The sequence below is a fragment of the Palaemon carinicauda genome, chromosome 5 (assembly GCF_036898095.1).
Source record: "Palaemon carinicauda isolate YSFRI2023 chromosome 5, ASM3689809v2, whole genome shotgun sequence".
In the NCBI taxonomy this organism is placed as follows: Eukaryota; Metazoa; Arthropoda; class Malacostraca; order Decapoda; family Palaemonidae; genus Palaemon; species Palaemon carinicauda.
The window spans coordinates 76,524,286-76,646,288 of NC_090729.1; the positions used below are offsets into that span (position 1 = coordinate 76,524,286).

Below are 122,003 nucleotides of genomic sequence, written 5' to 3' on the forward strand. Positions count from 1 at the left end.
AAAAGCAAACCCTGATGCACCATTAATTTTGAAAAACAGACTAAGTTTCTCCAACAAACAAGAATCTTTCTGATTTGAGTAAACTGTTGGAAATGAAACCAGTTTTTTCTAGACTTGTCACAATTAGATAAACTTATGCATAAAATGCCAACAACCAAAAGAAAAACCAACAGACTAGTCGATGTGAAATAATATTGCCAGAATAATCAAGAACAGATTTCTTTTTAACCTGTGCAACAAAAAGAGGCATTCTGAGCAATTTCCTCTCAAGCAAACTAAAGAAAATATAGCTACTCTCCTTTCCCCATTGGAGGCCATGTCATTCATACAAAGCAGATTACAAAGATGCTTAGGTAATAATACAAATATCTTTCTTAAATTGAGCATAAATGTACTAGGCTAATCAGAGCTCATTCTGTGTGAATAAAACCTAAGAAACGGTATTCAAAATGAAATTACTGAAACCGTATCATATTGATGTGATACCTCACAGAACATGTAAAACCTCAAGTACTTGGGAATTACTGTCAGAGCAAAAACTTATATCAAATGCACTTCATTGCTCAATGAGAAAGACAATACTTGAGTAGCCATAAAGGAGCTTTCTTAGAAGCAAAATAAATAGAGAAAAGCTAAGTGGGGAACCTCATGAGAATCACTAGAGAACGACACAAGTTTATCACTTGCCAATAAGCGTGAGACCCGTGAAATTCAACTGGAAGACTGAGAAGTTTACGAAACTCATCCAGGCAATTTTCTATCTAAGAATCATTGCACTGAAATGTACTAGCTATGCTACTGGAAACTCATGAACTAAACAAAATTCTATGACCACTAGATCAGCTCCACATACAACTGGACTATAGTACTTTACTCTAAGGAAACAATGTTTCTTTCTCAAAGAAATAAAGAGAACAGAGGGCATTATCAATAAATTAGGGATCAACTTCTGCTAAAGATTCCTGCACCACCCTCCTGCCTGTCGTTTATTTTTCCTTTTTCCATAGAGGCAAAAGTCCAACAACTTCTTGAATGGGAGATGAGCCAAAAGCAATTGCTTGGATCATTTTGAATCCTTTTCCTATAATCACAATAATTAAACAATCTACATGAGGCAAATAGAGCTATTCACAATGTCTCCAAAACCCAACTAAACAAAACATAAAATGACTTGTACTTTGTATTTAGACAATCAACTCCAAGAAAATGAAAACTCAATGGAATTCCAACACTTAGGAAATCTTGACCTAAAGTGAGCAGGGACTAACATCATAGTCAACCCTAGTTGGAGATTACAAATCCAGATTAAAATCTAAGACTTGTAATAAGAAAAAAGCAAAATTGCAGTCACATAGAGAAGGGAAAATCCTTAGACCACATCCCATAAGAAGGGACATTCCAAGTGAGTTATTAGCTTGCTTGCAAAAAAGCTTGTTGAACTTGGAAACAGTATGTATGTCATAGAGTGCAGAACACTACCTCCGCCAATACTTCAAAGTTCCATCTTATCACAGCTATGATCCAAAACAAAGCGCACAGTGAAAAGGACAATGTTCTACACCATCTCACACTCCTAACAAGGATTGTGAGATAAATTTTTATTATATGCCTTTGGTGTTTAGTGAGACAAAATTATTTTTTTTTTCTTTCTAGAATACGAAACCTGAACTGGAACATAATATTATAAATTCTGCACCACTGAGCATTGGTATGTACGATAAAGTTGGTGATTTCAATGTATTTCCCTCTAAAATAACATAAGTATGAAAGTACTAACTGCTTGAGGAGAAATTTCCTAAACTTCACAATATGGCAGCTGTCAAAAGTCATCAAAGTCCACCTCAATTACTAGCAAACTACACTTATTTACAAAGCAAAAAAGATTTCAAAATCCAAAGCAATCGCAAATGACAGCCGTTCACCAAGTTCAGCAGAAATGCTGATGTAAATTCCTTAAACAAATACTGTTCTAGTAAAAATAAGAGTGAACAGGATTCTGAAAATAGCTAGTGGCACCAACAATGAAAAAAGTGAACAGTGCTACATTAATTCAGATCAACAAAAGGGCAGATCTAATGATATCCATAGACAGCAATATGAAGTGCAGAGGATAAAAGACAATGAACCAAACAAATAATTAACAGCCTCCTTGTGCACATAAGTCAGCTACGACCAGAGCTATGGAACTCAAAAGAGAACTATGGATCAACACTAACTGTATCGATAGCTGTTCACAAAAGCATTGATACAGGTATAATAATTCTATAAAAGCACTATGGAACTGAATTCCTTCCTTAAAATGATTGCACATGGAAAATGTTGCAAACCAGACAATGGAAATGACTACCGCCTCTTACTGATACCTGAGGATGAAAGTCCACATATTTCAGGACAAGTTAATAAAATAAATGTTGAAAGTACAGTATTCTTTTTATCAAGATACTGAACAAAACAGAACAAATCATTTCTTTCCTTTCTTAGATGGAGAAACTTCCTCCCAAGGAAATATGAAAATAATTACAAAAAAGAGTAATAATAAAGAACTGTTTTTCACCAAGTCTTTAAAACAGTAAAATATCAGGAAAAACTGTAAGGTCTCCTTACTATAACAAAAGTGGCACAATATTTAGGCATACAGCTATAGAGAGTAGTACTCAAAACAAATATTGACAGAAAGAGCAACGTATATAGAGAAATATACATCACAATCAGCTATCAAATGCATCATCCAAACAAAGATCAATGAGAAACAATTGACTCAAAACATTTGAAATGAGCAATTAAAGAAGAGCTTCCAAATACCATGATACCTAGACCAAGCATCATCCTCACAGAAGCTGTTTTTATTAGAGAGCAAACAGGATGCATTTAGCTTATTCTTTCATGTAGACTTCTGTCATTCTTGGGAAAACTGAATCTTTTAGATCCTCAGGAAAAGATACTCGAATCAGACTTAAAATTGCAACGAGCATACATATTCCTTAGGGTAGATAGAATGAAATCTATAATAGATTTATCAAAAGCAAGCGTCAAACCAACCTTTGGAACAGGAAAAAAGTTAATCTACAAGTTTTTGTGCAAAGGAAGCTAAATTTTGGCCGTATTTAAATCAATCAGAAAAATCAACATATCACACAAGACCTGAGTGAAATAGATTTTGGACAAGCACTAATTAAATCCTTCGAGCCAGGAAGAAAGTAATCTTGAAACATCCTCAGACTTGGAAAAAAATGTTATTTTCATTAGTAAAATAAATTTTTGAATATACTTACCCGATAATCATGTAGCTGTCAACTCTGTTGCCCGACAGAATTCTATGGAGGGATACGCCAGCTATCACAATACTAGAAGGGGGTGTTCTAACCAGCGCCACCTGTGGCCAGGTACTCAAGTACTTCTTGTTGACACCTCCTCAATTATTCCTCGGTCCCACTGGTTCTCTATGGGGAGGAAGGGAGGGTCAATTAAATCATGATTATCGGGTAAGTATATTCAAAAATTTATTTTACTAATGAAAATAACATTTTTCAATATTAAACTTACCCGATAATCATGTAGCTGATTCACACCCAGGGGGGTGGGTGAAAACCAGTGTACAAGATTAAAGGATAGCTAAGTATCCCATATTTCATATAACAGTTATCTCAAATAACAATGAAATAATAAGTACCTGGTAAGGAAGTCGAATTGAACCGTTACTCTGTCTCTTTTTTAAGTTCGTCTTCCTTACTGAGCGCAGCGTTCCTCTTGGAGGCTGAATCAACCCAAAGGTGCTAAAGTATACAGGGCTGCAACCCATACTAAAGGACCTCATCACAACCTTTAACCTCGGCGCTTCTCAAGAAAGAATTGACCACCCGCCAAATCAACAAGGATGTGGAAGGCTTCTTAGCCGACCGAACAACCCATAAAAAGTATTCAAGAGAAAGGTTAAAAAGTTATGGAATTATGGGAATGTAGTGGCTGAGCCCTCGCCTACTACTGCATTCGTTGCTACGAATGGACCCAGGGTGTAGCAGTACTCGTAAAGAGACTGGACATCTTTGAGATAGAATGATGCGAACACTGACTTGCTTCTCCAATAGGTTGCATCCATAACACTCTGCAGAGAACGGTTCTGTTTGAAGGCCACTGAAGTAGCCACAGCTCTCACTTCATGTGTCCTTACCTTCAGCAAAGCAAGGTCTTCTTCCTTCAGATGAGAATTTGCTTCTCTAATCAGAAGCCTGATGTAGTAAGAAACTGAGTTCTTAGACATTGGTAGAGAAGGCTTCTTGATAGCACACCATAAGGCTTCTGATTGTCCTCGTAATGGTTTTGACCTTCTTAAATAGTACTTAAGAGCTCTAACAGGGCAAAGTACTCTCTCTAGTTCGTTCCCCACCATGTTGGACAGGCTTGGGATCTCGAACGACTTAGGGCAAGGACAGGAAGGAAGCTCGTTTTAGCCAAAAAAACCGAGCCGCAAGGAACATGTAGCCGTTTCAGATGTGAAACCTATGTTCCTGCTGAAGGCGTGGATCTCACTTACTCTTTTACCTGTTGCTAAACACACGAGGAAAAGAGTTTCTAATGTGAGGTCCTTAAAAGAGGCTGATTGGAACGGTTCAAATCCTGATGACATTAGGAACCTTAGGACCACGTCTAGATTCCAGCCTGGAGTGGACAACCGACGTTCCTTTGAGGTCTCAAAAGACCTAAGGAGGTCCTGTAGATCTTTGTTGGAGGAAAGATCCAAGCCTCTGTGGCGGAAAACCGCTGCCAACATACTTCTGTAACCCTTGATCGTAGGAGCTGATAGGGATTTTACGTTCCTTAGATGTAACAGGAAGTCAGCAATCTGGGTTACAGTGGTACTGGTTGAGGAAAACTGCATTGGCCTTGCACCAGCTTCGGAAGACTTCCCATTAAGACTGATAGACTCTGAGAGTGGATGTCGTCCTTGCTCTGGCAAACGTTCTGGCTGCCTCCTTCGAAAAGCCTCTAGTTCTTGAGAGACTTTCGATAGTCTGAAGGCAGTCAGACGAAGAGCGTGGAGGTTTGGGTGTACCTTCTTTACGTGAGGTTGACGCAGAAGGTCCACTCTAGGAGGAAGAGTCCTGGGAAACGTCGACCAGCCATTGCAGTACCTCGGTGAACCCTTCTCTCGCGGGTCAGAGGGGAGCAACCAACGTCAACCGTGTCCCTTTGTGAGAGGCGAACTTCTGAAGTACCCTGTTGACAATCTTGAACGGCGGGAATGCATACAGGTTGAGATGGGACCAATCCAGCAGAAAGGCATCCACGCGAACTGCTGCTGGGTCTGGAATCGGAGAACAATACAAGAGGAGCTTCTTGGTCATCGAGGTAGCGAATAGAACTATGGTTGGCAGACCCCACAGGGCCCAAAGTCTGCTGCAAACATTCTTGTGAAGGGTCCACTCTGTGGGGAAGACCTGACCCTTACGGCTGAGGCGATCTGCCATGACATTCATATCGCCCTGAATGAGCCTCGTTACCAGCGTGAGCTTTCGATCTTTGACCAAATGAGGAGGTCCCTTGCGATCTTGAACAACTTCCTCGAATGAGTCCCTCTCTGCTTGGAGATGTAAGCCAAGGCTGTGGTGTAGTCGGAGTTCACCTCCACCACCTTGTTAAGCTGGAGGGACTTGAAGTTTATCAAGGCCAGATGAACTGCCAACAACTCCTTGCAATAGATGTGAAGTGTCCTTTGCTCCTGATTCCATGTTCCCGAGCATTCCTGTCCGTCCAGTGTCGCACCCCAGCCCGTGTCCGATGCGTCCGAGAAGAGACGGTGGTCGGGGGTCTGAACAGCCAAAGGTAGACCTTCCTTGAGAAGAATGCTGTTCTTCCACCACGTTAGAGTAGACCTCATCTCTTCGGAAACAGGAACTGAGCCCGTCTCTAGCGTCATGTCCTTTATCCAGTGAGCAGCTAGATGATACTGAAGGGGGCGGAGGTGGAGTCTCCCTAACTCGATGAACAGGGCCAGCGATGAAAGTGTCCCTGTTAGACTCATCCCCTGCCTGACTAAGCATCGGTTCCTTCTCAGCATGCTCTGGATGCATTCTAGGGCTTGGAAGATCCTTGGGGCCGACGGACAAGTCCGAAAAGCTCGACTCTGAAGATCCATACCCAAGGAAACAATGGTCTGGGATGGAACGAGCTGAGACTCCTCAAAATTGACCAGGAGGCCCAGTTCCTTGGTCAGATCCATAGTCCATTTGAAAATCTCCAGACAGCGACGACTTGTGGGAGCTCTTAAAAGCCAGTCGTCTGACGGAGCCGGACACAAGATCATGATACTGCTGCACAGTCTGTAAACTGACAATCATGGGCAAGCGAGGAAGTACAGTGACAACCCGAATCTGTCTAGACTATCTGGGTCGTACAGACAACTCCTTAACGGGTTGCTGAGGTTGCCGCACTGCGTCACAACAAATCCCTTCTGTTGGTTGTTGAACGTCTTCCCCGTGACACATTGACTCCGTAAACAAAAATCCTCTAACAAGGACTAAGCTTGGACTGCATGTCATGCAACACAGCTCAAGGTCTATGGGAGCAGGTGTGGTAACAGACGGGATTAGCGGCTGAAGTGGAACCATTACCTTCCCTGTAAGCATGTTATGCTTAAATAAAAGTCCATAAGAGGTTATGCAGCTAAAGGCTCCCTCCAAATGACAGAGTCCTCAAGGGAATATCAGAAGGAGGGAGAAAAGAACTTTCTCATCTACAGGGACCTTATCCTAGAAAAGCTAAGTTCTCTGAGTGAGGGTTCACTGGTGCAAAAGCAGCAGACTAGAAGGCAACGTTATGAAACTGCTTGACAGTCTAGTGAGTTGGCAACAACCCAAGATATGTTGAGAAGCATGCGGTAAGGTATGCAGAGCATGATGAATGCAGAGTATGCTGTATGCAGAGCATGCTGTATGTAGAGCATGTTGTATGCAGAGCATGCTGAATGCAGAGCATGCTGTATGCAGAGCATGTTGTATGCAGAGCATGCTGAATGCAGAGCATGCTGAATGCTGAGCATGTAGTAAGCAGAGCCTGCTGTAAGCAGAGCCTGCTGTAAGGAAAGCAGAGCGTGTGCATGGCGTTTAACATTTCTCAGAAATTCCATGACCAGTGCTAGAGTGCTTTATGCATGCTTGCATGGGGTTTAAAAATCAACATAATGTTTACCTTACATTCATAACTCATGATTCATATTTTTGCCATGGTTAGAAAATGGAGGTAAGGTATGCTGAACAGCAGAGTCAGAACGAGCTGGAACAACAACAGTGGAAGGTGCAGAAAGTTCCTGTTCCTGTGGTATGAGTGGAGCGTGAAGAGACCGAGGTTGCGCAGAACAAGGTAAAGTTCCCGCAAGCAGAGGTGTCTGAGGCGCAGGATCAGGGTGCACGGGTTGAGCTCGGTGCAGCAGCTGAGGAGACTGACTCACAGGTGGAAGAGGTTGTACCTCCACCGAGAGTTGCACCACCGGTGGAGCAGCCAGGGGAGGAGGAGGAAGAGTGGGGTAATCCTCCTGATCCCAAACCGAAGGTTGCCTTAAAGAAGGCTGAGGCTGAACAACACTGGGAACAGCGAACACAGAAAGAGGTTCAACATCGTACGCCTGGCAGATGGTGCTGCGACTGGGTGCAGCGAGTGCAGGCGGGTTGAGCACAGGCTGAACGGGTGCAGGGGAGGTGCAACACTCTCAGCCCGACACTCATACAACAGGTCCGAAAGCTGTGCTTGCATGGACTGTAGTAGAGTCCACAACATCGTACGCCTGGCAGATGGTGCTGCGACTGGGTGCAGCGAGTGCAGGCGGGTTGAGCACAGGCTGAAAGGGTGCAGGTGGAGGTGCAACACTCTCAGCCCGACACTCACGCAACAGGTCCGAAAGCTGTGCTTGCATGGACTGTAGTAGAGTCCACAACATCGTACGCCTGGCAGATGGTGTTGCGACTGGGTGCAGCGAGTGCAGGCGGGTGCAGCACAGGCTGAACGGGTGCAGCCGGTTGGTGCACCACCGGTGCAGGCGGGTGCAGCACAGGCTGAACGGGTGCAGGCGGTTGGTGCACCACCGGTGCAGGAGGAGGAGGAGGTGCAACACTCTCAGCACGACACTCACGCATCAGGTCCGAAAGCTGTGCTTGCATGGACTGTAGTAGAGTCCACAACATCGTACGCCTGGCAGGTGGTACTGCGATCAGGCGGAGCGAGCATAGGGGGGGGGAGTGTAGGCGCACTCTCAGCCCGACAAACTGATGACTGAGGAGAGTCAGAGCTAACCCAATGACTGCATCCGGGTTGTTGAACTTTACTTCGTACGTCTGGCATAGGTCTGGACTTTACGTTTAAGAGGTCTTGAGACCTGAGACCAGCGTAACTCTGCCTTTATTTTCTCCTCTAAATCTCTTCTGCAGACGAGCAAAATAAGGGCTCAATCGTCTGCGGGTGGGAGTGACGGTCTCGGTAAGACACGCCCACAACCACCGAGGATACTTCTGTGCGCCGATCAAGGCCTGCCGAACCCTTATGCCCTTCGACATTGCTTCTCCCCTGGGCTTGGGAGCTTGCAAGAGGTCCCGGACTGGGAGGACGACTGGCGCGCACAAAAGTACCCTCACGCATAACACTGACATACTTTGCACTAATCACTTATCACTTTGATTTCTGTTTGCACTTATTTCACTGAACTCGAAACTTTAAGTGGTTTGTACCTGAAACACGCAATTCTATCCTTCTCAAAAGTTAGTAATTGCGAAAACAGAATTACAATGTAACAGAAAAATCTAATGAAAGAAAATTCAGTGGCTGGAAAGAGACTAAACACTAGATCACTCTAGAAACGTTTAGTTTCTTCCCCTAAAGAGACTAGGGATAAGAGCAAAACGATAACGACGTTACTCGTACGCCTGGCAGGCTTGAGGGAAACGTTTATCCTCTTTCTCCCTCCGTCTCTATCTCTCTCTCTCTCTCTCTCTTGACTTAGAACCTGAGAGAAGAGCCCAATCATATATATCGTTAAAACATATTATTGTTAAAGGAAAAAAACTGAAATATTTCCCAAAATGAAAAGTTCCTTTATTAGGATTAAAACCATTAAGTTAAGAAAGAATGAACAAAACGCTAGACACGGTTACTCTTACTGCAATGTGAAACCGTGAACATTCTTTCTCTATCGTAACGATAGAGTGCAAGTTGAAACGTTCTGAACGTCAACAACTGCCGAGACAAACAAAACGTTAGTTCAACTTTGAAAAAGTACGAGACTATCAAAGAAATTCTTTCAAAGACCTTAAAATAGCATAATATGTTAACAGGTAAAACCGAAATGACGGGCTCACGATAATTAACTTCGGTACCAAGAAAAGACCGCCTACTATTAGGAAGGTCGAATATAAACAAATATAAAAATTAATTTTAATAAGTTTATAATAAAAGGAAGTTAATCGAAGAGGCCTATAAGAGGCGGAGAGATATAAAATAAATCTATAACTTTTGTTAAGCAAAATTAAGAAAGAGAGTCTATACTCTCTTAGACACCAACACTTCCGTCTAAGGGAAGGGTCGGCCATTGAAAGGTGAACGAGAGTTCATACTCTCTTCGTCACCAAAATAATCAAATTAATTCCAAAAGCTAACTAAGCTAAAATAGAAGTTTCCAGTAAAGCGACAGCCGAAATCAAAGAGAAATACTTCACCAAAGTCGTGAAAATACTCCAAGAACATAAGCGTATCCCAGAACGTCTTGTCAGAAGCACGACAGAGGAATAATTGAGGAGGTGTCAACAAGAAGTACTTGAGTACCTGGCCACAGGTGGCGCTGGTTAGAACACCCCCTTCTAGTATTGTGATAGCTGGCGTATCCCTCCATAGAATTCTGTCGGGCAACAGAGTTGACAGCTACATGATTATCGGGTAAGTTTAATATTGAAAAATCTAGAATGAATTCAATTGCTTAAGTATAACATTGGAAAACGATTGACGATGTCAAGTATTTTTTAAATCTTTCATCCAAAATGAAAAATACATTATATTTCTGGATCACCAAAGACAATATGGCTTCAAATGAGCTTCTGAACAGTTAAATTGATTAATAAGAATTTCCATGGCAGAACTCAGATTCAATGTGAAAATCTAAACTATAAAGTATTTCCCAAAGCAGTTATCTAAAAGATCTCAATGGAGAAATAAACTTAGCAGTCTACAACTAAAGACTTTCAGCCAATAATATAACTCTAAAATGTGTACAGTAACTTCTCCAATGTCATTCAGTACTGAGCTTTCAATGTATCTCAGCTTAACTGAAACCTAGGATGTACTGACATCCTTTACCATTAAGCTATAGCCAATATGAAAAAGCTTCATCCGCAAAAGTCTTGTAGACTAAAATCAAAACTCAACAGAATTCCTTACATTTCAAAAAGAAAATTGTCTCAAGATCTGATATGTACTATACATTAGTTGAAGTACTATATAACATCTAAAATCTCTCAAATAAAGTAGGAATCTTAAACTTCTCAATCAAAGACTTTTGAACAGCTTATGATGGAGATGGAATCTGTAGTCAAAACAAGATATCACTGTAGTTTTTGTAACAAAGATGACATGACTTCTGCAAGTTTAAAGATTGCTCATAAATGGCAGAGGCAAGGGACAGTAACAATGGCATTGAAACTAACAATGTATGCGTATGGTCATCAGCTAAGGCCCCTCTCCATCCAAGCTAGGATCAGTGAGGGAAACCTAATTGCTGCTGCTGACCCAGTAGGTAGACCTATAGGCTTCCCCCAAGCTTCAGCGGGTCTCAAACCTTAGTCCGAACATTTACGATTCCCGGATATTGATACAGTATTTCTATTTCATAAAAATATTCCAGTGACTTTTTTTGCAATATGTTAATCAAAACTGGATTTCATTTTAAAATGCAACAGTTTTCAAACATGAAAATTACTGTAAGTGTGTATCCCAGGATAACAAGAGAGTAATGAATATCCATTATCAAGTTTCATGCAATATTCCTAAATAAAAACTTCAGCATCAAGCTTTCAGTTTTGACAAACTCTCTGTACAGTACATTCTTTTTTTCATAAAACAATAAGTTTTTATGATTTTTATGTACATAATTTTTTATATAAAATATGAGAAAGTAAGATTATGAAACTAATCTTTGTTTGACACATTTAGCAATCATGAAAGTCTGTTAACCATCAACTTTTTAAGCTTAGAAACCAGCTGAAATGTGTTAAGCGATTACAAAGATTTACACTAAAATAGTGTAAGAAACAATGAGATTATCTAACAAGCTTCATGATAACAGCTTGAACAGTTTTCGTTCAAAAATCTTGACCTTTCAGGACTCTAAAGTCTAACTATCTACCATGTCACTTCAATCTATATAAGAAGGTAGCCGACATAAAATAGAAACAAAAGAGGATCTTTTCTCATCATTCCTCTTTGCCCGACGAGGCACTCGGCTGAGTTTGGTTGGTACTGCTAGGGTGCCAGAGCAAACCCTTCCTTGTTTTCCAACACAAATGAAGCTTCATTTGCTGATTCACCAACTGTCACTACCTCAGTGGTCACCAAGAGGACCCAAGGTAGCACAACAAAGGAACAGTAGATTCTCCAAAAACACCAGTGCTTCATCAAGAAAAGCAATTGTCAATCTTAATAGATTTGGTGTAACAAAATCTACATAAAATGACAGCTTTACAGATCTAAGCTTCAAATATAAGTGTGCGCTTTGACCAATACTGAAGTAGAGCCAAACAGGACTACGTAAAGCCAAAGAATATTGAAGACCAAAATAAAAAAGAAGCTATGCCTTCTGCCTGTGATTCAAGCCTAAAATTACGAATGAGACACACATCCAAATCAAGTCCTGTTAACAAAATAGCTCAATACAGTATGTATTAATGACCACAGCATATCAAGTATGCATGACATAGTTGGCAATATATTAGGGCAATGTTCAACTCTCTAGAACACAACTAAACTTGTTCTACTAAATACCATCACTTTGGCACAAGAATCTGACAAGGCCATTAGCTCCACCTTTTGGTACAGGGAATAACAAAATATGTAAAAATTATTTAAATAATGATAGGTTACCGCACCAAATTTGGGCCAAAAATGACGCAGCAATGTGCACGTTGCACTTCCCCTCGGTCAATTGGGCATTCGAGAAACATAACACACATCTAATCTTGGAACATGTAAAAGGTGATGCCGGTCCCATCTCTAAAAAGCTATTGGCATCGCAAATATAAAGAAAAATACTGAAACTCTTCCAAGTCCATCATGGGACAAGTTACAATTGTAAACTAAAAATGCCCAACAATGAATGACTGCACATTCACATTCTGTGACATTTAATGATTATTAAGATGAAAAGATTTAATTAAAATTTACTTTACCACTAATCACACACAAAAAAAATTTAACACTCCCAGCTTCTAAAGATTAATTAAGTTTACACTAAATTGTTCTTCAAAATCAAATTAATAAAGATATACATTACAAGATATAGAGATATATTCCCACATAATCTAAGATGTAATCATAAATATAGGGGCAGACAATTACCAGAAAATGTCATTTAAGATTAATGAGATTTTGGCAAATTATGCGCCCAACACAGCAAAAAGTATTCTGTTTAACAAATTTTGAACTTTCAAAGCCTGTGGAAGATCTACCACTCTTTCTTAAGCTTTCTCAGGATTCTATTTTCATAAAATTGACTTATCAAGTAATACAGTTACTATAAAAATTATGTTACACAAAACTGAATGGCCTGCAAAAAATATCTGATGAAGACAAAACTTTTCACATCCAGGGTAAAATCATCTAACCACTGCACTCATGTTTGGAACAATACTCCAGGTACAGTAATCTTTTCCATCAGCTATAATGGAATTAGGAATAATTTTAAATGGCAAATCTATGTTCAACTGTAGTGTCCAAAGACATCTTAGGTCACTTTAAGAACTCAAAAACTTTAAATTCATTTGTTCTTTAGTCATGATTCTAAAAGAAAACTGATTGGAACTTTATAACTCTGATTATTCATTAAGCTACAATGAATCAGGATTTTTCTTAAGAACTCTAGTGACAGGCTATTTTTAGTTCTGCGGCATACAGTAACTCCCTCAATAAGATGAAAAAATTATGACAGCAGTTTCATATTTCTAGACTAAAATATCAAATGTTCAAGATACCTATTTAGTAAACATTGACCGACTGGAAGATAATAACCCAGTGACACACTGCTTCCAGTAAACAAGAAGTTGTCACATAATTTCAAGTCTCACCATTGAGAATCCTACGTCACCAAACTCATCACAGGAGACAGGGACTGTTGTAACTTCCATATACGGCTTCTGGTAGCAAGGAGGCAGGGCCACTGCACTTCTGAAATCAGCCCCTGTTGATGGGCCTAAAGGCCTTTATTACAGAATCTTTCGGAATATTATACAATCTACAGTACACCTGGAAGAGATTAAAGAATACAGTATTGTCACAAGGTTACAGAATACAATTAATGTTTCAACGTTACAAGACGGACTTCGCTTTGACATAAGTCTGGATATATGAGGAATCCTACTTATGATAATTAACTCAACACAAAAATAAGGAAAAAATACAATAATTTAACTATTAATACATTGTTCCCTTGCCTAAATTTCAGGACAGTTATCAAGTTAAAAACATTTTAAAACTATTAAATATTGTTACTCTGTAATGCCTTCTTAATTACATAACCTGCTTTATTATCTCCTCAACTAGATACTGTCAATCTATCTAAGGTTTGACTCACGATACAGTATCTACTTAGAAAACAAAGTTCAATTTCTTTTGATCTCATTACCTGCATCTCGCTAAAAGAAATGGGCTTAGAATCCCTTATAAACTCTCAAAAATAGATTTACCTATAATCACTTCTAACTTACAAATTATTTTGTTTATTTCTAACCTCCATAATATCAATGGCTGTAAATATTTGCTCGGGAATTTCAAACTTATATGCAACCAAGCTACCTGAATAAATCCTGAAATTATTAACCTGATGCATCACAAATGCACTTAAACTTTTATAAATAAGAATATAAATACTTTTTTGGGCTCAAGCCATGTCGTCCTGATGGAAGTTCCTTAAAGGCAGCTTCCTAGGGTATATTACAACTACAGCGATATTCCCAGAGAATTTACCTTCAGGTACCCAGAATTCTAACTCCTGGAGCGAGTATCCCTAAAAAAGACCTTAGGGATATCGTAAAAATCAGTGGACGTATTCTTGACACGCCTCATAGCAATCTATACCCCGAATAGAGTTAACACTTCGTAGGGGTAAAATGGCAAGAAAACGAAAACGATAAGAAAGGGGGGGGAGCCGTTCATAAGGCATCCCTCCTCCCCGTTTCGAAAGCGTGCCCTGCGCCGCTCACGGCGCCATCTGTATTCCTTTTTGCGTAGCTCTACGACTCGGTGTATTTTCCCTGTTTACTACCCAATCTTGGAATTTTCTCGTTAATAATGCTTTCTCCAACTTCTTCTGCCTCGGATAAGTTGAGTATTATTTCTTTTATGTATAAATGTAGGCTCTTGGTTAAAATTAAAGTTATTAAAAGAGTTATCTTTGATACAAGAGCTGTTGCCTGCTGGAGGCATCATGGATGCTGTCGCTCGCTAGAATAGGATTTATTTGTTAGCAAGAGCGACGTTCCCAGCCCCTTTTGCGCTTAAATATTAGCTACTTAGCTTATTTAGGAATTCTGTTATGATGCGATAGTAATGTGCCTGGCGAAATTACCAAGGCTACCAACACTAGTCTTCGTAGGCTAGTTGTTGGCCTATGTACTTCCTGCATGATAATTAGTCTTCCAAATGTGAAATTATTGCTTTAAGCGTTAGGCAACGTTATACATATTAGTCCTTTTTGAGTACCTTCCAAGATAGTATTGATGTGAGTTTCGGTGAATTAGGTAATCGATTCTCTTAGTGCCTAGGCTAGGTTGTCTTAGGTCATTATAATATTATCTGTTCCCCGTTTGCTCCCTTCTCTTAGGGGAAGGGGCAAACCCTTTCCCTCTGTTTAAGCCTTAGGCTTAACTCTAGTGGTTTATTTGAATTAATCTTCAAATATATCTATGCTGGAGTAGTACTGTACCTTCCCGTTCCAACAGTATTGGTTCAGAGGGTGACAGTACAACAGTGTTTAGTCTGAGCCCGGTTTGTCTGGCATGGGGCAGAGTTTCCCTTGCCGATTGACTCGGGCACTAAGGGTTCCCCCCTTAGTCCACCTTGTTGGGTTCCAGTAGTGATCCCTTTACTCGGTGACTCATCAGACTGTCCTTGCCGTTCCGGTCTCGGGATATGTTCCCTTTTCTGGAAAGGCAATTCCTTCCTTGCCGTGGTTCGTGGGAGGCAGCCAGTAGTGCCGGCCTCCCTCTCGGGTCTTTCCCTAACTGAGATGAACTGTCTTAGTTTGGAATGACCCTTAACCAAGGTAAGGTTGGATAGGACCCTCTGTCCTTCCCTTCTCTTTTTCCGTTCATTGTGTCAGTCGTCTGCATCCTTGCCTAGCCTAGGTTGGGATGAGGAACTGACGTGGTCTCCTGTCGGCCGGCAAAGTGTGCCGACCGGCAGAGACCATTACTGTGAGTGCTGCCCGGTCCTTTCTTGGTCCCTCTATCGCTGCCGTCTGAAAATTCAGTAGGCAGCGGTTAGGAAGCTTGACTTAGTGTCTTTCCCTTCCTTTCGGCACTCTTTCGGGTGCCGGGCTCAGAGACTTATAGTCTCTTAACCCGGCACTCATTCTTTTGTCTTAGTATGTGTTGTCCTTGCCGTCTGCCGGCCTACAGGCCGGCCGTCGGTGGGGAGGGGTGTTCTCCAGTTCTCTTGCTGTCGGTCGGCGTTGGGTGTATACCTTTGCCGGCCGGTCTATTGCTCATCTGCCGGCCACTACAAGTGGGGCCGGCAGCCGAATGCTGCCTAGTGTGTGGGGGCTAGCCGGCAGGGTTTGTTTACTGCTGCCGGCCGGCCCGCGACACTGCCCAGTCAGCCGGCCACTAAATATGATGGCCGGCAACTCAGTGCAAACCGGGTGGCTACGGTCTGGCAACCACTGCCGGCCGGTTCAGGCATGGGTTCTGGAGTTCTCCCCAATAAAGGTGATCTGATGTTGTGTACTTGAGATCTACCTTTCGAAAACAAGGGGGGGGGGTGCTGAGCGGCAATAGCCGGCTGGCACACCACCCTCAGGTACTGTATCAGTCCTCTCTTGGTGGTATATTCAACCAAGGGAGTTCATGATGTAGTAGGTTACAACACTGTCTTTTCTATCTTACTTGTGTTACTGGTATAATCACCTGGTGTCGCCTTACAAGGATAAAAGATAATTCTTTTATTCCTGGCCAGAATGGTATTATTTTACCTTAGGTGTGAGCTACACCTAATTTCCTTTGGAAATACGTTCTCTGGTTATTCTAGTAAAGACTAACTAGGTGACTTGGCCGGTGGGCTTCCACAGGTGTTTGTGTGGGTTTCACAAGTAGGTGTCTTTCCCTTATTCTTTGTTGAATACTCATTTGTTACATGTGAATTAAAATTCACTTGATATTCATGGAAATTTTTCTTCTTTTACAGGAGGAGCATCCGAAGTGTGATAGTGTCTTCTGCAATGTCCGCAGTAAGAACTTTTGCGGACATACCTCGTGTAGGAGGCACGCAGCTTGTGCAGCCTCCAATGATGAACATCGTTACTGGGATCCGCAGGTATGTGCTGTATGTACTAACCTGCTATCAGAGGCTTTTGAATCCCCTAGGTCGGCGGAGTCAAGAGATGCAGCGAGGGAGAGGCTTCGTGTATGGGTAAGGGGTTTTCAGAAAAACACCACTGGACCTTATCTTCCTAACGAGAAGATGAGGGCATACCTTTTCCCCAAGGCTTCCCCTGATGCTGTTGTTCCCCAGCCTCGGCCGGAGATCCCTCTGATCCAGATCCCAGTGGAGGAGGATGTCGCTGACGCCTTGCAGGACATCCAGTTGGACGACAAGATGTCCGACTTGTCTGATCGTGCGGAGCAGGATCTCCTCGCAGAGGGCGAGGAGCAAGATCGAGATCCTATTGCTGTGGAGGAAGAGGTTCCCGTTTCATCAGACGTGCCGGTTCAGGTCCCTGAACCTATCCCCTCTACCTCGTCCGCTCTTCCAGCAGAGCTTGGACAGGCTCTCTCTTCCATCGTTGGTATGATCCAACAGATGCAGAGGGAGAATAATCAGAAGGCCGCTACTTTGGAGCTCCAGATGCAGAAGATCACAGCATCACGTGGACCTCCAAAGAAGCTCAACGTTAAGGACCTTCCTCTGTGCTCGGATGCCAACCCGTGGAGATATGCCGAGCACATGCCGATGACGATTGGGAAGATCGTCATGTCGGAGAAACTGGGTTCAGTTCCCCTTGAGGAGGTGGAATTCTGGCCCAGTAGAGGGGCATACCCGGACTGCTATGTCCGTTTGAAGAAGGAGCCGGCTTCGAAGGAGGAGACGGAACCAAAGGAAGTGATTATCCTAGATCACTCCAAGGCTCAAGCCACCTTGACAGCTGCTTTAAAGGAGAGGGGGTTCTCAAACTCAAAGGTTGCCGCCTTGAGCAAGAAACACCCCTCCTTTGTATCCTCCCCAGCTAGGGCCTTCCCCTTTATGCAAAAGGGGTTTGCGGCCGTCATCAAGGCAGTTGAAGCTGGCAAGCCGTGCCCGTCTTTGGAGGAATGTAAACCTCTATCGCTGGCATTGCCAATGGATAGCAAGGACTGGAAGGAGGTGCACCTTACTTTCTCGGTTGGGAAGTTAGACGCCGACATTGCAGGACAGCAGTTCGGCGAAAACCTTCCCAAGTTGTCGGAATTCCTTCTTCGGAGGGAATTGGACACAAAGGAGCGCCTGGCAGCCTCGATGTCTCTCCAGACCAACATGGAGACGATGGCTAGCGACCCCAAGATGCCAGAGATGTTCATGGTTATGGCCAAAATCCATCTGGCCACAGTAACCAAGGACCTCTATTGCTTTGTGAAAGCAAGGAGAGCCTGTAGGGAGTTTGTGTTTGCCTCGGCCACAGTGAGGCACGAACCCAAGAGGCTAATTTCATCTAACATCTGGGGTAAGGATCTCTTTCCCAAGGACGTGGTCAAAGAGATCGTGGACAAGGCTGCCACTGAGAACCGCAATCTTCTCCTGAAGTGGGGCCTGTCCCTTAAGAGGAAGTCTTCTCCGGATGAGGGCCCTCAGCCGAAAGGAAAGGCGAAGAAGTCAAGGTTTTCCTCCCGTCCAGCCAAGTCCTTCAAACAGCAAAGACCACAGCAGCAACAGCCAGCTTTGCCTCCGGTTCCACAACTGGTAGCCCAGACCCCGACCACCTTCCAATGGGTTCCCCAAGCAATGTCATCAGCTTCCCCTGCATTCAATCCCGTGTTCGAGGGACAGTCGACCACGTTTCGTGCAAGACCCAGAGGAGCAGCTAGAGGGTCATCAAGACGCCCCTCTAGGGGACGAGGATTCAGAGGTGGTCGCGGCCAGGGAGGCAAGACTGCAGGACAGTCAAAGTGAAGTGTCGCCGGTAGGTGGGAGACTTCAGTATTTCCGGGATCGCTGGACCTTCGATCCCTGGGCCCACAGCCTTCTCAAAAATGGACTGGGTTGGAGTTGGTACAGTACTCCGCCCCTGTGCCCTCAATTTTTCCAACACTCCACCCCCGGTTTGGAGGAGTACATCCAAGATCTGTTGGAGAAAAAGGTGATCAGGAGGGTAAAGTCCATCAAGTTCCAAGGGAGGCTGTTTTGTGTTCCCAAGAAAGACTCGGGGAAACTCAGAGTCATTCTGGACTTGTCACCACTCAACAAGTTCATAGTGAACCACAAGTTCAAAATGCTAACGTTACAACACATAAGGGCCTTACTGCCCAAGAGGGCATATACCGTCTCCATCGACTTGTCAGACGCATATTGGCACGTTCCAATAAGTCGTCGTCTCTCCCCCTACCTAGGATTCAAGCTACAACAAAAACTTTACGCTTTCAGGGCGATGCCCTTCGGACTAAACATAGCCCCAAGGATCTTTACGAAGCTTGCGAGCGCAGCTCTCAAACAGTTACGCCTAAAAGGGTTCCAGGTAGTAGCCTACCTGGACGATTGGTTGGTGTGGGCAGCATCCAGAGCAGAATGCTTGCAAGCTTCCCTACAAGTGATTCAGTTCCTGGAATATCTAGGCTTCATGATCAACAGAAAGAAGTCTCGTCTTTCTCCAGCTCAGAGGTTCCAGTGGTTGGGAATTCACTGGGATTTAGTGTCACACCGTCTTTCCATCCCGATGTCAAAGAGGAAGGAAATAGCAGGGTCTGTCAGGAGACTTCTAGGTTCCGAGAGGATATCAAGACGCGAACAAGAGAGGGTTTTGGGCTCTCTTCAGTTTGCATCAGTAACAGACCCTGTGCTAAGAGCACAGCTAAAAGATGCAGCGGGAGTATGGAGAACCTTTGCATCGAAAGAGCGAAGGGACGTAAGGAGACCGGTCCCACTTCGGCTACGTTCTCTTCTCAGACCGTGGTCTCAAGCCAGTCGTCTAAAGAGGTCTCTACCTCTTCAGCCACCCCCCCCGTCAGTGACAATCCACACAGACGCCTCAAAGGTAGGGTGGGGGGGTCACTCCCATCGGAAAAAAGTGCAAGGAATCTGGTCCAAGCTATTTGGGACCTTTCACATAAACTTTCTAGAAGCTATGGCAGTACTTCTGACCCTGAAGAAAGTATCCCCACGTCACTCAATCCACGTAAGGTTGGTACTGGACAGCGAGGTGGTTGTGAAATGTCTGAATCGGCGGGGATCGAGATCGCCACCTCTCAACCAGGTGATGTTAGCCATATTCCGACTGGCGGAGAAGAAGAAGTGGCACCTGTCAGCAGTTCACCTTCAAGGAGTCCGGAATGTGACCGCGGACGCTCTATCCAGGGTAACACCGATAGAGACAGAATGGTCCCTAGACGCAGGATCATTCTCTTTCATCTTGAGTCAAGTCCCAGAACTGCAGATAGACCTCTTCGCGACGAAGGACAACAAGAAGCTGCCGAAATATGTGTCCCCATATGTGGACCCCGCGGCAGAAGCAATAGATGCGATGTCCCTCGATTGGAACAGATGGTCCAGGATCTACCTGTTTCCCCCTCACAATCTGATGTTGAGGGTCCTCAACAAACTGAGATCCTTCAAGGGAGTAGCAGCAATAGTGGCCCACAAGTGGCCGAACAGTGTATGGTTCCCTCTGGCTCTGGAACTACGACTGAAGTTCCTACCGCTCCCGGACCCAGTTCTGTCCCAGCAAGTCCAGAAGTCGACTGTCTTCGCTTCATTACAGAAGACCCGAACCCTGCAGCTCATGATTTTCTCTCCCTAGCGGTGAAGAAACGGTTCGGAATCTCGAAAGATAGTATCGACTTCCTGGAAGAATACAAGTGTAAGTCTACTAGGAGGCAGTACGAATCTGCATGGAAGAAATGGGTAGCCTTTGTCAAAGATAAGAACCCGCACGAGATCTCTACGGAGTTCTGCCTATCCTTCTTCATTCACCTCCACGGACAGGGGCTGGCGGCGAACACAATTTCTACATGTAAGTCAGCTCTAACAAGACCCATTCTATATGCCTTCCAGGTAGACCTCGCTAACGAAATGTTTAATAAGATCCCAAAGGCCTGTGCTAGGCTTAGACCATCAGCTCCTCCAAAGCCTATTTCATGGTCATTAGACAAAGTCCTTCATTTTGCCTCATTACTAGATAATGAGGAATGTGCGTTGAAGGACCTGACTCAAAAAGTGATCTTCCTTTTTGCCCTTGCTTCTGGGGCCAGAGTTAGTGAGATTGTGGCCCTCTCGAGAGAGGAGGGCCGAGTTCAGTTCCTGGATGGGGGAGAACTGAACCTGTTTCCGGACCCTACGTTTCTCGCTAAGAACGAGTTGCCCACCAACAGGTGGGGTCCCTGGAGAATCTGCCCTCTGAAAGAAGATGCATCTCTATGTCCCGTAGAATGCCTTAAGGTCTATCTTCGTAGAACTTCAGACTTCCATGGGGGCCAACTATTCAGAGGAGAAACATCGGGCTCGAATTTATCTTTAAATCAACTTAGGGCGAAAATTACATATTTTATTCGCAGAGCGGATCCTGACAGTTCACCCGCAGGTCATGATCCGAGGAAAGTTGCTTCATCTTTAAACTTCTTTAATTTTATGGATTTTGAACACCTTCGTTCATACACTGGCTGGAAGTCTTCCAGGGTATTCTTTCGCCACTATGCTAAGCAAGTGGAGCAGCTAAAGAGGTCTGTGGTAGCAGTTGGTTGCGTCGTTAACCCTGCTGTTTAACTCTGCGAGGAACAGCGGAATCATTTGGGACTTGGATTCTTGGGTGAATAGTTAGTTATATATGTTGATATAACTGGTAGTGCAGGCTCTCAGAGCCCACAGTGACTGTTCCAACGTGATGGTGAGGGTAACATAAGTACAGACAGGGTGCCAAGCGTTTGACAACGCTATTGTCAGCAAAGTAGTAACATGGACGTTAAGTTTGATACCGGGGTATGTGTAAGTGACACATATGTTTTCTTTCAGATAATCATTCATCCATGCACTACAGTACTTGTGAAAATTGTTGGTCATCCACCTAGCATATGTACATATTTATGGTGACCATATCTATTTATTGTTTCTCAATAAACTTGTTCTCGGGAACCTTGCGTCTCCTTCACCTATATTTTTTGATTTCATATTGTTTTTTGAGCATTTAGCCTATGTATATTAATCGGGGATATCTATAATAGCCTATTCCTTAATGCAAAGCCTGGATTATACTGGTTTATACTTGCCTTAGCAATAAGGACTCCACCCCTTTCTGAGGACGGTGGTAGTAGCAAGTTTAATCCTACGCAGATATAACCTTTTGTCTATTTTTACTTCGACCAGGGTGCTGGTCGGGACTTTTTCTTTTGGATACGGTAGTTCCGTAAGACTTCGCTTCATATAGAGTGAGACCACTATATGGTACTGGCTAGCGAGTGATTCATACATAGGTATATGTACTCTTCGTTCGTTTCTAGAGTCTAGTAGGACTCCTCCCTGTAGGGGGCAGGAAGCACTCTCATGGCTTATGATTAGTGAAAAGATGTATAACGGTAACATCTTAGGTCTGTCAGTCGAGTTGACTAAGAAACATTCTTGAGGAGTACGGCACGTATTGAGAATCCACAGATACAGTAATGCTCTGGTATACTTCCATCAGGACGACATGGCTTGAGCCCAAAAAACGGATTTTGAGCGAAGCGAAAAATCTATTTTTGGGTAAGATAGCCATGTCGTCATGATGGACCCGCCCTGCTCCTTTTCAAAATAAATATGAGTGAAAAGGATAGTAGGACCCCTCCCTACATACAGTATCTGTAGCACCTCGTGTATCGCTACAAGGAATACAGATGGCGCCGTGAGCGGCGCAGGGCACGCTTTCGAAACGGGGAGGAGGGATGCCTTATGAACGGCTCCCCCCCCTTTCTTATCGTTTTCGTTTTCTTGCCATTTTACCCCTACGAAGTGTTAACTCTATTCGGGGTATAGATTGCTATGAGGCGTGTCAAGAATACGTCCACTGATTTTTACGATATCCCTAAGGTCTTTTTTAGGGATACTCGCTCCAGGAGTTAGAATTCTGGGTACCTGAAGGTAAATTCTCTGGGAATATCGCTGTAGTTGTAATATACCCTAGGAAGCTGCCTTTAAGGAACTTCCATCAGGACGACATGGCTATCTTACCCAAAAATAGATTTTTCGCTTCGCTCAAAATCCGTTATTCTGCAAGTTACTAACAACTCAACCCTGCCCTTGATCTCAACTAACAGCAATAGTACTTCCTCGACTGTATTCAGAAGGTTTGAAGCTGGAATATCATATCCAGACTTAGGCTATGTCAAAAGAAGTTTTACAAAACTTTTCAAAAACATAGAAGTAACAGTACTTCAATCACAGTTAGTACAAGATTTAACCTCTAACGCAAACTAAGTTGTATCATACTGCAGTAGTGGCCATGGTTATCTAATTAAAAAATATGAATTACAATTATGCAGAAAATATATTCACGCTTTACAAAATAAGTGTTATCTATTAAACATTCTTGTGAAGTCCTAAGATTATTATAAGAACATCTTTAGTATTTAATCTAGTGTATATGCAAAAGAATGTTAAGGTCATTAAAATCTAAACTTCACATTTGGAACAAGACTGAAAAATTTCCTTAAACTTTCAAGATACAAATCTATCAAATAAAATCAGAGATTAAACTCCTTTCTGTCCAAAGATAATATAAAAGAGAATTACTCTATATAATCAAGCCTAAAAATACAAAATATCTATTTTATAAACTAACTGGTGTTTCATAAATACAAACCAACTTTAAATTGATACTTTATCACTGGGTTAGACAGAAACCAAGTTGCTATTGTGTGGTACAGCAATTGGCCGACACCAAATCTCCCTGAAGAAAGGAAAGCGTACTTTCGAAGATAATTCATTAAAAGGAACTAATAGAAAGTCCCACAAAACAAAGAGATCCTGAGGAAGCGACACCAAAAGACCGCATACACACCCGCAAGGGAGCGTCAACAAAGTGGCTGAGACAAAACCCAACAAGGTTACTGAACGAACGTGCGTCGCCACCTAGAAATCCCAAACAGACAAACACAATACTCAATTTGGGAGCATGGATCTCCAAAACGCCCGACATCTTCACAAACAAAACAACACAGAGCCACGAAAAACACGTCCGAAAGCTCACAGGTGCTAACAAGGAATGATGGGAGAAGGATAGGTAGTGGTGGTAGTAGGGGGGGGGGGCAGTAGCTGTAGTGAACGACACCTTGTAGTAACAGGGGATTTTGAGGAGGGAGAAGTCTAATTGGAGAGGGATCTCTGGTAGTGGTATCACTCACCCCAGTTTTAATACCGACACCCTTTAGGGGTGAGCGAGCTGGATATATTCCTGGCATTCCAAGCAACTTTTTTCTCTGGTATATTTATCAGTATTTATACCTTTGAAATGGTGCTATAAGGAGCATTTCACTGGGTGACACAGGTTCCTCGCCCAGAAATAGATTTTTCCTTCATCAAAATACCTTTTATGGAGCAAAACGTAAGTCCTTTCAGTGATGACATTTTTAAAAGTTAAGTAGCCCTTCTAGGCAAATTATCCAAAGGGAATAACATCCCACTTTAGAAGTAGAATCTTAAAGGGAGCACACTTAAGTTGAAACCAAAATCATAATACTTTATCAGGCCAACTGGCAAACTGATTAGAGAATATAAGTTTGTTCAAAACAGCAGTACAGAAACAATCCCATTGTTCAACACACTACTGCATACAAGGGAACATCATATTTTGAAATTACAAATCCAATAATGAAGAATTTTGTACAGCACCTACAGATTTATAAATCTGTTCCCTAAGATAACCCTTTACATCCTACTTAGGGCAGTAAGCAATAATACATCATCATTCTGGGAAGACATACTTGGAACCACCTACACAGAAATCGCTTTTGAATTTTAAAGGATTTCTGAAACTGTCCTACATAGGCTCTCCATCCATGTTTCCATTGAGCCACTGTTCATGATCTATCTAATATTATTGCAGCCTTTCCACTATGAACTAATTGTCAAAGACCTAAATAGACCTCCGAATTCTGATTATCCTTTGCATTCAGATCTTTCAGGACAGTACCATCCGGCTCATAATACTAGGTATGCAGCTAATTCTAAAAGTCAGGCCTTCTCTCATGAGGCTCAATACTTCACAATATTATGAGTTTTATTCCAGCTGTGACCAAGTTGTGGAATGATCTTCCTAATTGGGTATTTGAATTGGTAGAACTTGTAGCCAATGTTTTTATGCTAGACAAGCTGACATCTCTCTCTTTATAGTTTATTCACGAAGGATCTACTTTCATGCTGTTACTGTTCTTAAAATATGCTATTCTAATTGTTCATTACTTCACTTGTAGTTTGTTTATTTTCTTTCCTTACTGGGCTATTTGTCCCTGATAGAGCCCTTGGGCTTCTTGCATCCTGCTTTTCCAACTACGTTTGTAGCTTAGTTAGCAAAAATAATCATAATAATATCAACTCTACAACAGCATGAGTAAAAAGTGTCAAAGTCTATACAACAGTGAAGATCTTGTCGCCTCCAGAAAGAGACTTGGTGCTGAATGTAGGAGACTGCGGCAGCGTAACTCCTAAGCCCAAACTTCCTTGAATACTGCTAACAGGTCCAGATAGTTTATGTGAATGACACTCCTTATCTGACCATATCCTGAACTTGTATGACATTGGCAATTTGTGAGGTCAGATTAAAAACCAGAGAAAAAACATTGTAACTTCAATGTAAAAAAAAAAACTCTGGAAAACTGTACTCACAAATTGCCAATGTCACACAATTCCTGAGATGCATTTAAAGGTACAGAATGTAAATACCTTTATGTGTAACATATATAAATGTTACAATAATCTATTCAAAGTTCTATAGAATTTGTCTTCTTTGATGATAACTTATTCTCTGGTTACACATTTTTCCTTAGCCTATATGTACACCAAATAGTCTGGCCTATTCTTTACACATTTTCCTTTCCTCATACAACTGCCAACAATAAGATAACCTAAAAATTCTTCACTCAATGGATTACATACTGCACTGTAATTGTTCAGTGGCTACTTTCCTCTTGGTAAGGGTAGAAGAGCTATGGTAAGAGGCTCTTCTAGGAGGAAATTAAACCCTTGTTCTCTGGTCATGGGTGATGTCATAGTCATGGGTTAGAGTTCTTTTGCTTGAAGGTACACTCAGGCACAATATTCTATCGGATTTCTTATTTCCTTTTCTCATGACCATTTTCCCTGTTGGAGCCTTTGGACTTATAGCAGGCTGCTTTTGCAACTAGGGTTGTAACTTAGCTAATAATAATAAATGGATAGAAAGTTTCATGTTGGAGACTCTTCATGTATTTTTTAATAAACTTCTGAAAATAAGAATAATGTCTTATAAACTGATATTGAAGGTCTTCTTAAATTCTATACCTCCCTGCATTCATACAGATATAGGAACCAGTTCCCAAGGAGGAATCCTGTTCAAACTTACGGAAGTCAGTAAGAATGTACCATACGTACTTTTGGATATTTTGGTCAGTTTATAATCTATCTATTTTGCCTTCTCTTTGAAAGTGCAAAAATAAAATAAAATAAAAATTTAGATACACACTAAGCAAACCTAATTCTGCGACAAGCTGGTTATATTTTTGCCACTAAAGCTGAAATTGGCAAAATATTAACAAGCCAGATTACAATGCCAGAAATTTGGACAAAAAGGGAGAAATTTTTCTGATGACAAAATATCCCAAAGTACAGTACAGTATTGTCATTCCAAGATGACATATGTAACTGAAAAAACCTTTAGAACTGTGAAGGATTTCTTTTATCTATCATAATTAGACTGTCCAATGACAGTTGATAATTTATCCAACATATAAAACCTTTTTCCTACGAACTAATTTTGAAAGATCTTCAGAGAAATCGACTACAAGCCAATACAAGCTGTAAAAGGTATGTACGCAGTGTACTGTACGTGTATACGTATGCACAGTACAGAAGACAGTGTACTTAACCCCTTGTTGGTGATCTGTAACAGTTCCTCCCATCCAAGTTCTGTAACTAGGTTCTGAAACCATGCACCCCTTAAGAGAAAAGTGAGCACTTTTAATTCCAGTTGAGATCACGTTAAAGAACGGAACTGGAAAACTAAACACCGACTTATTCCATTATTAGTGATTTCCAAAGCCAGATTAAAAAACCCCAAAACCACTGCCAACACAATGTTAAAGAAATGGGGAATACTGTAAAGACCTTAAGTAATGGAAAAACTCCTCTTGATTTAATAAGTACAGTAGTATGTTGGCACCATCCTCCCGTTGAGACACTACCTCTAGAGAGTTATTGGGTCATTTGACTGGCCAGATAGTACTACATTGGATCCCTCTCTCTTGTTATGGCTCATTTTTTCTTTGCCTACACATAAACTGAATACTCTGGCCTATTCTATACACATTCTCCTCTGTCATACACCTGACAACACAGAGATTACCAAACAATTCTTCTCTCTCACAGGGTTAACTGCTGCCCTGTAATTGTTCAGTGGCTACTTTCTTCTTGGTAAGGGTAGAAGAGACTCTTTAGCTATGGTAAGCAGCTCTTCTAGGAGATGGAAACTACACAATCAAACCATTGTTCTATAGAACAATGGTTTGGGTAGTGCCATAACCTCTGTACCATGGTCTACCACTGACTTAGGATACAGTTTTCTTGCTTAATGGTACAGTTGGGCACAATGATCTATCTTATTTCTCTTCCTCTTTTATAGTTTTTATAGTTTATATATGAAAGATTTATTTTGATGTTATTATTCTTGAACATCTCTCGTAGTTCATTTCTTAATTTCCTTTCCTCACCGGTCAATTTTTCCTGTTGAAGCCCTTGGACTTATAGCATCCTACTTTTCCAACTATGGTTGTAGCTTAACAAGTAATAATAATAATAATAATAATAATAATATTATATATATACTCCTTACAGGAGTATGAAAACTACAAGGACTCTTACGAATGAATGAGATCTTGGCCACTGCTGCAGCAGTACAATATCAAACCTACAGTAATTGTTAACAGGCAGAACACATTTACAGGATCTTAGCATACTAGGACAAGTCCTTTTCCTATCACATATGAAAGATAGAATAAGCGACGCTCAAAATAATTGGAGAATTATTAGAAAAATAGTGACCTATTCAGCTACAATTATTCTCAAGCGAAATACAAACCAGATCATTTGTCTTTGGATTAAATTTATCATGATATGAAACTGCTTTGACTTTATCAAATTATTCTTTCTCAGTTAAAAATCTTTTGCTGTGACTAAAATGCAATAATGAAAACAGAAACTTTCTACAATATATCAACTGAAATTTGTTTTTAAACAATAAGGTTTCACAAAAATGTAAATGTGTCCTGCTTATTAACAATATTATCAAAACACAGATGGTCCTCGGCTTACAAACACTTGGAAATACGAACACAAAACCAATTGAAATCATAAATCCGAGATATTGTATAAAAAGTTCATAATGAAATTCTGTAATATAACATTATACAATTTGATAGAGTGCGCAAAACGACATTTGCAACATGAAACGGGTCTATTTGTTGACTTTTGCAGCTTTAAATTGTAGGCGTGTGAGTTGGGTGAAATTATAAAAAAAAAAAATCAACTTACAAACAGCTTCTTAGCACCTTTTAAGTTTATAAGCTGAGGACTTATAAAATAGTATAATACCGCATGAGGAACATGATGCCAAATAATTTCTAATGAAAAGAGCAAAAAATAAGGTAAATCACATTGAACTTTAGATGCTATTTGTTAAATAAAGTAAAAAAAAAAAGTTGGGGGTTTTAGGTCCCCCCTGAGGCTATCTACATCATTCTCCTCTGGTGACCATAAGCCAGCAGGGACTATCACTAGCCCCCTCTAACCTCTCCCCCAGGCGGCACCCTGGGGAGTACCCCCCCGGTAGAAGGTTTCACACTATCCACATCCTAGCATGGACGCGAACTCGGAACCTCTGAAACTGAAGCCCATGACGCTACCAACCTAACTATCCGGAACAGTTTTTAAACTATAAGATCTATTAGACTTTACGACCTTACACAGTAATACTTTTTACCTGCTTTCACAAAATCTAATGTTACATGTACTGCAATATTTTTTTCATAAGTACAAACTACACTACTTTAGTTCTCTTAAGACCATTAAACGCTATGTTAAATGAAAAAGCATTAATCTTGAAAAGCACAAATTGGCCCACTGGTTCAACTGGGCCACTCAGATGTGTTGCCTGAGTAAATCTACCGTAACTTCGTTGGAGTCTTCAGCGACAAGAGGGAGACAGTCTGTAAGTGGGATTCGACATCCTGAACGAAGGACTTCTGTAAAGGAAAATAAGATTCTTTAGAAATGTTATCAGCTGTTAGCAAGTTCAGTACAGTCAACAACAAAACACACTCAAATAGCTAATCACTTTATCATAATAAAAACTATACTTTAATTAAATGAAACAATGATTTGAAGAAAAAAAACCCACTGATGATCCTGACTAATTCAAATGTTTCATATAACCTGTTTAACTGTTACTTGGAGCATGTATTATTATAAACTTACAGGTGAAAAATATTATTTCATAATTTATAATACTACATTTTTTCATCATAAACAAATTTCTTCAGGTTAGCTTATTTTGAGGAAGCAAAAACCTCTAATCACTGTATCATAGTATCACAGTAGTACAAACTTAAACTACAATCTATAAACTACTGTATTAGCCTAATAGGGTATAAATCATATAATAAATAAATTGAATGATTTAAATAGAAGTAGTTATCAGTTAAGTATATTCCACTCTCTCTCTCTCTCTCTCTCTCTCTCTCTCTCTCTCTCTCTCTCTCTCTCTCTCTCTCTCTCTCTCTCTCTCTCTCTCTCTCTCTCTCTCGAGAAGTCCCCTGGAAAACAAATCAAGAAACCAAAATAAGATGAAATTGGTACTAAAGCTGATTAGATGAAATTTCAATTTTTTCAAATTTTGTGCTGCAAGAAATCTAAGAATCAGACTACAATTACAGTATTAGAATAATCACATTCACAGTTATTATTGGATTTCATTTCAATAATTAATTTGGGCTAATTACACAGGAAATTTAGCATTAAGGGGAAACAGGCGCAAAATTTAATTTGCGACGATGTATTTGCGGCAACATCATTGCGACACTTTTCTAACTTCAGCGTCATTGCGCTAAGCGTCGATGAAATGGTCATTCCGTCGTCAATGCAATGACAACTTATTTTGAGGACATCTTGCTTGAATTGTGTATTTAGTATTGTGCAGGGGAAAATTCATAATTTTTATTGTACAGTATATCAGTATCAATTAGGGAAGATAAACTACAAATCTCAAAAATATAATTTGTATTTTTCCTAGCTATAAAACACGAGTCATTTTAATAGGGAGTCTTCCTTAGGTGGGAGGGAGTCCCAATGGCAGGAAAAGGCCGTCTGTTTGACCCTCGGCCCAGAGTCTGGCCCTGATACGAGGTAGGGGCAAACCTAAATACTCAATTGTGTTATCCCTGTTCAACAAAAAAAGTAAAATGCTTTGAAACTGACTATCATATGTATTACAAAATCATAGTAATATTCTATAAGGTTTGATTCAAAATGTCCTCACCTGCTGATACTCCCAAGGCCACGAGAATTAGGATGGGGCGAAATGTTACTTACACTTGGCATTAAGTACTAATAAGTAACAGATGAGTTGACACTAGGATAATTGTTCCGCAGAAGCATAGTTTCTACATTGACTATTGGACAGCCACTACGGGGCCTAGAGTGCAGGTGTCTTGCGTCTTGTAAGCGCTGGGTGGTTCTTGTGGAAAACAATGTTTGTGACACGACCACGGATGTCACGAGCCCTGGAAGAGGCCATGGAAGACGCTTCTCCCAAAGGCTTTATAAACCTCACAATAGTCTCTAGCAGTCAAAGAGAAATGGTACTTTCTGTTACTCTTTTCTCCTTTCGTCCAATCTTGACAAATAGATTAGAGACACCGGAAACACAAAGTATAGACTTTATCAAATAGAGACTCACTGCCCCAACAGGACATAGTAGTAAATCCACTAAATCAACAGTCTCCTCCTCGAGTGATGAAAGAAAGAGTCAAATCACTTGTTACAAAAAGGTGGATTTTAGGGATTACAGAAAGCTATGGTTGTGGCTAGCCCATGAATATTGTGAGCCGTTGGAGTTGCCACAGTAATCATGTCTCCCAAGGATTTGAAAGCTCTATTAATAGACTCTCTATCAGTGTCTACCGAGTGGTTATTGCCAAATGCTAAGTTTGTGGCAAAAACACAAAAGTTATGGGCTTTGGTAGGGGACTCATTCGATGGTTCTCCTTAAGATATAAGCCCTCATAACCACTTCTCAAAACCAGAAAGGGATTGCGATCTCAGACCCTCCCTTCTTGTTTGACTTGTGCTAATAAACATGATAGGGAAGGACAGGCAGTAGGAAACAGTCCTCTTAAGGTATAAGCAAACTGCCCTTATGGGACAAAGTAGCAAACCATACTTCCTTTAGTGCTGATATTATAAAAGTCAAATCTGATATTATTAGTAGCAGCATTTTGGATCTTAGCTGCAAATTTTGTAATGAAAGTAAATGACAGAACTTTTGGGTGAAAAAAGATAAGATAGGTTATGTAGTTTGCTCGCTTTTAATGAAACTAGAGCTAAATGGAAGACTGTCGGCAAGAAGCCACCGATTACACAACACCTACCAATCATCTGAGCACAGGGAGGATCTCCAAAGATGACAATATGGCAGAAAAGACTCGCACCTTTGTAAAATATAATGCTTAACCTAGACACAAATACTGACAAATCTGCTATAATCATAAATGAGGAAGGATCTGGATCCAAGTGTAGATCCTGATGGGATTGGTTCCTATTGAGAAATTCACTTGAAGCTCTTTCCCTTCTCTGAAATCTCTTCTTGTTCCCGGAGAGACTGACTTGCAAGCAGAGGATATTGACAAAAATGTAGTTTTACATTCTGTTAACGTAAATTCGTAATATGACTGTGAAAAAAGAAACAGTTTAACATATTTTTGGGCTCAAGCCATGACGTCCTAATGGAAGGTTCCTTTAGTAGCTTCCGAAGGGTATATATGACTACAGTGATATTCCCAGAGAATCAAACCAAAGGTTTCACAGAATTCTAACTTCTGGAGCGAGTACCTTTAAGATTACTCTCAAGGGTATCGTACATCATCAGGGGACGTATTCTTGACACGTCACATGGCAATCTGCACCCCAAATAGCCTTTACGCCTCGAGGGGAAATACGTGGCAGAATAGAAGGGTAACCGCAACAAAGATTACCCTGGTTCCCCTACTACAATCGTATCGACAACCGCGCCAACTCTCTCTGGCGGTCATTCCTTTATCTGTAGCGACTCGCTACGGTGGTGTTCCCTGTCGATCTGACATTTTCGATCGATTTCTAGGAATCTTTATGCTTCTACGGCTTCTTTCTCCATCCAAAAAGTTGAGTATTGATTCTTTACAAAATGTGATTTAGTTCCAGCCTCACAATGAATTTGTGTATTTATTGTGTGCGGATCTTAGCCGATCGCCGGTGTCGCCATGGCTCTGTCGTTCTTTGTACATGTGCTATTCAGTTAGCAGAACGATATTCCTGTGTAAATAGCTTAATCATTATTATGAAAGCTATTTAGGCATTATATATTGTAAAGATATCAATAAGCATATTTTTCCTTTTTCCGTGGCGATCGTATATGTCAGAGTTTTGGTGATTTAGGTAACCAAAATCTCGTCTTGTCTGGGTAACATAACCTAGACAACATATACTTTTGTCATTTTCCCCGGTTACCCTTGTGTATTGGTTATCATTCCTGGAGATCGATATCTCCTGGAATTATATTAACCGTTATTAATCTTACTAGAGATTTATGGGTAATCTCTCTTCCCTCTGAGAGTAGCCTTAGGCTACAACTCTCTGCGTCGGCCTTGAATTTCAAATTCAGGCATGACTAACCTAGAGTTTTCTGTCTCATCCCTTAAGGGGATCGGCCGCCTAAAATACCGAAAAAATATGAAACATATTCGATTTTCTGAAAAAAATTCTATGGCTTCGTAGAGCATTCAAGAATGTGTGCACGAAGTATTATGCTAAAATTCGCCTTACTTTTCTAGTTATGGCCTGAAATGTAACAACTTTATACACAGAAAACACCAGTAGCGCAAATTATTTAGTCTGGTATAGTTTTTGTGATATATGTTACAAAAACTTTCTTTGAAATGAAATATATAATGTCAATAATATCCTAATTGGCACCTTTCTGGTTATAACTAGACAAGACAAAACACCCATCATGAGTCATGAGGCTCAGTTGCCTATAAATCCTCATGTAATAAGGTCGCATTTTTTCATGCTCGTTAGCCTTGACTGAACTCTCTTTTTTTTCTGCGGTGTTTTTAGTTTTTCACCATGCCTAAAAGCCGCAAGAGTTCACTTCATGCTTCTAGAATGCGGAAACGCCAATTTGATATAGCCATCGAAGAAGTAGAACAGAGAATTCAAGAAACTAATGCCATAGAGGGGAATGAAGCGACAACGAGAGAGAGAGAGAGAGAGGGGCCGCGCAGCAAATGGCGCACGCTAACATCACTGCTGGCCAGAGACCAACCACATCCACCCCTAATCGTCTCTCTATTCGTTCATCACTGCTAAAGGGCAAAGATATTTTAGAAGAAGAATGCAGTGGATCGGAGGCTGATATTATCAACGATAGTGAAAATAAAATGATAATAATAAGTGAAGCAAGACTTGAAAAATTACTTGAATCACAAATACCGAATTGTAGATGCAAAGTAATTCCGAGAATCCATTTGGCAAGGGATGGATTTGAGACACTAATAAAAAAGATATGTCCTAAATGCAGAGGGAAAATTATTTCAGAACCTGCAAAATGCCCACCGATTTCTACAGAAGGAAGGAAGGCTCCAATTTACAAAACCAAATTTATAATATGTCTTAGGCACAAAGATAATCAATTGATTAATATTTCTATTCATAATACTTTTGCATTAAAGCAATAGACATTAAAAATAATATTTGAAATACAGTTAATACTAAAAAAAAAAAAAACATAAAATTAATGGTAACACAGTCTTTTACTTTTTTTTTTATGTACCTAAAACTTTGAAGGCCCGTTTCTCAAAACATAAGTTTTTCACCTTCAAAATGTATCTCCTCCCTTAGTATTGGACCAATCTTAATGTAATTTCATATATAATATGGGGAAACATGGTAGATTAAAAAAAAGCCGGGGATTTTTGATATTTTGAGTTTCTGATTTTTGGCAAATTTTTTTCCTGTAATTTTTCCGGGAAAATTTCATAAAAAAAAAAAATTCATATCTTGAAAAATAATTGATAAATAAAAAATCCCCGGCTTTAAATCGAAGGTCCATATGTGTTTTATACATGGTTCAAATCTCATCCCTTAAAACCCAAAATCAAAGGAGGAGATGCATTTTGAAAATGGCCATTTTTGGCCGAAAAAAGCTCTGGCGTCACAAAACCTAAGGTCACTGAACAAAGAAAAATTCCCTAAAAGTTCCACACAATATCCTTTAACAAACCCCCTATATATCAACAACCTGTCGTTAAAAAAGTCGGAAACCGGCAGATCCCCTTAACGGCAAGTTTTGGGATTCGATCAGAACCTCAGAGTATTTAGTCATTGTCGGCAGTCGGTTGGCGGGGTGATTGCATTCCCCTGCCGGCAGAACTGCCGGCATAGGAGGCTAGCCCTCCCTAGACTACACCTGAAGTGGTCGAATGTTGCCGCCACCTTCTCCCTGTGGTCTAGTAGACTAGTCTTATGCTCGCCGACCCTAGGCTATAGAGTCGTATACTCTTGTGGCCTAGGATGGCGCCGGCTTTGGAACTCTGTTTCTCCCTTGTTGAGAGGAACGACATGAGCTTCCGTCCCCTTAACTGTATTAGCACCTCCTAAGCTGGAGGATAAATGATTCTCCTGCCACTTGTGGTTGTGCCAGTACTGAAACAGAGTTTCTTCAAGGTGTGTAGATCCGGCAACATTGCCGGTCCCTCCTATACCTCATATAGGACCCTTTCCCCTCCCCTCTCTGTTCTTTTACGATGGCCGAGCCATTGTCTTTCCTGTGCTGGAGTCCTGCAACCTTAACATTGCCGGTGGGTTGCCGGAGCCACCCAGACCCCCCCCCCCCTCCTCAGCCGTCAGCTGTTGGCGACTGCCGACTGCCGGCTTCCAGCGCCTGTGGATGGGAGATCCCTTTCGTCACCAAGGTTCTCCAGTTCTCCCTTGAACTGCTAGTCACAGTTTCTGTTGTCGGCGTTTTGTTCTGGCCGGCAGTAGATACTGACTCAGTAGGTAGAATGCCGACTGTACTCGTGCTGCCGGAGGCTGGCCTACAGTAGTAAGCCGACAATAGTACTGTGGCTAAATGGAAGTGAACCTTCTTTTCGGAGAAAGGCAGTAAAATTAGACTTTTACATCTTTTATTACTGTAGACATATACAGTAATAGATAGCCTTCACTCCATGCTTTCTCTCTCTCTCTCTCTTTTCTAGCTTGCTAGATGCTCCGGCAATAGCTAGGTAATCCGGCAATATGCCGGCTGAACTACAGTATATGTCTATACAGGTAATCAGTATAATTGCAGTATAGTATATACGGCAGATGAATAACTATCGTATATGTTATACTAGTAGTTATTTCCAATATATCTTGGGTATCCCTGCCCAGATATTTGCTTAACCCAATTCTATATTGATGGAATAATATTTCATCAATATTCTGATTTGAAATCAGTTTCCATTTACCCTGCAATATTGAATTTCGTAATGGGCTGGTGGTGTGACACCTCTAACCCCTATAGGGGAGAGCCCTTATCCCTGAGTTTCCCTGATTTAATATTGTAAGTGAGGTCACAGCAAATAGATTGGTTGGGATGCATAAGTATATGTCTTTTATTTTCTGCTGGCTGAACTACGGTATAGGTCTACTGTATATAGGTAGTCAGTATATTTGTGGTGTAGTAAATACGGCAGATGGATAACTAACGTATAGATTATACTAGTAGTTATTTTCGATATATATTGGGTGTCCCTGTCTAGATATTTGCTGAACCCAATTCTATATTGATGGAATAATATTTCATCAATATTCTGATTTGAAATCAGTTTCTATTTACCCTGCAATATTAAATTTCGTAAAGGGCCGGTGGTGTGACGCCTCTAACCCCTAAAGGGGAGAGCCCTTATCCCTGAGTTTCCCTGTTTAGGAAACTTCCTGATTTAATATTGTAAGGGAGGTTACAGCAAATAGATGGGTTGGGATACACAAATATATGTCTTTTAATCTCTAATCAACATATCTTGGATGCAAGCTTCTGCTGTTACTGCTCCTATTTCAAAAGAATGACATTCCTTCGATACTCTGATTGTGTATCAATCCTCCTTACATCACAGCGTTAAGCATAGAAGGGGACAGTGCATGTACACTTCCTTACACCTAGGTGTTCGAACCCCCTTTCTTAAGGGAATTCCTTGGCTGGAGGAATTTCCTTATCTTAAGACTGAGGAGAAGTAACAGCATTGGCTCACAGGGGATACACGGGTATGTGTCTCCAACTATCTCTTTTAGCTTTCTGTCCTAAGCTATTTTGTCAAGGGACGATTTTGCAAATTGTTTATAGATGCGATAATCAATTGAATAAGTACTCATTTCTGTTCTCCCTTCCTTACAGGAGGGACACCAGATGATGCATTGCAGTCTTCTGCAGTTATAAAGATGAGTATTTTCACGGACATAATATATGCAGGTTTAATTACTAAAACTGCCGATTTAGTGCTCCTTTTAAAGGTTTCTGAGGTCTAAACCCCCCCCCCCAACCCTGCCTCTCAAGATGAGGTTGCAGACACTGACGGCATTGGTGAGTCTGAGCGGGACTCAAACCCCCGACTGACAAACACCGAGCAGAGACTCCACAATCAAGCCACACCTTGTAGTGAAATCAACGACAGCAGTCATTGTTTCACTGTCACATCTGACTCCACCGCCAAGAGCCGGCAGTGTGCCCTTGGTCACCACCCAGTCAATAGCCGAGTTGGTATACCTTCAATCGACAGCCCGCCAATTACCGGCTGGCTGCCGACAGCCCTAGGAGTCGCCTCTGGTTCAGAGATCCGCTGACTATGCGTATAGTTTTCACCACTACCCAGTCACATTGAATACTGGCTAGGATGGTGTGACGTCTGTTAGCGACCCTTTGACAGCCGACAAGTCACTAATATGTCGAAGACCTGCTAGCCATATCGGTACTGAAGTATTGTGCCAGTTAACTTACCCCCAAGCACTAGCCTTGACGGTGACATGCCAGTTGTATAGGAGTATAGGATACCCTGTACACCTGCAGTTTAGGACCATATCGCAGACAGAAACCTTTGGTACATAACCATACAATAGAATGGTTTTCCAGTACGTTGTGCTTCTAAGCACAACCCCTTGCTGAGACCTACCTGATTTGGGGGATCCACTCCCCCCCCCCTTTTTTTTCCTTACGCTGATTCTTCATGAGTCTCTTGATTCTCATTATTAATTCCCCAGATGTAGGGCGCTACTCTATCCTTTTGGACTAGAATCTTCCATCGGCCCCTTCTTGAAAGGGGATGCCCTAGAATCAATAATTAGGAAGACCGCAGCAGTTGGCTGGAAGGATTTACACGTCTGTGTCTCTCCTCTTTTCCAGCGTACTTATCCTAAGCTTTATACAATAGAAAGGAATCTTCTATTACAGTGAAACACTGAAAAGCTGATATAGGCAAACAGTCAGGTATGGCCTGAAAGGAGAACGGAAGGGTTTCTTAGTTCTCCTTAGGATGTTAGACAGCATCCCACAGTTACAATGACCATTGTTCCACAGACGGTCAGATATATACACCTTCGGATCATGCGAAGCAAACAGACGCTTCTGGTAGGAGGGAAGTTCCTCCTGGTTCGCCGGACCTTCGATCCCTGGAAATGGACATACCTCCACCATCCTTTCCTCAACTCTTCTTATATTCAAATCACCCCTAGAAGAGTATACCTTAGAGCTCTAGAGCATACTAGCAGTGAGGAAAGTAGAGTCCATCGATTTCCAATGAAGGCGGTTTAGTGTTCACATGAAAGACTCAAGAAAACTCTGAGTCATTCTGGACTTGGCGCCACTCAACAAGTTCCAATAGAACAGCAAGTTCAGAATGTTAATCCTTCTGAACATAAGGACCCTATTCAGTAAGGGGTGTTGACAATCTAGCCAGCCCTGGAAGATGTCTATCAGCAACTTCCAGTCTGTCACCCCCTCCCCTCCTACCTATGATCCAAGTTACAGGAGATAACATATATCCTGGACGAGATTCTCGTTGGACTAGTTTCAGTCCTAGGATCCTAACGGAATTAGCAAACACAGTCAAGCGAAACCAAGCCTAGAAAGAGTTCAGGTAACGATGGCCCTGGACGACAGGCTGGGGTGGGCAGCACCCGAAATGACTGTCTATGAGCATCCATGGAGATGATCCGGCCCCGGAACATCGAGGATGCAAATAACTTCAAGAAATCTCGATTCTCTCCAGCCTAGGGGCTTCAATGTTTTAAAAAATCATTGAAACCTGTAGTCACCCTAACGCCCCCTTTTCCCTTAGGGATGTAAAAGGAGATTGCAAGGTCTGTCAAAAGACTATTGTAATCAGTCAGGATTCCATGACGCTAACAGGGAGGAGTTTCGAACTCCCTCCAGTTCACGATGATGACAGACCCAGTGCTACGTGCACAACTATAAGATGCGCTAAGAGGCTGGAGAAGATACGCATCAAACGCTCGAAGAGATCTAATAGGACCAATGATGGTCATTCCCTCTTCGCTTACCCTACAATGACCAAAGGCCATGGACCCGTAGGCCATTTTAGCCCTGTAATGGGTGGATAAACTCTCTCCACACAGATCGGACCTCCTCAGGTTGATCTGGGGCATCGAAGCGATAATGAGGTGTCGAAACTGTCGAGGATAAGGGACGTCTCATTTCATTAGGGAATGCTAGCCATCCCTTCCTTAAGGGAATGGCGCCTATCAGCAGCTCGTTTATATGTGATCCGCAAGGTGACAGCGGATGCTCTTCTCGGGTTCAACCCAATAGAGTTGGAATGGTACACGGACGCAGACCCATTCCCTCCCAGAAGGGGACAAGTCCCCGAGCTGCAGATCGTTCTCTTCATCACGAGCGTTATCAAGATACTATCTCGTTATTTAGTCCCATACGAGGACCCTCTAATGGAGGTAACAGACATCATGTCTCTACATTAGAAATGATGGACTTAGAATTCCTGTTCAGCCCATCAAATTTCCTCCGGAAGGCTCTCTACATGCTAAGACCCTTCCAGGGAAGAGGGGCTCTGTTGGCTCCCAGAAAGCCCAAGAACAACACGTTCCCTGTAATGAAGGAACTGAGGCTAAGGCTAGTCCTAGTTATGCACCTAGGATTATCCAGGAGGTTCAGAAGTTTTCTGCCTTCGATTTATCACAGTACACCTGATCCCTTCATTTTATGAATTCCTTGCCCTTAATGGTTGGGAAAAAGACTGGGATTTTAAAGGCAAAATAGAATTCCTAGAAGAATACAAGTCTAGTCAACGAGAAGACAATACGAGTCTTCTTGGGAAAAGTAAATTGTTTTGTAAAGCAAAAGGGCCCGAAAACAATCTCATAATCTTCTGCCTGTCCTTCTCTGTCCACCCCTATATTCAGGGTCTGGCGGCCGACAGCACATTGGCCTATGAGGAAGGAGGCAGTGTATCCTTGGATACTGTCGGGAATTTCGAACTGATCAATCGAAATTCCCGCCATTTGACTCCGCCTACGTTGCGTCAAATTTGAGGGAGAGGAGAGAACTCGCGGGCGAATGAATGTCGTTCAAGACGAGAATGTTTAGAACCGAAAAGAGAAACCGCCTGGTAGGGGAGGCGCTGAGACTAAAGAAATCAACCACTTGTAATCTAAGATTAAGAAAAATAACGTCATTCTATTGTAACATGATAAAAAAATCCAATCTAGAAATTTAGGTTCAGGAAAAAATGCGGGAAAAAGGTGACGTCGGGGGTTGCAGAAGCAGGGGCTGCCTCTTTGATCCGACGTCCCCAACCACAGTAAGTTCTAATTGTTCTCTCTCTCCCCTTAGTGTACCCAGGTCGGTTTCCATATAGTTTTTGCTAGAGTTGTGTAAAATTTGTATCTGTAAATATTTCATCGATCCTTGTGCCAGGGGATCAGAGTTGTTTCGTAAAATACGTAAAAAGGTCTCGGTAAGGCCTTTATCGTGATAACTCACTAAAATCTTGAGTCCGATGCGGACAGTTTTTTTTTCAGTAACGCACATGTTCATTAAGTCAAGTGTCTCTTTGTATGTCAAGTAAAGATTTATTTTTTATATTTCTCTCGTGTTAGATGATTATTTTTATAATAAATCTGTTAAAATTTAGCCGTATTCTACTTAATTCCCGAATGGTTTTGAGAGGCTAGCCCTTAAGGCCTTGTGACACGCCCAGCACATCGGGCAACTTAGTAAACCGGTGAAATTTCGCCACAGATACTATGAGAACACTAGTTCTTGGGCCTTGTCTCCATATAAACCCTTGAGTAAGCACCAAGGGTATGGCCGACTTTGCGAGAGAGGTCACTTGATGGGATCTTTGGATCCATGGATCATTATCTCTGTGCAAGTCAGCCCCGACTAGACCTCTTCTATATGCCCTTTAAATGGATCTAACGATTGAAATCTTTAATAAATTTTCCGATAACGTGCAGGCTTAGGCCCACAATGCCACTAAAGCCCATCTCATGGTCTTTGGACTAGGTCCTACATTATGCCTCACCTGTGAACAATGAGGATTATTCCCTCAAGCATCTAGCCTAAAAGATTATTTTTTCGGTTCGCTATAGCCTCTGGGACTAGAGTTAGTGAAATAGTGGCCCTATCCGGAGATGAGGGCCACATTAAGTGGGAGAACTGCAACTCTTTCTGATCTAACCTTTCTCATTAAAGACGTCCTACCTACTAAGAGGTGGGGCTCCTGGAGAATCTGCCCTCTGAAGGAAGATGTCTCTCTAGGTCTGCTAGAGCATCTAAGGTCTATCTTCATAGAACTTCAGACTTCAGGAGGAACAGCTCTTTACGGGAGAAAACTTTGGATCAAACTATCCCTACAACTGAGGGCGAAGCTCACCTACCTTTTTTGCGGAGCTGATCCTGACAGTACTCCTGCAGATAAAAGATCCGAGGAAAGTTGCTTCATCACTGAACCTTTCAGTGTGTGGACTTCAGCCTCTTCGTTCACCTACTGATAGGAGGTTGTCCAATGCGTCTTACAGACACTATACTAAGCAAATCTATGGATTGAAGCATTATGTGGTGGCGGTAGGTGCTATTTGGACCCTGTCATCTAGCTCTGCGATGAACAGTAAATTGATTGGGACTATCAATTAAAAGGAGAAGGGGTCAGCAATTTTTGTGTGATCTCCCTTTGAATAAGTGTTGCCAAGGTAACACTAAATCTGTTCAGAATCTCAGGTGTGAAATTATACGGATACCACTAGTGCCGTGTGTACATAGTACACAGTGTTGTTAGACTATTTCATGTACAGAAATTATAAAGAAAAGTCTTGTTAAAAGAGCTTTTTTTCAGTTTGAGAGTGGCACTCATCATTTTCCCCTTTCAAAAAGGGGAACATTAATTTCTGTGTATGTCTCTCGTATAATTTCCTTATCATGCTACATTTATTTAGCATGTAGTCATTTATTAGGAATAAATGTCTATTAAAATGCAGTTGCATCCTAATTCGCCCAACAATTGCATGTGTAAAATACCAGAGTTCCTTAACTTACTCATGTAAGTATTTCTCATATCATTGTATGCTTACAATCAATGAATGAGGACACTGATATTGGTTCCACAATATATACAATCCTTGAGACCGTTTGTATTCTCAGTGTATACCTATGTTTGTTCATACATTATATGCTACCTTGAGGCCCTTTTCTAACGTCTAAAAAGGACTCTTCCCTGCAGGGAGCAGGAAGCATTAACATTGTTATGCTTAGTGATGATGACGGATAACGGTAACGTCATTTGCCTCAATTGGCCCTTTTTGGCTGTAGAAATATTGTCCCAAGGTTAAGGCACTGACACAAAACCACAGATACATTAATTCTCTGGTATGCTTCCATTAGGACGTCATGGCTTGAGCCCAAAAAAGGGATTTTGACGTAGGAAAAATCTATTTCTGTGCGAGGGACCTGTGCCGCCCAGTGAATAAGCTCCTATTAGCACTTATTCTTAGGTAATTTACTGCTAAATATACCAGAGAAAAAATGTAAAGGAGTGCTAGGTTAACTAGCTCGCTCACCTATTGGTGTCGGTATAAAATTGGGCGTATAATCCAGAGGTCCCGCACTATTTAGATTCATCCACAACAAAGACCCCAATAGAGGAGAGCCGTTCAACCTCACTCGGCACCACCAACTCTGCATCCGCTCAGAACCCAACTCCTTAGCACCCAAAGTTTGGGGACTCCAAGGGAGAGGAGCTGGGAGGGTTCACTGGGCGGCACAGGTCCCTCGCCCAGAAATAGATTTTTCCTACGTCAAAATCCCTTTTCTGGGCTTGAACCTGTGCCGGCCAGTGAATATATACAAGAGAAATGTCACCAAACTTGCAAAATAAAGGAAAAAACATAAACATAAGGGAAATACAAGTTGCTTTAATCAGAGATGAGTGCCAAAAACAGCTATAAGGGTATCTTAAAAAAGAACATAAATCCACTTGGTAGAACCACTGTCAAAAAAGGTAAGGTATAATAATGCCGTGAGTGATGATATATACAGATACTCAGAGGTCAAAAATGTACAAATATAGTAATAGTAATCAGGTGCAAAACCAACGAATACAAATAGGGTATAAATGAGGCAGGTAAGGGGGAGATAAAATGACAAAGAATTAATATGAGAGTTACCTGGGGGTAACTACACTCCCTGCAGCTACTGTAGGAAATTTAAGGGCTTCCAAATGTTTAAGGTAGTGTTTCTTGAACACTGACGGTGATTTCCACCCTGTATACCTGGAAAGGTCCGTAAAATTCATGTGGTGAAAAAAGTTCACCGAAGTAGCAACCGCTCTGATATCATGTGCAAGAGGAAAAGAGTCAGGGTTAGCTTGTTTAATAAAATACAAAATTTGTTGCCTGATCCCTTTAATGGTAATGGTACCGCCTTGTTCTCTAACGAATAGAGGCCCCGAGGAGTTAGAGGAGGTCCGGGATAAATAAGACCTAAGAGTAGTAACAGGGCACAGAGACGGATCTTGCGTGAGGGGAACAATATTCCAGGAGGACCATCTGTTCTGAGGGTCTTCGTTCTTAGCTAAAAAGAATTTGTTAGGTGAAAGAAGGACCTCTCCCGAAGGAAGGAACTCAATATGACCCGGGTCTCTTGACAAAGCTGCCAGTTCAGAAATTCTTGCCCCGGAAGCCAAACTCACCAGGAAAAGTGTTTTCCTGAGAAGGGGAATGTAATCACAAGAATTGTTAATGGTATCAGAAGCCAATTTGAGTACATCATTAAGGAACCAGGTAACCGGGATAGGACGAGTAACCGGTTTCAGTCTGGCACAGGCTTTCGGAATTGAAGCTAACAAAGAGTCGGTTAAGTCTATGTTAAAACCCACTAGGAAGATCTTTTTCAAGGCAGATTTAATAGTGGTGATAGTATTGGCTGCCAGACCTGATTCTAATAAAGTTCTAAAGAAAGTGACTGTAAGGTTCAAGTTCATACAGTGTACGTCTGAGTCTATAAAAAATTTAGCCAACTTTTTAACCGCAGAATCATATTGGCGGATGGTGGAATCCCGTTTATCTGATTCTAGGAACAGGGTGTTTTGAGGATCGATATTGGCACCATGCATGGCCGCAAACTTCATGAAGTCCATAAAGTTAGGGCGCTCTGAATGTTTGAGAAAGCGTACACAACGCGTGTTTGTACTATCTGAGACAGAACCGGATTGGGTATCGGGTGAGGATGTAGTCTCAACTCTCGCAGGAGAGGGTACCAATTGCTCTTGGGCCAGTTGGGTGCGACCAAGGCTACTCGTCCCTTGAAGGATCTCAGTTTGTCTAGGACTTTCAGTAAAAGATTCACCGGGGGAAAGAGATAAATCCTTTCCCAGATGTCCCAATTCTGTGACATGGCGTCTGTGGCGTAAGCCTGAGGGTCTAGATTGGGAGCCACATATACTCTCAATTTGTGGTTGGACTCCGTGGCGAAGAGGTCCACTTGGAGACCCGGAACCCGAGAGAGAATCCACCGGAATGACTTTAGATCGAATGACCATTCCGATTCTAGAGGGGAGGTCCGGGACAAGGCGTCTGCCACTACGTTCCGGACTCCCGCCAGGTGGACAGCTGAAAGACGCCAACGGTCCGAGGCTGCTAGGGAGAATATGGCTACTAGAACATGGTTCAGAGGCCCTGATTTTGATCCGCCTCTGTTGAGGCAGCGGACCACCACTTCGCTGTCGAGAACCAGACGAAGGTGTTGTCTCTTGGGTGGAGCGAGACGTTTCAGGGTTAGAAGAACTGCCATGGCCTCCAGCACATTGATGTGAAATTGGCGGAATAAGGGAGACCAAAGACCTTGAACTTTCCTGAGCTGAGAATAGCCTCCCCAACCTGATAGGGATGCGTCCGTGTGAATGATTAACTTCGGAGGCGGAAATCGAAGGGGAACTGACTTTGACAGATTGTTGGCCCTTGTCCAAGGAAGAAGTCTTTCCCGGAGAATGGGAGGAAGGCGGACTTTCCTGTCCCGGAGCTTCTGGTTCGCCCTCGAACGCCAGACACGATTGATATCTTTCAATTTTGCCTTCAGAAGTAGATCCGTCACTGAAGCGAATTGAAGGGACCCTAGGATCCTCTCTTGGAGTCGTCTGGAACTTACTTTGTCTTTTAGAAAGCGTTTGGTGTTCCTTGCAATCTCTAACCTCTTGGGTTTGGGAAGACACAGAGTATGAGATATAAGATCCCATTGCAGGCCGAGCCATTGGAATTTTGATTTCGGAAGAAGACGGGACTTCTTGAAGTTGATCTGGAAGCCCAGGGATTGAAGGTATTGGATGACTCTGTGAGTGGCTTTTAGGCAATTTTGGGAGGTGTCTGACCAAATGAGCCAGTCGTCCAGATAGGCTACTACTTGAATCCCTTGATTTCTGAGTTCCTGAACAGCAACTTCTGCTAACTTTGTGATGATCCTTGGGGCAATGTTGAGCCCGAAAGGCATCACCTTGAAGGAGTAACTTTTGTCCCCTAGGCGGAAGCCTAGATACGGACGGAAGTGTCTCGCTATCGGGACGTGATAATAGGCGTCTGTAAGATCGATAGAGGTGGTGACGGCCCCACGGGGAAGTAAGGTCCGCACCTGCGAGACGGTAAGCATTCGAAACTTGTCGCATTGAATGGACAAGTTGAGAAGGGATAGGTCTAGAATCACTCTTCTCTTGTCCGAATCCTTCTTCGGGACACTGAACAGCCGACCCTGAAACTTCAGGTGTTTCGTTTCTTGTATGGCGTTCTTTTTTAACAGGTCCTGGACAAATTCGACTAGGTCCGGAGTGGAATGTTGATGAAATCTGTTCGGAGGTGGAGGTCCTTGAATCCAACTCCACCCCAGTCCCTTGGAGATGATACTGAAAGCCCAGGGACTGAACCTCCATTTGTTGCGGAAGGCATAAAGCCTCCCCCCCTACCCGCTGCACCTCAGTATTGGTTTGAGGAGTTGCCTCCACGTCCGCCTCGGAAGTTCTTTCCCTTGCGAAAGAATCTACCTCTACCTCTGTTCTGGTTTGAACCATGGTGGTAGCCTCTACCTCTATTATAACTCTGGGAAGAGCCTTGAGCCTCATAAGACTGGTTAAAGGCTGGAGAGGTGGTGGAGGCACCGGGACGCTGGCTCTTAGGGAGTAGAACGGTGACATAGTCGTCCGATGAAGGAGCCTGAGAGGTGGAAGGCTGTGCAGGAGCAGCAGGAGATGGAGGAAGAGGCTGACGGAAAACAGAGGAACTACTCTGCTGTTGCCGGAACTGGGTGGAGGTATACGGGCGGAGCTTCTTCCTACCCGGGCTTGGTAATTTGCGGGATCATACTTCCGCTTAGGAGTCAAACCCCAACGGGCTTTAAGGCTCTGATTAACCCTAGTAGCCTCTGCCAAGACTTCCTCCACAAGATCCTCAGGGAAAAGATTTGAACCCCAGCAAGAGGACCGGATAAGTTTATTAGGCTCGTGCCTAATAGTCGCCTCAGCCAGGACGTGTTTGCGGCACCTACGTTTAGCAATAGCAAAGTCATATAGATCGAAATATAACGACTGCAAAGTTGCCTTATTGAGAGACTTAAAGATACTCTCAGTATCATAAGTTAAGGCTATCGACTCCGTAGACGTGGCCAAGTTCAAAGTTCGCCCAACACGTAGGCGGGAATCATACTCCTGTTTAATAAGAGATTCCGGGAGACGGGGAAGCCGTTCACTAAACATAACTGAAGCACAGTCCGCTGTTAACTTGCCAGAAGTAAAAGTGGTATGGACATTGTCCCAACACTCATTACCTGAAGGAAGAAGGAGGGAGATCGGATCCACCTCTCGGATGGGAGGCAAGGGCTTTTCCTCCAGAGCATATTGGAAAGCAAGCTCTGCAACCTTATTGACGCATGGAGTCACGGTGTTCTTGTCCATTAAGAACATTGTGAAAGAACTCTTATAAGGCGTCAACATGGTATTGGTGCAACCAATATCATTCAGGAACCTAGCCCAAACAGATTGGGCTTGTTCTTTTGGGAAAATGACAGTCTCTTTGGGGACCTTATCCAGCCGAACCAGAGCTTCCTCGGTAAGCCTGGCATAACCATGAAATGGAAATGCGAGACCAGGAGGAAAGAATTCAAAATCCTCTAGAGGACGAGTACCAAGACCTTCCAATGTTAACATCCCATCTGAGAATGGGGAATGAAGAGCCATGCGCCAAGGGTTATTCTTGGTAAACGGCGGAAGTTTAGAGGCATCCGGGATGAGAGAGCTTTGAACTCGCTCCGGAGCACCTTGCTCTAATGCCCCAAGTCTCTGACCAATGTTAGAGAACATCGTGTCCATCTTGGCATGCATTTCCGACACAATCTTAGATTGCATCTCCGACACGATACGAAGCATGGCTGATTCGGAAAGGCCCGGGCTAGGAGCAGAAGTGGCTGGTTGTACTCCCGGGTCGTGAGACTTAGAGGAGGAGCCGGGAGCCTTAGATGACGGGTTTGTATTAGACTTGGAACTATGGGAAGCCTTGTGGGGCTTACGAGCTTTTGGCAAAGTTCTCGATGTAGACTTATCTTTGGGGGGAACCGGGTGTGATCGATGAGACGAATCACGGTCCCCAGAAAAACCATGGAAAGAAGAGAGATCAGATGAAGAAGAAAGAGCGGGGCTGAGGATAGGAATCTCAGCGCCGGTAACACCTGCCTCACTTACCACCCTACCTGCATCCGGATCATCCAACAACATAGGCTCAACGTCCAAGTTCATGGAAGCCACATTGTCTTCCAGATCTCCGGGGGCATCCAACGGATCTTGTTCCTGGTTGATGAATCCCACTATGGTGGCATCAATGTCGGTAATGATGGGTGCCGCAACATGCCTAGCCACAGCGGCTGAAGACTTGGCATTAGGGTAGATCATGGCACAGTAGTCTTCAGATAGGACGTAAGGCTGTTTAGATTTCACGTTTCGGGCAAATCCCCCAACCCACACTTTCAGGGTGGCCCGAGCCGCAGTCTTCTGCTCCGGGGATGCCTGAAATAATAGTGGGAATTACAAAAAGGAAGATTCCCGGCAGTCCTTCAAGACCATAGAAATCTTACTAAATAGTGTATGTATACCAAAAAAGGTAAAATAATTAGGAAGGCAACATAGCCAACGGGACTCACCGAATCAGATCCGAGGGTGGTGATGAGGTCAAAACAGACCATACAGTTATCAGGGTGCCAGACCACGATGTCCTCCAGCTGATCTCCGCAGAGGGCGTGAGACCTACATACAGTGTGGCCACAAGGCTGATGAAGAACAGCCGCACAAGCCGTCGTCTGACAATGCACCATCTATAAAAAGAATAGTATATGAGACACTGTAATTCTCTTAAGTAGGGGCGGGTCCGGAGGACCCGGGACTAAACATGAGTCTAACTTAAGACTAGAGCTTAACTGTAATACTCTTAAGTAAGGGCGGGTCCGGAGGACCCGGGCCTAAACATAAGTCTAACCTAAGACTAGAGTATAGCTATCCATTCCGGTCGAGCCGGGATCATAAAGAAGGATGCAACAAAGAATTAAGACACATGGTGTCTGATTTCCTGGAGCGAGGTTAAGCCCCGGGCCGGGAAATAAAAGTACATCCATAAACCAATACATATAGGAACTCCGGGATAGTGATCTGTCATATATAATCATATATAATCATAGGAACTGTTATAAATTAAGAGGGGGGCGGAACTGTAGATAAGAACCGCCAACAGAACCCGGAGGGTTTCGTATAACATAATAAAAGTGTGATAGGTAAATATAAAATAGGGTGCACCGGGATCCTACTCTGTTGACCGGTGGCCAACCCGTCTAGACAGAGACGAAACCGCCGGGACACCCGGAGGACAAAGTCCATAAACACTGAACTACCCCCTCTAAAAGGAGGGAAGGCAACGGTCCCCTAAGGGAGGGGGGAGAGAAGCCTAGCCACCCACCTAGCGAGAGGGGGAGCTTGGGGGAGGATCACGTGATACGAAGCAGCAGGGCTACCAACTGACGATCCCCAAACACAGATCATACGGAGTAATAAGCACAAATATTCATTATAAAAGTAATAGCGTTGACAAATATATAAATATACACATAAAAAATTTAGGGCAAGGCGTGCAACATAATAAATAAATCCCAAAGGACAACAACCTGATGGCTTATATAATAAAATTGCCGCCTAGTAACGAAGGTCGGCAAGCCATCTACGATACGTAACTGATATCGGCCCTAAATATGAACCACAAGGGTTCTAAACGCTAAATAATGAATATTCACAATAAAACATATAAAATTTAAACTAATAATAAAATTAATACACTTAGTAACACCGCGAGTGAAACTAAAAGCTCTCCAAACAGGAGTACCAACTGTAAGCGGAATCGAGCAAGACCGAGATGATCGAAGAGAATAAACTCCTATAATTTAAATATTAAACGATCTAGATTGCTCAAAACACAGCAAAACATAGCTTGGTACTTAACTTAGACGGTGTCTCCTGGGAAACCGATGAAGAAGCCATAATCCAGTGAAAATTAAGGCAAAACACGAGAGCACAAAAAAGCGGGTTACAACACAGGCGTGCTAAAAAGGAGTTGGGTTCTGAGCGGATGCAGAGTTGGTGGTGCCGAGTGAGGTTGAACGGCTCTCCTCTATTGGGGTCTTTGTTGTGAATGAATCTAAATAGTGCGGGACCTCTGGATTATACGCCCAATTTTATACCGACACCAATAGGTGAGCGAGCTAGTTAACCTAGCACTCCTTTACATTTTTTCTCTGGTATATTTAGCAGTAAATTACCTAAGAATAAGTGCTAATAGGAGCTTATTCACTGGCCGGCACAGGTTCAAGCCCAGAAAACGGATTTTGAGCGAAGCGAAAAATCTATTTTTTGGGTGAGATGGCCATGACGTCCTAATGGATCCACCCTTATTTTCTATGAAAAGATCTTCACGGTTTCCCCCCCTGATCTACTGTATCTGTAGCACCTTGCTCAACGCTACAAGGAATGACCGCCAGAGGGAGTTGGCGCGGTTGTCGATACGATTGTAGTAGGGGAACCAGGGTAATCTTTGTTGCGGTTACCCTTCTATTCTACCACGTATTTCCCCTCGAGGCGTAAAGGCTATTCGGGGTGCAGATTGCCATGTGGCGTGTCAAGAATACGTCCCCTGATGATATACGATACCCTTGAGAGTAATCTTAAAGGTACTCGTGCCAGAAGTTAGAATTCTGTGAAACCTTTCGTTTGATTCTCTGGGAATATCACTGTAGTCATGTACTGTATACCCTTTGGAAGCTACTAAAGGAACCTTCCATTAGGACGTCGTGGCCATCTCGCCCAAAAATAGATTTTTCGCTTCGCTCAAAATCCGTTTTCTTAACCTAAGAATGATGAAAATTAGATCCTTGCAATTTAACATTATTTCTGAAATAATTAGTTTTGTTCCCGAACTCTCCACTCGAAAATTAATTATATCGCGATATGAATAAAGAGAAAGATCTAATCCCTGTTGTTTAAGTGATAGCTCGTCATGTTAAGTCAGGAGATACTGTTTTGCACTTAAATAATATCAATATAATGTTCTAAGCTGTTAAAAAGCGAAGATTCGTTGTTATATTCTGACGGCTTCAATGATGAATATCTGGAGAATCTAAAATCATGAAAATTTTCCCTATATCAAGTCCCTGGATACATTGCAAAAAAACATACTTAATGTTAGATCGACGTATGACACAAGAACGTGTGAAGTTAATGGTGCGTTCAGCTGCTATTCCAACGATCAGGTGGTTCGCGTATATTGAGACGCATGGTACGTTCCAGTGGATTTTTTAGCAGATGCTTCTCCGATACCTTGTGGAAGAACGCAGGGGGGGACTACTTGTGGAACTGTGAATATAGCGATACTCCAACACAATTACTAGGCCTATAATACATAATTTGTTGATTTTTCCTACGAGATACATATTTCTTTCTTAGGAGAGGATAAAACTGTGGAACCCCTAGGGGTAACAGAAACGGTTGTGATATATTTTTCACTAACTCCTTCTCAGAAGAAAAGTACCTGTATGAAAATATCTGTAACATAGGCTTAAAAATTGATGCAGTGTACTATTTGGCATATATTATTGTGTAGCATGTGAACAGGCAAATCTTCCTAGTCAGAGAAGTCTCCCTGATCTCCTTTATCTGAAATAAATAGCTGACCACAGGAACTTAGCACACACGGTATTTGCATGCGACGAAACAGACTCGTATACATTTAAAAAGAGCTAGCAGAGGAGAGCATCGCTTCCTTTCTATTCAAGGTTGAAAAGCTGTATAAAATAAAATAAAATAAATATCATATTTGATAAATATTACATATACATAAAGGCTGGAAGACAAATCCTTCCAGATTTTTTCTTCTATGTTTACATATCTTCCCAGTTGAGAGGCAGCCATTTTGTGCACCTCGCTAGTGGGATTTACATCACACCTTTTTCTCTACCTACATAATTGATTGTGATCAAGCTCTATTTGGGGGACCTTCCAGGGAATCCCAAGTTATCATAAATACTGATTTAGCACTCGTTAGAAAGTACCGATCTTGGAACAAAGCAAACAAACATCCAATTGCTACGGTGCAACCATACATTGTAGCCATAGCCACTAGTTTTCTTCTATACAGTTTCATATAGAATTCAAGTATTTCATCAATAGTTGGAACTGCTGATAGGCTAGAAAAATATTAAGTCATCGTTTCCTACTGAAAATACAGACCCCAACCCCCAATCACAGACACAAAGTCACCGTAACAGACCCCCACCCCCAACCAAGCATAAATTATCACTGGTTTATATTGTTTAAAATGCGTTCGTGATAATATGAAATTACACAGACAACCTTCAACCAAGCCGGTCTGTCAATCCCTAGAGTGGATTGTTCAGGTAAGGATAAAAAATCAATAGTTGAATAAGAAAGTGAATAAATCTTTGAACACTAATACATTTGCCTCCGGTGCAAGTACTGTAGATTGGTCTCAAATACATACCTGAACCCTAAGACTGGAAGATTAAGGCAAATGCAGTAGTTTTCTTAAGGCAATGCAGAGACCAAGAATAGACACTGGTGATCTGTGGTAATAATTAAGGGTAGATCAAGGCATAGGTGGCACAAGGGTGAGAAGATAATGGAAGAGGAATGGGAAATGAAAGAAACACATACCAGAGGAAATAAGAGCTATCAAAGATTTCAGTCTTCCACCAATGAATATTGCCAACATTTTACTTGAGTCTTCTGACATTCCCTCGCACTTTTCAAATGCTGACTGTACAGTAGATAGTTCAATAATGATCCAGAATTGTGATCTTGATCCGTGTCACCTCCAAATTTTAAGGTTACTTATGATGCTTATGAAAATGGCTGTCTGCTAAAGAAGGTGATAAATGCAAGAGTTGATGGGAGAAGTACGAGAGGAAGGCCAAGGTTTTGGTGGATGGATGGAGTGAAGGAAGCTCTGGGTGATAGGAGGATAGATGTGAGCGAGGCAAGAGAGCGTGCTAGAAATAGGAATGAATGGCGAGCGATTGTGACGCAGTTCCGGTAGGCCCTGCGACTGCCTCCGATGCCTTAGATGACCGTGGAGGTAGCAGCAGTAGGGGATTCAGCATTATGAAGCTTCATCTGTGGTGGATAATGTGGGAGGGTGGGCTGTGACACCCTGGCAGTACCAGCTGAACTCGGTTGAGTCCCTTGTTAGGCTGGGAGGAATATAGAGAGTAGAGGTCCCCTTTTTGTTTTTGTTTCTTTGTTGATGTCGGCTACCCCCCAAAATTGGGGGAAGGGCCTTGGTATATGTAGGCTATGTATGTATGTACTTATAATGCAAAATACAGTTAACTCCCCATTAACATGAGTTCTATTAACCCAATTTCGAAGTTACACGAGTCCAAATTTATTAAGATATATTCTGTTAGCACGAAATGTCCGATGTTACGCAAGTTGAATTTCCAGCTTAAGAGCAAGAGCGAGAGAGAGAGGTTAATAAGAATTTATTTAAGCTTACAAACAAATAAATTTTAGTTTTTAATGTAGTAACAAAAATGTAATCTAATTTTACAAATAAATCTACATCCATACTTCTAAATGTAGATGTTTACAATTTAGCATGTTTACAGTACATTGCGACTCTTTACTTGTGAAGCTGGTTTGTTCTAAGAGAGTATAAAATAGAAAAATTTTGTAACGTTGAATAACAAATTAAGTTATAAAAATTATATTGTGATAGTATAAAATAAACTTAATTGTTACATTTACCAATATGTAGAAGGATGTGGATCGACAACGTCAACAGCTGATCCGTCTGTTGTTGTTGTTTGATGAGAGAGAGAGAGAGAGAGAGAGAGAGAGAGAGAGAGAGAGAGAGAGAGAGAGAGAGAGAGAGAGAGAGAGCCAACAGCGGCAAGGAGAGTGATGTGTCAGTGTGAATGTACACGGGTAATAACTTATTTTACTATAAAATAAATACAAAGTAGAGGAAGAATGTGTGTTTTTGTTGCTTCTGTGACCTTCAAATACATTAATGTGTTTGTTTTAAGTTTCATAGTAACAAAATCCCAAAACAGACAGACTGCCAATGTCCAGGAACGTAACATCCCCTATTACCATTATTTCTTTTGGAGAAATTATGTTCCTTTAACACGACATCTCCATGAACATAACACTCGTGTTAACAGGGAGTTAACTGTATCTATCCATTGTTAAAATTTGGTGAAAATTCAATGAGCCAATTTCTTTTGACATAATTTTTGAAATTGTGAAAAAATGGATTTTGACGAAGGAAAAATCTATTTCTGGGGAGAGACCTGTGACGGCCGGTGAAAAAAGTGTCCTTCTTTACACTTTTCTGATATAAATCTTCCAAATATACCAGAGAAAGATAAAAGCATGGAATGCAGAGGTTACTACCCTCGCGCGAGCACCTCGTGGGTGTCGTGTATACATCAGGGGCGTGTGAAAACCACTATTCACAGGCTGTCTTCCATTTAGATAATTCCTTCATCAAAGGGAAAGGCCGTAACAAAGGCCCCAGAAACCACACTTGGACCACGCCACCGTTACTCACACGAGCGCCCTCTAGGTCATCCTTCTGTTTTTTTCGTATCTCAGATCTTGATCTGGTACTGCATCATCTCCAATAATCAATGGAGTTGTCAATGGTCTAAGATCTATCTGCGGTGAAAATTCTGTCAAAATCCATTGAGTAGTTTTGACGTAGTCCTATCCACAGACACACAGTCAAATAAATAAACTGACTTGATTTTATAACCTCCTCAAATAACAAAGGTTTGTATTCGCGTAGGAACAAACTGATTACAATATCATAATTCCAGTTATATCAGTGCCTTACCGTCACATGCTCAGTATCCAGATGACAAGACTTGGGTACATGCTAACGTCGCCTATGCCTCATTCTTCGTTTCCTTCTGCTCTTAGAGTATTTTCATCTTGTCAATTTTTCATATAGAAAACCACAGCCAGCAGATCACAAGCGCAAGGGAGGGGTTAAGAGGCAGCTCAACCCCAGGTCTATGAGGTCCAAAATTCAGGTCTCAAGTTGGAGCAGGACGGAATTCTATTTCTATCCTTCCTACATTCAATTTCAGCTGATCAGCCTGGAATAAAATATCAGATTAGGGCATTTCAATCTCTTTCCAACTCAAAGAGTAATACAATAATCTTACTAATTAATCAACATCTACGAAATCTATTAACTGTTCTATTTAATGGTCTACAAAATATCTGCTGCTGTGCTGCACAGTTCAAGATAAATGTAGGTAAAGTAATCTTTCTCTAAAATTAAAATTATATTACAAAAAACTATTTGATGACAACCCTCACTAAGTTCTACTTGAGACTAACACATCTGTATTATCTAAATCACTTAAATATCTGATTGATTTTTACATGTGGGTTGTCTCAAGTTTTTTTTATATATAAATACTATAACCCTACAATTGGATACAACTTGTGCCAGGCAATGGTTGCTGATGATTCAGTAGGTAGACCTATAGGCTCCCGAAATCTCCAATCCTTAGCTCACAAGGATGGTGAAGTTGCAAACACTAAAAGAAACTATTGAGCTTGAGCGAGTCTTGAACCCCAGTCCAACAGATAGTTAGGCAGGGGTGTTTCCAGTAAACTACTTCAATCTAAAATGCTACCTTTAGAATCCTCATAAGAAAACAATTAAAATTGAAATGGTATGTCAAGGGGGAAGGCAAAAGAGATGAGAAGTAACTGCTATTATTCTGAGATTGTCATACAGATCATAATCTAACACAAGCCTGAGAGCCTTAGATTAAAAGTTCATCTTTGCGAATATGGCACTGATTACTTTCTTGAATATTCACTATTATTATTACTATTATTATTATCACCTGCTAAACTACAAAACTAGTTAGAAACTCAGGGTGTTATAAGGTCAAGGGGTCCACGGTGAAAATAGCCCAGTAAGGAAACAAAGACACAGATAGAATAGTGTCCCTGAGTGTACCCTAAGACAGAGAACTCTCACCCCAGACAGAGGAACACCATGCTACAGAGGCTATGGCACTACCCAAGAGACGGGAACATCATTTTGATTTTGGAATGTCCTTCTCCCAGAACAGCTGCTTACCATAGCAAAAGAGTCTCTTCTACCCTTACCATGAGGAAAGCAGAAGTTTACCCCTCTAGTGAAGAATTTTTCAGCTATCACAGTGTTGTCAGGTGTATGAGGAAAGAGGAAAATGTGTAAAGAATAGGCCAGACTATTAGGTGTATGTGTAGGCAAAGAAAAAACGAGCCATAACTAGAAAGGGATCCAGGGAAAGTACCCTATAACTCTCTGGCGGTAGTATCTCACCAAACCGTTTTTTAGCATTGTCGGAATTTTCTCATTCTTGAATTGGTGAAATCACTTGGGCAAACTTTTCCAAAGAAAATATCTTTCATAATTACTTTATGTCATTAAGTGTATTAAACTAAACTAAGATCAAAGTCTACATTAAGACTTGAGATATTTCACTCATTAACCTAATAAAGTAAAATTATTACATAATTTTAGAGTAAAAGAACTTCGGGAGTTCTGCAGCGAATGTTTTTATGTTGAACAGACTGATATAGGTCTCTCATAGTTTATGTATGACATATCTATTTTAGCATTGATGCTGACCATAATGTATTTTATATTGATTGTTGATTATTTCTCATGTAGTTTATTCATTTCCTTTCCTCAACTGGCGATTTATTCCTGTAGAAGACATTGGGCTCGTAGCATCCTGCTTTTCCAACTGGGGTTTTAGCTTAACTAATCAGAATAACAATAATAATCATATTTCAAACAACCTCTAAAGACAAATTAACAAATATGATAAAGGCAGTAGAAATATTCTCAATATTTCCAGATTCCAAAGATGAAACTTAACAGCCTTCAAGTACAAACTTCTCCCTTGTGATAAAATGTATATGTATCCATTAACATTTCCTTCCACATTTTATGCAGACTTTTAGCTTTGTTTCCTTTGCCAGGGTGGTAATAAAATAACCTGCATTTATTCAGCTGTTTGTCTGTCTGTTAGCAGGTATACGGCAAAATTTCTTTCAGGATTCTCACCAACTTTCACAACGGATAAGTATTAAGCTCCAGGAGAACCCATTAGATTATGGAGGTGATCCAGGTCAAGATAGCGACTCTAGTTATTATTGTTAATAATATACGTTAAAATCATTCACGGTCAACATACGGACAAGGGAAAGCTCGGTCCGTAGACTTGAGTCAAATTGACACTCTTCATTGATGGAGGTCTGAAATGTCTGACTGCTCTTTCTACTACTTGTTTCAAATGCATTTAGAATGTTTCTCATCTAAAACTTTACAGCAAAGTTTAATCATTACACCTAACAAAACTAACCAGTTGGGGAACAAAATACCAGGCTTAAAATATAGGTCTCTCAAATTACAAACTAAATTGGTTTCAAGAAGCGTGTTTGTTAGTTGAATTTTGTTACATTTTTGCCTAGGGTAGGCTTAACCTGAACCCTACGGCCATAATTTCCAGCTACAGAAGTCAACAAATATTCAGGTTTTATATGAAATAAATATCACGTTATTACAAATGCCAATTTGCTTACTGTATTCAATGATATAGTATCGATTTATTACTGTATTTCTTCATCTTATCTTTGTTATTTTCAGTTTGTAAGTTGAGGACCTTCTGTACAGCACTTCCAAAGATCACTAGACCGCTCTATGGTGTCCCAGACACCTTACAATGCATAATCAGTGTACTAAGAAACAATGGTTTTACGGCATCACATTCTACGATATTTCATCAATTAAAACATCGACTTTGCGGGCAAGTCCAAAACAGAAGGATGACATGGAGAGCGCGAGTAGTAGGTTTCGGTGGGGTAGCCCAACTGTATTCTCTAGGGCCTGTCACGGCCCTCCCCTTTGATGAAGGGATTATGTAAATGGAAGACAGCCTGTGAATAGTGGTTTTCACACGCCCTTGTTAAATACACGACACCAACAAGGTGATCGCGCGAGGGTTGTAACCTCTGCATTCCATGCTTTTATCTTTCTCTAGTATATTTGGAAGATTTATATTAGAAAAGTGTAAAGAAGGACCCTTTTCACCGGGCGTCACAGGTCTCTCCCCAGAAATAGATTTTTCCTTCGTCAAAATCCCTTTTTTTCAAAGTAAAATAATTCTAGTTAGTCCAATGACTTACCTTTACATGCTCCGCACGCGTGGCAAGCAGACTTAAGTCACTACCGATGGATGGCATGATGCACTGTACTGTATCTCGATCAATTTGTGTTCAACGTTGATCCTCCTGAAACGGAATAAAAATATCAGAAGAAAAATTCAATTGTTTGACTTCTCAGAAGGGAATATCAGAATAATACCTATACCTCTGAATAGGGTAATAAAAATCCTATCACTTTTCAATAAACGTCTAAAGACCTTGAGCAAAATTTTTCAAAGTACAACAAGGTACAGTATTACTTTCAGAATACAATCATTGCCTGATTAACACATTTGAAGCCCAATATCAATTAAAAATAAATATTTATACTATAAAGCTTTAATTAAATATGACAAATTTGGAAGTAATTTGTATTTTTCCTAGCAATGCAAACCTGGAGTTCTTTACTATGGAGTATTATTTTAGCGAAGCTGAAACCAGCCGATGAGATTTTTTGTCAGCGTGTAACTACCCACCATTAGTTAGCGGGGACAGGGAGCAGGGTAGGTTAACCCTGACGCTCACACCAGCACTTTTGTAATTGCAGCAGGATTTTCAGGGGGTTGGTGCTGGTGTTTGTATTGCTCGGAAATAATACAAATTACTTCCAAATTTGTCATTTGTTCCTGTGCAAAATACAAAACTTCCGCTCTTTACTTGTGGAGACTCACCTGTAGATGGAAGTCCGAAACCAACTGGCTGGCAACTGTCCCGAGATGGCCTCTGTATAGTTGAGGGATCCTGCACCTCCTTATCCTCATAGTAAAACGGCCTGGTCAATCATTGTTGGCGAATAAGGAATTAATCTCTTGGAACACATATCGTAGCTATTCAGGCCGTGCTCTCTACTAATATTTTTTTCCGGCCCCCCCGACAGGAGGACGGGGACATAACACATATATACTGTAAATGTATATGCTGTTGTCCAGAGCGTGAAACTCACAAACAGAAGAATGAGGTCAGCTGTGCAGACTTCCCCAAATGCTGCACCCCAAGAGAGGGAAGATGAAGTGGGAAGTGGCCAGTCACTGCCACATTCATCCTTGACTTACTTCGCGGGTAATCCTCCGCCCTCAAACCACTGATATTTGTCCCGCAAGGGAGCTGAAGCGTTTAGATCACGTTACGAGCAGCCACCACAGGACTTATTGAGAATGTGTCTAGGCTCCTGTCAGTTATTTCTTGCAGGTAGCAAGAAGTGAATGTTGTTTGACGTTTCCACCTACCTGCTTTTAGTACCAGCTGAACAGAAAAATTATTTTGGAATGCCAGGGAAGTACTTACTCCCTTGACATCATGGGCAGGGGGACGTCTACCTGACGTTGAGGTATCTGAGGCCCGTGCCCTTTTCTATTACTCGCCTGATCCAAGAGATTGAGTTCTTCATAATTCTCCTCTTGGTCTTCCCCGTGCTGACGAACAGCTTGTTGATCTGGGGTCGCGCGCTCTTCTCATCCTTATGAGATATAACCTCATCTTTCTTATGAGGCATAGTTACAGTTGATCAGTATCGTCTGTCACTGTTCAGAGACTCCCAATCCTAACGGGGCTAAATCTAGGATTCGCTAAGGACAGATTTTTAGTCTTTGCAACACTCAGGGACAAAACCGAGTGTGACCTGCCAACCATCCCCTGGAATGGGTGATGACGTACGAAAGACGACGTAGCTCGCTGACTCTACCTGCATAGGTCAGAGCTAAAAGAAAACCATCTTTGAGGTCAAGTCCTTATCCAATGCTTGACGTAGAGGCTCATAAGGGCCTCCTTTCTGTGAATGTAAGACCCTGACAATGTTCCAAGGAGGTGGTCTAACTTTCAAATGAGGGCAGGAATGCTTGAAGTTCCATATGAGGAGTGACAATTCCGTCGAGGAAGAAACGTTAACTTAATACAATTCGAAGACAATGTTCAAGGCTGAACAAAAATTTCACCACCGACACCGAGTGAATTTTTCCCCCCCTGAGGAACAGTAAAAACTCGGCTACTGCTGGAATACCGGCACTGAGTGGAGAGATACCCCATCAATAACCTCCACCACAAAAGATGGACCACTTTGCCTGATACACCATAGACGATGACTCCTGGAGGTCTCTTGCCATGCGCATGGCAACCGGCTTCAAAAAGCCTCTCTTGCGAGTACAGTAGTTCCGGGATAGCCTCAAGGTGTGAAGACCTAACCATGGTATCGCTTGGTGGAAAATCTTCACGTGAGGTAGTCTGAGTAGCTCAAAAAGTAGAGGGAACTCTCTTGGTACCTCTGTGAGCAGATATAGAGGGTCCGGAAACCATTCTCTGTTGTCACAGCAGATCCCGCAGTCTTTGCTAGATTTTGCGATGTCCTTACCCTGTTCAATACCCTCCTTACTAGGCAGAAGGAGGGGAATGCATAGACATCCATCCTATCCCAAGGGTGTTGAAAAGCATCCTGCTTGAATGCTTATGGTTCTGGTACTGGTGAGTGGTACATCAGAAGTTCCCGACGTCACGTACAGGTTGATTGTCCATTCGGAGCCAACTATCTGAGTCCTCCTGTTCAGATTATTCGCAAGTACATTCTTCTTGCCCCAGATAAAGTGGGCTCTTGAGGCTACCAAATTTTCTTCCATCCACCTTAGGATTTTTACAGCTAGCAGATATAGATACTGTGTAAAGGTCTCTCCTTGTTTATTTGAGTAGGGCACTACTGTAGTGTTGACACTCATCAGCACTACATATTGCCCTGAAAGGAGCTGATGAAAGTACCTGAAGGTCAGGTAGGCTGCCCTCATTTCCAGAAGGTTTTGTGGCACTGCCATTCGGATTTGGACAAAGTCTGGATGATGTACGGTGTAAGAGATGAGCCTCCCCTTCTTTTAATGTGTCTGTAAAGAGCAACAAATCCAGGGGAGGAGAGAGAGGATCTGCTCCTCTGAGGAGTTTGGTGTCTGATATCCACCAACTCAGGTCTCTCTTCTGTCCGGGTCCCACTAGCACTAGGGTACTCGGTGGGTCTCTGTGTAAAGATCAGGTCATCAGCTGTCACTATAGAGACTGTATGTGGAGACGGCCATGGGGAACTAACTTCGAGAGATGTTACATGTCCCAGCCATTTTGCCACTGGTGCTAGCAATTTGCCTCTCCAGAGAAAGCTCTGCCAGTACTTGATCCCCTAACAGAAAGACCTTGCTTAGTGTGGTCTCGAACAAAGGTGGACCAGTCTGAAGATGGTCGGTCTGTGAAGGGGAAGCTATATGCCATACCTCTTCGCAAGGGCGAGCTTTGGCAAGGCGAATGCTGGTAAGGTGCCCTGGCTTGCACACCTCTTCTTATTTGTCCTGCTGGGAGTGTGTACTCCCAAGGTGATAGCTGGAAAAGCGAGCCTTTCTCAGCTCTTTCAGGTAATTGTTACCTGTGTGCAATTGCGAGGAGTGTGCCATGATCATAGGACAAAAACTGGTAGAGCATGCTCGTTCCAGTTCGCCCAAGAACAAGGTGAGAATTGGAACTGTGCACTGATTTGTGCACCTTTCCCAGTTCTCAAAGGTAACGGATCTAACCGTGTGTGCCTTTCTCAGCTCCCACAGGTATCACGACGTAGAACTCGCCTTTATTCTAGACCTTGCTTCTTGAGTGTAAGGGTCTTGATGGAAAGACTCGCCCTAAAGAGAACACTATGCGTAGAAGTAGTGAGACGCCTCTCTTAGTCAGGAAGACGAGCTCGTCTGCCCACCTTACTCGGTGAATGGATACGCAGCACTGCACAAGATTTCCTTACAAAACTAGTCTGTGTTCATACCCAAGTAGGATACACCAGGGTATTTTTGTACGACCTGTCTCCCGAAGCAGCCTCGTGAGTAGCGTTATGCACTCCTACAGGAGGAGGCATTCCTTCATAAAAGGCTATTACGACTGCGGGGGACAGATTGTTCCTGCAGTTTACCTGTGAGGAAAAAAAAACCCCCACAATCATCGGAAACCGGGAAGGGCTCTGGACTACCTGGTCAACCAACACCCAGTAGGATGGTCAACCATACGCCAGGATTGTGCCTATTGCCCCCTCCTAGGGGTTAGGAAGTTCCATTGAGTGGAACAAGCGACCTTGACCCTCAAGCGAAAAGTCAATTCTCCTCGGTTCCTCTCACGGGGTCTAGAGATTGCGTAGCAAGTAACATCTCAAGTTGATGTCAAGACATGCAACCAGTTACACACACCTGCTACGAAAGGGCGGAGGATCTTGCTTTAACTGCCACCAATCCAAAGAGAGTTGGCCGAATAAATATGTCATAATCGGTAAACCAACAAATCTCCTTAGCGATCGCTTTTGGGCAAGAGACCGGTCAGTAACGATCAATCGCACACAACTACTTCTGAAAGGTAAGATTAAAATGTTTTCAATGTTTTCTTGGACAGGTAATGTAAGCAGAAGTCCATCTACAAACACTTAACACAGACCAGGGATACGGACGATCATACAGGCATAACCCAAATTATGAGTTGTGTCCAGAACTCGGTTGGAAAACGTTGATAAACGTTTGTAACTGAGACCTCCTCCTTCCAAAGAACGACAAAAAAATTTGCATTTCTTCGTCTCTGATTGGTAAAACTGGTATAAGTTTTGAATGTTCCCTTTCAGGAAACAAAAACACTTGTGTGAACTTTCAGAATTTTTAAAAACTAAGACCTCCAATAAAAGTTAGGAAGGAACTACCTGGGATGAAGGGAGAGAGCATACCCAGTATGTCTGGTTACGGGAAGGAAGAAGAGTAATACAGTACATAAGCTGGTTTCCAGTATGGAGTACAGTATAGCCATTGTCATTATTATTATTATTTGCTAAGCTACAACTCTAGTTAAAAAAGCAAGATGCTATAAGCCCAGGGGCCCCAGCAGGGAAAATAGCCCAGTGAGGATAAGAAACAAGGAAAAATTAAATTTTTAAGATCTGTAACAACATTAACATAAATATTTCATATATAAACTATATTTTCTAATTGTAAGATGGTCTATAGTACTCGTCGGCAAAAAAATTGCTGCCCGCATATGCACATATCCGTCTGCAGACCCACGTAACCTCTTTGCCTCCGAAAAACATTTGACAAGTCTGAGCCCACTTGCAGGAATAATGTATGTGCGATGAATCGCAACATTATTGCCCAAGGAACTTTTACTATTTTCAAGATGTGAGCACATGTGCCCAGGAAAACAAAACATACAGCTAGTGTAGTAATCATAGCTCCGTTGGTTTGGCTGCCCGCGTTGTGAGAGGGGCTTACTAACGTTCGTAAATGTAATGAGAAGCTGACAACGTTCGTCTGTCCACCTTGTGGGCAGGGCTTGCTACCGTTCATAAACATAAGCAGAAGCTAATACCTCTCCCTTGGGAACAAAGGCTTGAAATCATAACCTTATAAGGGTATGTATACTGTATATCACAAGCTCGTTGCACTAGTGTTCTGAAGAGCTCTCGATTTTGTAGGGCAACAAAGCCCAAGAAAATAACCCAGAAGAATTATATTTCCAGAAACTTGACGTCTAACGAGAACTCATCGTGTCCAGGGGCACACTGACGCATACAGCTAACTCAAGCCATCGGAAGTAAATTGTATTTGGGGCAATAATCCTGAGGTTTTCCCATGGCGAGAGCGCATGCTCCACAGGAGTTCATTTCAATCTTTTATAGAGTTTTAACGAACACCTGCAGTTGTGCAAAACTTCTCAGGGATGAGAGTTACCCATGCAGAAGTGAAGTCTTGCATGAGGGGTTTGTCATCTCAGAATGCCAAGAACACAAACACTAGGCAGCTTCGTATAGGCTTGCCAGCAAGTCCTGGCGAGTGTCTACAAACGCTGGCGATCGTCCACAAACGCTTGCAAACGCACGTGAACCACCATCTGATACTAGCAAACGCTAGCGAGCACCCGCAAAGCACTGCAAGCGCGCAAGATAATCAGTGAAAGAGAATTAGAAACCGTCAGCATTGAATCTCCTTTACGATTAAACCCAGTAGCGTACGCTACTATAGCGCTAGCGAGAAGGGTTTCACAAACCTGCCATTTGTGCTAAGGCGAGGGTTTCACAAATCTGCCAAGGGTATTAAGGCGAGGCGAGAGTCTTACAAACCCTTGCCTCTCCTCTTAGTACTCCTACCACCGAAAAGGGGGTTGGTGAATAGCCGTATGTCATCCCCTCGGAAGGGAACAAAAAACGCTGTGCTACACTTGAAGACCAGCTGTTTCTTCCTCGTTAGGCGCAGGTCCCAAAAAGCTTGGCCTCACAAAGCTCTAAGAGCCTTGTTGTGCCCAAAGGCACGAAGTGGCAATAACCTTGAAGAGTTAAGGCCTACGAGACTCGTCGATGGGAGAGGAGGCAGACAGACCTTTTATTGGCCTAGAGTGATAGTGACTGGTGGCTGGAGTACAGTACCTATAACTGGTGCCACGGCAGTAGCTGTCAAACCAGGCTCACGTTCTACCTGTTGAAATACGAAGGAATCACTCAGCGAGTGATCTATGTTACTCCCTCCCAAGAAAGGAGAGCAGACAGCTCTCAATGGAAAAGGAGGGTCATTGAAAAATTGACCGATATTCTGGTCTTGTTGAGTACCCTCCTCATCAAACAGAATGGGGGAAAGGCGTACGCGTTGATGTTGTCCCACCGTTGTTGGAAGGCATCTTGCCAGAGCGCCTTGGGATCCGGGACTGGGGGGAAGTACAGTGGAATCTTGAAGATCAGCGCTGTCGCGAACAGATCCACAGTCGGGGAACCCCACAAGGTCAGGACTTTGTTGGCAACTAGATGACACAAAGATCATTCGATACTCACTATCTGAGACGCTCTGCTCAGATTGTCAGTGAGCACATTCCTCTTGTCTGGAATGAAACGTGCCGATAGTAGAATTGAGCAGACTTCGGTCCATCTCAGTATCTCTACTGCAAGATGGGATAGCTGCTTCGAAAAGGTACCTCCTTGCTTGTTGAAGTAAGCCGCTACTGTGGTGTTGTCGCTTATCACCACCACAGAATGACCTGCCAGGTATTGTTGGAACTGCTGAAGGGCCAACAAACCGGCCTTCATCTCGAGACGATTTATATAGAGGCACTTTTCTGATTCTGACCACAGGCATGAGGTCCTGTGGTACAGAACGTGGGCCACCCCCATTTCTTTGAAGCGTTTGAAAACAGCATTAAATCCGGGGGAAGGACGAGAAGATCCACTCCTCTTCGTAGGTTCTCGTCTGTCACCCACCACTGGCAGTCCGTCCGTTCAGCAGGACCCATAGGGATCATGACGTCCAGGGAATCGCAACCTTGATTCCACCGGGACTTGAGCTGCCACTGGAGAGATCTCATCCTGAGGCGATGGTTTGGAACTAGACGACCCAAGGATGAAAGGTGAGCAAGGAGACATAACCACGATTGGGTTGGAAGCTCTTCTCGACTGAGGAAAGGGATTGCGACCCCTCTCAGCCTTGCTATCCTGTCGTCTGATGGGAAGGCTTTGTGGAAATTGGTGTCTATAATCATGCCTAGGTAAGCCAGTCTTTGAGTGGGAAGCAGAGAGGACTTCTCGAGATTTACCATGATCCCCATATCCGGGCAAAGTCGTAGAAGTTTGTCTCGGTGTCGAAGAAGGGATGACTGAGTCTGCTAGGATCAGCCAGTCATCCAGTTAACGGAGGAGACGGATGCCAATCCTGTGTGCCCACGATGATATTAGGGTGAACACTTCTGGTGAAATCCTGTGGTGCTGTGGAGAGACCGAAACACAGCACCTTGAACTGGTAACCCTTGTGGTCTAGGCTGAACCTAAGTACTTCCTTGAAGACGGATGGACTGGGATCTGGAAGTACATGTCCTTCAGATCCAGTATACACATGAAGTCTTGCGGCTTCACTGCAAGACTGACCGTGTTTGCGGTCTCCATGGTGAACGGAGTTTGCTTCAATCTGGACCTCTGCCCTAAGGGCCTGCCCCCTTGTTGATCCCATGGCAAGGGAGCTAAATGACACCGGATTTGTCCTCGGGGAGGTAGGGATGTTGTGAACGGGATGCGATATCCCTGATTGATTACAGAAATCATCCAGGAATCTGCCCCGAGTTGCTACCACCTGTCTGCGCAACCTTGTAGGCATCCCCCCACTGGCGGACATGCAGGGGGACTGCCAATCCTAGCGCTTGCGGCCTCGGCTGCTCCCTCTAGGATTCTTCCCTCCCCAGGAGAACTTATTGCCTTTCTTGTCCTTGACCGGAAAGGGCTTAGACACCACTGTCTTTGCTGCCATTGTCTTGGTGGGACGTGGCTGCTGGGGTGCTGGAGGTTTATAGGGCTTGAATGTCAAAGCTCTATGTAGGAGGGAGTCTTGGTGACTTCCTCCACCTTTCAGCAGCCTGCTCCACGTCCTTAGGCTCAAACAGGTTCGTTCCCATAACGGAATAATGTCTGAGCCTGTAAATTTCGGTGCTAGGGGCCTCCCGGTATTGTCTTGGAGTCCTTTGACTCCCTCCTGGGAGGGATGCAGGACTCCAACAACGACAGAGGCAGGCTCTTCTCCACCCTTATTCGAGAGGACTTTACCGCACGAGGTGGGGTTTCCCTCAATGGTGTGATGGGGGAATTTCTCACCTCACGTGACTCTCCTTTGGACAGGAAATCCTCGTCCGAAGGGGAGGGAGAAAAGTCGGAAGGGGGAGGGTGCCTGCCTCGAAGACTTACGCGGAGACAGCTTCGTCCTCGGAGAAGTTACCGCGTCCGAAACTCCTCTTTACCTCTTCAGGGGAGTAGATGCAGTTAAGGATTTGTGGCCCAACTCAGAGAGAACAGGCTTGAAAGCCTGTGCTACCGCTCTGATTAGAGCCCCAAACCAGGGCTGCCGGCTGATAGCTGCGCTGTCAGACACTCCCTCTGGAGGGGGAGTCGCCTGTAAGAAGAAAGAAGATAAGGAAGAAATGTCCCTGGACCTTCCTGGAATCTTCCCCCTTACCGGCAAGCGCTCTGTTCTGTGCTTGCAGGGAGGGGGGGGGGATGCGGTGATGACGCCCTTACCGCGCGTTGTCGTGCAGCCTCGCGCGTGGGAGGGTGTTGACGATTGCACTGGGAGCGCGCTGGCGTTTAGCGATGGGGAATACCCGAGGCTCGCACGCAGGAGACTGCTGGAGCGTTCGCGCGCGCAGGCAAGACTTCATAGAGTGCGCAGGAATCAGATTGACGTGCAGGATTAGAATGAAGAGCCCGTGCGGGCAAAAATAAAAGATCGTCGGCGCGTACTCGCATACCAGAATGTTGGCACGCGCGCGCGGGGCTATCGGCTCGCGCGCGGCTATCGGCTCGCGCGCGTACAAGTTTGTTGGCGCGACCATCGGCGCAGGCGAGCGTGCAAGACTATTGGCGCGCGCACGAAGGATTATCGGAGCGCGCGCGCGTGCGCGAAAGACTATCGGAGTGCGTGCGGGAGACCATCGGTACCTGCACGCGGAAAAGATCGTCGGCGCTTGCGAGCGTAAGAAGATCATCAGCGCTTGCGCGCTTAAGAAAATCGGCAAGCGCACGCGCGTTCACGCGCTAATAGGTTGAAGGGTCAGCTGGCAGGACGATCAGGAACTGGGATGTGTCCTTAAAAAAGGGCGGGCATCCCCGATGAGGACCGTAAGCAGGTCTGCTTTAGAGTCCAGGACCGAAGTCCTTCGTTGCACCGCAAGGTTGCGCTGGAAGTTCGGTAGGTCAGCTGGCAGGACGATCAGGAACTGGGATGTGCCCTTTGGAAGGGCCAGCATCCACCAATGGGACCATGAAAGGTCCGTGTTAGAGTCCAGGACCGAAGTCCAAAGGACCACGTTGCAGCACAAGGTAGAGGTCCCTGGAAGTTCAGCTTGATCTTCCGAGGCGGAGTCTCTATGAGAGACCTCTCCCGCGAACAAGAGAGGTGCCCTTTGTAGAAGAGACTTGAAGACACTCGTGGTGACGCCCCTTAGGGCCGTTGGATCAGCAAGCTGACCTTATCAGTAATGATCCTCCGAAGAGGAGTCTCTATGAGTGGTCTCTCTCGCAAACGAGAGGTGACACTTCATAGAAGAGACCTGAAGACACTCGTGGTGACGCCTCTTAGGGCTGGTGGATCAGCAAGCTGACCTTAGCAGTAGCGATTCTCCGAAGACAAGTCTTTATGAGTGGCCTCTCTCGCGAACGAGAGAGGTGAACACTTCGTAGAAGAGACTTGCCAAGACTGTGCTCCACCCCTGAAGGAAGAGAAACTCAGCAAGGGGGGAGAAAAGTCTGGCCGAAGGGCAGCAACAGTAGTCGAAGGTGATGAATTTATTAAGGTATGTGGAGTTCTCTCTCTGAAGAGAGAAAACCTCACACTTAGGGAGGAAACCTCCCTCGGAAGGGAAGTTGTCCAACCCCTGGAGGCGAACCTCCATTAGCGTTCTAAGATGATCTGAAGTGCTTGCATGTTGTAACGGGAGAACTTCTAAGAGAAGGGATAACGCCCATGACGACGTCCTCTAAGGGACGGCAGCGACAGCAGAATCAACCGGCATGAACAGGACAGCTCTGCTTCGTTGGCACTCTTCAGTCGAACGAAGAAAAACTGCATATTTAACTGGGAAAATAAAATTAAATAATTATTTTAACAAAAATTCCCTAGGGAGGAACTCCGAAGAGTAACCCCGAGGGAAAAACATAAAATAAGAATTAAGTATGCACCCACCTACCCCAGATGACGTCCACAGGAGAAGGGAGGGGGGAGTAACTATAATAAAAAAAGAATTATAATTATCTAATCATCTAAGAATATAATAGTGAGAGCCACTGAACCCCCGAAGGGAAGTGTTCCCCACGGAAAAGCTGAAAAATTAAAATACAATTAGATTTCACTAAAAATAATTGAAACAAACAAACGGAATAGCAACCTAACCCGCACACGGGAGGGGAGCTACCGTAATAGTACGCAGTTGTAGTAAAGGTGAACGACCTCGAGTAGAGAGAGACCGTAGTCAAGCTAAAAATAAGCCACATTCCCTTAGCTGAGAATCCAAGTTTCCCGTAGGAAAAGAGGAAAAGCGAAGATAATAGATCAATGGTGCACAACTGGCAGCCCCCAGTGAAGCACATCGCGGCTCTCGAAGTTATCATAGAAAACACAATATATCACTCTCTGTACAGTAAAAGAAAATAATAAATATAAACATATTACTCCGTCTTATGATATAATTACAAATAGTAAAAATCTACTATTTAACACACACACACATACATATGTATGTATGTATGTATATGTGTCTGTGCATATATATATATATATATATATATATATATATATATATATATATATATATATATATATATATATATATATATATATATATATATATACATATATATACATATATATACATATAATATATATATATATATATATATATATATATATATATATATATATATATATATACATATATATATATATATATATATATATATATATATATATGTATATATATATATATATATATATATATATATATATATATATATATATATATATATATATATATATATATATATATATAATTATATATTTATATATATATATATATATATATATATATATATATATATATATATGTACATGCATAGACATACATACATATAAATATATATATATATATATATATATATATATATATATATATATATATATATATATATATATATATATATATATATATGTGTATGTATTATTCTTTGTGTTTTCTTGTTATTGTTGAATTATCTCGTTATCTATAATCAGTTCATTCACTAAATTCATAATTTCATCACCATCCTCGAATACGAAAGCAGTCGAGACAAGAGGTGAACGCGTTGTAGTGGTTTGCGGACTGTGGCCAGAGGTAGCACCTGAACTGCCTAGTGTCCGAATGCCGACCACAACCCGACGTTCACTACACAACAAATATGCAATGGTGTAATACCCAAAAAAACCTAAGTAACAGGTCAAGAGAACGGAGCTCTGGGCACCACCCCTTGATTTATACTGGGCAAGGGGACCCAGCTTGAATCTTGGTTTTTATCATACCTTTCATTGGACTAGCTGGATTATAAATAAAGGTATAAGAACATTAGGTGAAAGGGATTATTATAAGTTACTTGAAAGATTAAAAAAACAGTGGCTGAGTAGGGGAACTCAGTGGTTTAAGGAATTGGAATGAGATGCTGTATTATAAAAAACAAGAAAAAAAATATTTATTTAACCAAAACTGTTAGGATTACAATTACATTGACCCATCAATCCAAATAGAAAATTAAAGGCAAAATTAGCATCCCTTTACATCAAGCTTCAGCCACAGGATAACCAGATAAACAAATTTTGAAAAAGAATAGAATAATTATTCACATACTGGTCACTCACGTTTACTAAGCCATCTCAAACCAACCACCCATAAGAAATATATAAATCTGTGAGAATACTGAACTTCAATACTTTCCCCTGAATCACTACTGTCCTTTCAATATCCAGTTCACCACTAAACTGCAAAGTCACTTAAAATAATCATACTCTAAACGGTAAGGCCGCATACGATGCCATGCAGGTCTCTGCAGGCCCACAATAACAATGTCTCAAAAATTTTGTCAACAACACGAGCAATCGCCAATGGCCTTATAATACATTGGTGGTGGTGTTATTCATTCAAACACATGATGGTACTTACAGTTCACAGGCAGTGAAAAATGAATACAGAGCAGACACACCCACCACTACACACTGGTAACAGGCCATCAACCACATTCATAATTGTTATGAGCAGTACTAGACAGATACTCTGTTCCTATATACTGTACATACAGTGGTCTCGAGTAAACTTCCCTTACAATTGGGAACTTCTGTCAACATAAATGTCTGCCGTATCTGTTCTTTTTTCTTTTCTTGATGAAGGAACCTATTCTTGTAAAGTACAGTACTTCTATTTACTCAAACTCTGGTTACACATTCAAACCCTACAAAGACAGAGAGTAGGGTGTGCTGCAAAAATAAATGTTGTTAAGACAGTTGGTAGGACCAAACGAAAATATATACATACCCCTTAAACATATACATTATGCTTGCAAAACATTTAAACCTATTTAAGAAAAATTGAAATCTTTACAGTGAATAAAATGTTATAGTACAGTACTGGGGCAGAATATCAGACATTATGACAAAAGGGAATTGATAATGAGAGTTACTTTAAAACATATATAACCCAAGCTTGTTATATGTGGAAATGGTTTGTATTTTTCCCAACTATTATTATTTTTTTCCACAGCATATGGCTGTTTGTGAACGTTGTCTAGACGGGAGTAACCTCGTTGTTGTGAAGGGAAGGTAACCACCTGAAGTTATATCTAAATTAATATTTATCATAATTTTGAATATTATTCTCTTTTTAAACAGATGCGAAACCTGTTTTTATTTTTCTTGTTTTTCTTTTTATATTGTATTTTACATTCATAATTATGGTTTCCTAATACATCTAAATTCCAGTTTTAAAAGTTTGTAAAATGATTATTTGGCAACCTTCCAAGTTAGCCAATTTGTCTGAGCTCCGATAGTTTCTTTGCAGTCTAAAATAGGAGATATTGCCACAAGACCAGGCATTTATCATTGTAGTGTTTTCAGATTAATTTTGCTTAGCTACTATGGCTTCTGGTACTTCTGTGGACAAAAACTCAAGTCGAAAAAGAAAGCTTGAAGATGATCATAGAAAATTTCAAGAAATATGGACAGATAAATATTTCTTTGTGGAAAGCAATGAAAAAAAAAAAATCATTTGCTTGATATGCCAGAATAGTGTGGCCGTTTGTAAGGAATACAATTTGCAAAGGCATTATCTGACAAAGCACAAGCCTTATGAAAAATTTGTTGGTGAACTAAGAAAGCAGAAAATTTAATCACTAATGCAAGGTTTTCATGTGCAGAAAAAATATGTTTATTCAGAAAAATAAAGAGGCACAGGACGTAACAGAAGTGAGTTATGAAATTGCAAACCTGATTGCTAAACATTCCAAGGCATTTTCAGAGGGGGATTTCATTAAAAAGTGTATTCTACTTGCTGCTCAAAAACTTTCTCCAGATGTTTTGAAAAAGTTTGAGAATATCAGTTTGAATCGTATGACAGTGCAACGTCGTATTGTTGATTTGTCGGGTGATATAGTAGACCAGTTGAAGGAGAAAAGTAAACAATTTGTGTACTTCTCCCTAGCCACTGATGAATCTACTGATGTTACATCTACGGCTCAGCTACTTGTATTTGTATGTGGTGTGACAGAGGACTTTTCTATTCATGAGGAACTCGTTGGGCTCAGTTCATTGAAGGGGCAGACAACTGTTAGTGATTTACTTAATGGACTTTTAGAACAAATTTCAGTAATTGAGTTAGATTTAGACAAGTTAGTAGGAATATCAACTGATGGGGCTCCTACAATGATAGGCAAGCAGAATTGATTGGTGCAGCTATTGATTAAACACCTTGGAGAGCAAAAATATGAACTGAAACAATTTCATTGCATAATACATCAACAAAATTTGTGTGGAAAAGATTGATTGATTGATTTAAAGTTTTCAGGCATCCTGACAAAAACTGGACTTTGCTCATGTAATGAAAGTTGTAGTTTCTACAGTCAATTTTATCAAGTCACGCTCAGCTTTGCATCACCGGCAATTCAAGCAATTTCTTGATGAAATTGAAGCAGAATATGGCGATTTAGTGTTTTTCACTCAAGTAAGGTGGTTAAGCAGGGGAAATACACTGAAAAGATTTATCAGTCTTCTGGATGAAATTGAGATACTTCTTAATGAAAAGAATAAGATGGTACCAGAACTTACAAATGCTGACAGGCTTTGTGATTTGTCATTTCTTGTAGATCTCACAAGTCATTTAAATAACTTGAATCATAAACTTCAGGGGAATAACCAACTTATTTCTCAGCTAGCCAATTATGTGACAGCTTTCGAACAAAAACTAAAATTGTTTCAGTTACAGATAGTTAAAGGAGAGTTAGGACACTTCCCAAATTACAAACTTGTGTGAGAAACACAAAGTATGCAATAGACATGAATATTATGCAGCAAAATTAGGAAAACTTTTGGAGGCCTTTGAGAGCTGATTTGAGGACCTAAAGAAAGAAGTCAATGATTTGAAGTTGTTCAGCAACCCCTTTTCTGTATCTCCTGATGAAGTAGAATTCGAAGCACAACTCGAACTGATTGATCTTCAGAATAATGACAGCCTTCGTACAAAGTATAATGAAGGGGACTTGCTCAACTTTTATAATTGCTTGGCCAAAGATCAGTTTCCTTATTTGAGAAACAAAGCTGCTATTTATGCAAGCTTATTTGGCTCTACCTACATATGTGAACAAACATTTAGTCTGCTCAACCAGACCAAGTCAAATATTCGTAGCAGGCTAAGTGATCGAAACCTGCACTCTGTTTTAAGACTGGCAACCACAAATTTCCATCCTAACATAAAAAAAACTTGTACATGAATCTCAGTGTCAAAAATCTCATTAAAACAAAACAGGTGAGCAACTGTGTTTTTTTTTATCTTTAAACATTCTACAAACTATTTATCATTTCATGTAAAATCTAGTCTAGTGGCCCTCGACTAGATATATGTTTGATGATGTGGCCCGAGTAGCTCAAAAGGTTGTGCACCCCTGTATAGATGAATGAAGAGGGTCCGGGCAATGACGATTCCCCTGCGGCGGCAGAGTTAACGGAAATATGCAGACTTGAAGACCAATGGACCCTAGAGGGAGAGGTCGTTCCCCACGAAGAGGAACTGTGGTGGCCTTGCTACACAAGTGTCGTTGTCGTACATCACACACAAAGCACAAACACTGAAAAGAAAACTTACTACATTTCTATACACAAATATATATATAAACAAAGAATGGTTATATATATATATATATATATATATATATATATATATATATATATATATATATATATATATATATATATATATATATATATATATATATATATATATATATATATATATATATATATATATATATATACAAGTATAAGAAAAAGTAAGTGAAAAGATAAAAATTAATGGCAGTCCAAAATAGGCGAGGAGGGAGAGAGGCAACAACCGTTCTCGCTCCGAGCCAAAAGTAAAGTGAGCTCAAGCACAGGTGTGTGTGTGTGTGTGGGGGGGGGGGGGGGGGGCAGGCTACCCCCCACCCCCCACTAACTAGCGATGCAGTAGTAAACCCTCGTTAAAATTTTAATGGCTCGTCATTTCAGCTACGCCGAATGTAATACCTATTAAATAGCGTGGTTTGTATGTCAGTTATAGAACAAACTAAAGGTCACTCTATTTCCATGTTCAAGTTGTCCACCAGAAAATCCTATCTGGTTGTTTCATTTTCTGTCTAAGGATTAGTCTTGGGTCATTCAACATCTGGTGTCAAATGTCTACACTTGGTTGTCTGCTTAGTTAATATTCAATGATATATGACCAGTCCACTTATGGTAACTACTGATTTAATCTAGTAAGGGCTATATTAGGTGTCCCATGACTAAATCTGGTTGGGACTAATACTTGTGTCTCTCCCTTGTGCTCTACAAAGCTGCTTCTGTATGACAAGAACGGTACAGTATAAATACCTGGCGTTCACTTTTTAAATTTGGTCGTACTTATGGACGAATGAATGCAGGCAATTGGGAAATATACAAGGAAAGAACAACACATGCACTTTGGCCCTTCAAGGCATACTGAGCATTAAAGCTAGTGCAGCATAATTATTCATACACAGTATGATAAAATACAGGACGGAATTTTATACTGTACGCTGTACAGCACTGTACTCAGAAACTCCAATGACAGTTTTAAGGTCATCTAGGGTAAAAAGCAGCAGCATCTAAGATAATCAAACTATTGTTCTCTTGTCTTGGTAGTGTCATAGCCTCTGTACCATGGTCTTCCACTATCTTGGATTAGAGTTCTCTTGCTTAAGGGTACACTCGGGCACACTATTCTATCTTATTTGTCTTCTTCTTGTTTTGTTATTAAAGTTTTAATAGTTTATATAGGAAATATTTATTTTAATGATGTTAGTGTGGCTATTGTGGTCTGATGGTTCTTTCCCGAATAGAGGAATTCACAAATAGCTAATTTTTGGCCTTGTTTCAAGTCCCCTGATCTCACTACCACTAGCAAGCTAATCTACATATATATCAAGAATTCCTAGATATGTAAACATTATAGAATTATTTTATCTTTAATGGTTTTTTATTTTATCTATTTCTTTCCCTTGCATCATAATGACCAAAAACTGGGAGTTCATTTACTCATTACTCAGGTATAGTTACCAATAAATTATTTGCATTGCATTTTCTAATATTCACTTTGCTATGTTCCTCCTTTTCCCGAGGTTCCAGTTCTGCAAGCCTTTCCTTTTCTCGATGTCTCAAGCTTCTTACTTGGCCTTACTGAGGTGCTGGGGACGGGATTTGACTCCTGCTCCATATTTTCAAAGACAAGAAAGTCTAGGACATGCTGCGGACACTCTTTGTTCTATGGGACATTCACGTTGGCAGCCGTAACTTCGCACCGTACAAGATATTCTTTACATTTTGGAGGTCAGGCTCAATCCATGGCTGGTCAAAATTGTCCACCCTGAAATATAGAAATATTTTAATGCATACTGCCTTACATGCCTCCACAAATGTAAATTTCTTAAGACAGTTTATTAGCTTTTGTGATGTACTAAACAACTATACACAAAAATTAAATAAAAATGGTAAAATCTATCTGAAACATTTCTTAAATCATATTGCCCTTAACTATGAGTAAGTGAAAACCTTTGGCATTATATGATGAAAAATACTTTCCAAAGTCTTAAGTACCATAGAAACAACCATCATTTTACATTATACTGAAAGCTAATTAGCTACTGTGGATGTGACCTCAAAAAGTTGTATTGGAAGACCAAATTAGTACATAACAAACCCCTGTATGGGCATGTCTTTTATCCCATAAGTGCTGTATGGTATCCAATTACACATTGGCAAGATCTGTTTGCATACTGGCGCCCGTTTCAGTCAACTAATCTATCTTCCATTACTTGAGACAGAACAGATTTCCATAACATGACAAATTCGAAGATAATTTGTATTTTTCCTAACCATACAAACCTTAGGTATTTACAAAGGGTTATTACTTTTAGCGTAGCTGAAGTGGCGAGCCAATAGAATTTAACGAGGGTGTATTACCCCCGCGCTAGTTAGCGGGGGGGTAGGGGAGTGGTAGCTAGCTACCCCTCCTCCCCCTCACACACAGGTGAATACTCACTTTCACTTAGAGGTAGGACTTGTCTTGGGGGACAGGGCTGGCGGGCAAATATGTGTAAATAGCTAAGGTTTGTATGGTTAGGAAAAATACAAATTATCTTCGAATTTGTCATTTGTTCCGTAACCGAAATACAAACCACACTATTTACAAAGAGTGACTTATCCCTTAGGAAGGGTGGAAAGTCCCCAGCCATACTGGCTTTGGCTTTACCCGAGGACTCAGAATCCGAGTGAGTCGCACTCGAGAAAAGGAGTCCCTGCACCTCACAAGTTCCTTGCTCCGCAAGGAACCATGTGGCCTACGTAAGCTTGTGTGTGAAGGAAGAAGTGTGACCCGTCTTAGGCAGTTGACCTGGAGTTCCAGAAGGAACTCTGGGTTAGGACGTTCCCAATACCACCTCGTCAGGGTATGGGGGACGCGACAGTATTGACTCAATACTCGGAACACAAGGAAGCATGGTTTACCTGCAGAGGTTCGAGGTCAGCTATGCAGAGACCAGGATGCTGCTTCCCCGTAGAGGGGATGATGAAGAAAGAAGTAAGGGCCAGACATACTTCTTTCGTTCATGCAGACTAAAACCTGATAACAATGCCCTCAACCTTCTGCTACATGTCCAAAAAGGAGCCTGAGGTTAGACAAGCTGTTGTGTAGCCACCACAGAGCGATAGAAAATGTATCGAGACTCCTGTGGGTCACGCCCTGCAGGAAGCGGGCTGCGAAGGTCATCAGACGCTTCCAGACTCCAGCTTGTAGCACCTGCGTCACAGAGTAGTATTACTCGAAGGCGAGGGACGTTGCGATGTATCCAACATCGTGCTGTAGGGCGACGGGACGGGGGAGGGTCTGAAGACAGGTCGAGATGAATGTCCTTGAGTCCGGGCTGAAGAGGTATACTGGTGACTCTCCCCCCATGTCCTCCTTGTGTTCCCAAATCGGCTGCAACTGAGGCCAAACTGCAGCTGTTCCCAGCGCTAACCTCTCGATTCCTTACTGGCAAGAAAGAGAAGGTCTTGGGACATCACACACAGAATGGAGACTCGAAATCTTGAATGAATCGGACCGAAGGGTCGGGACCCTCAGATTCTGAGTCTAGCCAACAACTCAGGAGCGAGCCTGAATGTTGCCTTCCCCTCTTCCTTAGAAAGGGGGGAGTAGTAAGAGACCAAGAAGATTGTTTACACACTGGCCATGGCCAGAGTGAGCAGAAGACCCAAGGCGGAATACAATCCGAGGCCTGTCGTAAAAGGGTCTTGAGAAGATCTCTTAAAGGACTAAAAGTCCGAGCCATGCTCCAAGTTGGAGGTCTTCCTCCGACTAGGGCAGGGACGATCGTAGCTTCGCATGAGCGAGGATAGATCCAGCGGGCAGGAAAAAGTTATTCCTTTAAGCCTGAAGGTCAGGGAAAGGCTGAGCGACAGGCTTCATTGCCGAGAGCGGAAAGGAGTTTCCTCCCGCCGAAAGGCAATAAGACCGTTATTGCTGGAGAAGAGGCCTCACGGGAAGAGGTATATCTCCCACGGCACCAACCACCTTAGACTCTTCACTTTGCCTGGGAGACCCTTGTGGATGACTATCGCAGATGACGCGACCTCCGTACCGCAACTGTAGCGGGTTGTCTCTTCTAGAGGAGGAAGCGTAGTGTCTCCAGGCATGAAGCCGAAGCGACGCCCCGGTTCGGGAGAGATGTCGCAGTGTGGTTGCTTGAGTAGTCTGCGCCGTGGGAGAAGCTCTCCCGGGAGTTCCGTCAGGGGAAGCAGAGGGTCCAGAAACAGTTCTGCGCATAGTCCCAGTGGAGCTCTCCCATTGAAAGGTTGACAGACAACCTGGTTTTGTTGAGACCCATTGTCCGCAGACAAAAAGGAGGGAAGACGCAGGCGTCGAAGTTGTCCCACCATCACCGGAATGCATCTTGCCAGAGTCTCGGGGTCTGAGACTGGGGGGAAGACTAGCGGAAGCTTGAGGTTCCAAGGTGTCGCGATCAGGTCCCCCAGACCAGCACTTGCTTGTTACCCAAGGTCAAAGACCCCTAGGTACACTCTCTCTATGAGGCTCTGCTCGGATAGTCTGAGAGAAACATTCCCCTGCCTGGAATGAGAGAGCCGATGGTGGAATTGAGAGAATCTCAATCATCCCGGTATCTCTACTGCAAGATGTGAAGGTGTGAAAATGCGTCCCCTGCTGGTTAGAATGAAGTCGACGCGCAACGGGGCGACTTGGCAGGAGCTGTAGGATCTGAAGAGGGGCCAGACTAAGGCCCTTAAGCCTGCCTGAATGATGGAGAGGTATCCTTCAGGTCTTGACCATAGGCCTGGACCGGAACATGCCCCCCCCCCCTTTTCTTTGACGAGTCCGAGAACCGCATCAAGAATGTGGGGAAAGGACGAGAATATCCACTACCATCAAGAGGCTCCATAGGTCAACACCCATTGCAGGTTTAATAGTTCCGCTGGTCCCATAGGGCCAGGGAGTCCGGTTAAACATTGCCTGAAGCCACCGGAACTTGGATCGCCCCACATGGAACTTATCCTGAGGCGACCGTTCGGACAATAGACGGGTCAATGAGGAAAGAAGAACTAGGAAACGTTCCAAGGTAGGGCTGAAAGCTCTGCTTGACTGAGAACAGGTACTGCGACTCTCCTCAGTCTTGCCACAGTCAACCGAAAGGAAGGCTCGGAGGATGTGGTAACAGAATCTGGCGTCCCCAGGTGGTCACCCATCCAAGTACCGACGTTGCTTAACCTCGCTGGACGGACGAGAAGCGGGGTTTCCAATGTGGTAAGGCGGTTGACTCAATATCATGGCCAGATACTCCAGATGTTGAGGCAGAAGAAGAGAAGGCTCCAAGCAAAATACCATGAGCCCACACTCATGGTCAGCATCCGGAAGCTTGTCCCGGCGCTGAAGAAGGTCGAAACCCGAGCCTACCGGAGTTGACCAGCCCTCCAAACAGCAGAGGAGGCGGAAGCCTGCACCTGAGCGGCCAAGAGGAAGGCAGGGAGAGTTCTCTGGGGAAACAAACCTGCTATGCCACGGCGGGATAGCCACACTGTATCATAAGCAGGAATACTTGCAGTCTAGGCTGAATTCGACGAGCACCCTGGAAGATGGATGGAATGGAAACTGAAAGTACCCGTCCTTCCGATCCAGGGTTAAAGGAGTCCTGTCGCCTCGTTACCAGTCTGATCGATTCTGCTGGTCTACGCTGGCCGAAGTTTGTTCGACAAACTTGATCAGGGCTGAGAGGTCGACTATGGACATCCCCTCTCAGATCCTTCCTTACAAGAAAGGATCGACTGAGGGGGCCGGGGGTGAAGCCGTCGATGATCCTAAGGAAGACCTTCGCCTAAGGTATGGATCATTCTGCCCAACCGGGCAACTCTGCTGACGCTATGGCATAGAGGTTCAGAGACACTGAATTCGCTGACAGAGACGGCAGGCGCGATATCCTTGGCTACTCACAGAGATTGTGCGGGAATGGGCATCGGGAAGCTGTCATTCAGATGAGTAACCTTAAGCATCCTCCCAGCGAAAAAACCTGCAATCCTAGAGTTCGTGAACTCCTTTTAGGACTATGCCCCCCCGGGGGAGTCTCCCGTGCCATCTGTTCCTGACAGGAGGAAACTGCAATTGGACACCTTGTCCCAGTTGTCGTAGCCGATAACTTAGGCCGACGTGGTTGAAAGAAAAGGGCGCTGGAGCCCTGCAGAGTCTGGAAGAAAGCGCCTTGGAGGAGTGAAACCGGAAGTCGATTTACTCCGCACAGCAGCTGTCTAAGTCTCTGTCCTTGGGCACAGACAAAACTCTTCTCAAGGATGGAAGGGTGTCTGAGGTCGTCGACCTCCACAGATGAGACACCCGAAGGAAGCCTTCAGTCAGCGCGTCCAGATGGTACAACATCGAGCTTGTCCGCAAGTAGATACTTAACGACGAAAGGCCAAGGTGCCTGAGCTCGAGAGGAGGAAAGTACCCTTGATCTTCCTGTAGCTTCCTTGAACCAAACCTCGGGCCGTAACCGAGGAGGGAAAGAACCTGGTAAGCTCCCAGAGGAAGAGGTAAGCAGTCACCCCTTGTCCGATGGAGAAATCTTGAACGGAAAGCCCCCCCGCCAAAAATCCTTCCAGGGTGGGAGAAGGAGAGAGTACTCGTGCAGGAGATGGGACCCTCGAGACCGACCTTTTGGGAACCAACTTCGCCCTGGGGGAAGTCACCACGAAGTCCACTCCTCTCTTTCTCTTCAGCGTAGGAGAGACAGCCGCTGGTTTGTTACCCTGGCCGCCGAGTGCTGGTTTCATAACCCTCATTAACGCCCGTGCCAGCGGACCAAACCATGTCTGCTGCTCCAAGGACACAGAGTCCGAAATCCTCGCTAAGGTGAAAGGGATCGGGCGATCCTTTGGAGTATTATTATTATTATTATTATTACTATCCAAGCTACAACCCTAGTTGGAAAAGCAAGATGCTATAAGCCCAGGGGCTCCAACAGGGAAAAATAGCCCAGTGAGGAAAGGAAATAAGGAAATAAATAAATGAAGAGAACAAATTAACAATAAATCATTCTAAAATAAGAAACAATGTCAAAACAGACATGTCATATAATAAACTATCAACAACATCAAAAACAAATATGTCATAAATAAACTATAAAAAGACTATGTCCGCCTGGTCAACAAAAAAGCATTTGCTCCAACTTTGAACTTTTGAAGTTCTACTGATTCAACCACCCGATTAGGAAAATCATTCCACAACTTGGTCACAGCTGGAATAAAACTTCTAGAGTACTGCGTAGTATTGAGCCTCGTGATGGAGAAGGCCTGGCTATTAGAATTAACTGCCTGCCTAGTATTACGAACAGGATAGAATTGTCCAGGGAGATCTGAATGTAAAGGATGGTCAGAGTTGTGAAAAATCTTATGCAACATACATAATGAACTAATTGAACGACGGTGCCAGAGATTAATATCTAGATCAGGAATAAGAAATTTAATAGACCGTAAGTTTCTGTCCAACAAATTAAGATGAGAATCAGCAGCTGAACACCAGACAGGAGAACAATACTCAAAACAAGGTAGAATGAAAGAATTAAAACACTTCTTCAGAATAGATTGATCACCGAAAATCTTGAAAGACTTTCTCAATAAGCCTATTTTTTGTGAAATTGAAGAAGACACAGACCTTATATGTTTCTCAAAAGTAAATTTACTGTCGAGAATCACACCTAAAATTTTGAAAGAGTCATACATATTTAAAGAAACATTATCAATACTGAGATCCGGATGTTGAGGAACCACCGTCCTTGACCTACTTACAATCATACTTTGAGTTTTGTTAGGATTCAACTTCATACCCCATAATTTGCACCATGCACTAATTCTAGCTAAATCTCTATTAAGGGATTCACCAACCCTAGATCTACATTCAGGGGATGGAATTGATGCAAAGAGAGTAGCATCATCTGCATATGCAACAAGCTTGTTTTCTAGGCCAAACCACATGTCATGTGTATATAGTATGAAAAGTAATGGGCCAAGAACACTACCCTGTGGAACACCGGATATCACATTCCTATAATCACTATGGTGCCCATCAACAACAACTCTTTGAGATCTATTACTTAAAAAATCAATAATAATGCTAAGAAACGACCCACCCACTCCCAACTGTTTCAGTTTGAAAACAAGGGCCTCATGATTAACACGGTCAAAGGCAGCACTAAAATCAAGGCCAATCATACGAACTTCCCGACCACAATCAAGGGATTTCTGTACAGCATTGGAGATTGTAAGAAGGGCATCACATGCTCCAAGGCCTTTACGAAAACCAAATTGCAAACTAGGGAAGAGATGATTACCTTCAGCAAACCTATTAAGACGTTTTGCCAGAAGACGTTCAAAAACTTTAGATAATATGGGAGTTATGGAAATTGGGCGGTAATCAGTGGGATTTGAGCTACCACAAACACATTTACATAGAGGAGTAACATTACCAATTCTCCAACTAGTGCTAAAAGCTCCTCTTCTTGCTAACTTGCGCAAAATAACAGATAACTTTGGAGCTAAGAAATCTGCTGTCTTTATAAAAAACAAAGGAAAAATACCATTTGGGTCTACACCTCCATAAGCATCAAGGTCCATCAACAGAGCTTTAATCTCACGAGATCGAAAAGCTAAACTAGTTAGTTTAGCCTCAGGAAAACAGGAATGAGGAAGTTCAAGTTTTTCATTACTCTGTTTACTGTCAAAAACATCAGCCAAAAGGGTTGCCTTTTCCTTTGGACAGTGAGTGACTGAGCCATCTGGTTTAAGTAAAGGAGGAACTGTTGCATCTACACCAAAGAGTGCAGATTTAAGGGTAGACCACCATTTATGTTCCTGAGTTGTACCAGAAAGGGTTTCTTTTATGGTTAAATTGTACTCCTTTTCAGTTGAGGCATAAACTCTCTGAGCAAAAGCTCGAAGCTGAGTATAGTTGTTCCAGGTCAAATCTGATCTGTTACCCTTCCAAAGTTGATAGGCCTCCTGCTTCTCCAAAAAAGCACGTCTACAATCATCATTGAACCACGGTTTGTCCTTCACTCGGTACCTTAGCACACGAGAAGGGATACGCCTATCAATTATGTTGACTAAATTCTCATTCAAAGGGACAACAGGATCTACACTATTATATAATTGTGACCAATTCAAGAACAAAAGATCATGTAAAATCCCATTCCAGTCTGCTTGGGATTTCATATAAATTTTACAAGAATATGATATATCAGGGACAGGCTGCTCAGTCTTCACTAATAATGAAATCAAGGCATGATCAGATGTCCCGACTGGAGAACCAACCTTACCAGTTATAACGCCAGGGGAGTCAGTGTATACAAGGTCCAAGCAATTACCAGACCTGTGAGTAGCTTCATTTATGATTTGCTCACAGCCTGATTCAGAGGCAAAGTCTAAAGCTCTTAAGCCATGGCGATCGGTAGGAGAGATAGAACTTAACCACTCCCTATGGTGAGCATTAAAATCACCAACAAAGACAAAAGAAGCCTTTCTATCATCTTCTTGTATCTTAGCCATAATGGTAAGAAGACAATCAAAGATAGAATCATCCATGTCTGGATTCCGGTAGATCGAACATAAATAAAAGTTGTTATGCCTGCCACAAACTTTTATTACCTGAATCTCATGACATCCACATTGATAGCAGGACTTATGAGAAGCAGGGTACTCGGTCCTAATATACACCGCCATTCCCCTGGCCCTAGGGATGGCATCACGTTTCAACATTATTGGCTTCTTAAAACCAGTTATAAGGAGCTCAGATGAGTGCCTCATATTAGAAACCAAAGTTTCTGAGCACAAAAGAATATCATACTGTCTGGACGCAACTGTAAGGTCTTGGATATTTGCATGAAGACCACGAATATTGCAATACAGAAGACGACATTGACGAAATCTAGGACGTACTGGTCCCGTATTTCGCTCAATGTCTCCAGACAGCATAAGAATTAATAGAAATAAAAAAGAGACAGCATACTTAAAAACTAGATTAACAAGAATTATAACAAAAACAATACGTACAGAATTATAAACAAAGTGATTGATGATACCCATAGACTATAGTAAAAAGTCGGAAAAACTGGTCAACATGGAGGAGCCGATACACCATGCAAGGCTAAATACCCTCCAGGATAGCCACTTCTACTGAAGGGAGGACAGTAAGGATGGTTTTGAGAAGAAAAATAATCAGAAAAAGGAAAAGACAACCTCTTGATAAACCACCAGGCATCCATGGCCCTTCTATTAAGCCTGCCCAACACACCATTTCAAAAAAACAAGAGGAAGAAAAAAAAAATAAGATAGAATAGTGTGCCTGAGTGTACCCTCAAGCAAGAGAACTCGACGGTACCTGCCTGAAAAGAAGGTGGGGAAGAATGCTGTACTGACCTGTCTTCGTCCTGCACTACCAACCTGTGCTTGGATGGAGGTGATCCCGAGTGCCGTCTAGGAGCACGCGTCCCTGCTGCTACCACCGGCTGTGGAATTTGCCGCGAACTATGGTCGCGCGAGGGCAAACGGTCGCGCAAAGGCGAACGGTCGCGCAAAGGCGAATGGTCGCGCGGGCGCACAGGCGAGCGGTCGCGCGGGCGCGCAGGCGAGCGGTCGCGCGGGCGCGCACGCGAGCGATCGTGCGGGCGCGCAGGCGAGTGGGCGTGAGGGTGGCAGGTAAATGAACACGTGTTCGAGGCGACGAACGCAAGCGATGGCGTGACGGCGAGGGATCGTGCTGCCGCGTAGGTGAAGAAGATCGCTGGCGATAATGACCGCGTGATGGTAAGTGATGGCGAGCAGCATGTGTAGGTGAATGATCGCGTGATAGGGTGCGATGGTGATCAGCATCCGCAAGAGGGCGAGCGTTCAGGGTTGTGCGATGAGGAGCAGCATGCGTAAGCGGGCAATCGTGCAGGGTTGTGCGATGGCGAGCAGCATGCGCAGGTGAATGATCGCGTGAAAGGGTGCGATGGTGATCAGCATCCGCAGGAGGGCGATCGTTCAGGGTTGTGCGATGAGGAGCAGCATGCGTAAGCGGGCGATCGTGCAGGGTTGTGCGATGGCGAGCAGCATGCGCAGGTGAATGATCGCGTGAAAGGGTGCGATGGTGATCAGCATCCGCAGGAGGGCGATCGTTCAGGGTTGTGCGATGAGGAGCAGCATGCGTAAGCGGGCGATCGTGCAGGGTTGTGCGATGGCGAGCAGCATGCGCAGGTGAATGATCGCGTGAAAGGGTGCGATGGTGATCAGCATCCGCAGGAGGGCGATCGTTCAGGGTTGTGCGATGAGGAGCAGCATGCGTAAGCGGGCGATCATGCAGGGTCGTGCGATCAGCATCCGCAGTTGAGGGTTGCGTGATGGCGATCAGCATCCGCAGTTGAGGGTCGCGCGATGGCGATCAGCATCCGCAGTTGAGGGTCGTGCGATGGCGATCAGCATGCGCAGGTGAGCTAGTAGCTGGCGAAGCATGTTCCTTCAGAAGTGTTGGCGTGCCAGCTGTAACACACGTGGGCTATCCGGAGATCGCTGGCGAGCTGATGATCGCTGACGAGCTGATGATCGCTGGCGAGCTGATGATCGCTGACGAGCAGAAGGCTACGCGTGGAAGCCTGCGCAAAGAGGAAGAGTCCTTGACCCCGACCAGAACCGAAGTTCTAGATCGCGAGGGCGAACGTGGGCGCACAGGGCGCGTAACAGGAACCAACAGGAACCGCAGGGAAGATCATCTTGAAAGCGCTGACGAACAGGAGAGCACTGATGAGCAGAAGGGCGCGCAGGGAACCCTGACACGCAAGGGAAGAACCCCCGTGGGGGCAACCCTTTGCCCCGAAGGGATCGTTGTCCGCCGGGAGACTGATGTCCGTCGGAAGACCGCTGTCCGTCGGGCAGACCGTTGTCCGTCGGGAAGACCGTTGCCCGTCGGAAGACGAGATCAGACTGCTGTCCATCTGCACCAAGGCGGAAGATCGAGAAAAAGGAGTTGTAGGCTGCAAACGGAGATCCAAAAGGGCGCCTCAAGCACCCTTATAGGGAGATGAGAGGCCCTTACGACGAGGCGGACGGAGGGCCTTACGGCGAGGGAGGCCAACAGCAACAGCAGAAACCTCCGAAGAGGAGTCTCTATGAGTGTACTCTCTCGCGAACGAAAGAGAAACACTTCGTGGAAGAGACTGGTCAGCTAGTGACCTAAAAGGAGCAATCCTCCGAAGAGGAGCTCCTGCAGTTGCCCAGCCCCTTGAGCGAAACTGCAGGTGCGACCGCTCAGCACCAAGAGCATAGTCGCACGAAAAAAAGGCAAGAGAAGAACCCCCCAAAAGGGGAAAAACTCAAGCCTGGACAGGAAAAACTTCCCTCGGAAGGAAAGTTATCCGCCCAAGGAGGCAAACCTCCTGAGTGTTCTAAAATGAACTGGAGAGCTGTCCGTCGTCACGGGAGTACTACCAGTAGAAGGAGACACGCCCCTGACGAAAATACAAGGGGGGAGGCAGCAACAGCCGAATCCCCAGGACTCAACCAGACAGCTCACACCGTTGCTATATTACAGAAACGAACTAGATCGGTAACTGTAAAAAAATAAAACAAATAATATTAGTACACATTCATTCCCCCGGGAAGGCTCCGAAGAGGAATCCCGAGGGAAAGGAACAAGAATTACACAACAGGCACGTGCCCTCACAACCACTTACACTCACGGAAGGAGAGCTGTAACCAAAACAGAATTATAACAATTATAATTATGTAGCTATGTAATTATGTAATTTAAAAATGAATGAACACTAAAGAAAGAACGAAAACCCCGAAAGGAATCGTTCTACAAGCTGAAAAACAAAAAACAACTACAATTAGATTCATAACTAATTGATACAAACGTACGGCGTAGCAACCCCCCCACACGGAAAGGAAGCTAGGCTACAAGGGCGTAGTAACACGTAGTAAAAGGGTGAACGACCTCAAGAGAGAGAGAGAGAGAGAAAGACATAAGTCAAACTCGATCGCCACCCATAAAATACACCGTGGTGGCCTAACTGCCGAGGCCTCCACGTAGATATCGTACACTACACACACACATCTGAAAAGGAAACTTACTTATTTCTATACTCAAATATATATACAAACATGAAAACATGTTTACATATATATTGAGTAAAAGAAAAGTAAGCGATTAAGTAAAGACAAAACAGACAATGGCTGCCAAGCGAGGACCAAGACAGAGACGTCTGTCACAGTCCGAGCCAAAAGTTAAAGTGAAAGTGAGTATTCACCTGTGTGTGAGGGGGAGGAGGGGTAGCTAGCTACCACTCCCCTACCCCCCCCACCCCCGGCTAACTAGCGCGGGGGTAATACACCCTCGTTAAATTCTAATGGCTCGCCATTTCAGCTACGCTAAAAGTAATAACCCTTTGTAAATAGCGTGGTTTGTATTTCGGTTACGGAACAACTTAAAGATACACAAGGCTGCATGACCCTTTGTGGATCCATTAATAACCGTTATTGTGAAGGAAGTAGCTTTAGGACAATCGGCCTTCAATGACTGCTATCATATACCTGATAACACTGAGATTACTAAACCATTCTTCTTCAGAGGCTAACTACTGTACTGTAATTGTTCAGTGGCTACTTTCCTCTTGGCTAGGGTAAAAGAGACTGTAACTATGGTAAGCATCTCTTCTAGGACACTCCAAAATCAAACCATTGTTCCCTAGTTACTCCCTAGTTTCACGGGTAATATCTCAACACCTTAGCAAATGTCCAGGTAAGCAAAAAGAACAAAATGATCATTGTGAATAGCTATTTTATAAGTTTATTTTACAATCTGAAAGCTGTACCATTCTTCATGTCTTACCAAAGCATTCACTGTATCTAAATGCACTCATGAAATTTTCAGAAATATTTAGATTATCATTAGTACAAATTGCTAGTACAGTAGATCCATCTTGCAACATATGCAAGTCAGGTTCCTTGTAATACTATACAACACTAAGTGTCCTATACAAATCATGGTAACACTGTTATAAATTTTAAAACTCAGTTTTACAATGGTCTTTAGCATTTCTGAAGTACTGTGACACCTATATTTTTTTACTTAGTCAGATATTCAGACTACTATTTCCACTTAGGAAAGAAGCCACTGAAAAATTACAGTGCAGTAGTTAACCCCTTGAGTGAAGAAGAATTGTTTGGTAATCTCAAGTATTGTCAGGTGTATGAGGATAGAGAAGATTGTGGAAAGAATAGGCTGGACTATTCGGTGTATGTGTAGGCAAGGACAAATTGAGCCGTAACCAGAGTGAGGGATCCAATGTAGTACTGCCTGGGCAATCATAGGACCCACAGATTTAGCTATTTATGTTGAAACACACAAAGAAAACATGATCTCACAAGACTGGTTAATAAGACATGATTCAATTACATATGTAGTATATAATGCATTTGAAGACCAACCTTACAAGCTCAATATCTCTCATCCTATACACAACAGTTTGGGACGGATACTCTATTGAATATTGTATAGCCATGATAGATGATGCCACCCTGTACTTCACCACATCATCTTTATTCTGATTCATCATATACTTTAACCAGACAGCCATCTATACTGAGGCAATCGATTTACACTGGCTGCCGATTAAACCAAGAATTGAATTTAAAATATGTACAATAACCCACCAAGTTATCAGAACCGGGCATCCAAAATACTCAAGAGAATTGCTACATATTGCGCAGCCAACAAATCGTGTTGACACGAGAATAGCTATAGATGGCTTCAAACTGTTGGAACCTAGATTTATGTCTGCTTTAGGCTCCAGAGCGTTTAAATACGTGGCCCCGAGACTATATAATAAGTTCCCACGAAACATTCAAATGATTGAAGACATTAAGGCTTTCAAGAGGAAACTGAAGACTTTCTTATTTCAACAGTCATACAACAGTGACGATTTAACAATAAATGAATAATACGAGATATGAAACGTTAAATACTCTGAACGAACAAGGTAAAACAACAGTGGAGGCCCTGTAGAGAGTGGGGTTCCCCTGCTGTATGGGACTGGAAAAGCAGCCATCAAAGTAAAGTAATGAAAACTAGAGAGGAACATGACACATGACGACCACACCATTAGAACTGTACCTCATCCTCTGAGGTAAGATGGAGAGTTTTTGAACTCCACTCACATGAACAGTTTGGTCTATTTCCTAACCCAATTTCTTTAATTTCACACTGCTCAAATTCTCACCATTTGTTTGAAAACAGTCCTCCCAGCTATATTCGTTAAGCCATTCTATAAGAAACAAAATAAGTTCTTTCAAATAAAAATATCTCATACACTAGCATGCAGAATCTGCGCTCCAATTTTCATGTCCCCTATAGACCCATTTTCATACCAACTGTTCAGCCTCTGAGAGGCAAAATATTACTGGTAAAGGTAATGGTTTCAAATCTCAAATAGAAAATGTTTTCCTAATCTAGGTGTTAATCATAACAAACAAAAGGTTTTAAAATCGTTCAGTGTTTTCAATGGACACGATACACAAATTATAGATAAACTACAAACACATTAAAAAACTGCATTGTATAGCCTCAGAACACTGTTTGAGATTTCTCAAAATAAGGAAAAGGAATTACAAAATTAAATATACCTCAGTTGTGTAGCGACTCCTCTTTGAAGTGAGACTTTCCTTTATGCCTTTCAGTCCTTAATACAATCAGTTTGGGATGGACAAGATCGTCTCTTCACTTCCCAATAAAAAGCGGAGTGAGCTGAAAAAAATATATTAGGGTAAGCAAAGGATTTTCTAGGTCTATAGGTTCAAATCTGAATATTACTTTCTTATCAACTGATTTAAAATGTTATTTTTATTAATAAAATAAATTTTTGAATATACTTACCCGGTGATTATATCAGCTGCAGCTCTGCTGCCCGACAGAAAAACTCTACGGTCAAAATACGCCAGCGATCGCTATGCAGGAGGGGGTGTACATCAACAGCGCCATCTGTCGAGCAGGTACTTAGTACTCCATGTAAACAAAGAACCAATTTTCTCCTCGGTCCACTGGGTCTCTATTGGGGAGGAAGGGAGGGTCCTTTAATATATAATCACCGGGTAAGTATATTCAAAAATTTATTTTATTAATAAAAATAACATTTTTCAATATTAAACTTAGCCGGTGATTATATCAGCTGATTCACACCCAGGGGGGTGGGTAGAGACCAGCAATACATGTTTACATTATTATGAGCTAAGTATTTTGTATTTCATTTTAGCAGTTATTCAAAATAACAAACATAAAATAAATAAGTACCTGGTAAGGAAGTCGACTTGAACAATTACTCTGCCTTTTTAAGTACGTCTTCCTTACTGAGCCTCACGATCCTCTTAGGATGCTGAGCGACTCCTAGGAGCTGAAGTATCAAGGACCTCATCAAAACCTCTAATCTAGGCGCTTCTCAAGAAAGAATTTGACCACCCACCAAATCAACCAGGATGCGAAAGGCTTCTTAGCCTTCCGAACAACCCAAAAAACAACAATAAAAAAACATTTCAAGAGAAAGATTAAAAAGGTTATGGAATTAGGGGAATGTAGTGGTTGAGCCCTCACCCACTACTGCACTCGCTGCTACGAATGGTCCCAGGGTGTAGCAGTTCTTGTAAAGAGACTGGACATCTTTAAGATAAAAAGACGCGAACACTGACTTGCTTCTCCAATAGGTTGCGTCCATTATACTCTGCAGAGATCTATTTTGTTTGAAGGCCACTGAAGTTGCGACAGCTCTAACTTCATGTGTCCTTACCTTCAGCAAAGCATGGTCTTCCTCATTCAGATGGGAATGAGCTTCTCGTATCAACAGTCTGATATAATAGGAAACTGCATTCTTTGACATAGGTAAAGAAGGTTTCTTAATAGCACACCATAAAGCTTCTGACTGTCCTCGTAAAGGTTTAGTTCGTCTTAAATAGAACTTAAGAGCTCTAACAGGGCATAAGACTCTTTCTAGTTCATTTCCAACCAAATTAGAAAGGCTTGGAATATCGAACGATTTCGGCCAAGGACAAGAAGGTAGTTCGTTTTTGGCTAGAAAACCAAGCTGTAAAGAACATGTAGCCGTTTCAGATGAAAATCCGATGTTCCTGCTGAAGGCGTGTATCTCACTGACTCTTTTAGCTGTTGCTAAGCAGACGAGGAAAAGAGTCTTTAAAGTGAGATCTTTAAAGGAGGCTGATTGTAGTGGCTCGAACCTTTCTGACATAAGGAATCTTAGTACCACGTCTAAATTCCAACCTGGTGTGGCCAAACGACGCTCCTTCGAGGTCTCAAAAGACTTAAGGAGGTCCTGTAGATCTTTGTTGTTAGAAAGATCTAAGCCTCTGTGACGGAAGACTGCTGCCAACATGCTTCTGTAACCTTTGATCGTGGGAGCTGAAAGAGATCTTTCCTTCCTCAGGTATAATAGGAAGTCAGCTATTTGGGTTACAGAGGTACTGGTTGAGGATACTGATACCGACTTGCACCAGCTTCGGAAGACTTCCCACTTCGACTGGTAGACTCTAAGAGTGGATGTCCTCCTTGCTCTAGCAATCGCCCTGGCTGCCTCCTTCGAAAAGCCTCTAGCTCTCGAGAGTCTTTCGATAGTCTGAAGGCAGTCAGACGAAGAGCGTGGAGGCTTGGGTGTACCTTCTTTACGTGTGGCTGACGTAGAAGGTCCACTCTTAGAGGAAGAGTTCTGGGAACGTCCACCAGCCATTGAAGTACCTCGGTGAACCATTCTCTCGCGGGCCAGAGGGGAGCAACTAACGTCAACCTTGTCCCTTCGTGAGAGGCGAACTTCTGCAGTACCTTGTTGACAATCTTGAACGGGGGGAATGCATAAAGGTCTAGATGGGACCAATCCAGTAGAAAAGCATCTATATGAACTGCTGCTGGGTTCGGGATTGGCGAGCAATAATTTGGGAGCCTCTTGGTCATCGAGGTTGCAAAGAGATCTATGGTAGGTTGGCCCCATGTGGCCCATAGTCTCTTGCACACATTCTTGTGTAGGGTCCATTCTGTTGGGATGATTTGACCCTTCCGACTGAGGCGGTCCGCCATGACATTCATGTTGCCTTGAATGAACCTCGTTTCTAGAGACAGGTTTAGATCTCTTGACCAGGTGAGGAGGTCCCTTGCGATCTCGTACAACGTCATAGAATGGGTCCCTCCTTGCTTGGAGATGTACGCCAAGGCCGTGGTGTTGTCTGAGTTCACCTCCACCACCTTGCCTAGAAGGAGGGACTTGAAGCTTTTCAAGGCCAGATGAACTGCCAGTAGCTCCTTGCAGTTGATATGTAACGTTCTTTGATCCGAGTTCCAAGTTCCCGAGCATTCCCGACCGTCTAATGTCGCACCCCAGCCCGTGTCCGATGCGTCCGAGAAGAGAACGTGGTTGGGGGTCTGAACAGCCAGGGGCAGACCCTCTCTGAGGTAGATGTTGTCCTTCCACCAAGTCAGTGATGACTTCATCTTCTCGGAAATGGGGATCGAGACCGCTTCTAGCGTCTTGTCCTTTCTCCAGTGAACAGCTAGGTGAAATTGAAGGGGACGGAGGTGCAGTCTCCCTAACGCAATGAACTGGTCCAGGGATGAAAGCGTCCCTATCAGACTCATCCACTGTCTGACTGAACATCGGTCCTTCTTTAGCATGTTCTGGATGCATCCTTGGGCTTGACTTATTCTGGGGGCCGACGGAAAAGCCCGAAAAGCTTGACTGTGAATCTCCATCCCTAAGTACACTATAGTTTGGGATGGGACCAGTTGGGACTTTTCCATATTGACCAGGAGACCCAATTCCTTGGTCAGATCTAGAGTCCACTTTAGATTCTCCAGACAGCGGCGACTGGAAAAAGCTCTTAGAAGCCAGTCGTCCAAATAGAGGGAGGCTCTGATGTCTGCTAAATGCAGGAATTTGGCAATATTCCTCATCAGTTTCGTAAAGACAAGAGGCGCCGTGCTTAGGCCAAAGCACAGGGCTTGAAATTGGTAGACAACCTTCCCGTAAACAAACCTTAGAAAAGGTTGGGAATCTGGGTGGATGGGGACGTGAAAGTAAGCGTCCTTTAGGTCTAAAGAGACCATCCAGTCTTCCTTCCTGACCGCTGCTAGAACAGACTTTGTCGTCTCCATGGCGAACGTCTGCTTTGTGACAAAGACATTCAGAGCACTGACGTCTAGCACCGGTCTCCACCCTCCTGTCTTCTTTACCACTAAGAAGAGACGGTTGTAGAAGACAGGGGATTGATGGTCCCGGACTTTGACTACCGCTCCCTTTTCTAGTAAGAGAGACACCTCTTGCTTCAAAGCTAGTCTCTTGTCCTCCTCTCTGTACCTGGGAGAGAGGTCGATGGGAGACGTTGCTAGAGGGGGTTTGCGTACAAACGGGATCTTGTACCCTTCTCTGAGCAACTTCACAGATTGTGCATCTGCGCCCCTGTTCTCCCAGGACTGCCAGTAGTTCTTGAGTCTGGCTCCCACTGCTGTCTGAAGAAGGTGGCAGTCAGACTCTGCCTTTAAAGGACTTGGTACCTTTCTTCTTAATCCCACGTCTCCCTTCGGCACGAGCACCTCCTCTGCTGGAGGCTCTGCCACGAAAGGGCGGAATAAATCTGGACGCTGGAGTGTCCATCCTGGGTCTAGACACGGTAGGCAAAGGGGTGGCTTTGCGGGCAGATGACGCAACCAGGTCATGCGTGTCTTTTTGAATCAAGGAGGCAGCAATCTCCTTGATCAACTCCTCTGGGAAAAGGCACTTTGAGAGAGGAGCAAACATAAGTTCCGATCTCTGACATTGCGTTACTCCAGCTGACAAGAAGGAGCAAAGGTTTTCCCGTTTCTTGAGGACCCCGGAAACGAACGAAGCCGCAAGCTCACTGGAACCGTCCCGTATGGCCTTGTCCATGCAGGACATAATGAGCATGGAAGTTTCCTTGTCAGAAGGTGAGGTCTTCCTGCTCAACGTTCCCAAACACCAATCCAAAAAGTTAAAAACCTCGAAGGCTCTGAACACTCCTTTCATCAGATGGTCTAAGTCTGAAGGAGTCCAACAAATCTTGGAGCGTCTCATGGCTAGCCTGCGGGGAGAGTCTACTAGACTTGAGAAGTCGCCCTGGGCAGAGGCAGGAACTCCCAAGCCGAGAACTTCTCCCGTGGCATACCAGACGCTCGATCTGGAAGCGAGTTTCGCAGGGGGAAACAAGAATGCTGTCTTCCCAAGGTGCTTTTTGGACTGCATCCATTCTCCCAACACTCTTAAAGCTCTCTTAGACGAGCGGGCGAGGACGAGCTTCGTAAAGGCAGGCACGGATGACTGCGTGCCTAAAGCGAACTCAGATGGAGGAGAGCGTGGGGCAGCAGAAACAAACTGATCAGGATACATCTCCTTGAACAGTGCAAGAACTTTCCTAAAGTCCAAGGAGGGAGGCGTGGTCTTGGGTTCGTCGATGTCCGTATGCGGGTCGTCAAAGTGTGCAGCGTCGTCATCATCAGAGAGTCCATCATCTGAATACTGAGGAGGAAGCGGCAAAGGAGTAGGAATTGGCTGTTCAGCTGAGTCCGGCAGCACGGGTGCATGCGTGACTGCACTGGACGCAACGTCATGGAACTGTTGGCCAGTCTGTGAGCTGGCAACAGCCATAGCAGCGCGGGGGCGAAAAAGCGTCTACTCCTGACTGTCTAGTCTGCTGTGGGCGAGTAGTGGTAACCACACTGGGTTGCGGAGGTTGACGCACCGCGTCAAACCAAAACAACTTAGGTTGTTGTTGTAACTCGCGAACGTCAACGGAGGGTTCCGTGCGTCGCTGAACGTCAACGTGCAGCTGGCAGGGTACACTGCGCATGGGTGGCGGGACTCTCACAGCTGGAGTGCGGGAGAAGGTAGCCTCAGCGTCCACTGGACGCACAACCGTGGGTGGTTGTAGGCTAGAGGTTGGTGCAGCGTCAACCTTCTCCGCACGAAAGTCCTGCATTAATGACGTTAACTGCGTCTGCATGGTCTGCAGCAAAGACCACTTAGGATCTACAGTAGCAGGTGCGGCAACAGACGGTGTTAATGCCTGGTGCGTTACCGCTTTGCCTCTCTTAGGAGGTGTGCAGTCATCGGAAGACTGCAGCGAGTCCGAACTGACCCAGTGGCTACAACTGGGCCGTTGGACTTGCGCGGAAGGGACCGACTTGCGTTTAAGAGGCCGTGAGACCTTGGTCCATTGTTTCTTTCGAGAAACATCTTCCGCAGACGAGGAATAAATGGGCTCTCTCGTCTTCTTGTGGGTGGGGCGATCTTGGTAAGATACGTCCGAAACCACGGAGGGAACGTCTGTCCGCTGATTAAAGCCTGTCGAACCCTTTGGTTGTACGACATTGCTTCTCCCCTGGGCTTGGGAGCTTGCAAGAGGTCCCGGACTGGGAGGACGACAGGTACGAACAGACGCACCCTCAAGCGCAACACTAACACTTTCCACAACACTACCACTCACTTTGTCACTACCCACTGCACTCTTACACTTCAACTCCTTGACGTCTGCCATGAGTTGGTTACGGTCACTCGCCAATGACTCGACTCTCTCACCCAGAGCCTGGATGGCACGCATCATATCTGCCATCGAAGGTTGTTGAGTGCTAGAAGGGGGATCAGGAGCAACCACTACAGGGGAAGGAATAGGTTGTGGGGCATGAGGAGAGGAAATATCAACGGAGCGAGATGAACTTCTCCTGACTCTATCTCTCTCTAGCCTACGTGAATATTTCAGGAATTCGAGAAAATCGAATTCCGAAAGCCCAACGCATTCCTCACATCGATCTTCCAATTGACAGGTTTTATCCCGACAATTGGAACAAACGGTGTGCGGATCGATAGAGGCCTTCGGAAGACGCCTTGAACAGTCCCTAGCACTACACTTTCTGTATTTAGGGACTTGAGAAGGGTCAGCCATCTTGAATTAGTCAAAGGGGAATTCAAAATCTATCCAAAGTCGTCAACAAATAATCCAAAAATCAATAAAAGAATGCAAGGATGTATTGAAGATAACCTCTGCAAAGCGAAAGCTAATAACTAGAAATGTGTACTTCACCAAAATCTGTGAAAACCAATCCAGTAAGCAACAGGGAATTTAGTAGGTCTTGCCGGTGGCCCGACAGAGAGAAAATTGGTTCTTTGTTTACATGGAGTACTAAGTACCTGCTCGACAGATGGCGCTGTTGATGTACACCCCCTCCTGCATAGCGATCGCTGGCGTATTTTGACCGTAGAGTTTTTCTGTCGGGCAGCAGAGCTGCAGCTGATATAATCACCGGCTAAGTTTAATATTGAAAAATGAGAAATAGTAACAAAATAAGAATTTCTAAAATTAATTGTTTTTTTCTTTCCTAACTATACAAACCCTAGTCCTTTAATAGGAGTGTGCTTTCAGCTTTTCTGTCACTGCAAAATGGGACACTGCTCCTGACCAGTGATCCAGCCAAGAGCAGGCCCTGATTGACAGATGTGGCAGCAACTTCCATGTTCTGCATTTTGGATGTAGAGAAAGCAGAAGGTAGATTGGCCAACTTGTCGCTTGGTACTTGTGGGTACCAGATTGGCAACATCGGGGTCAACAGGCAGAGGAAGCGGGTGAGCCTCAGAATCGACATAAAACGTCCTCTGGCAAGAAAGTTGCCCAAGCTGTTGCTATCATTCTTTTAACGTCAGCTAACAACGTTCCTTTGAGACTAATTGTTCGAAACAATAACCCTGTAAGGATAGAATAAAAGGTCTCGGAAGCCTATCGTGTAAAAGGCAAGTCGTTATACCCAGGGTGCAATGACAGGGGAGGCTGCCTCCATCAAACGGTAGAACCGAGTTTAAGGCAATAACCTCGTGGTTTTGTCTTAGTTAGAGCGCATGCTCCAGGACGGCCTACGGCCTTCATGAAGTTTAAACAACACCCATTGAAGTTCTGTAAAAACTTTTCAGGAACGAGTCTCCCGAAAAGGGTGGTCTCGTTTGTGGGAGTTTGCTTCAAGAATGCCAGACATAATTACCATCGACCGCTTACCTGAAGGGGTTGCCATCGAACGCTTTCTCGCTAGTAAGAAAACTACCGTCTAAATCAGGCAAGACCTGCCAGGGAAATGAACTGGAATGAAAAGAATTTTTTATTCCTCACTCATTTACGTCTGCTAACCAAACCACTCGAAGTGGGAAGGTGGAGGAAAGATGACGGTGGTTCGTTCGAAAACGAAAGGATCGGTGCTGGCGAAACCAGACTAGCTGATATAGTAATCAGCTGGGAGTGTAGAGTGACATAACAAGTCACACCTTCGGAAGACCCATCCCGTAGGGGGGAGGTCAACCATAGAGTTTTCAGAAAACTCTGGATCGCGGAAACCGAGAGATTCGGATGAGAACCTACAGGTTCAGAATCTATTTGTGAATACCTTTCTCACGACCTTAAGAGATGTTGTGCCGAGAACCCGTAGGAACTCTGTCGCTGATTCCTGACGGAATTTTCAGGAATCGTGTTACATGACCAGGACCCAAAGGAACTGACATAGTTACCTGTAGAGATTCGTAAACCCTTAGGCAGCAGGCATCCCTCTGTCATCAGAGTAAAACTCTTGATGACGATGGGCGCGCGCAAACAATTCACGGGACGAGAGTTCGAAAACTCTGTCATGAGAGTAAAACTCTTGTGCACTCATGAACACTTAGCGCAACGAGAGTTTGAAAAACTCTGTCATAAGAGTTGTTCGTACACTTCAACTGATTGCGTGCGCCTAGTTGTTCGTGCGAGCCACATAAATTTCATAGGTCTAGGCAGACCTTTGCATCGAGAGTCCATTCTAACGGCAGTACTTGAAGAAGGTGACTTAGTCCGTCCGCCAACACGTTCATTTTCCCTTGAAACAAATCGAGGGATCAGCGTAACCTGACCAGGAGGTGTAACCACTTTCCCAGAAGAGTCAACGCTCGCGTAAATACTTGCTGTGCTGTCGAGAGGCCGAAGCAAAGAGCTCGAAACTGGTAGGTCTTGTCCATGAACACAAACTGAAGGTATTTCCTGGAGTCCTGGTGAATTAGAATGTGGAAGTATGCGTCCTGCATATCCAGGGATACCATCTAGTCCCCTTGACGAAGGGATTCCAAAACTGAACGAGTCGTTTCCATATTGAATTTGGTCTTCTGGACGAACAAATTCAGAGTGCTTACATCCAGTACGGGCCTCCAGCCCCCCGATGACTTGGGGACTAAGAAAAGATGGTTGTAAAAACTCCGAGGATGGTCTGTTGCTTATCTCCTCTATGACTGCTTTCTGCACGAGAATCTCTATTTCTTGGGTTAAGGCTACAAACTTCTCCGAGCCTGGAGAGCAGGCGGATAATGTGATGGGAACATTGGATAGAGGCGGAGTGTCTTTGAAAGGAATGGAGTAACCGAACCGGAGAACTAGGGTCACCCAGGGCTCTGCCCCTCTGCGACTCCATTCCTCCCAAAAATCGCTTAATCTGCCCCCTATCGGAGCATGAAGGATTGAAAAATCACTTGGATGATTTTGTGTCGGGTTTGGTCGAGGACTTGGTTGGGTGTCGTAAATTCGATCGAGGCCTGACGAACGGTTGGGACCTATCCCCTAGAAATCGTTTCTTCTGCAAGGGTGATTCCGAGGCGGTAGTCATCACAGTCGAGGGTTTAACCCGCTTAGAAGACTGGGCAAGCAAGTCATTAGTAGATTTCGTTTCCAATGCGGACAGAATCTGTTTTCGGGAAACAGATGATCCTTGTCGAGAGGAGAAAACAAAAGTGCGGACTTCTGAGGCGAAGCGACTCCTTTCGAAACAAAAGAACACCAGAGCTGTCTTTTCTTGAGAGTTCCGAATGCAAAGAGAGAGGCCAGCTCATTGCAACCATCTCGAACTGATTTGTCGGCACATGACAAAACCCCAAGCCAGTCCAAGGCCAGGTCTTCCTGGAGAGTAGGGCAATCCTCTATTTTCGTAACGAGGGCTCCGATCGTCCAGTCCAAGAAACTCATAATTTCTAAAATCTTGAAAATGGAGTTTTTATGATAAAACAAAGTTTTATGAATACTTACCTGGCAGTTATATATATATATAGCTGAGTCTCCAACTGCGGCAGAATTTAATAGAAAATCGCGGCAACCGCCTTGTGGTGGTTGTGTGGTTAGATGGTTAACAACCCTTACAGAGTGGTACTTGGAATCATTCCCGTTTTCTGTTCCTCAGATTATCTTTGCCCGACCTGTCTCCTGAGGGGAGGTGGGTGGGCTTTAAAATATATATATAACTGCCAAGTAAGTATTCATAAAACTCTGTTTTATCATAAAAACTCCATTTTTATGAATAGTACTTATCTGGCAGTTATACATATACAGCTGATTCACACATTTGGAGGAGGGAAACAGACAGAAAAACATAGTTGGGGAAACAACAAAAGAGTTGTAGGCGAACAAACACCTTGATTCCTTACCTGCTAAGGTAGCTGACTTCAAAGGTAACTGCCTCTAGAGTCGCTTTCCCTTAGGAGTGTTCAGCCAGGAGTAGACCTGCTACGCTGCAAACAACTCAATCGAGTCTGTCAAAGGGGTAGGACCAACAACTTGACTAGACTTCAGAAACTACCTTCCCATATAATAAAAACCTGCAACCTTACTAAAGCTAACCACCTAACCTAGCAGAAATAGATATAAACTATCTATCTGGACTGAGGGAACCGTACCCCAAGACGAGGACCTCAGACAACCATAAAAAACACAAACCCATATACAAGTACATAAACTAAGGTTGAGTGGGGGTAGTAACTCCTTTGCCTAATACAGTAGCTGCAGCTACGTATGGGCCCAAGGTATAACACTTGTCATAGTCCACTCTTACCTCTCTGAGGTAATGAGAAGCGAAGACAGAGTTGCTCCTCCAGAACGTTGCGTCCATGATCTGCTTAACTGACATATTTTTCCGGTATGCCAGCGAAGCAGCAATGGCCCTTACTTTTAACAGGGTGAAGTTTTCTTCCTCACAAAAGAGGTGGGCTTCCCTAATAGTTTCCCTCAGGAAAAAGGACAAAGAATTCTTTGACAGGGGTTTTTGAGGATCCTTCACCGAACACCATAAGGAGTTGGAAGCACCCCTCACGCTCTTAGTGAGGGCCAAATAAGCCTTGAGACCCCTAACCGGGCAGAGGAGGCTTTCCTGTTCCTGACCCACTAGATTCGTGAGGTTAGGGACTTCAAAAGTCCTGGGCCAGGGTTTCGAAGGGTTCTCATTCTTGGCGAGAAAGTCGAACCTCAAGGCACAAACCGCTCCATTTAGGGTGAAGCCTACACGCTTCTCGATTGCCTGGACCTCGCTGATCCTCCTGGCAGTTGCTAGAGTCCAAAGGAAGAGGGTTTTCTTAGTCACATCTCGCAGAGAAGCTTGCGAGATAGGCTCAAACTTCCTGGAGCACAAAAACTTAAGCACCACATCCAGGTTCCAAGAAGGGGGTCTTAAGTGTACCTGCTTCGTTGTCTCAAAAGTCCTAATGAGGTCCTGCAAGTCCTTATTCTGAGATAACTCTAAGCCTCTATGCCTAAAGACGGTTGAGAGCATGCTCCTGTATCCTTTAATGGTAGATACAGCCAGCTTAGCATCCTGCCTGAGGTACAAAAGAAAGTCTGCAATCTGGCTTAGAGAGGTAGAGGACGAGGAAACCTTGCGCCTCCTGCACCAAGCTCTAAAGGTCTCCCACTTCGACTGGTAGACTCTTTGTGAAGAGTTCCTCCTTGCCCTGGCAATAGCTTTCGCCGCTTGTGCCGAAAAGCCTCGAGATCTAACAAGCTTCTCGACAGTCTGAAGGCAGTCAGATTGAGAGCGAGGGGGTTTTGGTGAAATCTCTCGAAGTGGGGTTGTCTGAGAAGATCTGGACTTGCCGGGAGTCTTCTTGGAAAGTCCATCAGCAACCCTACCACTTCGGTGAACCATTCCCTCACAGGCCAGAATGGAGCCACTAGGATCATTCGTCCCGAATCGAGGAGAGCGAATTTCCTGACAACCAGATTGATGATCTTGAACGGGGGAAAGGCATACATGTCCAGCCCCGTCCAATCCATCAAGAAGGCGTCCACTACAACAGCTTCCTCGTCCGGGACTAGGGAGCAGTAGTTGGGGATCCTCTTGTTTAGACCGGAGGCGAAAAGGTCTATTACAGGCCTTCCCCACAACTTCCAGAGGCTCCGACAGACATGCGGGTTGAGAGTCCACTCTGTGGGAAGGACTTGTCCCCTCCTGCTGAGCATGTCTGCCCTGATGTTTCTCTGCCCTTGAACAAACCTTGTCAACAGCTGGGTCTCGTTCTCGTTCGCCCAAAGGAGAAGCTCTCTCGCAGTTGAGAACAGAGAGAGGGAGTGAGTTCCCCTTTGCTTCCTTATGTACGCGAGAGCTGTGGTGTTGTCGGAATTGATCTCCACAGTCTTTCCTGACACCGAGGTTTTGAAGGCCTTGAGCCCTAACAAAATGGCCATCAATTCCTTCCTGTTGATATGCCAACTGATCGGACTCCCTTCCCAAATACCTGAGATCTCTTTGTTCCCTAGTGTTGCTCCCCAGCCTGACTCGGACGCGTCTGAGAATAACACTAGGTCGGGGTTCTTCTTGAACAAGGACACCCCTTTTCCCAACAGAGCTGGGTCCAGCCACCACATCAAAAGATCCTTGATCTTTGTCGGAATGGGAAAAGAAAAAGTGTCCTCCTGGATCTTTCTGTTCCAAACCTTTGCGAGGAAGTGTTGCAGAGGCCTTAGGTGCAGTCTCCCCAACGGGACAAACTGCTCCAGGGAGGATAGAGTTCCCAGCAGACTCATCCACTCCTTCGCTGAGCATTCCTGCTTCCTCAAAAAGTCTTTGACTTTGTCCAGGCACCTGGTCTGCCTCTCCTGGGAGGGAGAAGCATGAAAAAGAACTGAATTCAGAACTATCCCCAAATAGAGAATAGTCTGATTCGGCTCGGTCTGAGACTTCCCCCAGTTGACAATGAGTCCCAGGTCCTGAGTCATCGTATAAGTCTTCATTAGGTCCTCCAGACATTTCCCTTTCGACTGTGACCGGATCAGCCAGTCGTCTAGATAGAAGGAGACCCTTATCCCCTCCTGGTGTAACCAGCCTGCCACATTCGCCATTAGTCTGGTGAAAACTTGGGGAGCTGTGCTGAGACCGAAGCAAAGTGCCCTGAATTGGAAGCACTTGCCCTGGAACACAAACCTCAGATATCTCCTCGAAGATGGATGAATGGGGACGTGAAAATAAGCGTCCTGCAGGTCGAGAGAAACCATCCCGTCTCCTGGACGAACTGCAGCCAGCACTGACTGAGTCGTCTCCTTGGAGAACTTTGTTTTCTCCACGAAGGCGTTCAGAGAGCTGAAATCTAGGACTGGTCTCCAACCACCCGAGTTCTTGGGAACCAGAAACAGGCGATTGTAAAAGCCTGGGGAGGCGAGGTCTTGAACCGGCTCTATTGCTCCCTTGGCCAACATCTGGTCGACTAGCTCCAGAAGAGCCTCTCGTTTCCCCGCGTCGTGTACTGAGCCACTAAGGCTAGGGGAGTGTCTGAGAGAGGTGGTTTCTTTAAAAAGGGGATTTTGTAACCTTCCTTGACGACTGAGAGGGACCAGGTGTCCACCCCTCTCCTTTTCCAAGACTGCCAAAAACGAGACAGTCTTGCCCCTACTGGTGTCTGGAGGACTTCCATCTCATTTTTTGGACCGGGGCCTAAACGCACCCCTGCTGGTCCTTGGCCCTGACTCTTGTCTTCTCCCCCTAAATCCGTTCTCGAGGAGATCCTGCACCGAAAGGGCTGTTGAAACTTCTTCTCTTCCTTCTTCGGAGGAGCAGGAGCAACAGGTAAGGTCTTTCTAGCCGACCGAGACAAAAGGTCCTGAGTAGCCTTCTGAGCCAGAGAAAGGGAGATATCTCTGACCAGAGCTTCAGGAAAAAGATGACGAGAAAAAGGGGCGTAAAGCAGCTCCGACTTCGGGGCAACAGTCACAGATCTAGAGGTGAAGGAGCACAAAAGGGCCCTCTTCTTTAAGACCCCTGCTGAGAAAAGGGAAGCCAATTCATTAGCTCCATCCCTTAGAGCTTTGTCCATGCAGGACATGATACTTGTCAGGTCCTTCGTGTCCTCCAGGAGTTCAGACTTCCTGGCCAGAGTCCCGAGAGACCAGTCCAGGAAGCTGAAAACCTCGAAAACCCTGAAAATTCCCTTGACGAGGTGATCAAGCTCCGACATGGACCACATCACCTTGGCAGAGTTTAAAGCATGCCTTCTTGCCGAGTCCACAAGAGCCGAGAAGTCACCTTGGGAGGAGGCAGGCACTCCTAACCCCAAAGGTTCCCCTGTCTCATACCACATACCGGCCTTGGAAGCGAGCCGAGACGGTGGAAAAGAAAAGGTGGTCTTGACAGCTTGTCTCCGTTCCTTCATCCAATCATCCACCTTAGCGAGAGCTTTCCTGGCCGAAATTGAAAGTTTCATTTTGATGAAGGCCGAAGACTTAGTAGCTTTCTTCCTGGTAAATTCAGACTGAGGAGAACGACGGGCAGAAGGTTGAAATTCCTCCCCATAAAGTTCCAAGAGAGCGAGAAAGAACCTTATAATCACTAGAAGAGTCGGCAGGTTTTTCTTCCTCTTCCGAAATATCTTTGAGGTCCTGCTCAAGGATAACATCCTGAAGAGTTGGGCTGCCAGCAGTCTGGCACCGAGAGCTGTTTGAATCTTGGCGCCGAACACCGCTAAAATCCAGTCGGCGAGAAGCGGTATCGTCACGATGACGAGAAGCGGTATCATCACGATGACGAGACGCAGTATCGTCACGATGACGAGAAACGGAATCGTCCTGAAGATGCAGGCTGCCTTCGCCTTGAAAGTGCAGACTGCATTCATCCTGTTTCCTAAGAAACGAGGCAGTAACGTCCTGGCATTTCGAAAGAGAAACGGAATCGTCACGGCGCCGAGAACGAGAGGCAGTGTCGTCCTGGCACCGTACGGCCTACGAAGTGCGCAGAGGTTTCTTGGGAGAGATACTAAGATCTCTCTTAGAAGAAGATCTCTTAACAGGCAAAGAGACGTCCTTACGTCTGACGGACTGAAAAGGGTGGCTGAAAGCTTGAACTAACGATGAAAGTTGTTCCTGCATAACAACCATGAAAGCTTTAGCAACCTCCGCTGGCTCTCGCAGTGCCGAAGACGGCAGTTGTCGTACGGCTTGACTGGGAGCGCTGGCAGAAGAAGTAGGGAATCTAGCAGGATTAACTGGGCTAAGGACTCTCTGTTTCGCCCTTTTAACAGGAACAACATCGAAATTGTCTTCCGAAGGATCAGGATCTCGGCTACTCGAACCGGGAGAGGGAGAGCGAGACTGCACATCCCGGTTCCACCCTCTCTTCATTGGTCTTGATTCGTAACGCCAATTACGTCTGGGAGAACGATCAGGGGAAGACACAAACGTATCCGACACGCCTTTCCTACGGCGGTCAAGAGCAGCCTGGGAGATCGCAACAGGACTGTCTGAGGCGACGACTGACCGAGGATAAAGCACCTCTCACCCCCTTTCGGCTTTCGACGTACCTTCTCCCTTGGTCCTGGGAGCTTGGTAGAGGTCTAGACCTAGGGGTATGACAGATTCGATCAGTCGCCACCTCCACTGCACTTTCACAAGCACTAATTTCACTTACACCCTTACCTTTAAAGGCCTCCAATTGAGCTTTAATGGCCTCTAATTCAGCAGCTAATTTAGCATACCCAGGGTCATCCGTAGGCACAGATCCTGTAGAAGGGGCAGGAGTTACTACATTCGGGGAAGGAATAACTTCCAAAGAGGTTACAAGCAAAGGGTCAATAGATAAATCTAAGCTAGGCTCACTAGCAGACTTAGACTTTGATTTAGCTCTTCTAACTCTATCAATCTCAAGTTTGCGCACATAGCGCTTCATAGCTAACCAATTATCATCACTTAAAACCTCGCATTCCTTGCACTTATTATCTAAAGCACATTCAAACCCCCTGCAACCCATACAGATAGTGTGAGGGTCAACCGACACTTTCGGCAACCTCACCTAGCAAATATCATTCGCACAAATACGATAATGAATTTTTTCACTCATGATAAGAAAGGAAAAAAGACAAAAAACAAAAAACAAACACGATTGCCAAATCCCAACACAGTGTACTTCACCAAAAACGAAGTTCAAAAAGGCGATGAAGGGAAAGCGATCCGAAAAAACTCTGAATGGCGGACCAACGATGTTGTCGACCCGGCCGGCAGAGATAATCTGAGGAATAGAAAACGGGAATGATTCCAAGTACCACCCTGTAAGGGTTGTTAACCATCTAACCACACAACCACCATAAGGCGGTTGCCGCGATTTTCGATTAAATTCTGCCGCAGACTGAGACTCAGCTATATATATATATATATATAACTGCCAGGTAAGTACTATTCATAAAAATATTCTTTACCAAATGGTCCAACTCGGGCGTTGTAAAGAATATTTTAGCTGCTGCAAATGCGGACCTTCTAGTTGCATCCACCAAGCCAGAGAAGTCCCCCTGGGAGGAGGCAGAAACTCCCAAAGAGGGGGCTTCTCCGGTTACGTAGAGCCTATACCTCTTCTTAATAAGCTTCGACAGAGGATAGGCGAAAGTTGCTTTCCCGAGTTCTCTCTGACCTTCAACCAATACAGTATTCTATATCACGAAGCGAATGTTTAGCAGCCTTGGAAAAAATGAGCTTCGGGAGAAGAGGATCAAAATTCTTCTTCTCATCAGGAAGAAGGAAGCAGGCGACCTGGGAGCGGCTGCTACGAAGTACTGTAATCTGGGTACATGTCGAGAAGGTAGCGTAAAAATTTTGAATAACATGAGAGAGGGATAGAGTCCGCTTCTAAGTCCTCCTCGTCATCCGAAGAGATAGGCGACAGAGACGGTTCTTGATTCGACTCATTATTCTTCGTACATTGTTAGTTTTCTTTCATCCAGTTCATCAGCTCTTGCAACTGTCGACGTAACGGAATTAGATTCTCGTCTTCTTGAGTTGAAGTCGAAGCAACTGGGGTCGTGGATTTCGACACAATCGCCACCAGAGGTTTCGCGCCAGTCAAATTATCTGTCGCATGCGAAGTCGAAGGAAAAGTTTCGACAGCTTGATGAGTCGAAGATCTCGAAGAACTCAGAATCGGTCGCTCCACAACCGAGTCGAAGGCAGCTGTCACTGTCGTAAGAATACGAGGCGAAGTCCATGTAGCTACTTGACGGGTGAGAGTTATCTACTTCTCTGTTCCTCTTCACAGGGGGCGGAGATAGCACCTCTTCAGTCGAACGTCTCTTCAACGGACATGAGACTGAAGAATCATGCCACTTACGACGTCTAACCGGTGACGAATCACTCGACTGTGTCGATAACTGATTACCGAACGACACACCTTTCCAATGGTATTTAGTCGAATCCTGCGGTCGCACCACAGGATCAACGGAGGAAGCGACTGTCTGTGGACAAACCCCGACAGTCTCCCTTGGACCTCTGGTATGTCTTCTCCCCGAGGCGGGGGAGCGGGACAGTGACCTTCGTTTAGGAAAACTATCGGGACAATCAGCCACCCCTTCAGATTGCACTGCACTGACACTTCTCACTTTCCTAGAAGTCTTTCCTATAAAAGACTTTACAGATAAACCTAACTGCATCACCGTATTAGCTAATACTTCAAATTTCTTTTCAAATTTAGACTCGAAGCTGGCAATGGTGTTAGGAGAAACTCCCCGGGAAGTTGGCAAAGGAGTTACAGGAGTAAGAGTACTCAAGATCGGAGACATAATAAGAGGAGAAGGAGAAGGAATAGGAGCAGGAGCTTCGATAGAAGAAGCCAAAGAAGCTAAACTAGTCTTACTTTCAGCTCTGAGAGCCGCCTTCCTCTTCCTATCATTAATTATCTTCCCCGAGTGAGAAACAAAAACTTTCCACTATTGTTCACTCCAATCCTTACATTCATCACAAGTAGATTCTCTAGAGCACTCACAACCCGTACACTTAATGCACTTAGTGTGCGAATCATAAATTACAGTGATACCTCGGTAGTCGAACGACTCTATACTCGAACAATTCGGAGTTCGACCAAAATTTTCGAGAAATTTTTGCTGCGGTGCTCGACCAAAAATTCGGTACTCGACCAGCCGAACACGTGACGACCGCATGGGCTTTGTGATGATCGCGCCATCTCGGCCACTCTCGCTTGTTCGGGAAGCATCAGTTCTCTCGAGAGCGTCACTCAGACAACGCGCGATCAGCATTCGTTGTGATTTAGTGATTTTCAGTGCTTTTAATTGCTTTTTTAGCTTTCATAATGAGTCCCAAGAAAGTAATGAGTGTTAAGGGGAAGGAGAAGAGGAAAACAGTGCGAACAACGATCGAGTTGAAGAAGGAAATTACAGTATAGCGAAATATGAGAATGGTGTACGAGTGTCCGATTTAGCGGTAGAATACGGAATGGCGAAGTCGACCATTTCTACGTTTTAAAGCATAAAGAAATGATTAAGAAGGCGAATGTTGCAACGGGAGTTACGGCGGTAACTAAGCAAAGGCCACAAGTGATTGAGGAGATGGAAAAGTTGCTTTTAATATTTATTAAAGAAAAACAGTTGGCCGGGGAAAGTGTTAGTGAAGCGTTCATTTGTGAAAAAGCGTTGCATATCTATGAAGAATTAGTGAAGAAAAGTCCGAGTACCAGTGAAAGTGATTCATTTACATTTAAAGCGAGCAGGGGTTGGTTTGAAAAGTTTCGTAATAGAACAGGTATTCATTGTGTTACTAGGCATGGGGAGGCAGCTAGTTCGGATCAAATTGCAGCCGATAAATACGTGGGGGAATTCGATCGGTACATAAATGAACAAAATTTGATCGCACAACAAGTCTTTAATTGTGATGAGACTGGGTTATTTTGGAAGAAAATGCCAGCCAATACGTACATTACCAAGGACGAGACGAAGATGCCAGGTCACAAGCCAATGAAAGATAGGCTAACATTGTTGCTGTGTGCAAATGCAAGTGGCGATTGCAAGATCAAACCCTTGTTAGTGTACCACTCGGACAACCCCCGGGTGTTCAAACGAAATAATATTTGTAAAAGTGCACTACCAGTTATGTGGCGCTCGAACACTAAATCTTGGGTCACAAGACAATTCTTTACTGAGTGGATAAACGAAGTGTTTGCCCCCCAGGTTAAGGCTTACCTCATTGAAAAGAGCTTGCCAATGAAATGTCTTCTGGTTATGGACAATGCTCCTGCACATCCTCCAGGTCTCGAGGATGACTTGAAAGAAGAATACAGCTTTATCAAAATCAAATTCTTGCCCCCCAATACTACTCCCATACTCCAGCCCATGGACCAACAGGTCATTTCAAACTTCAAAAAACTCTATACCAAGGCCCTTTTCAGAAAGTGTTTTGAAGTGACCAGTGACACGAAGTTGACCCTAAAGGAATTCTGGAAGGAACACTTCAGCATCCTCAACTCTGTTAACATGATTGACCAAGCTTGGCGAGGTGTGACCTATAGGACATTGAACTCTGCCTGGCGTAAGCTGTGGCCATCATGTGTCACAGAGAGGGAGTTTGAAGGTTTCCAACCAGAGGCGGGTCCAAGCACTGCTACCCCTGTAATTTCTGATGACACTGATGTCGTTGAGGAAATTGTTGTCATGGGCAGGAGTTTGGGGCTTGAGGTCGACAAGGATGATATTGATGAGCTTGTAGAAAGCCATTCTACCGAGTTGACTGTGGAGGAATTGTTGCACCTGCAACAACAACAGCAGCAGGATCTGATTGTGGAGCAGGAATCTTCAGAAGAGGATGAGGTAAGGGAGGATGTTCCAAGTTCTCTCATCAATGAAATTTGTTCCAAGTGGGCAGATGTGCAGGCTTTTGCTGAAAAATACCACCCAGAAATTGCAGTAGCAAACCGGGCAGTGCATATGTTTAATGATAGTGTCATGTATCATTTTCGAAGAATACTGCAGAGGAGGAAGAAACAATTAACAATAGACCAGTTTTTCACAAAAGAAAAGAAAGCTGCTACATCAAAGCCTGTTTCTCCTCCAAAGAAGAGACAAAGAAGAGAAGAAACCCCTGAAATAGATCTGCCCACCCTTTCATTGGAGAGAGAAACAACTCCTGAAGGAGAACTACCCCGCCACATCATGGAAGGGGACTCTCCTTCCAAGCAGTAACCTCCCCCTTCCATCCTCTCCACATCCATTCCTGTATGCCATCGAACCGCTGCTCAAAGGTATGTTCACTACAGTACAGAAAATGGTTTAAAATTGTTTTATTTTAGTACAGTAAATGGTTTAAAATTGTTTTATAGGATTTTCTGACCAATTTCATACACATTTAGATAATTATTGTTGTTTAGGTACACGTTTTATTAATATTTTGGGCCTGTTCGAGTGCTTGGGAACGGAATAGAATATATACCATTATTTCTTATGGGGAAAAAAAATTCGGTACTCGAACAAATCGGAGGTCGAACACGGATCTCGAACGGATTATGGTCGAGTACCGAGGTATCACTGTAATTCAAATAACCTAGTTTTGCACCCTCCGGCACAAAACCTAACTACTGAAGGACTAGAGTCCGACATAATGGTAAGACCACAAAATTGCAGAAAAGAAATTCAGCTTCAATCCTACAAACACGGAGTTGAATACTTCACCGATATCGGAGAGATAGTACTTCCCAACAAACGAAGAAAAAGTCTGCACCGACCACCAATGTTCACCAGAAGCCGGCAGATAACGAATTGATGTTACCTGGACAGTTGTACCTCGAGTGGAGGGAGATGACAGTCACCTACATCAGCGATGGTGGTGCCACCGCGGTAGTTTTGAATCTATTGTCTGCCATTCGTAGGGAACCTACAGCTGTATAATTGTTTGGTAAGACACTGCAATAAAAGTACAGTATACATCCTTCAGATCCACTGAAAGAAAGAAGTCTTTCTATGATGAAATTCTTCAAACGTAATCCACTCCAACATCCCTCCTACTTCTGTCCACAAAGCCAGGGTTCTAGAGGAAGTTGGGAGAACAGATGAGTACTCTATCAGCAAAAGAGAAAAGGGGGAATGCATAAGGCTGAAGAAGGCGGTAGTAAGTAACCATCCTGAAGGACTCACCTCTATGCTTCTGCTATATTGTCTACGATGCCTGACATCTTTAAATCAATCAATCAATTATGGCACGACAAGCGATTTCTGATGTAAGAAAAGAGGGGGTTGAACACTGCAAAGCGTAACCCTCTTCTTCCTTTCTTCCACAGCCCTCCTGCCTGAAAGAAACAGGTAGGGTAACTTGAAGAACTGCTTGCCCCAGTTCCTTTCGGGATGTTGTGGTCTGTCCTGCTAGATACTTCTGGGATAACATGTCTGGCCAAGGGATGGCCCGATGCCCTTGAAGAACACCTAAGTACTGCCTAATAACGGAGGCCAAACCCCAGGAAAACAGATTCTTGGTAAACTCCATCCAACCGTCGCACCCTTGAAAGTGAGCACGGGCATCAGTCAAACATACTGATCTGGAATGTCTCCCTCTAATGGTATCGATTCAAGGTCCGATGCCTTAAGGGAAGACAAAATCTGAATACCATCTTATCAATTCTTGAAAAGGGCATAACAGGTTACTCGGTGAATCATCCACCCCACCCTTGAATACGATTCTTCTGTCCTAAGGACAGACCTGACCATGTAATCATGTACTAAAGGCAGCCCGGGAACACCGGCAATAGATGGGAAAAGATTCCTGGAACTAATGTGGCAGAAATGGGAGGAGTACTCATACTCTTCCTCTGCTAGAAGGAGTGGAGGGATGGATCTGTGCTAACATGGGAGAAGATCCCTCTGCACCCGACTCTTGATCTTCCAGTGTGGGACTACGAACAGGGAAAGCTTCGAATGGTGCAATCTTCTTAACTTGCTCTACCAAACTATTGTGCATTGAAGGAGGTGCAGGATCCCATTGTCCCTGCAAAGAGAATGCCAAAGCTCCTTTAACCTGGGGCAACAAGCGTCCAAGTTCGTAACTCCTGGCCAGCACCTTGGTCACTGGATAGCTGGGGAATCCGATTCAAAATTCCAAGAGGCCGCAGAGAGGGTACATGACACAGGATCCCAAGCCCAACACACAATGCAGTACTCTAGTACTGTATATATCTCTAGATCCCGTAGAGAGAGTTCACTGAAGAAGCCTGGGGATCTGTCAAAAACCTCTTGGAGAGCACCCTGGAGGCGACATTCTTCGTTGATCCCTTCTCAAAAGACAACGACTGCACAGAATGATGACTAAGGGGAGGGGGAGAGCTGATGAATGGGACAGAGTAACCCGCTTGGAGAACTTTGACTGTCCATGGTTTGGACTTGTGGCACTCCCATCTCTGCCACCTGTGCCTCAGGAATTCTCCTACCAGTGGTATTGTGCGAGAAATGCCCCATAGTGGGGGAACTGTCCATGTCTTGCAGCCCTCCCTATCCTTCCATGTGCCTTCCTGTCATGAAAGGGTTGTCTGGCATGAGAAGTCTTCTTGGTGGTGGCCTGCCAAGAATATTACTTAGACGTCTTATTATATGTGCCTGCCTGCAAAGTGGTGACATTTTCGGCGCAGCTGGTGCCAAAGGGGGAGGATGGAATATTACGACTCTGTGGAGAAGGGAGCCCTGACTCGCCTTCCTTCAACACTCTGCTACCGCATCAATATTCTTGGTACCAATCAGAGAAGAGTAGATCAATGAGTTGTGAAGACGGAGAGCTTTCCTCATTGGCACCTGCCACTGGAACTTGGAGAATACGGCATCTCGTCTCTTTAAGATTCAGTTGGTCCACTGGTTTGCTGCGTTATAGCTAAAGAACTCAACTCCCCTGGCCCCAAAAAGCAGAACATTCTTAAATGCTATTCACTTCTCTGGATCCGACAGGTCTTTGTTGTCGGCCAGGTAACCCGAAGTGTCAGACCAGTAGTCCATCCGTGTAGAGGTTTGCAATATGGCCTTTGCAAACTCTCCAAGTTAGCTGTGTCTGCAGCTGAAAACCTCAATGACTGAGCTGCCAACTTCTCCAGTGTCATGCTTTAGACTAAGCTGACACTGCCGGATCTAATGGCAGAGGCAAAGGCTCATCATTCCAGATTTTATAATAATTTCTCTACCTGTGTGAGAACAACCTCTCGTTGACCCAGAAGGGACGACAAGCTCTTAACTGTGAGGTCCACAAGGAACCTCAGGGTGAGTGAACTCAGCATGCTAGGCAGTGGCGGCTCACGGCTAAAATTATTAGGGGTGCTGCTCCAGAAAATTTGAAGCCTTTGTTTTAATACTGTGTACACTACTGTAATAGGAAATAAATAGGTTTAAGAAAATTTATTAAGAAACTTGATAGAATCTTAAAAGAACAAAATAAAAAATTTTTTAATGACTATATCCTAAATTGTCACTGATTAAGCTTGATTCACTCATTTAAAAATGAAAGCCATTCTTCCTCTTTTAATTTGTGAAAAATTTTATTTTCCTTAGTAAAATAAATTTTTGAATATACTTACCCGATGATCATGTAGCTGTCAACTCTGTTGCCCGACAGAAAAAACCTAAGGTCGGGATACGCCAGCGATCGCTATACAGGTGGGGGTGTACAACAACAGCGCCATCTGTCGAGTAGGTACTCAGGTACTTCTTGTCAACAAGAACCAATTTTCTCCTCGGTCCACTGGGTCTCTATGGGGAGGAAGGGAGGGTCCTTAAATTCATGATCATCGGGTAAGTATATTCAAAAATTTATTTTACTAAGGAAAATAACATTTTTCAATATTAATCTTACCCGATGATCATGTAGCTGATTCACACCCAGGGGGGTAGGTGGAGACCAGCATACATGTTAACATTAGAAGCTAAGTATCCCGTATTTCATTTTAGCAGTTATTCAAAATAACAAACATAAAATAAATAAGTACCTGGTAAGGAAGTCGACTTGAACAATTACTCTGCCTTTTTAAGTACGTCTTCCTTACTGAGCCTAGCGATCCTCTTAGGATGCTGAGAGACTCCTAGGTGCTGAAGTATGAAGGGCTGCAACCCATACTAAAGGACCTCATCACAACCTCTAATCTAGGCGCTTCTCAAGAAAGAATTTGACCACCCGCCAAATCAACCAGGATGCGAAAGGCTTCTTAGCCTTCCGTACAACCCAAAAACAACAATAAAAAGCATTTCAAGAGAAAGATTAAAAAAGGTTATGGGATTATGGGAATGTAGTGGTTGAGCCCTCACCTACTACTGCACTCGCTGCTACGAATGGTCCCAGGGTGTAGCAGTTCTCGTAAAGAGACTGGACATCTTTAAGGTAAAATGATGCGAACACTGACTTGCTTCTCCAATAGGTTGCATCCATTACACTCTGCAGAGAACGGTTCTGTTTGAAGGCCACTGAAGTAGCGACAGCTTTAACTTCATGTGTTCTTACCTTCAGCAAAGCAAGGTCTTCCTCCTTCAGATGAGAATGGGCCTCTCTAATCAAAAGCCTGATGTAATAAGAAACTGCGTTCTTAGACATCGGTAAAGTAGGTTTCTTAATAGAACACCATAAAGCTTCTGATTGTCCTCGTAATGGCTTTGTACGTCTTAAATAGTACTTAAGAGCTCTTACTGGGCATAGTACTCTCTCTTGTTCGTTTCCAACCAAGTTGGACAGGCTTGGGATCTCGAACGACTTGGGCCAAGGACGAGAAGGAAGCTCGTTTTTAGCTAAAAAACCAAGCTGTAAGGAACATGTAGCCGTTTCAGATGTAAAACCTATGTTCCTGCTGAAGGCGTGAATCTCACTGACTCTTTTAGCTGTTGCTAAGCAAACGAGGAAAAGAGTCTTCAAGGTGAGATCTTTAAAAGAGGCTGATTGAAGCGGTTCGAACCTTGCTGACATCAGGAACCTTAAAACCACGTCTAGGTTCCAACCTGGTGTGGCTAACCGACGCTCCTTTGAGGTCTCAAAAGACTTAAGGAGGTCCTGTAGATCTTTGTTGGTGGAAAGATCTAAGCCTCTGTGTCGGAAGACTGCTGCCAACATGCTTCTGTAACCTTTGATCGTAGGAGCTGATAGGGATCTTACATTCCTTAGATGTAAAAGGAAGTCAGCTATCTGCGTTACAGAGGTACTGGTTGAGGAAACTGAATTCGCCTTGCACCAGCTTCGGAAGACTTCCCATTTTGACTGGTAGACCTTGAGAGTGGATGTCCTCCTTGCTCTGGCAATCGCTCTGGCTGCCTCCTTCGAAAAGCCTCTAGCTCTTGAGAGTCTTTCGATAGTCTGAAGGCAGTCAGACGAAGAGCGTGGAGGTTTGGGTGTACCTTCTTTACGTGCGGCTGCCGCAGAAGGTCCACTCTTAGAGGAAGAGTCCTGGGAACGTCCACTAGCCATTGCAGTACCTCAGTGAACCATTCTCTCGCGGGCCAGAGGGGAGCAACCAACGTCAACCGTGTCCCTTCGTGAGAGGCGAACTTCTGCAGTACCTTGTTGACAATCTTGAACGGAGGGAACGCATACGGGTCTAGATGGGACCAATCCAGAAGAAAGGCATCTACGTGAACTGCTGCTGGGTCCGGAAACGGTGAGCAATAATTTGGGAGCCTCTTGGTCATCGAGGTAGCGAACAGATCTATGGTGGGCTGACCCCACAGGGCCCATAGTCTGCTGCAAACATTCTTGTGAAGGGTCCACTCTGTGGGGATGACCTGACCCTTCCGGCTGAGGCGGTCTGCCATGACATTCATGTCGCCTTGAATGAACCTCGTTACCAGCGATATCTTTCGATCTCTTGACCAGGTGAGGAGGTCCCTTGCGATCTCGAACAACTTCCTCGAATGAGTCCCTCCTTGCTTGGAGATGTACGCCAAGGCTGTAGTGTTGTCGGAGTTCACCTCCACCACCTTGCCTAGAAGGAGGGACTTGAAGTTTCTCAAGGCCAGATGAACTGCCAATAGCTCCTTGCAGTTGATGTGAAGTGTTCTTTGATCCGGATTCCATGTGCCCGAGCATTCCCGTCCGTCCAGTGTCGCACCCCAGCCCGTGTCCGATGCGTCCGAGAAGAGAAGGTGGTCGGGGGTCTGAACAGCTAACGGAAGACCTTCCTTGAGAAGAATGCTGTCCTTCCACCACATCAGGGCAGACTTCATCTCTTCGGATATAGGAACTGAGACCGCTTCTAGCGTCCTGTCCTTTCTCCAGTGAGCAGCTAGATGATACTGAAGGGGGCGGAGGTGGAGTCTCCCTAACGCGATGAACTGGGCCAGCGATGAAAGCGTCCCTGTTAGACTCATCCACTGCCTGACTGAACATCGGTTCCTTCTCAGCATGCTCTGGATGCATTCTTGGGCTTGACTGATTCTGGGGGCCGACGGAAAAGCCCGAAAAGCTCGACTCTGAATCTCCATACCTAGATAGACAATAGTTTGGGATGGGACGAGTTGGGACTTCTCTATATTGACCAGGAGACCCAATTCCTTGGTCAGATCCATAGTCCATTTGAGAGTCTCCAGACAGCGACGACTTGACGGAGCTCTTAAAAGCCAGTCGTCCAAATAGAGGGAGGCTCTGATGTCTGCCAAATGCAGGAATTTGGCAATATTCCTCATCAGTTTGGTAAACACAAGAGGTGCCGTGCTTAGGCCAAAGCACAGGGCTTGGAACTGGTAAACGACCTTTCCAAAGACGAACCTTAGGAAAGGTTGGGAGTCTGGATGGACGGGGACGTGAAAGTACGCGTCTTTTAGGTCCAACGAGACTATCCAGTCTTCCTTCCTGACCGATGCTAGCACCGACTTCGTCGTCTCCATGGTGAACGTCTGCTTGGTGACAAAAGCATTGAGAGCACTGACGTCCAGCACCGGTCTCCACCCTCCTGTCTTCTTCGCTACCAGGAAGAGACGGTTGTAGAAGCCCGGGGATTGATGGTCCCGGACTATGACTACCGCTCCCTTTTGTAGCAAGAGAGACACCTCTTGCTGTAAAGCTAGCCTCTTGTCCTCCTCCTTGTAGTTGGGAGAGAGGTTGATGGGAGTAGTTGCTAGAGGGGGATTGCGCAAGAACGGAATCCTGTACCCCTCTCTTAGCAACTTCACAGACTGAGCGTCTGCACCTCTGTTCTCCCAAGCCTGCCAGTAGTTCTTGAGCCTGGCTCCCACTGCTGTCTGGAGAGGTAGGCAGTCAGACTCTGCCTTTTGAGGACTTGGAACCCTTCTTCTTTTTGCCACGTTGACTGTCGGCACGCGTACCTCCTCTGCTGGAGGTTCTGCCACGAAAGGGCGGGATGAACCTAGACGCTGGTGTGTCCATCCTAGGTCTAGGCACGGAAGGTAAAGCTGTGACTTTACGTGCGGAAGACGCCACCAGGTCATGGGTATCCTTCTGGATCAACGAGGCAGCAATCCCCTTGATCAGCTCTTCCGGAAAGAGACACTTGGAAAGCGGAGCAAACATCAACTCCGACTTCTGGCATGGTGTGATCCCCGCAGACAAGAAGGAGCAAAGGTGATCTCGCTTCTTAAGCACTCCGGACACGTACGAAGCCGCAAGCTCGCCAGACCCATCCCGAATGGCTTTGTCCATGCTTGACATGATAAGCATGGCAGAGTCCTTATCCGAAGGGGAGGTCTTTCTGCTTAACGCTCCCAAACACCAGTCCAGGAAGTTGAAGATCTCAAAAGCACGAAAAACTCCCTTCAACAGATGGTCCATGTCCGAAAAGGTCCAGCAAATCTTGGAACGTCTCATAGCCAGCCTGCGGGGAGAGTCAACCAGACTTGAGAAGTCGCCCTGGGCAGAGGCAGGAACTCCCAAGCCGGGTTCCTCTCCCGTGGCATACCAGACGCTAGATTTGGAAGCAAGCTTGGTAGGTGGAAAGATGAAGGCAGTCTTCCCCAGTTGCTTCTTGGATTGCAACCACTCTCCCAGTACCCTCAAAGCTCTCTTGGATGAGCGCGCAAGTACGAGTTTCGTAAAGGCAGGAGCTGCAGACTGCATGCCTAAAGCGAACTCAGAGGGAGGTGAGCGCGGGGTTGCAGACACAAACTGGTCCGGATACAACTCCCTAAACAGGGCAAGGACTTTCCTAAAGTCTAAGGAGGGAGGCGTAGACTTGGGTTCTTCTATGTCGGAGTGCGGATCGTCCAAATGCGCAGCTTCGTCGTCATCAGATACTCCTTCATCCGAATGCTGAGGAGGAAGTGGCAAAGGCGGAGCAGACAGCTGAACGGCTGAATCCGGCAGCACGGGTGCATGCGTAGCTGCACTGGATCCAACATCATGCCGCTGCTGGTCAGACTGAGAGCTGGCAACAACAAAAGCGGAGTGCTGGTGCGTGGGAGGGACTGCCGTGGGTTGCGGAGACTGCCGCATTGCGTCAAAACACGGCAGCTTGACAGCACCTTCCCACTGCTGATGCGGTAGCTCACGCATGTCAACGGAGGGTGCCGCATGTCGGCTAACGTCAACATGCGTCTGGCAGGGTCGACTGCGCATCAGTGGTGGAGCTCTCACAGGCGGAGTGTGGGAGCAGGCAGCCGCAGTATCTGCTGAGCGCACAACCGTGGCAGGTTGTAGGTTAACAGGTGCAGTGTCAACCTTCTCAGCACGATACTCCTGCATGAAGGAAGCAAGCTGAGACTGCATAGTCTGCAGCATAGACCACTTAGGGTCTACCGTGGTTGGTGCGGCAACTGACGGAGTGATTGCCTGCTGCGGAACCACTCTACCTCTCTTGGGAGGTGTGCAGTCTTCGGAAGACTGCGGCGAGTCCGAACTGACCCAGTGGCTACACCAGGGCCGTTGGACTCGCTCGGAAGGGACCTTACGCTTGAGAGGTCGTGAGACCTTGGTCCAACGTTTCTTCCTAGAAACTTCTTCCACAGACGAGGAATGAATGGGCTCACTCGTCTGTTTGTGGATGGGACGATCTCTGCAAGATGCCTCCGCAACCACTGAGGGTACATCCGTACGCTGATCAAGGCCTGTCGAACCCTTTGGTCCTTCGACATTGCTTCTCCCCTGGGCTTGGGAGCTTGCAAGAGGTCCCGGACTGGGAGGACGACTGGCACGAACAGATGCACCCTCATGCGTAACACTGACACTGACACTTTTCACCGCACTTGCACTCACTACACTTCCCACTGCACTTTTTTCTTTCAACTCTTTGACATCGGCCAAAAGTTGATTCCGGTCATTAGCTAATGACTCCACTCTGTCACCAAGAGCCTGAATGGCACGCATCATGTCCGCCATCGAGGGTTGAGCACTAGTAGCAGGGTCGGGAGTCACCACTACAGGGGAAGGAATAGGTTGAGGGGCATGGGGAGAGGAAAAATCAAACGAGCGAGAAGAACTCCTCCTGATCCTATCCTTCTCTAGCCTACGTGCATTCTTAAGGAATTCATTAAAATCGAATTCCGAAAGCCCAGCGCATTCCTCACATCGATCTTCCAATTGACAGGATTTACCCCTACAATTGGAACAAACGGTGTGAGGATCTATAGAGGCCTTCGGAAGACGCCTAGAACAGTCCCTAGCGCTACACTGCCTGTACTTAGGGACTTGAGAATGGTCAGACATCTTGAATTCTTGAATTAGCCAAGGGGGGAATCCAAAATCTATCAAAGTTCATCAACAATTAATCCAAAACTAATCAAAAAGCTTGATAAGCTAATGATAATAACTCCTGAACAGCGAAAGCTAATATCTAGAGCGAATACATCACCAAAAGCGTGAAAACAACTCCAGAAACAACAGCGTATCCAAGTAGGTCTTGCCGGTGGCACGACAGAGGAAAAATTGGTTCTTGTTGACAAGAAGTACCTGAGTACCTACTCGACAGATGGCGCTGTTGTTGTACACCCCCACCTGTATAGCGATCGCTGGCGTATCCTGACCTTAGGTTTTTTCTGTCGGGCAACAGAGTTGACAGCTACATGATCATCGGGTAAGATTAATATTGAAAAAAGATAAATAATTTTCTCCTTGATTTCTGGATGACAACTGAGATAAGTTTTCTCAATTGAAAGCACTACTAGTGCATTACGCCTTTCCAAATTCATAATGCTTCTTAGAAAAGTTTTTATCACTTTTAGTGTTGAAAAGCAGCGTTCTGCCTATGACATAGCCATGAGGATTGTCAAGAGCACCAAAAAGAAAATTAATAAAATAGAATAGCTGGAAGAATGATCTAACTCTAACCCAACACACACACACACAGTAAAAAAAAAAAAAAAAAAAAAACAACAGTCAAACATCTTGTTGCTAAAACTGTGAAGTCCACAGTTTGATACATACAAAGATTTATTTTATCATTTTCATAAACTGAAGGATGATTATTTACATTAAATCTAAGGATTATATATTGCATAAGTATAAAGGAAAAAATAAAGAAAAATTATATTGAATCTTATCAATAATATAATGTGAAAATAGGGGCTGCTGAAGTTCCACAGTGCCTATACACGAGCCGCCACTGGTGCTGGTTAAATGCAGCATGCTGAGCCAACTCAGCACGCACACTCACCCTGGGGGCATGTGTCCTAAGCTGAAACTCAGGCGAGAACAAATCTCCAGAACCTCAAGTGGGTGAGGAACTCTGGAGCATGTTTCCTCTAGCGGCATAAGACTGACTGGAAGGGACTCCCCTCCAGGGGTCCTAAGCTGAAACTCAGGCGAGAACAAATCTCCAGAACCTCAAGTGGGTGAGGAACTCTGGAGCATGTTTCCTCTAGCGGCATAAGACTGACTGGAAGGGACTCCCCTCCAGGGGTCCTAAGCTGAAACTCAGGCGAGAACAAATCTCCAGAACCTCAAGTGGGTGAGGAACTCTGGAGCATGTTTCCTCTAGTGGCATAAGACTGACCGGAAGGGACTCCCCTCCAGGGGTCCAGGGAGTGCCGAGGATAACTCCTGCGGAGGCAGATGTGTTCTTCCACTGTGCCTCTAGCGTTAACACCTCCAAGAGCCATTCCTTAGTGGGGGAACCTAAAAGCCCCAAGGAAGGTCAAAGATGATGCAGAGCGTCAAAAGAGCTAGACTCCCTTCGAGGGGATGCCGCTACCGCTTCGATAGGGGAAACAACAGTCTTCCAGACTAGAAGGTTGTCCCGGGGTTAAATGACAATCGCTCTTGTCCCCTCGGCATCTGGAGGAACCTGAACAGGATGCGGCAGGTAGGAGAGTCAGAGCCGCAAGAAAAAGGAGTCAAGGTTTCTTTGACTTTGAGGATGAACCCTAAGGTGAAGAACCCATTTCAGATTTCTTCTTTCTATGTCTATTGTACCGCTCCCACTGGAAACATGACCACTCCCAACAATCGCACAAAGAGCAAAGCTGGTGCGGATCCGTCTCCTTGGCCGACATAAAGGTACGGCAGGAGTGGCCTGTCAAGCCGGGACAAACACGCATGATTGCAGATTATTATTATTATTACTATTACTTGCTAAGCTAAAACCCTTGTTGGAAAAGCAGTATGCTATAAGGCCAGGGGCTCCAACAGGGAAAACAGCCCTGTGAGGAAAGAAAACAAGGATAAATAACATATTTTAAGAACAGTTAACATTAAAATAAATATTTCCTATTCAAACTATGAAAACTTTAATAAAGCACAATGAAGAGAATTAAGACAGAATAGTGTGCCTGAGAGTACCCTCAAGCAAGATAACTCTAACCCAAGACAGTGGAAGACCATGGTACAGAGACTATGGCACTACCCAAGACTAGAGAACAATGGTTTGATTTTGGATTGTCCTTCTCCTAGAAGATCTTCAAGAACACACACACCCTGAATAAGGAATTAATACAGTTATTACAGCCTGTGAATTAGGTAAGGTATACCGGGAGAGAGCGATGTGAACACCTGTATTCAAATGCAGCCAACTGGGTAAGAGTACAAGCGGGGTAGTTGGTCCACCCGCCACTAACCAGCATTAAAGTTTCTTTGGATGAAGCAGCCTACACCGAGTCAATATCTCAAAAGGTAAAGTACAAAAGGGGTTGTATGTATAATAGCGGCCACCTATATGTTTGATTATGGCTAACTTAGAATACAGTAGTGTGAGGGGGGAGGAGGGTCGCAGGGGGCCGTTAGCCCCCCCGTTAGGTAAGTAGGTAAGGACACGGCTTTTAGGTTAGGGGGGAAAGTTCCGGTTAGCTGATGTCCATTCTTAATTCGCATAGGAAGAACTGGCCGCTGATATACAAAGGCTCCTACGAAAGTTTGTATTTGTGAAGGAACAAATGGGAACTTTTGCAAAGTCAAAATTAAACCATTTGTCATTGGAAAGGGAAAAGTGAATTGTATTCTTTTTAATACAATAATTATAGGCAAAGCTAAAATAACCCCCACCTTCCTCGGCATGTTCTTACAGTCGAGAACCTCAGTCACCTCCCCTAGGATCATTTGGTGGATATGTCCGCTGTTCTACAAAGTATCCCAACCAATTGAAATATTGTTATTTTTCTTTAAAATAAAAATCCGTTAAAGTAAAATAACATAGATGATTATATTCAAAATAATTCTAATTCAAAATTTAAACTATATCTTTGCGTTTTCTTTTAAGGTAGCTTCTATCCTACCTCATGCAACCTCATTTGCCTTACCTAGCACCAATAATTGGACCATATAATATATTTGTATTACCGTATGGCTACGCAACTATAATTTTGGCCTGCATACATTCCCAAGCAGGTCATGCAGGCTGACATATCGAAACTTATAATTCGAGATCCCATGACTCGTGGCCTGCAGCTGCAGTACAATTCTTGGTCTGTTTAAGCTTACCAAACACTAATTTATTACTTTATTCTTCTTTTACTTACATTCACACATTCTTTATTCATTCATATAGTTTCGTAGACTTCGTAAAATATGTTACTTTAAAAAAAAAAAACATAAAATAAGCCTCGCACTTCGATTCCACATTGACTCGTCAAAATTGTAAACAATACTGAAACACATGGCTCCTCTAAGTCCCTACCTGATCACTCTGCAAAACAAAATTTTGGAAAACAGTCTATAATACACATGAAAATAGGATATCGAGTCCTTAATCCTTAAATTTTCAGGTTTAGAAGAGCATCATAAATTTGCAATTCACATTAAACAAAATCAACATTGTAAACATTACTGAACATATGGCTCCCCTCAGTCCCTAACTGATCTGCAAAACAAATTTTTAGAAAACAGTCTACAAAATACGAAAATAGGATATCAAATCCTTAATCCTCAAATCCTTAGAGATCTGGAATGAGGAGTAGAAGAGTGGGTACCAGGATTAATTTGAGAAGAGAAAATGACATTATGGTAGTTAACGATTGTAGTATACCTGAACACGTAGGGGAGCTTTAGGATGCTATATTAAATATCGAAGGAGTAAATCCATGTATGCCCCTAGAAATAAAAATTGGAAAACAATCTACAATATACAAAAATAGGATATCAGAGATCAGGAATGAGGAGAAAAAGAGTAAATACCAGGATAATTTGAGAAGAGAAGATGACATTATGATAATTAACGAATGTAGTGTACCTGATCATCTGAGGGAGGTTTAGC

General features: G+C 43.8%; 1 long non-coding RNA gene across 1 annotated transcript; it reads right to left on the reverse strand.

The window, feature by feature from the left end:
- Nucleotides 1-27,867: 27,867 nt before the first annotated feature.
- LOC137640475 (uncharacterized) lies at nucleotides 27,868-121,386 on the reverse strand. Its single transcript, XR_011044359.1, has 6 exons — nucleotides 121,270-121,386; nucleotides 88,982-89,102; nucleotides 74,864-75,134; nucleotides 57,468-57,572; nucleotides 54,100-54,364; nucleotides 27,868-29,102 (listed from the first exon to the last, which is right to left on the reverse strand). It is a non-coding gene; the product is annotated as an uncharacterized lncRNA (long non-coding RNA).
- Between the last annotated feature and the right edge of the window lie 617 nt (nucleotides 121,387-122,003).